Source organism: Paramormyrops kingsleyae, chromosome 1, assembly GCF_048594095.1.
Source record: "Paramormyrops kingsleyae isolate MSU_618 chromosome 1, PKINGS_0.4, whole genome shotgun sequence".
NCBI classification, from domain to species: domain Eukaryota; kingdom Metazoa; phylum Chordata; class Actinopteri; order Osteoglossiformes; family Mormyridae; genus Paramormyrops; species Paramormyrops kingsleyae.
The window spans coordinates 2,290,361-2,415,801 of record NC_132797.1 but is presented as its reverse complement, the minus strand read 5'-3'; the positions used below and the strand labels follow the sequence as shown (position 1 = coordinate 2,415,801).

The following is a 125,441-nucleotide window of genomic DNA, read 5'->3' as shown; positions in this document are numbered from 1 at the left end:
AGAGAGAAACTCTTCTGACATTCAAGACCGTTTAGCAACATTTATGGTTGTCAGTTGCTGCCGTTTCATTTTATTTACCGAAGAAGTATCCCTGTCTGTTCCTGTTTTATCACTCGAGACATGCTCGGCTTAGTGCTCCCGAAAACAGCGTTGGATTATAAGCAGGAACCATTTGGTGCTGAAGAGAACAGCGGGTCAAAGGCTGCCTTGTGGCTTTGGGTTTTGTGTTTTGCTTTGGCACAGGGCTCTGGTTTTCATGGTACCCCAGGGAATTTAGTGGCAGGCAGCTGTGGAGGAACCAGAGGGATGTAAACAGTAAGAAGAGAGCCAGCCAGTGATAGATGGGCAAACATTCAGCCAGTGCTGCATTCTGGCCTGGGGGGGCAGAGGTTGGGTTCAACTAGGATCAAGCGAAAGAGCCCCAGGCGACGGCTGCTTCAAATATGATAATCTGGGGAGTTCCATGAGCTCCCAGAACATGTTTACTTTCCAGAATTATAATTGTCAGCCACACAATTCTGCACCCCTGCCAGGTTCCCCAGAACCAGCACCCGAAGGGAGCTCTGACTAATGGGACTCTCCGAGAGACACCACATGCTCCCTTCTCTGACCCAGTGGGGATCTCTGAGAGATACCACACACTCCCTTCTCTGACCCAGTGGGGATCTCTGAGAGATACCACACACTCCCTTCTCTGACCCAGTGGGGATCTCTGAGAGATACCGCCCTCTCCCTTCTCTGACCCAGTGGGGATCTCTGAGAGATACCGCCCTCTCCCTTCTCTGACCCAGTAGGGATCTCTGAGAGATACCGCCCTCTCCCTTCTCTGACCCAGTGGGGATCTATGAGAGATACCACATGCTCCCTTCTCTGACCCAGTGGGGATCTCTGAGAGATACCGCCCTCTCCCTTCTCTGACCCAGTGGGGATCTATGAGAGATACCACATGCTCCCTTCTCTGACCCAGTGGGGATCTCTGAGAGATACCGCCCTCTCCCTTCTCTGACCCAGTGGGGATCTCTGAGAGATACCGCCCTCTCCCTTCTCTGACCCAGTGGGGATCTCTGAGAGATACTACATGCTCCCTTCTCTGACCCAGTGGGGATCTCTGAGAGATACCGCCCTCTACCTTCTCTGTCCCAGTGGGGATCTATGAGAGATACCACCCTCTCCCTTCTCTGACCCAGTGGGGATCTATGAGAGATACCACATGCTCCCTTCTCTGACCCAGTGGGGATCTCTGAGAGATACCGCCCTCTCCCTTCTCTGTCCCAGTGGGGATCTATGAGAGATACTGCCCTCTCCCTTCTTTGTCCCAGTGGGGATCTATGAGAGATACCGCCCTCTCCCTTCTCTGACCCAGTGGGGATCTATGAGAGATACCGCCCTCTCCCTTCTCTGACCCAGTGGGGATCTCTGAGAGATACCACACGCTCCCTTCTCTGACCCAGTGGGGATCTCTGAGAGATATCACATGCTCCCTTCTCTGACCCAGTGGGGATCTACAAGAGATACCGCCCTCTCCCTTCTCTGACCCAGTGGGGATCTATGAGAGATACCAAACACTCCCTTCTCTGACCCAGTGGGGATCTACGAGAGATACCGCCCTCTCCCTTCTCTGACCCAGTGGGGATCTCTGAGAGATACTGCCCTCTCCCTTCTCTGACCCAGTGGGGATCTATGAGAGATACCGCCCTCTCCCTTCTCTGACCCAGTGGGGATCTCTGAGAGATTCCGCCCTCTCCCTTCTCTGACCCAGTGGGGATCTCTGAGAGATACCGCCCTCACCCTTCTCTGACCCAGTGGGGATCTATGAGAGATACCGCCCTCTCCCTTCTCTGACCCAGTGGGGATCTCTGAGAGATACCGCACTCTCCCTTCTCTGACCCACACACTCCATGCCGTCCTGCCAACTGTGTATCTTCCCTCCTGTCTTTTGACTTCACTCTTCAACATGGCTCCCAGAAAAAGCTGTCATACTACTTGTGATGTTGTCATAGGACTGATTTCATGTAATTCTGGAATGGATTTCTGTAACCTGAAGGACCCAATATAGTCAACAGTCAGTAAGTCCAGATGACACCAACACTAGGGTAAGATGTCCAGATATGACTGATGAGAAGTTTCGCTAAAGATTTTTTCTTTTGTAGAAGTCTGCCTCTAGCATTAGTAACACAATACCTGATTGGCTGATTAGTTTGTAATATCACACATCTGTTTTTGTACTAATATAATATATATGTATTGTAATATAAACTAAGTAAACTATATAATAACTTCAAATATTGGCAACACTTCAGATTCAAGACGTCTACTTAAAATTAGAAATGTCTTTGCTCTTAAGTCTGGATAATATATTACATGTGGTATTCAGAAATTTTAAACCGCTGCTGTTACTTGCCAACATTCTACCAATAAAAGGTGAATAAAGGAATGCTTTCAAAATAAGCTTTCTGTCCAATCTGACCAGATGTATGAATAAGATTTAATATGAATGACAAATGACATAATTTTCAGTCTCTTAAATTACTTTTAATTGGCAGAAAACTATGAGTAAACAACCTAGAGAGGAGGCAGGGAAGAAGGGTATGGTGAGGTAACTCTGTATTGACCTCTAAAGGATAGATTCATGCAGCACGAGACACCAGTGCTCTGCAAAAATAGTGCTAAGAATGTCTTGCTGAGGCTCACCATGAAAAAAATTACTGAGAAGAGAGTTAAAACGTGTTTTCTTAATCATCCATAAGGGTTTATAGCATAAAGCAGAGGTGGTACTATCACATATCAATTATTCTCAGTCATTTATTAGTTTAATCTCGTGGATTTGTTGTTTTTGAACTCAGTGGGGCATTTTTAAATGTGACTTTAGAAGTCAATACAGAGTCTTTATCTCCAGACATCCTCCTTGCTGCCTTCTGGCCAGACAGTAGAAGGTATTTGAGAGGACTCGTGGGAGAACATAGCCTGAAAGGAGTGACGTAATGGATAGAACACTAGCGCTGATTGTGCGAGGTGGCGGGGAAGCCTTTGCCAGCCTGTGCTTCCCTTCTCGGTGACCAGGTGACGCTCGTTTACCATTACCGTACAAATCATGCCCATCAATCCATCCATCCATCCATCCATCAATCAAACTATCTATCGATCCGTCTTCCAGCCACTTATCCCGGTAAGGATCAAAGGCATACAAATACACATTTTAATCTAAGCATAACAGATAAACACCAAGGAAGTCGTTCCATTCCTTTGCAAACTCTTTAAGCAACTATTCACATGTATGTTCCTTCCCTGTAGTGTTACTGTGTACCCTGAAATGGACTGTTCCACTACCTCGTGCCCAGTGTTTCCTGGTACAGTCTATGGGATCGCCCTGTAGCTCTTAAGTGGTTGTGGATGATGTATGGGTGGTATTAACCAGTTTTAGAACAGTAGCACTTATGTGCTCTGTTCGGTTGATTGATGCTTCTTGTAGGGATATGCACCAGCCAAGCTATCCAATGGGATGCCAGTGAGGTGGAGTTTTGGATGAACTCCTTTGAAACACCCTACTAAAGGTTAACAGCCTGCAGCTAATTTGCTCACCGATCAGTTTTACAGTCACGCCCTGGCTTGTAATATAATGGGTAAATTAGATGGCATGAAGTGGGCTGTCACGCCCCGCTCCGTCCGCTCCCGATGTGTGCCACGCCCACCTCATTACCTCCTGTTTCGCCCTAATTGTTCCCACCTGTAGCTCGTTCTCTGTTACCTAGTCTTGTGTATATAGTCCGAGTCTCAGTCTGTATTCCCCAGATCTGTCATCGTTGTATGGTCCGTCGTTGTCTGCACCTGTCCTTTTGCCTTTAATAAACCCTTCACCGGACCTTTTGGCTTCGTTCGCCTGCTTCCGTGCTCGCGTTCACCTCCGAAGCTGACATGGGCACAATTAATTATGCCATTAGTTGCCTTCCAGGTGATTTCTCCCATCACCTTGATATCGGAATAATTTGTGTGAACAGAAGCTTATTGTGGTGTCTGCCAGTAGTCAGGACGCCCAGTAATCTCTGGGTAACAGTGCTGTGGTGCCTCGCTTACCGCGTCATAAACATCAGCTGTCAGAAGTGTAAACGTGCTGCAGGGGCACATTTCTTTGATCAGTGATAGAGAGTTTTAACTTTTGTCCTGTTGTTGCCCTGGGGAATAACTAAACACAAGTGGCCATTGGAATTACAACGGAATTACAGCATTTGCAAAATGTACAGATTTGAGGCATAGTATCTCCATGAATCATTACTAGCTGACAGTGTGGCTCTTCTCTTTACTGACTGCTCATGATTCGATTAAACCATAGAGCACAAGGGTATGGTGGCGTCATTGACCTATGACCTGCCTATTATCACATCATCCATCTTTCTGGTTTCTGCTGCATAACCTTCCCTGGAATCGCCACTTCACTTCTAATTCCTGTTATATCAGAGTCCTGTCAGATGAATCCAGAGTTGTGTCCCTTTGTGACTTTAAGAAGATGCTGGTTTTCATATTAATTGGGTCTCTCCAGACACAGTTCCAGTTACAATTATCAATTCTTACAGAAGATCCAGAAGCTGATATTTAAACCTGCCTCCATCATACTGTGGAAAAGTCTAACCAGAACTTTCCCCTTCAAGACAGTGAGTGATGGAGCTTGTGATCTGCTCTGTAATTTATTAATTTTAAAGGTGTCATGTCCTGTCCCCCCTCTATCAAACCAGAAAGGTTGTGGCTGACTTTCGGGGGAAAAAAATGTTATCAGTAGAGGAAGCTGAGATAGAGCTATTAAATCTAAAGGCACGATTGGCGTGTCCTTCAAAGGATTTGATTTACAGAGCCGCAGTTTTTATGATCCAGAGAGTACATATTGCTCTCTCTTTGCGGAAGCTATAACCTGCCCAGTAACCGGTTTGTTTTTATGGGAAAACACTCCCTCATGTTCTGAACTGGACTTTTATGGTTTTACAGCCAGCACTATGTCTGGATTTAAATTATAAAACATTATACTAATCCTGGGTCATTAGACTGCTTTTGTGCCTGGGATACTGCATTAGTATTTTCATCCTGATGATATTTCAGCACTGTTTTCTGACTCATACCAGCAGAAGGAGTGTCATGTAAAAACAGACATGAACAGGCGCTATAGAGAGCGGCCATCTTGTATTTCAGATGGGTTGGTGTTGAGGTAGATCTAAATACTAACATTATACACAAATGATATGGTTAATGAGATGCTTTAGTCTAATGACTTGGTTTTTAAGGGCAATCGATTGTAGAACGCTGAGGGAGGGGTTTATTTGTTTTCTCCCAGAATCACAATGGCTCAGTGGCACTCCACAGTTGGGGCTTTTTGCATGTTTTGCCAGTGCTGTGCGCCTCCTCTGAGTGCTCCAATTTCTGCCCACTGTGCAAAGACATGCAGTCAAACTCATCACTAAATTGCGTGAGTGTGTGTTTGCATGTCTGTGTGTGTATGCCTGTGTCTATGTGTGTGTGCATGCACCTGTGTATTTGTGTGTCTCTGTGTGTCTATGTGTGTTTGCATGTCTGTGTGCGTGTGTGTGCATGTGTGTGTGTGTCTGTGTATGTCTATGTGTGTGTGCATGCACCTGTGTGTCTGTATGTCTGTGTGTGTCTATGTGTGTGTGCATTCACCTGTGTGTGTGTGTGTGGCTGTGTGTGTCTATGTGTGTGTGCATGCACCTGTGTGTCTGTCTGTTTGTATGTCTGTGTGCGTGTGTGTGCATGTGTGTGTGTGTCTGTGTATGTCTATGTGTGTGTGCATGCACCTGTGTGTCTGTCTGTTTGTATGTCTGTGTGCGTGTGTGTGCATGTGTGTGTGTGTCTGTGTATGTCTATGTGTGTGTGCATGCACCTGTGTGTCTGTCTGTTTGTATGTCTGTGTGCGTGTGTGTGCATGTGTGTGTGTCTGTGTATGTCTATGTGTGTGTGCATGTGTGTGTGTGGCTGTGTGTGTCTATGTGTGTGTGCATGTGTGTGTGTGTGCATGTGTGTGTGTCTGTGTGTGTCTATGTGTGTGTGCATGTGTGTGTGTGTCTGTGTGTGTCTATGTGTGTGTGCATGCACCTGTGTGTCTGTCTGTTTGTATGTCTGTGTGCGTGTGTGTGCATGTGTGTGTGTGTCTGTGTATGTCTATGTGTGTGTGCATGCACCTGTGTGTCTGTCTGTTTGTATGTCTGTGTGCGTCTATGTGTGTGTGCATGTGTGTGTGTCTGTGTATGTCTATGTGTGTGTGCATGCACCTGTGTGTCTGTCTGTTTGTATGTCTGTGTGCGTGTGTGTGCATGTGTGTGTGTGTCTGTGTATGTCTATGTGTGTGTGCATGCACCTGTGTGTCTGTCTGTTTGTATGTCTGTGTGCGTCTATGTGTGTGTGCATGTGTGTGTGTGTCTGTGTATGTCTATGTGTGTGTGCATGCACCTGTGTGTCTGTCTGTTTGTATGTCTGTGTGCGTGTGTGTGCATGTGTGTGTGTGTCTGTGTATGTCTATGTGTGTGTGCATGCACCTGTGTGTCTGTCTGTTTGTATGTCTGTGTGCGTCTATGTGTGTGTGCATGTGTGTGTGTGCATGTGTGTGTGTGTGTGTGTGTGTGTGTGTCTGTCTGTCTATCTGTGTATAATTGATATATATATGAAAGTTGCCAACCTATTTGATGTGTGTGAACTTTAGAGAATCTTACGTGAATACACATGTAGGACGTTATGTACTTTTGTCCTCAAAATCTAGGATAGTAAAGATCTTATAACTGAAAATGAAATTCATATAGTTAATATTATTTGATTTAATGATTGTTTTGCACGGGTATTCACTGTAGAGGACGCAAGTAACACTAGGTCTGTTACTGAAGCTGATGTAGTACAAAGCCTAGCTAATAAATAAATCGCAGGGCCCTGATGGCATCTTACCTTTAGTTTTAAAAAAGATGAGGGATATTATTAGCCAACATTTAACTTTACTATTTCAGAAATCCTTATCTGCTGGTGTGATACCTTCTGACTGGAAGCATGCTAATATAACACCCACATTCAAAAAAGGGGATAGAAGCAAACTATAGGCAAATAAGTTTAACTTGCATAACTGGAAAAGTAATGGAAGCTGCGATCCAAGCGAAAATGGTAGATTACCTGGATTCAGATAACTTTCTGAGGGATACACAGCATGGATTTAGGAGAGGTAGATCCTGTTTAACTAATCTACTTGAATACTTTGAGGAAGCTACAAGAGAAATTGATCACAAAAAGCCCTATGATGTGATCTACTTAGATTTCCAGAAGGCCTTTGATGTTGTCTTCCACAAACGGCACCTTGTTAAGCTCAAAGCAGCAAGGATTTTAGGAACTGTAGCAGCTTGGATCAAAAACTAGTTAACAGACAGGAAGAAATGGGTAGTTATTAGAGGCACAATGTCACAGTGGGCCTGCGTTCATAGTGGGGTACCGCAGGGCTCAGTTTTAGGACCACTGTTATTCCAAATTTACATCATTGACACCAATATATATATAGTAAACTGCTTAAATTTGTAGGCAACACCAAGATTGGTGATGTAGCAGATCCTGAACTAGCAACACAAAGGCTACAGTGGGATCTTGATTTAATCCATGCAGGGAGCAGAAATATATTTCATGAGTTCCACTGAAATAAAAGTAGCCGATTATGAGAAAAACCTCGGTGTGTATGTTGATGCTTCCATGTCTCACTCTTGCCAGTGTGGGGAAGCAATTAAAAAGGCCAATAGAATGTTGGGTTACATCTCTAGGTGTGTGGCGATTAAGGGAGATGATGCTAAGATAATATAATTCCTTGTTAAGACCCCACATAGAATATTGTGTGCAGGTTTGGTCACCTTACCTTAAAAAGGACATTGCTGCCTTGGAAAAGGATCAACATAGGTCTTAGAGGAATGTTTTATGAGGAGAGGTTAGCTGAGCTGAATCTGTTTAGCCTTGAGCAAAGGAGACTGAGGGGGACTGATCCAGGTCTATAAGATTTTAACGGGTCTGGATGCTGTTCAGCCAAATAGCTACTTCAATATTAGTTTAAATACTAGAACTCGTGGCCATAAGTGGAAATTAGCGGGAGAACATTTTAAACTACATTTGAGAAAGCACTTCTTTACACAGTGTGTAGTTGGAGTATGGAATGGTCTTCCTGTTAAGGGTAGCGCAAGCTAAAACCCTGGGTTCATTTAAATCAGAGCTAGATAAGATTTTAACAACTCTGAGATATTAATTGAGTTCTCCCCAAACAAGCTTGATGGGCTTGCAAATTTCTTATGTTCATAAAACATGTTACAGGTGTTATTAATCATCATTAAAGATAAATTGTTAGTTTAGTTAAAAAGAATTTTAAATCAGAAAGTGTTAGATGTTTATTTTTATTTTATTTCAGTTAGTTTCAGAAGCTAGACGAATCGGAGCGGCGTCTACAATTTTGCAGGCGCTTAACCGGTTCGTCGTGGCCAAGAAAGAACTGAGCCAAAAAGCAAAGCTCTCGATCTATTGGTCCATCTTCGTTCCTACCCTCACCTATGGTCATGAGCTATGGGTAATGACCGAAAGAATGAGATCGCGAATACAGGTGGCCGAAATGAGGTTTCTCCGCAGGGTGTCTGGGCTCTCCCTTAGGGATAGGGTGAGAAGTTCGGATATCCGGGAGGGCCTCAGAGTAGAACCGCTGCTTCTCCACGTCGAAAGGAGCCAGTTGAGGTGGTTTGGACACCTGGTGCGGATGCCTCCTGGGCGGCTACCCGGAGAGGTTTTCCGTGCCTGTCCTACAGGGAGGAGGCCCCGGGGCAGACCCAGGACTCGCTGGAGGGATTCTATCTCTCGGCTGGCCTGGGAACGCCTCGGCGTCCTCCCCGAGGAGCTGGTAGAAGTAGCTGGGGAGAGGGAGGTCTGGGTATCTCTCCTGAAGCTGCTACCCCCGCGACCCGAACCCCAGACAAGCGGTAGATGATGGATGGATGGATGGATGGATGGATAGTTTCAGAAGTGAAATTTGTAGTTTTTATTTAGCTGTGTTTTTTTTTTAAATTTAATTTTCCTATTTTATTTTATTTCAGTTTATGAAAATGTTTTCTTATAGTTTTAGCTTTCATTAATGAGAACCCTGTTTGAGAGAAGGATGGATGGATGTTAACTAGATCACTAATGGTGACTAATCTGTATGTAAATTATAGGCCAGAAGTTTGGCCACCCACTGATTAAAAAAAAAATAAATAAAAAATAAAAATTTATTGCAAGAAAATATTTTAATATTTTCAGAATTAATTAAGAAATACTTAAACCAAATGTAACTGACTGGCTTTGAAGTATAATGTAACATTTTACTGTGCATTGTAAGTGCAATTTAATGAATGTGAGTGCCTGAGTACGAGTTTCATCAAAATAACCAGCCCTTGCCTTTATCACAGCAGCACAGATTCACTGCATCCTTTCTGGCAATTTTTGGAAATAACTTGTGTCCAAACCCTCCCAGCACCTTTTCTATCATGCAAACAGTTCTGTCTCATTTGCTAGACACTCATTTTAAACTTGTTGGTCCAACTCGTCCCATGGATAGACTTTCGTCTGTCCACAAGACCTGCTCCCAGTCGTGAATACTCCAGTGTTTGTGTTGTTTAGCCTATAGTAGTCTTTTTCTTGTTAACATCATGAAGTAAAGGTCTTCTGGCAGAAACTCGACCATGCAGTGCAGCTGCTCTCAGTCTTTGCTTGGCTGTAGTAAGAGATACCGGTTTCCCTCTGTTCACATTAATCGCAGCCCTCAGACCTCTGCAATCATCTTATATTTCTTTTACATGTCACAACTAAGTGTTGATCCTCAGCCTTTGATGTCACTTTCCTTGCCCCAGACCGTTTCTGGTCACTGTTCCTTCCTGTCAACCTTTTTCTCTGTGAACAGTAGGTCACTCCATGCTTAGAAGCATTTAACTTTCTGGCTACTTGGCGATGAGAGAACCCATCTTCACTCAATATTTCAATTTGAACACTCTGTTGCCTTTCTTGCCATTACAAACATTAAAAAAATATTTATCAAAAAAATCAGTTGTGATATAGAAGATCCAACAGAAGATTGAAATGAGGAGCAGGACATTAAACCTCTCACAATCTGATCTGGGACAAGGCGGACGAGTGGCTATTGTTTAGTTTATTAAGACATAATCAAAATAGACCAAGAGCAAATCAGGTTCTGACATTAGTAAATAGAATTCCAGCACACAGTGAATGTCAGTGCACTAAAGACAGACCTGATATGTCGTCTTCAAAACCAATAGTTTCAGCCTTTGTGGCTAAATAATGTTACTACAAGCTATAAAATACTGAAAACCAGTCTGTACATTTGTTTTACGTATTTCTAAAAATTTCTTGCAAAAACAGTGTGACAAAGCACACTGTTTTAATCCCAAAGTGGGCCCAAACTTCTGGCCTGTAGCATATGATTCCTGGTCTTAGAGGAATGTCATACGAGGAAAGGTTATTTGAGCTAAATCTGTTCAGCCTCAAGCAAAGGAGACTGAGGGGGGACATGATCCAGGTCTATAAGATTCTAACAGGTTTGGATGCTGTTCAACCGAATAGTTACTTCAGCATTAGTTCAAATACAAGAACTCGTGGCCATAGGTGGAAATTAGCGGGAGAACATTTCAAACTGGATTTAAGGAAGCACTTCTTTACACAGCGTGTAGTCAGAGTATGGAATAGTCTTCCTGATAACGTAGTGCAAGCTGAATCCTTGGGTTCCTTTAAATCAGAGCTAGATAAGATTTTAACAACTCTGAGCTATTAGTTAAGTTCTCCCCAAGCGAGCTCGATGGGCCGAATGGCCTCCCCTCGTTTGTATAGTTCTTATGTTCTTATGTTCTGTGACTGTACTTGAGGACTGACTATAACTGTTAATTTACTTAACCAGTTTATATAATATGTCCAGTTTAATTATTGAGCACATGAATAGTTTTACTGGTCAATAGCAGAAGCATTTGAAAACAACTTGTTTGTTTGTTTGTATGTTTACCTATGCAGTTACTAACAAATTGGTTTAACAGAACTGGAAAAGTACAGTTAGCTTTCAGCTAATGCATTGAGCTCAGTATGATTTGACTACTGATTTTTCGTAAGGTCAATAAACAGCTCCATCTAATCAGATTAAGAGCTCATCTGGACCAGAAAGCAACACTCATGGTTTGATGCAAGGACCAAGATCATGAGATGCTGGCAAATACAAAAAAATACTTTTGCAAGCCAATAAACTGGAATACTGCGGATGTTCTTGGGATGAACCAGTTAAAAGGTAAAGAGTAAGACTAATTCTTCACTCAACAAATAAAAGGCAAGACAGACAGGAAACATTCATTTGTGTAAAGAGTTCAATCGCTTATATTTCATTATTTGTGTGTCTGATTTTCACATAATCCTCATTAACCTAATTTGACAACTCACACAAATTCTACATTCTATCTAAAACCATTTAAAAAAAACCCAAATTGGCCTCTATTTCATGCTTGTGTGTGAGAAGGTAAGTGTGCTCCTCTGATTCAGTGACTTGTTCTAATGAATCAAGCTCCTTTTGACATTTCAATGCCTGCCGTGCTTCACTCCTCTCTAGTTTCTCCATTTCGTCTGTGTGGGGTGGATGTTCCAGGGTTCACTTTAACCGCAGATCAGTTTTCGGCCCCCCCCCCTTTTGTCACCACACTACTGACGCCCTTTCGCTCTGTTGGTCAGGAGCCTCGACAGTGTGTCAAGCAGGACCTGCTGATGATCATTCGTTGGCATTCAGATGCGTGTCAGCACCGACCGCGTGATGTTAACGTTCAGAGGATCTCTCTGCGTCACCTCCAACTTTGTTTTTCCATCCCTTCTCTGATGGCGCGCCTCTTTCGTCTCCTTATCTTTTGGGAGTTACGTTCTGGCGTGCCTGGGCAGTCTGAGATCTTGTCCCCATGATGCAAAGCACTCGTTCTTTGGTACGCCAGATTCATTTGCACAATGCTGTGATGACTCACTCGGGGATAGCCAATCAGAAAGCAACAGGAAGGATGGCAGTGGGTCCACCTCAGTGATTCATGTAATACAAAGTTTACAAAGAGCTCTAGTGCTTACAGTAGATAACTCAACCTGAATCAAATATAAAATAAATCCCAAAGCTTCCCCTGAATCCCAATGAACAACTGCCAAATAAACACATGACAATGTACAACTTTAATATTGTACTCTAGTTCTATACTAGTAATATCCACGCTAGTGATTTTACTTTAAAGATGCATTAAAGCATTTATTACTAAAAGCAGCTGATAAATCAGACCTTTTATGTGGGAAAACTGGCCTTAAGACAAATTGGAGAGTGGTTCCATTTGCTGGGTGGAGATAAGGAGACTTTGCTGGAAAAGGTGGCGTCAAGGAATGAGGGGCGACTAATGAGCAGGATACATGCCTCCTGATGGGGGGGTGAAGCGGTTTGGGGGGCTTCCAGCTACACATCAGTACCTACAAGGGAACAGGTGTCTCTCAAATGTTGACTGTGGTGCCTAATGTCTTTTGGGGTGTTGGCAGCAAGTTACTAGAAACGTATTTCACACGGCTGATCGGCTGTGTTCTCTAACTACAGTCTGATGCTGTGCTTGGGTCACTGTTGGTGTCTCTACCTTCAGAGGTATCTGACCCAGCATTTGCTAATTTATCACGAAGAAATGTAGGCCTGAGATGAGCTGGATGTCCTTGTTTGTGCAAGTTCACCCACAGTTCCTCTGTTTTTTTTTGTGGTTTCTAAAACAACATTATTCTGTACAGTCAAATCATTTTTACTTGTTTACAATAGTAGTAACTGGGGGGTGACTCGAGGTAGCACTATGCACACTGCTGCTCTGTGTGAGATATTCTGTGACCTTGTGTGTCTGCTTAGTGCCTTGCCTTGGGGGGAGTCAGTCCCCGCTGTTCGTCAGTCAGGGGGCGCTGACGCACGCCGACAAACGCAGCTCCCATTTGCTGCACCCATTCCATTGATGCCACCTTCATCACGCATCCTAACGGCATGACGGCTGGGATCAGACGGCTGTGGAGGAGACTTCCGATAGAAGCAGAGTGCGTGTTGCCGGTTCCGTTTGGGAGCAGCTCTGAGGTGCCTTCCAAGGCGGGTCTGACGTTTTAGCTTCAGCTCTGATATCACCTGATAAATGTTACGTTTCTGTTACTGTTTTAAGTAGCAGCAGAGAAATGGCAGGATGCAGGGTTAGGCTGCGGTTGGCTGCAAATATCTGACTATACTTGTGACTGAAATGTTTCTTTTGTCAATGGTTATTGATTCTTGAGGGTGTGGAGTTTGCATGTTCTCCTGACTTCTGGTCTTATGGTTTCCCCCTGCTGTCCAAAAACATTAGGTTAGGTGAACTGGCATCTCCAATTGTGTGTGAGGGTGTGTGACTGGGATCTCTGTTTGACTGGGATCCCATGTAGGGTCTGCCCCCACCTCATGCCCTGTATTTCAGGCTCACTGGGACCTTGTCTTGGATAAGCAGTTGGATGGATGGATGGCAATTCAATCCTTGGACCCCATGAACTGGGTGGAGACCTCAACCCCCCCAATGGTCAACCCAACGTCATGCCCTTGGGTATCCTCATTAAATCCGCTAAGAAAAATGTGTTTCCTTATTCACCCAGCACTTTGTTCTACCACATCAAAGTAAAACTCTGCATTTGGCACATCACTCGACACTTGGTGGAGTGACTCTGTGCAAGTCTCACAACAGCGGCAACAGCCAGCGAGACTGAAAGTGTACAAAAAAAGATACACTTACCCCACGGTAGCGATACCATGAAGTGAGGTTTTAAATGAAGACTAGCTGATGGTCAACAAAATGAGATTCTAGTGTTGTCTCCTGTGTGGTCTCTGACCCCAGCAATGCCCCCAAACTGCGAGTGAGTGCACATGCCTGTGTGTCGTCCCTGGGGAGGGGGTCAGGTGTCCCCCCCGCTAAAACACGCCAGCTTGTTATCTGCTGATGCAGGACTAGCAGCTTAATGACTCGTGTCTCTCTTTCAAGGTCCTTTTCGCCTTTTTTTCTTCAGCAGAAGCGCTGAGTGCGTCTTCCTCATCGGTATGCTTTTTTGCATAATTGATGCACGAGTTCACAGCTCTCCATAGTATATTTAGGAAGGATCATTTCAGGTAAACTGTACTTACTGAGTAACAGGGCACCTTCTCAAATGGTGAATAAAGAATACTGGCAAGCCACGGGCCACATTTAATGTTTGATGAGCCGATCTTTCATTATTCACCATCGATCTTAACGCTCTCGAGTTCGCTGGAGCTCCAGTTACACCTGGAATCCGCACTTGTGGAAAGTGGCGTCGGAGTCATTCAGCGCTTCCAAGGGTCTGCCTCAATCAGGGATTCTCAGAAAAAATCCCATGCGAGTCACAAGGACGGAATGACAGGCATCAGATCCATTCGTGAAAGCGGACAGCTTAATGATGGCTAATAATGGTGCATTTGAAATCTAAGCACAGTCAAATCACTGTGATGCCTCTTTAATCTACTGTGGTAACATATTTACCCCACATGTTTCTGATTTTTAAATTTTAAATAATGTAGAAATGAGCCTTGATGTATTGCAACACATGCTTTCTCTTAGCTTTTGAGATTTTTGGGATCACATATAGTGTTTTTTTTTTTTTTTTGGGGGGGGGGGGGGCAGGGGTCCCAGTTTCCTGAGGATGACAGCGGAAGCCAGACACTGACAGGGTGTGATGCTCTCACTGCACAGAGCGCTGTGATGTTATGGTGTTTCTGAGGGACACAACCGGAAAAAAAAAAAAACTAACAGACTTTTGAATCCAAAAGTTTTCGTTTTCAAGACTGGGCCTGTTTCTTCATTTCTGAAAATAATGGAAAAGATAAAATGTGCCTTTGCATGTATATACAGTAAATCGTATGTATTTCACATACAAAACTTCATTTTTTATGAAATTACACAATGAAAGTTTTTGACTTAAAACTGAATCTCTAAAATCCAAGCACAAGCTTTTTACAATGGCTCATAGTCCATTGCCAAGATAATCTACCTCCTCATCCAACACCGACCTCTTACCATAGCGTCCTGAAGTGCCTTACTGTGTTTTTGTGCTATGAAGTTGCATAATGGAAATAAAACATTCATTATGTGTAACTTCATGTTTTCTCTAGAAATTGTTTAATCTAGCATCTGACTTGTTTTGATTAATTTAATATATTGCAATTCCAAACATGTGCTGTATGCTGCCTGAATGTGCCCAGTGTCAGTCCATTTTGTCTGATGGGCGGAGTGGTTCTCTATGAAGACTATAGTGAGAACTTTAGGTGATTAGGAAGTTTCTGTGAAGCTGCCCAAGGGAAATGAAGATACCAGATAAACAAAGCTGCCTGTGGTCCCTTAATGAAATATTATGGAAATTCTTTTTAGTAAAAAAGGAAAAGAATGAAAATGAAAGCCTAGGACTGACTGTCTGTACTCTTCCTCACACCAGAAGTTGCACTCTGTCTTCTTTGCTCGTGGTCATTTCAGTGATTTTTTTTGTTTTTTTAGTTCACTGATCTGGGCCATTTGAGAAGGTGGTCCAGAGTGAGGCCAGGCTCTGTGATTTGCTGTTGACTGCAGCTGGGTTTCCGTGATTGGTCACCATCCACCCTGCAGTCTCTGGCCGCTGAAGACGGTACAGCACGCTCAGGCTTGCTCTCTCCCAGTTTGGCCCATCAAAGGTCATCAAAGGAGGGGCTCCTAGCCAAACCCCTGGTGGGGTGTAATGCTCCCCCAGGAAAAAGCACGAGCAGGAAATATGAGACACACCTCTTGGTGAAAGATACTGAGAGACAGGGGTGCATCTGTAGAGTGTGTACAGCACAAAGGTCACATTGCCAACCTGATGGTCCCCCTACCACCAGCTGTAATCCCCTAATTCATTACCCTCCCCCCACCCTGGGCAAACACAGAGGAATGTGTGTTCAGCAGGAAGTGATGTCTGCATGCGTGATTGTCATGAGTATTCAGGAGGGCTGTGAGGGGCACCCTCAGCTTCCTGTGACCAGCACCGAAGGTGAGGCTGGTGCAGAGACTGACTGATTGCAGCACATACTTCCATATTAGGGTGTCTTGCCTTTCTGACCCCTTTGCTCAGTTTTCCCATGATGCTCTCTGAGGGACCATCGCAACGCAATAAAGTTGAGTTTACCTGCCATGTTTCAAGTTAGAAATCGATACTGTCGATTATACTGATAATACTGATAATTAGCATAACGATCAAAGCGGGAAAACCCAGTGGGGGGGGGGGCACTCATGTTCGTCATTTGTTATTCACTCCCCTCGACAAAACTCGACAGCTGCAGTACCGCCTGGAACAGATAGGGGGATAGTTATAGCAGAGGGTCTGAGTGCCATGCTCAGTTCCTCTATACCAGTGTTTCCCCACAAAGTCCTCGGCCCACATTTTCACTCCCTCCCAGCTCCAGGTAAAACGTGCACTGCCTGGGGTCCCTTAGAACTGGGCTGGGAAACCCAGGAGAGCATGCCACTTCTGGTGAGGTCATGAGGTCATGTCGCGGTGATATCGAAGCCCCCCTTGGTGAGGTCATGTCGCGGTGATATCGAAGCCCCCCTTGGTGAGGTCATGTCGCGGTGATATCGAAGCCCCCCTTGGTGAGGTCATGTCGGGGTGAGATTGAAGCCCAATCACCATCTGAAGAAGATGTGCTTCCCCCACAGCGACTCTAACATACCTATGTTAGGAACAGGCAGGGTGCTCTGGGTTCGAGACGCCTGGCAAAGGCCGACAGGTCTCTAGGTTACTGAGTTTATAACTTAATTGGGCGTTTATTAATTTACAACAACCATGCTTGATGACCCAGCAGGGATCTGGTCCAACTCTCCGTTAATCTATTTTTCCCACGAGTGCCTTTCTGACATGACTGTTGGTATTTAATCTGCATGCCTACAGATGAAATGAACTGATGCTTTATTTGCCATTTGTACAAGTATAGCTACATTGAAATGCCTCTTTACACATATGCAATCATGCTGCCCTTTAAGAGAGACGCACTGGGAGACCATTGAGAGAGAAGCCTGGGGTCAGAGAGCAGAATCAGCCATTTTTCCGGCCCCCCTGGAACGTGCAAGGGGATGAAGGGCCCAGCAGTGATCTGCCAAGGATAGGATTCAAACGGGTGACTTTCCGATCACCGGCACACCAGCCCACCGCCCCGAGCCACACAGCCCACCCCGCTGACGTCTCTCTCTCTATCACTGCTCTCCCTTCGTGATAAACATTCCCGCAGTGCCAATCTAAGACAGGCGTCTCTCTCTCTATCACTGCTCTCCCTTCGTGATAAACATTCCCGCAGTGCCATCCTAAGACAGGCGTCTCTCTCTCCATCACTGCTCTCCCTTCGTGATAAACATTCCCGCAGTGCCATCCTAAGACAGGCGTCTCTCTCTCCATCACTGCTCTCCCTTCGTGATAAACATTCCCGCAGTGCCAATCTAAGACAGGCGTCTCTCTCTCTATCACTGCTCTCCCTTCGTGATAAACATTCCCGCAGTGCCATCCTAAGACAGGTGTCTCTCTCTCTATCACTGCTCTCCCTTTGTGCTTTTTCCAAGGCGGCTGTAATGAAACAGGCTATATTGTACTCTAGATGCCAGCGGCTGTATTCAGGCCAGGCCAGTCGCTTGGTGCCCATATACACCGGCTCCTCTTGGCGTCCCGATGACCAGGGTCTCCCACAGCACACCTCTCAACCCCGTCTGCTGAGCTAAACCCTCGACCTCGTATAGATGTTGACGCATCCCATCCTCGCCATTCCCCAGGCTAAACAGGAAGGTGTCGGGGCTGATTTACAGCCTCACTAACAGGTGCAAGCACTGCAATTAATCTCAATTAAGCTCCTGCACATGATAATACTTCAGGCGCTGTCGAGGGGGAGGAGCCGCTCCGTTCCTAAAATTAGTGTATCGTGCTTTTACTGACTGTCTGTGCATTTGCACTTGCACAGTGCAGCTCTCTTTTGGCATTTCCATCAAAACTGTATTAAATGCTGGTAAAATGAGCCTGGAATGGCGTGTGGACAACAAGTCACATGTAAGATCAGATGCCATGAATAGAGTCTATCTTCCCAGGATTATGTTAGTCTCTGGAGTCACGTCCGAACAAAATCTACAAGCAAAAAGGCCGTTAGTGAGCTCGTCTGATTCAGCAAGACATTTTGAATTTCTAAGTGCAACTAGGCGTCAGATGTCAGCCTTATTGGTTAAGTACGGTCACATATACATCGAGTTTGTCTCCCGCTGTCAGTGGCTGTTACACACACAGCAGATACATACACAGTTAGGACAAGGCAATAGTCACATACAGTGCAGTTCATGTACACAACATGCATGTGTGGTTGGTAAGTGTATAAAATGTGCAGGAGTGCAGTGCAGGAATGTAAGAATAAGTACAATATTTACAGTGCAATACAATACAGTGAGTCATGTTGTGTGGTAACGGGGGGGAGGACAGTGCAAGAATAGAGTTGTAGTGTGAGGATAATATTGCGGGTAGCATCAGGGTCCACTCTGAGATTACATCTGTGAGCACACCCTCAGATCTGTCCCCCTCACACAACCCCCCACAGCTCATTATCTCTTCATTGTGCTTTCTTTGCATGCCTGTCTTTTTCATGTGACTTCACACCTCGGACCTGATTGCCAGCTTCCCCCTCACCTGATTGAGTAGTGGGGCATGGTGGTGGCCAGCTCCAGAAAAAACAGCTTATATCCCCGGATTCCTGAAGGGTTACAGGCGGCTTATCTGCATGCTGACGCACGAGTCGGGCCGCGTACAGGAAAGAGTGTTTTCTATTTAGACGTGAGGAATAACAAGGTTTTCTGGATTTCCTGCACCGCAGATTAGATCAGCCACTGCCGGGTGCGTCTGGGAGCCGAATGGCATTTAGATGTTCCTGCCGGAGAGAGACGGAGCATTTTCCCCTATCGGCTAGGAAGGCCCCGCCCGATGGCTGGGAGAAATGGGTGAGGCACCAGGAGGATCGTCCACCGCCCTCCGCATCTCTAAATGTCACCTCTCCAGCCTTTGCAGCGAAGCCGATTAGCAAAGACTGGAGCAGGAGTGTCGCTGGGCTGCTTTAGCTTAAATTAGTGGTCGTCAACACCACTGTATGCCCATTCCTCTGGTCGACAACTTTCAGCGTTGTCACTCCCCCCAATGGTCAGACCCCCCCGTTAGTGGTGGAACTATGGGCAGTGAGCTAATGCAGCCACTCTGAGGTCTTCAGAATCGGGGGCCTCGCAGAGGGTCAATGGGCCCCTTCGAGTTTGAATCACTGAAGCATGTTGCATTGCATTATGAACCGCTGGGGGCCATAGCATGTATTTACCCTTCAGCTGGCTGGTGAATCTGTCTCCCTTTCAGGGTTTCAGGGTTTTCGTCATTATGACATTGGCTGTAGACACCTTAAGGATGTTTCACAAAGATACACACGGCGCTTTTCCACCACACCAGCTACTGAACTTTTTGCACGGTACTTTTAATATTTTCCCTTTTCCATTGACTTCTAGTCGAATACCAGTACCAAAAATTCCAGTACCAACTGGGACACTTTTTTGGTACTTCGGTACTTTGGGTTGGGAGTTGCAGGCACTTTTTCGGTCTGCTGGTTATGCCTGCCTGTGATGCAACCGCCATCTTGGAAAAAGGCGAGAGCTCTGAAAACAACATTAAATGAAGTAAAAAATAAAATAAAAGTAACAATAATGGATGTGTGGACAGATGAAAGATCCAAGCTTAAATTGCGACGTGCTCAGAAGAACAGATACATCAAGTCAGAACGGCATGACAAGAAAAAAAAAAGTTTTTTGTATAATATACTATGACAGCACGGTATTGGAAAATTTTCAAATATCGCGATGTGATTTTGTTTTAATAAATACTCGGGTATTTATATAGCAAAAGAAAATCGCACAAGCCCCTCTAGGAGTGATTTAAACAGCAAGGATGAAAATGATTATGATCGTCTTGTAGAACGCATGGAGCGCTCATGCAAAAGCAGGGAGGTAAACTTTAAACTGATTTTTAAACATATACTAGAATATCATGAAATGGAATCATCATTAAAATTGCAAAACTTAAGTTTTTTTTCCTATGACAGTAAAAATGTTTTAGCGTAGGAAAGAAAAAGCCTATTTTCCAGCTGACTAGTAATGTAAGAATTGCATGTGCATAACATAGACTGTTGGTACCAATACCACAGCTCATTCAGCCCTGTAATATACTACAGCCATTTTTCGAAATTCCCCGCCTCTCGTTGTGATGTCATTCAGCATTGGTACCAGTTTTTACGCCAGTGGAAAACCAGCACCTTGAAGTTCTGTTACTTTGTTGAAGTACCATAAGTACGCTACCTTGTGCAGTGTAAAAGCGTCCATAGTACATCTGTATCATTTAACCGTTAAGGGTGACAGGCTTTCTTTGCTCCATGGGCATATGTCCGGAAATAGCCCCCCTCCCAAAAATAAAAAATAAAATCTTGCAATGGAGCCCATTATAAGAGGCTTGCACCACTGCCTCAAGGATAAGCTTAGCTCCCCTTTTCATAAATATCTTAAGACACTCCTGGGATATGGATGTAACAGTAAATAATTCTGCACAGTGAAGGTTTTGATCATGATCAAAGCTTTTGACGCATAAACCCAAAAATTTCAAAAATCATTTAAAAACCATTAAAATGAACTTTTTGCTTACTGTATCGATTGACTTTCTGCAATTTGGCTAAATGCTATTAAGCGTCGATACAGCATTAGCCGCCAGCCGCCAGCCGTCACGCTGCCGCTTCTCTGAGCGCCTCTTTGACTCCGTTTCCTCCCTCATCGTCGCCCTCCGACGCTCCGCACATCCCTCCGCTTTCTTCTCTCCGATCGAGCGAGAACTCAGCTCCAGTATTCCGGTCTTGGTGCATTTTTAAAATTTCAAAGCTTCTCCATTTTGCCAGTTTAATTATTCAGAGCCGTCGTCGGGCCGTGAATAACTTTCGTATAATGAAAACGCCGGAGAGAGGAAATGGTGGCGAGAACCACTCAGCTGCTCCTCTGATACACAAAATGCATGAAAAAAAAATCTGCAGCACATACAACATACTCCTGTCAGAGGTGCAGTCTAGTGCAAAGACCACAGGAAACGTCTTTTTGGAGATCAAGTTTAGCATGAAAGAAAGAGAATCAGGGGTAATTCTAGGATTTTTTTAAGGCGGGAGCAGAAGTGGGGCCATAAATCGTATAAAAGGGCCAAGCTTATCATTAGCCAATGATATGCCTTGGATTGGTGAGTGACAGGGGAGGGGGCACTCCTGGGCCAATCAGCTTTAAGCTGAGCCCTGCCCCTGTACAGGCCCGCTGAAGAGGATGATTAATTGATAATGGGTAAGACTGATGACACAGATTTGTTATGCGGTCAGGGTAGAGCTGTGTGTGAAGAGGATGTAGATCTGAATGTGAAGAGCATGTGTGGCCTGATCCAACGGGTCAGATTTACTACATGTTACACCCACAATTTCTTTTAATTTAGTCTGGAAGTGAGATCTTAGGGAAGCAGGGGGCGCCGCTGAGTGTGATGTCTCGGAATTCAGCTGCTATGCACCATGACAATGCACAAAACATCCCGTGCTCACCAGTGTTGTGAAGATTACTTTGGAAATGTAATTCGTTACAATTACAAGTTACTCTATTTAAAATGTAATAGCAGTGTAACTATTTCAATTACTATATGAAAGTAATGTAACTGATTACATTTCATTACTTTTTGATTACTTTTCTAAATTATGAATGAATATTCTCAACCATTGACCATTTATAAATAAAACCTGGTAGTGTTTGCCTTACAGCAGTACTAAACACTGACTACTGTCAAACTCCTTTCAATGCATGAATTAACATGATTATAATTGATCAATTTAATAAAGATACCAAACATACCATATAGGCCTAATAATGATTTTAAACAATGGGTAAGAATAGATCTTCACTTCATACTCAGTGAAAACCCAGATTCCCTTAGTGTAACAAGTCATAACATTAATGTTACATAAAATATACCTAAAATGTCAAAAAAATTGTTAAAACTCAGCCTTCAGTTATTAAATTCTAATGTGTCCATAATATAAACTTTTTAGGAGTCAAAACAAGACAAACTACGAGTGATTTGACCACCCTGTGACGCTTCAGAATTACATTATGATACAAACACTTTATATACTTGCGAAAATAAATTGTTCCATTTTACTTCGGATCTGAACAGTTCTTGCATCAGACAGAATATGAAATTTCACCTGATTGTGTAATCACTTACTCTGTTTAAGTCAATTTTTCAATCGCAAATCACGGAGTAGCCTAAAACAGTGTCTTCGCGGAACTGTACAATAAAATGGGTTAGCAGAGTGGTAAGGCTGCATCGCCCAGGGGTTATAGCTAGTTAGTGAATTTTCAAAACTCAATACGACATAGCACGTCGGGAGTGCTAATATCAGACCTAACATAAATTACCAATAACCTTAGCATATTGAAGGAGGACGGCACACTCTCTGTCAACGGGATCAGAAGTGCCAGTGTGGCTTTAAAGCGCGGTACTCACTTCGCGATTCATTGTGGTGTTTACGCATGCTGTCAGTATCTTATGATTGAGTTGGTGTTGTCGTGGTTCATTCTCACTCTGCATACTTGTCATAGCTAAGATTATTAAATCCGTATCGCACAGTGTGATCGGTAATGATTTTATAAGATTGCTGAAATCACACAGTGTGTACCGGGCATTGCACTTTAGAAGTACGTGTGGCACGCTGAAGGTAGGCATGTCTTCCCTGCTTTGTTTAATATGACTGTTTGCAGTTACAATAAGCTGCACTTAGCTCTAGATGTTTCCTTAGGTTGGACATGGACTGTTTAGATGTCGACAATATCTTTACAGCCGTTAAACACGCACTGCATTGCACAGTTAAATTTGTGCCTTTTTCCGTAATGTATCGGAAATATTCTTTATATTTCCAGCAATGGAATGCATTCCTTTCCTTGGCCCAATCCCAAACCGGTCCCTACACACTCCGCCTCACCAGTCCGCCTTCGTTTGCGCGTTCCCGAGACCCGTCGCCATGTTGAAGTGTGTCTCAAAGCAGCATGGGCTAAGGGGGAGTGGTCGATTATGCCCTCCTTTAGCGAGTCGGCAACGATGGTGGCTCGCGCGATTTCACTACCACTTCCATATCCCATAATTCCTAGCGCACAGGAAACAGAACAGCGCGATAATTTAATAATTGGATTCTAACAGCACAGTGAAATACACATAGAAAGTCTATGTTACATATTATAATTCATCGCTGCAGAAAAAAAATTAGGAAAGCAGTTATTTATAGCTGGTCAGTACAGATAGATTTTATCGTGATCCGATTACGAGAGATTTTGTGTACTTTTCAAACTAGAAACCACGCGAAGAAACATTCGTACGCAAACTCGATCAACATCACACCAGCAATAACAATTTATGTTTCATATTTGCCTGTTTTTTCCTCTACATATCTGGATCTGGTATTTGGTACAGAAGTAATGCGTAATGTTTTATGCGTGTAAACTAGCTATGGTAGAAATTGTACAATCGTCAATATGACACATGTACATACTTAAAATTGCTCAGTGCAATAAGACGACGTAGCCGTCGTCTTCTCGCATTAGATAAACTGTGCTTTTTTAAAATAACTGATATGTCATTAAAGAAAATACAATACAGCTTCTTGATGGATCCATTTCGTCAAATCACTACGTAATGCATTTCCTCTTTCCGGTAATGAAGACTGTAAAAAGGCGCTGCGAGGGCAAGTCTGTCTCAAATCTTTCTTGTGACAATTTCCTTCAGTTTAAGTGTATAGGGCGTGTTGTGAGAGTGACTCGGCAGGAGTGTGACTCGAAATGAAGGCGGAGTGTCGAGGGTATAGTTTGGGATTGGGCCCTTGTCTGCCATTGCCTGCAATGAAACTCAGACCGCTCAGGAAAGTTAATTAGCAGAATCGGCTGCAAATGTAGATGCGACAGGATAACCAATCAGAAGCATCGAATCGTTTCAAACTTTCGGCTGTGGAGGGAAATAGCAAAGGATGTTTTGCATAAGAAAAACATGAAAAGCAATAAAAATATTGTTATTAAAGATAATAGCAAGGTTTTGCATACAATCTTATGATGTAACTAAAATTGTAATCATGAATATTTCCATAAGTAACTGTAATGTAATTACACTTTTTTCTCTATTAACTGTAACGGATTACAATTACATTTTTTTGTAATTAAATTACGTAACGCCGTTACATGTAACTCGTTACTCCCCAACACTGGTGCTCACCATCTCTCATCAGCGCGATAATCCCCGGAATTGTGGGACATCCGGCACTTTTAAAACGTTTGTTCTGACAGTGCTCTGGGACCAGGCGGCCCGCGCCGTGATGCGCGTGTGTATGTGCCTTTTCTCAATTTTTTAAAAAAAATTAAAAGTACTAAAACTTTTTCCTGCTTTTAATCTATTTTATTATTCCTCATCAGTGATTTGGAGATTACAGTAGATTAGTATCGCTGAAGTAGGTGAATGGGAACCTCACACTGGGGCATTTTTTTCGGGCAGGTGGGGGCCCATTAAATTGAGCTGTAATAATTTTTGATCATAAATATAAACTTTTGAGCTCTGCGTCGTGCATCAGTGATCAGGAGCATCACCCGACCTCGAAGGGACTAATTTGTTTTTTCCAGTTTGTCTTCTCCTTCCTAAATGAAGGTCTTAGTGAGAACATTCCTGAAAGAACATGCTGTTGAAAAATGAAAATTGAATTAAAATGAGGAGAGGCTACATATACATTCTTGGGACCGGCGTTCTGACAAAACAGCCTACAGTACCTATCGAGACGTGCTATCGAGCCTTTCTGCGCATGTGCAGTTCCACCGTCTTGGGATTAGGTTTTAGGGGTTATGGTTAGGTTTTAGGGGTTAGGACAGAGGTGGCCAATCTTATCCGCAAATGGCCGGTGTGTATGCGGGTTTTCGCTGCAACTAATTAGATTACTAATTAGAGGACTGATTGGCTGAAGAGTCCTCACACCTGGGTTTGAACAGCTGACCTACAGGTTATCCCAAAAACCTGCATACACACCGGCCCTTTGAAGATAAGATTGGCCACCCCTGGGTTAGGGTTAAGGTAAGGGTTTTAGAGGTTTTTGGGGGGTTATGGTTAGGATTAGGGTGAGAGTTAGAATTCAGTGATCAGTGGTCATTGTCAACACAGCACAGCACACAGTGCGCAACAACGAAATGTGACCTCTGCATTTGACCCATATGTGACTTTCGTGACATAGCAGGGGGCAGCTAATTCAGCGCCCGGGGAGCAGTGCTTGGGGACGGTACCTTGCTCAGGGTACCTCAGTGGTGACTTGCTGGTGGGGGATTCGAATCTTTCAATTACAAGTGCGCTACCCTAACCATCAAGCCACCACTGCCCAGGGTTAGGGCTATCGATTAGCACTACGGTAGGATGTTTTTATAAAGCACCTGACATGAACCGCTAACGAGGTGCAGCAGTGTGACGTCACATGCTGGGAATCCTCTGCCAGCTGTCCCGTTTGCAGTAATGGCGGATTATTTTGGCGGGTGAGCTGGACCGCTCCACAGATACAAACGACGGTGCTCCGGGTTCGCGACCGCCCCCCCCCCCCCCCCCCCATGGCTCCTGTCATCTGTATACCTCCCTGGGGAGTCACATTGCTGGATGTCCTTTGCCCTGCTGACCCCTACAGCTTCATGTCATTTAAGATGGACGCAAAAAAAAAAGAAAAAAAAAAAACAGGAAATAGTCAATCATCTGCTCCAGTAAGGCATAAAGAAGTCCAGCCTTCTTATGGAAACAATTAGGAATAGAAGTTTCTCTCCTGGGGGATATGAACACAGCTGAAAGCCCTGGGGCGGCCTTCCTGTTGTTGCCTGTCCTCAGATTGGCTTTAAACGTTGTCGGTGTCCATGTGCAGTTTGGCCGCGTCGGCTGCGCCTTCCTGCGCAGGCTGCTTCTATCAGAATAACAAAGCCTAAACTGGCCTGTACTCTCCACCTATGGTCTGATCTGTAAGCTCACAGATAAGCTCCATACCCCTTTTATGACAAGTTAGCCAATGTTTTCAAATCTAATGTTTCAATCTCATTTTGCGCTTCTGTTTTCTTAGCAGTTTTGCTATGTGACAAACAGTAATTATCAGTAGACAACTTAATGGAAAATTATTCTGCTGTTTCGGAGGACCAGGTTTGATGACATAAGTATTTCTTACACTCCAACATCTCTGAATGTCCCAGCTACATAACTGAACCAAATATCTGTTGGCTGTGCCTCAGATATGGAACTGTCAAATACTGTCACCAAAATACCCACAGATCTTATGGATTACACGTCAGTGGACTGGAGAAAATAAAAAACTCCTTTTTCCTTGGGATTACGAAAAGCAGTTTGCCACAGTTTGGGAATTAACACACTGAAGTGTGCATTGTCCCAAGCTGCCAGATGCTCCTTACTGTAATTATGGGATTTTCTCTTTGATGTGTGTAGTGCCCATTTTTTTTCATTATGCTCTGTGTAGCATTAGGGTCATTTGAAGTATTTGCAGAAGTTTGGACAACCTCTGTCACCAAAGGAAATAGGTTACAGGCTTCTTATGAAAAACACTGTTGATTGTCAGGCACTTGTGCATCATTGCAAACAAACGGGAGGCTCTTGAACAGAGCCTGAGTGATGATTGGGTCCTCAGTGCCATTTCCATAGCGATATGTAAATGTTGGAATGATCTAAAAAATCCACTTTGCCTGCTATTAAAAGGGAAGGAGAGTAACACCAAAGAGGAACAGACAGCAGATTAGCCAGTGAGTGTGAGACAGCCTGTAACAGGCCGCTGGATTCTCTGCTAATTAATGACCTCGGAAAAATCATGAAGCAGAAGCTGTCCTCATTCTCTGTCTGATTTCACCTGCAGTCTGCTCAGTGTGATCATAGGAAGTGGTTTCCTCTCTCAACTTGGATCTTTAATAGTAGATCACTTATTATGCTTGTTATTTGACTTTGCTAAAATGTTGCTCTAGAGTGTAATCTGAAGCACTCATTTACACTTCTGCAGCTGTTTTTAATTATTAGAAGCAAATGAGATGTACTTAGAGAACATCACAGCACTGGGTGACGTCATGTGAACACGCCTCGCCTTGTTTTGCTTTCGTTCTAATGTGACACCAGAGGTTCCGCCAATCCAAGCCCTTTGTTCCTCAGAGAGTGTCTGAACTGATTGGCGCCGTGAAAGCTGGAGGAATCCTAATGGCTGTGGAGTGCGGGACTGTTAGGATCTGTGCTGCTTATCACCTTCTGTGTGGAAAGTCTATGCAGGATTTCCTGCTAATTAGGCTTGTTCTGACATATCGGAAACACGATGTTTCCTGTCCGGCAGAATGCTGCCAGTATTGCCCATCGACAAATTGGTAGCTGGGCCCCCCACCCCGCTCACGGAAGACAGGAAGAAGGAGGTGAAAGGCCAGTAGCTTCGGAAGTCATCCAGGCTCAGGTGACATTTCAGCTAACAGGAGGGGTGGGGAGGTATGTTACCATTAGGGGGGGGGGGTCTATAAAAACAAGTGATGTGTAACATGGAGGAGATGTGCAAAACAAAAACAGATGGTCCCCAGTGAAGCTGCTCAGAGTTACAGTAGTTGTCCATTTGCCATGTAATTAAGGAATGTGGTCATCTGGTGACTTTGGCCGCGTGGTGTCCTGACCAACCTGACATAAACAGTGTGTGGAGTGATTCCATAGAGCAGGCGGAAGCAAAGCGTGATCTCGGGATTTGAAATGTCTCTGTACTCGTATTATATAAAGGCAGCTCTCAATGGACGTAAGTAATCCCTTCCACAAACCCTTATTTAATTCTAATTTTATGTAAGTCAGATTTACCATTCAAGATTACTTACAGGAAAAAAACATACTAAAGTACACCTGTTAAATGAACAAATACTGTATTTTCACGGTAAATGTTTTTTGGCTTAGCATTCCCGTAAGTCAGGATTCCTGAAAATCTTTTTACGTAAGTCGTGGGCCCCCTGTGCAGTTATTCAGATATGTACAGGGGGAGAAAGAATACACAGTATTAGTAGGAATAATCTGAAAACAGCGGTATCCTTCGGATCTCCGACTGTAAGGCAGATTGGCCGTAGCTTTATGCTAAGCAGTGAGCTAATACTCACATCTCCGTATATGAAATGAGTCATGCTGGCGGTTTGTCGTGCTCAGCGATGTTCTGGGGTATGGGCTACTTAACATCCCCGCACTGTGAAAGGTTAATCAAATGTTTATTTTACAGTGACTGGGCTTGAGGAAACGGCAAGTGTGAATTTTAAGGTATTGCCGGTTTACTTAAGCGATTCTTTTTCCTGTATTAAGTGACGCCAGGCGGCTTCTGCGGAGACTAAATAAAGCTTTTTGTATGGACTGCAGTCTGCAGACTGTCTTGCACTCAATGAAATATTTTCAAGCTACTCGGGGATGAAGAGGAATCAGAGAGAGGCCATCTTTATGCTGCCGGAGTTTTTTTTTTTTTTTTTTCGTGTTCTTGCCTTAAAAGTCATTGTTTAAAATATCCTCACTGTAGGTGATTCCCATGAAATGTTATTGATGTAGCGGTGAGATGGGGCTTATTAACGAGCTCCTCACGTGGGCTGGAGTACCGGGGCTCCTGCCACCACCACCCCCCCCCCCCCCCCGCGCCTTAGCAACCGTCAGCCAAGGCAGCGCTCTGCTCTGTGGTGGCAACTCGGAGGGACAGCGTTCAGCTTAAAAGCCTTTATCCCAAACAAATGTTAAATACAGGCCTGTCAGAAGGGAAGTGAAGGTCAGCCGGGGGAAATGTTTCACTGTATCTGGGGAGTTTTCCGGGCCCAGGACCTGTGAGGTGCGTTGGATCAGAGTCCATCTCGCCTTCTGACAGGTGACAAGTCAGCGGCTTGGGGCTCCTCCCATTTATATCTAAGCTTCATCTTGTAACTTACTCTATAGGACTAAAAAATCTTTAGAAATTAGTTGCACAATGAATCTTTTTTGGGGGGAGATATTTTCCTTGTAGGGACGGGGACGGGGACGGGGGGGGGGGGAGCAGTTGACCTTGGACCCCCTAAGGTTTTTTTCTCTGTACTTGGTAGTTTTTGGTTCCTGTCCTCCGTTGTCATCTGGATTTCTTTCTTTCTTTCTTTTGTCCACCCTTTCCCTGTTTCTGTATTACTGTATATATATTCTGTATATATGATATTGTCCTGTATCACAACACACCCATGTAAAGCGTCTTGGGGTGACTCTGTTGTGAAAGGCGCTATATAAAATTTTATTGAATTTGGTACTGTGAGGGTCCCATGAAGATTAGGCTGCCTGGAAGTCACATGGATATTAGCGAGATGAGGTGATTGGCCAGAAGACAGCAGAATGGAGTCTGATGTGCAATCATTGAATTTAACAGGGAGAGAACTATGGGGGCAAGATGTGAAGGTGTGCTAAAGCTGGTGCTGCGGTTAGGGGGGGGGGGCAGCACCTCACTCCCAACTTGAGTACCTTCCATAGCCCCCGCAAGGCTGGCTGGCTTCTGGAGATTGGGAGGGGGGGGGGGGTGCAGGGTGTTGTTTTTTCTTTGGAGGGAGCTGCAGCTGATTTTGAGGAATGCATAAATGGGAGGGGGGCAGATCCACTGTCGTGCTGTGATGCGGCGTGCTCACATTTGCATGCATGAATAATGAAAAAAAAATACGTCAGTATAATGAAACCCGAAGCCGGGAATCGATGTAAATATTACAGTGCTGTTAGTGCTCTCTTTGTTCCCAACAGCCAGCAGCCTCTGGGCAGGGAGCAAAGTCAGGCCTGGGACCTCCTCCCCCGGGACAAAGGCAGGTTTAATGATATATGCTGGTCACTGTGATGGCCCTGCTGGGATGTTCCAGCTAGGGTTACTGGTGACCTGACAGTGGCAGAGCCAGCTCCAGAATGTTCTGCGGCACCATACGTATTTCCATATTTTGGACTGAAAGAGAAACAGAAAGGAGCGAGGGTGTGGGCGAGAAAGTGAGGGAGGAGAGAGAGAGAGAGAGAGAGGATATTGCTGTTGGAGTCTTGAGATGAAACCCAAACCAGCCTGAATGTTCAGACTCTGAAGTCGTGGTCTCTTAGGAAATGTGGAAGACTTTAACGTTTTAGTGATGGAAACACTACTCAGAACTGGTCCTGAACCCAGAAAAGTGGTACAACACTAGGATAGGTCCTGGCCTCCAGGCTGAGGAGTTCCATTCCCTGACCAGTTCTTTTACATAACGGACCAGTTCCGGTCATGTGCTGGTTAGGGAGGGTTTGCAAACACCGCAAATCTCCATCTGAACAGAAGCCACTTCACCTGAAGGCCCCAGTTCATTTCCATGTTTATCCCGCCTACTATTGATTCCTGTTGCCCACTTGCTTGTTCCACCAACAACATAAACATCACAATCAGTGAGCGAGTGCTCATAAAATAGAGCTAAAGCTTGACTATCATTATTATGAAATAAATAAACCATAGTTTGTTTTAAACTACCCCTCAACATTCCTCTCTGTCTGCCATCTTTAATTTTTGTAGAAGGTTTTCGTAGTGTGCAGTCAATCACAAAACCAGGAGCCCTCCCCCAAACTGTCAAGCATCGGGAGCAGCTGAAGGTAATCTGCTTGGCAGGCAAAGACACCTATCAAATGGAGAAGGAAAAAAGTAAGTTTGAGTGCAATATTATGATAAATGTGCAGACGGTTCTTTCTGGTGCTCGTGAATTTCATGCTTGCGCTCATGAGTGGGACATTTACACATGTCAAATGTTAAAACTTACAGGTTTACAGTATGTTTTTCACCTTGTGTTTTGGTGCCCTGTAGATTTGCCATTGATGTGGCACCATGCAGGTGACTTAACAGATGCCCCTTCCCTGGGTCATGCTGTCCTGCAGCCTCTGGGTTGCCCCATCCTGCGGGGCATGGCCCTGTGCAATGCGCCCCCTGCTGGCCTGCAAAGCAGGTGCTGGGAAATAGACCCCATTTGCACCTCTAACAGCATTCCCAGTGTTTCTGCAAATGCGCAGAGTGAGCGGTGAATATGAAGGTGTGCTGCCTGCCCAGCCGCCTTCCCCTCAACTCTCAAAGCTGACTTCTGTACTCCGCGCTGCACCCGTGTTAGGTGGATGCTAGGTGTTGTTCCTGGCATCCCTTAAGCAAATATGGACCAATTGCATTGAAGCGGCCGGCACACAGATACGGTACATAGTACAAAGGAGGTTCCAGAGGAAATTCCCCCAAAGGGAAAAAAGTAAAAGCATTTCATTCCAAATGGTTGGTAATCATGTTAAAGAGCAAGTATCTTGTTAAACCAAGTAGCTTCAAGTTCAAATCCATGTTTATTCCTTTATGATTGCCCTGGAGGTAACTAGTGTTTTACTGGTTTGCATATGAAAATGGTCACGGTTATGAAATGTTGTTCTTCATGAAACAACAACCCAATTATCAACAGCAAGCAACATCAGAGATCAGTCAGCTAGACCAACACACTGCTGCTTCTCATTCAGAATGAAGGGAGCATGCATTTGCTGCCTGATTCGAACACTGTTGTGGCGTCAGCATAAAACGTTTTACATTTAATTTGGAACAGTTGTTACACACATATTGACTTAAGAAACTGAGATTTTCCTTTAAATAATAAGAAGAAAGAAGTTATGATATTCTGAACTAGCCGTTGCCATTTTAGTCATAGCTATAGTGAGCGGCAAAGCCACGTAACACCAAAAACCTGCTGGAAAGTCATGGGTGACCCTCAGGGCCATTACAACGAGAGTGTGACATCCAATGGGAAAGCGGCTTCAACGAGAGTGTGACATCCAATGGGAAAGCGGCTTCAATGAGAGTGTGACATCCAATGGGAAAGCGGCTTCAACGAGAGTGTGACATCCAATGGGAAAGAGGTTTCAACGAGAGTGTGACATCCAATGGGAAAGCGGCTTCAACGAGAGTGTGACATCCAATGGGAAAGCGGCTTCAACGAGTGTGTGACATCCAATGGGAAAGCGGCCTCAACGAGAGTGTGACATCCAATGGGAAAGCGGCCTCAACGAGAGTGTGACATCCAATGGGAAAGCGGCCTCAACGAGAGTGTGACATCCAATGGGAAAGCGGTCAACACACCTGCTTCTTTGCGTTGGTTGATTTAGGTTGTTGTCAAAGCTTTGCTAAACAGTTCAGTGGTATTTCACTTTATAATTCACTCTACCAATAAAGAAGAATAGGAACGGCGTGGCAGATACCTATTCAAGGTAACAAGGCACATAACACAAGTCCAATTCCCTTGAGCCACACTAAACAGACTGTGTCAATGTTAAAAAGCATCTGATTTGTTGTGCACTGGGCACTGAATTGTCCAATAACAGCTGATCAAGTCGACTATGTGCTCCATCCTAATTGGTTACATGCCATGAAGCAAGACTCGTCTGTGGCCTGGCAGCAACACTAGGAGCCAGGTACCTCGGCGAAGGCCCACATGTTCTGCGATCACCGACCGATTTCAGGGCGGTTCCTTGGCTCATAATTCATGCAAAATTCCCCTTGAAATTTGGCCAGGATGTTCCCAACATTCAAGTGTGAACGAATTTACTGCCTCCATTGATATACATCCCGGAGACTTTATAACATCTTTCTGGTAAATGTTCCTTAGTGCGTTTATACATCTGGATTTCAAATACAGTGTTCCAGATAAATCTTCCTGGAGGCTAACAGCTGTGAACCACCCAGCGTGTGACCCCATGACCTCTCAGCTACACACTATTACCTGGCCCTGTATCACATTTCTGCCTATAAAAAGGCAGCGTGTTTCAACATTATTTTCAGTTGCTGTGGTTGGGTTCACCCACAGTTCAAGATGTGTGCATTTAACCTGGTAAGTAATGAGGGTTCGAGTAGCAATCGCTGACCTATATTTATGCATTGATAGGATTCAGAATTGCTGCAATGTGGAGAATCTAAAAACTGAGCAGAGTCGCTCTGGTCTGAGAACATGGGATGTTTCAGACGTCCTTCCATGAATCACTTGGGCCTGTGAAGCTCCTAAGGTGACCTGACTGCCACAGACGTGACATCTTCCAGTGGCTCAGGAATGACTGATAAACTGGAGCGAAAGCACGCCAGAACTGGGCCCATTCTGTGGGTCACACTGAAGCATTGTTCTTCTGGCTGAGACCTGCAGAGTGCTCAAGAGTGGCAGGTCTTTGCTGCAAACACTCTTCCACATTTTTCATGCAGAGGAGGTAACACTCGTCTGCCTATCAGACACGATCTCTTCCCTGCCTTTCCTTTCACTTTTCCCCATCGGTGATCACCTCCTCATTCTCCGCTCAGGTGAAGTTCCTCAGCAGGCCCTCACGGTGCAGCACCAGCAACGCCTCCCTGAAATGAAATTCGTGTCTGCTTCCATTAAAGTCCCAAAGCTGTTAGCGTTATCAGACAGAGCAGGCTCGATAAAGCTCACGGCCTGACCTGTCCTTTTCCAATGGGCAGCAAGGACCATGATGGCTAATAAGTTTGACTTTTTACATTAAAAGCTTCCTAGATTCAGTCCCAGGAGGCGACTTGCAATGCTACAAAAAATTATTTTTCTGTATCAGTGGCAAAAAATGTAAACAGTTTAAGCTGTTTGGGTAAAAGTCTCAAGCAAACGACTCTAACGATAGCAATTGGCATCCTGCTGCTGGTGGTTACTACAGTGGCTCATTAAAATAAAGCCTGCAGTTTCCATCTTCCTGGCCTCGTCTAGAAGCCGCTTAAGGAAAATGGCCGGTCATGTGACTGACCCTTCGGCGCAGCAGATGCATGATTGATGCCACTCCGTGCAAAGGCTTCACCAAACGTGCTGACCACGGCACGAAGGAGGGAGTCGCCACACATTCCTGCACGGCTGAGAGTGTCACGGGTCAGGTAGAACGCCCCCCCTCCCCCGGGGATGAATAGGTAGAGCAAGAGGTGCCAGCCCGATTAATATCCATCATTTGCACTCTGTTTTTGCATTGCACATCAAAACAATTGCCATGTGTTTTAAAAAATGTTGAGCCTTGATGCACATAGTACAGTGAATAACCCAGTGACTTCCTTATTTTGGGGGGAAACTGATGGTTGGATTGATTTATTGCATTACTAATTACATATGCTCGTTTGAGCAATGACCCAACATGTCAACTGGCACACTGAAATGGAATTAGCTTTTTGTTTTTGTTTTTTTTCCATCAATGGTGAACTCCCGTGGCCCGGGGGGTCAGAGCTACACATTAGGTACACATTACCTTAGGTACACATCACATCAGGTACACATTAATTTATTGTGCTTTTGAGTTCTTCCACACCTTGTTCTCCCATGGCACACCCAGAGTCAATTTTCTTGCCTTGCCATTGATGCCTTACACCTTGTATATTACACATCCCTTTTCATAAAAGTTATATCCAATTAGGAAGATGGACACAACATGACAACCACTGCAGGGTTCATGGAGCCAGTAATCAGAGACGCAGGGCACAAGGCAGAGGACAGCTTGGGTAAAGGGCCATATGGTGACATGCATGGTAGCTTGGAGACGCCAATACACCTAATGCAGAATGTTTTATGGAATATAAGATCAAAATCCAGAGAATCCAGATGAAGCCTACACAAAAACGAGAAGAACATGCAGAACATGTACATTTACATTTACAGCACTTAGCAGACACTCTTTTCCTGAGTGACTTACAACCAGTGCTTTGTAGTCCATGACTGTTCTTCGATCTATAAGCTAGACCTAAAAATCGAGATCAAGTTTACGCTTGAAAACAGGAAGGGACTCGGCCATTCTTATTGGAAGAGGAAGTTCGTTCCACCACTGAAGAGCCAATATTGGAAAAAGTCTTGATGCATGTCGTCCTCTTTTAAGTGTTGGTGGTTCGAGACGAGCGGCGCTTCATGCTCTGAGTGGACGAGAAGTGACACGATTCTAGATCAGTGTTGCCAAGGAAGGAGGAGCTGTTCCAGTCTTGGCTTTAAAGGCAAGTGTTAGGGATTAGAACCTGATGCGGGCAGCCATAGGGAGTTAGTGCAGGTTCCGAAGAAGAATTTAGAATTTAGAGAAATTAAAGATAAGTCTTGCAGCTGCACTCTGGATCAGCTGAAGTGACCTTGTTGCCTTTAGTGAAAGACCAGCCATAAGGGAGTTGCAGTAGTCCAACTTGGAGATGACCAGGGATTGTACGAGTAGCTGAGTAGCGTCTGTCATGAGAAAGGGACAAATCCTTCTAATATTGTAGAGAAGGTATCTGGACAGGTTGTTAATGTGTGACGAGAATGACAATTCGTCATCCAGAAGGACACCGAGACTTCTTACTGTTTTTGAGGGAACAATAAGAGAGTTTTCAAAGGAAATGGTAAGGTCAAGAGTCAGTGATGAACTGTCTTTGATGTACAGCAGTTCAGTCTTGTAAATGCATACAGACGGAGCGAGCCGGAAGCGGATCAAACACACAGGCCTGAAGGTGCGAGCCTGCACTGCTGCCCACTGAGCCCTAAAGCTGGGCGTGAGCAGCAACAAAGCAAAATCCCTGCTAAATAAAGTGGGGGATTCATAGCTGCTGCCGAAAAAGTACCAGACCACTGCGGGAGGTAGATGCATGCCAGTCACATGTCAGTTACATGTCAGTCATATGTCAGTCACATGTCAGCTACATGTCAGTCATATGCAAGTCACATGTCAGCTACATGTCAGTCATATGCCAGTCACATGTCAGTTACATGCAAGCCACATGTCAGTTACATGCCAGCCACATGTCGGTCACATGCCAGTCACAAGTTAGTTACATGCCAGTCACGTCAGTCACATGCCAGTCACATGTCAGGCACATGCAAGTCACATGTAAGTTACATGCCGGTCACATGCCAGTCACAAGTCAGTCACATGTCAGTCATCACCTAGGGATCAGCTGCAATCTTGCCCACTTTCACGTGGACCAAAGGACTCCATTTGGTCATGAGATGGCCGTCAGTATGTCTGCCATTACCTACTTCATTCACCAAGGAAGGAAGGAGTCATTCTCAGCTCTTTAGACCACAATTTGGCTGGATGCATCACAGCAGCACAACCTCTAATATCAGCCAATTTGCATTCTGGATCTGGTGACTGGACACTGCTGCCTTATGCTGCCTTACCTCTAGGAGGCGCCTTCTCATCAGTATCTCTCTGGCTCTTCTGCGGATCCATCTCGCTGTGTATCACTATGCAGTCCATGGTCCTGGTTCAGCCCAGCTCCGCGGTCAGACGGCCATCCATGTCTGAGATTCAAACTGCCAGGTGTGATTCTATGTTACTGGATTTAATCTGTCTGTCCGTATGAGATTCAGGCTACTGGACGTGTGACTGTGAGTTTTTGTGAAGCAGTGCAGCTAGAGTTGTTTATTTTATGTTGGGTTCCTTCATGTCACCTGGAGGTCTTAAGCAGGTACCATGTGTGTGACATTTTAACAGACAGACTCTCCCTCTTTGGGTAATCGTTCCCTCTGTATCCTCAAAGCCTTGACTCGCTTTTCAGCAAAAAATAATTTGGGTTTTTAATAACTAGTATTTATGTTCCCATACGCAGGATTTCATCTATAGTACATGTCATTAGTTGTAATTGTCTGAATTTTGTCTTTAGTATTGGTATTTACAGTTGTGTTACTGATTGCACAAAAAGTTGATACGATGATATTTAAGCTTAATTTGGCGATAGGTTTGGCAAAGGGACCCAGGATTCTTTTTGTTTTATATTGCCGATAGTATTAGTTATTGAGAAGCTGATTTGGGCCACTACGTGAAACCTGAGCATCTATATTATTATCAGGGAAATGCCTGGTTTTTCCTCAGACCCCCCGCTACACGCGAAGAACAAGAACAACCACACCGTGACTGGTGATGTTTTTGAGTCCCTGTACCAGCTAGCTGTCTCAAAGTGAGGTTTATCAGTTTAAGACTTTAAACATTTCACTACCCGGAGAATAAAATAAAAAAACAGTATTGATCTGATTACTCGTGAGCTGATTACTCGTCACTTGTTTCCCAACACAGAACCGATCGCATATTTGATATGGCACTTCACAGATATTTTATTATGTTTCTAGGAATTCCTAGTATATTAAAATGATAAATCCCATGCTGGCCATTGCGGGTAGAAATAATGCAAAAAAATGCAAAAAAGACTCATGTCTTTATCTATGAAACCATGCCTTTAGCCTTTAGCTAGGTCCTATATTAAAATATAATGTTGGGATCTTTTTAATCGATCTCGTCAGGACTGAAAATACGTAATAAATTTCAACAGCAAAAAAGAAAATATGCAAATATGGAAGGTGAATGAAGAAGTCCTTCAATTCAACTACACAAATGATAAGTGGGTTTTTTCAATAAAGCGGCGATTCTCGAGAATAATTTAATTTGCGCTCAAGTATTTACCTGAATGGGGTGGAATACAGGTCAGACAAAGAGACTTATTAAAATTCTTATTATTTCACAGTAGTCTAATATTAATAATTAGATTCAGTTTCGATAAACTGGAAGGAGATTAATGTGGATTTGAGCGTATATTATCCCTTGTATTATCCATTCAAGTGCCCCTTTGTGCAAATAAACGTTGGATCATCTGACACCGCCTGTCGTACGGGTTAGTGAATGGTTTCCGTCGCGTTGCTGCTGCTTTGCATAGTTCCTTCTCCCAACACATTGACCCCGCTGGAGGATCCTGCATAAACTACACTCCTGCAAAACTTCTGCATTGGCATTTTCAGGGCGGATGGTAAACGTACCAAAATCTCGCTTCAACCTGCACCAGCACCATCCAGCACTTCACAGCTAAGTTTGATTTATTTTAGCTTGGTAGCCCAGGTGGACCTCGGGCTTTTTACCACGTCGTTAAAGGTCAGCGAAAAATCCCAAAAACATGAGTGGAGTACGCTCCGGCAGTGTTGCGTGTGATGGGGAATGGCGCTCGCAGATCGCCGAGAGCAAAGCTCGCATGAGCATGGAAAACTGAAAGCGAGACGCAATAATTCATGAAAGAGGAGCAGAAAGATAGAGCAGCGAAGGAGGACAGCGCGAAGCGACAGCGAGCCGGTGATGCGGGAAGACTGATGGCCTGGATCTATAAAACGCTGTTTTTGCAGCGTGCTGGACGCTGCTTTGGAGTAGATTAGGGGCAATGTGTCCTAATGAATGTTAGTTAAAATGCCGAACTCTGGAGCCTTGCTTCGTTTGTAGAACTTTAACACGTATATTGTGTTTATTAATAATGTTTTTAAAGTTGGGCTTATTTTTCCTTTTAGATCCAACCCATCTTAGCGCCCTGACGTGCGTGCTGTATATTACACTTAGGTGGTAGGGCAGAGTAAAGACCTTTATTAGGCGCACTTACAGTATTAAGCATTTGAATGATGGCTCACGATCATTCTGACAGCAGCAGCGACGTAACGACAATCACTGAAGCAAAGAGGAATCCAAAGCTTACAGACTGCAATGGCTGCGTAAAAACATGTGTCATCCTCCTTTCTCAGGACGCCCAGAGCGGCTCGTGGCCCAGACTCCTGCTCGCTAAGATATGGAGTCCCAACAGATTGTCCTCGGCGGTGTGCGTGGTGTCTCTCTCCGTTTTCCTGGGACTGGTGGTAAAACGCGTTGACTGGGAAGCCGAGCTGAGCGGCAGCAGTGAGAGCAGACAGTCTGGCTCTTCTGCTCATTCCGTGTCAAACTGCGCCGGGGAGCTGCTGCTGACTTGGTGGCATTTGCTTTCCCCCGTCTCCACCTTCCTGTGTGCCTTCTTCTGGGTCGGCTTGTATCTGATCCGCTGCGGAGTCCTCATAAAAACTTCTGTCTTTCTGCTGACCGTTTACCATCTGGGCGAAGCAGCGGCGCAGTGTCTCGTTGACGGGACGGATGACCGGCTGCTCTACTTCACGGCGATCGCGGTGCTGCTCGCCTGCTTGGCAAGCGGGTCATTCATGGTGCTGAGACTCCAGCGAGGACTTTCCGTCGTCGTCCTCATCAGCGTGGTCAGGACAGTCTCCCTGATCTCCCTGAATAAAGTTCAGGCCAGCTGGAGACCGTACTTGGCGTACCTGGTCGGGGTGCTGGGCATCCTGCTGGCGAGGCATGCTCAAAGCCTCCTGCCGACCGAAGGTATCCGCAAGGAGGGCTGTACCTCCATGACCGTAGCGGCGGAAGATACCCCCGCATTTAAAAGGCGAAGGAGGTCCAGCTCCGTAATATCCTCAGACATGGCAGAGAGACCGTCCAACAGCAAGTCGCACAGGAGGACATCGCTGCCATGCCTTCAGAGGGACCAGGTAAGAAGGAGTGTTTTGTACCCCCTCTCTGCCGAATATCGTATAAGTAAGTGTGCAGGCTTTGCCGAGGCGGTATTTTGGCTTTACGGTCGACGGGCTTCTGGATTTGGGAGTGTGTCAGAATGCAGAGCCGAACAAAGTGCGGGTCGGTTCTCTTTCAATGCAGAGGCAAATTATGTGGCGTAATTGACATTTGCATTCTTTACATGTAGTGTTGGAGGTAGGTTTATTTTGGCAGACGTGTATTATTATTATTATTATTATTATTATTATTATTATTATTATTATTGCTGATATTTAAGAAAAATCCTCACATATGTTTATTCACGTGTCTCTTTGGTAAGAGCTTAATATAGTTAGTCCGGAGTTTATTAGTGATTGCATTTACCCCGATATACGTGTAAAATATGCCAGCGCCGTTGTGCAATTTGCACGCTGAGTGAAAGCTTTCTGTAATGTAATATGAATGTTTGGTCATATACAAATATGGTACTTTGGTGCCGCTGGGGCTTTGCATTTCATTTCATGCAGTTTAATGGCCCTCCCGGGTAGAAACGAAAAGCACGTATGAGAAACCACATAGCTAATGAAGTCAAAATAAGGTAGATTATCAGAGGCCATGGCTTTAAGTGGAACAGTCGTTATTGAAACTAGAAATTAAGAATCCAGTTGTCTTTAGGATTTATATTTACAAAGGGCATCACTTTCAATGTCTGGTGGGCAGGTTTCGCGTTATATACAAATTTCAAGAACTGCCTTTTAAGATTTCCTCCTAAGCATAACAGTGTAATAACATGTATTCATTTGGAATTTGTTATTTATTTGTAGCACAGTTGTAGATATTTAAATATTCTGTCAACTAAACTACATTTTGATTTTTTAAATAATTTATACTGAAAACTGGACCCTTTCACTTGTGCAACCTAAATATTAAATAACAGCATATATTTTGGGGTTTATGGCAGCAAGTAACATTTGTTTAATTATCGGTGTTGGACGTTACTAGTACTTTCAGAAAGAATAATCTCAAAAACGACAAGCAAACTCATCATAGTGGTCATGAGTCTAACCAATACGTATATATTACTGGTATTAGGTATGACTGATTATACCTATAATTTTCTGTTAAGTGGCTCTTTATCAAATAAATTGCGACAGTGAAAACTTACATGGAAAACAGGTATTGGTGTGGGATTTTTTTTTGCCTGGACAAGGATGAGTAAGGAGGCTTACGTGTAAGACGACATAAAGAACATCAGCATCTTACTTATAATTAAATTGATTTGAAGACAATAACTGGTGAAATAGGCTTTTGACATCTGTGCACCTGTGCATAACTGAAGAAAAAAATCACACACACACGCGCGCGCATATATATAAATATATACACACACACTATCACAACTTTTGTGTGTGTGTATGTATGTATGTGTGTATGTATGTTTTTTTTTATAAGTAGCCTTTGTATAATTCTGTATTTTCTATCTTAAGTTTTATTTGTAGTTGCACACGTTTAGCATAATGCGATGCAACAGCGAAAGGCAATAACCTTTTTTTGCTGCACGTGGTGGCACAATGTTAATTTCCTTTTATATTTTTATACATATAGGCCTGAATAAAATGAATGTTTACATTTTGACAATTTAATAAGAAAACAATAATGGTAGGGCGAGTAGCAGCAACAGCAATTAACAACAACAACAATAATATTGCTATTAATAATACTAATACTAATAATAACAACAAATTAACTATAAAATATATGACTTATACCCTGAGTTGTTTACGGATTTGCCTTTAATACAAGCCCTCTAGTGACAAGTGTGTGAAACTACAAGCAGTACAGCTGGAACAGCATCTGGTCGTAACCTTGTTCCTTCTAAGTTAAACTAATGTATTACTGCAGTGACCAGCTCCACTGCAGGTGGAATATTGTGGATGAATATGGGGGACGTGGTGAATATGGCAAAGTCAAACAGAGATGATAGTTTAGGTCCAGCTGATGTATTCTTTAATATGATGGCATTTGCTGGTGTGCTGTAGTGCAGGATCGGAGAATGTTCCACGGTGTCCACGCCATCAGCAGAGGTGGACGTCTGAGTGCTGCTAAGTTCCTCGGATCAAATTTTAAAAATGTTTTAAAGCAAACTCCTGTTACTGCTTTGCAATCGCAAGCCCCCTAGGGTCACCCCAACTTTTCAAAAGGCTGCACCAAGGAGGTTTGTGATTGGTTAATCCTGACCCTTTCTTAGCTTCTATTGTGCCATCTACACGTGTCACTCACTCTGCTCAGTTACAGTGAAGACAATCAGAGCACACACACTGTACAGTATTTGAAGCTCACTGGGGTGGAGGGGGCCCTGTTCATGGTGCAGAGGACCCTGCCAGTAGCCACTGGCTCCCTGGCTGATGATGTTTCATTGTCATTAAAAGGTCATTATTGCTTTATGACACCAGCATCACTGCAGTGGGCCATTTACTGAGCTCATTCAAAGTTAGTCAGTATAGTTATTCTGTACTGATTACATACTGTATTTGGATGACTTTGCACAGCTGTCAGTAACCCGTATGTGTGCTGTATGTTTGCTGCGTGTCTTTTCCTCTGGGTTCTCTAGTTTATTCCCACATGTAGAAACATGAATTTTGTACTTTAAATTGTCCCAAGTATGTGAGAGTGTGAGTACAACTGGTTTCTGCCGCCTTGTGTCCCGTGTATAATAATAATAATTGATGATTTAACTGGAATAGCTCCAGAGTCACTGTGACTTTGTTCTGGATTCTCTACTGGAATTTGCAAGGATGGAAGGTTTTGTTCCAAAAAATGTATATAGAACAATCTCAGATCTTCTCAAGGAGCAACTGCAATCGTCACTGAATGCGCACATTTTTCATGTCTTTATTACACCTCATGATCTTATCTGATCCAATCTGCAATGGTCACCTTTTTTAAAGAAATGTAAAGGTCAGCACTGTTTTTGCCATCGTATTTTGTACAAGTTAACTGTTTGGTTAGCACTTAATAGTCAGGTATGTGAATGAAGTAGCGTAATACTCCAATTTTGACCACAAAGTAATTCGAAACAATAACAAGTTACCACACAAATATTATCCTGGGTATCAGATAAAGTTTGTATTTTTCATTTACTGTAGCTATCCAAGATATTTGGACATCCAAGATATCCAAGTAGAAATTATTAAAATAAACATGAACATTTTTGTTTAAATATATTTAATGGTAGCTGTTTTCTTTCTTTCTCTGTATCTCAAATTCAATATATTCTTCATTGTGGTTTTAGACTAAGTCACTAAAAATATTTCTCAGTCAATTGTGTGAACAGCCATGCATGTTTCTTAGGTGCCTGTGATAGGGTCTTACTTTCTCTTCCAGCTACGTGCTTTTTGCGTGGAGAAAGTAGGTCACTTGAGGTTTGGCTCATTGGGCAGAGAAACAATAGCAGGGGCCCTGTCCACTGACTGGTGGTAAAGACAGTGTGTTTTGGAAGCGTGTTGCGGGTTGTCCCTTCGATATTGGAATGCCTGCACTTCCCACAGCTGCCACAGGGAACTACATGGAGTCCACGTGCCCTGCAGAGTTGCTCCAAGTGGTTAAGGCACACTTAGATTAACCCAGCATGCCTGTCTGGGAGTCTGATGTGCAGCTCAGGAGTTTGCCTTGGGAAGCTTTTCAGACCATTTTACCATCGCACTCTCGACACCCATCATGCAATGCGGCAAGGCTCCCTCCACCCCCTGGGTCTGCCTTGCCCGTCGGCAAAATCCCGGCCCCGTTCTGCTGCCACTGTTCCTGGAGATGGGAATCCTGACTCAGAGTTTTACAGCAGAACAGTGGCATGATTGAAACTGGTCTCCAGTCCAATTCAACTCCAGTAAAAACCATTTGCCTGAATCCGGTGTGTTCTCCTGTCACACCAGTGTGATGGGGGTTGCTGTGTGATCTAGGAATTTCTTCCCTATTCAGATTTAACAACATGCGCTAGACGTTAAAATGGTAGCAGCACTAGACCCGTCAAGCATCTATAACGCTGGCTGTCTGTGTCTTGGCGTCTTTCACATTCACCTGGTTGAATTTTGTAATTATGACTCACAGCCTTCCGTATCCCTACAGAGAGGGGAACAGACCGGGGCTTTGGTTTTTGAAGGTGAACGGATTCTGAGCAGTGCCCTTTGCCTGACGTAAGCCGGACTCCAGAGAAAATTCCTGGAAGTGCAGCAGTCCTAGGTTTTCCGCAACTGGAGCCAGAGTTTTGCTGTCACACAGAAGTAGGTTTCACTGCGTGTGGCCACATTTCCCTTTTAATTAGCTAATTAGAGTCCTCGTAAAGCCAGACTTTCACCATAACCATGACTTCTGTGCTAACGTGGGAGAGGTGGTTTAGAAAAGCCCATTAGCATGGTTATTTTTGGACAAGTTTATTCGTCTTTGGTTTTCTCCTAGGCCAGGGCTGTCTGTCGTGTCTGTTCCCAAAATGCTTTGCAGGCAGACAGCCCATAACCGTCCGTCACTCTGTGGGTCACATGCCGGCACGGGAGGGCAACATAAGTGGAAGGACTGACGCATCTCTCACTGTGGGCAGTCAGTGCTTGGCAGGTGCCCAGCATCTAGTTCTGACGTTGGTGCGCAGGATTTATCCAAGACTCCCTGGATGACTTGGACACTCCCCTTCCTGTTGATACAACGCCAGTCACGGCATGTTCCTTGTGGAAGTCCTGGTGGATTCTAACTGCAGAGTGAGCCGTGTGGCCGTTCTTCCCCAAGAACGTACTTCTAGGGAATTAGACACCGTCGGGTTCTTCTATTAAAACCATACCCCAGTGTGTGGAGTATTGACTGTTAAAGTTCTCTCCGTCGCGCAGCCGACGCATAGCTGCTTTTGTTTTGGTTCTGACTGGTTTGGAAGTGCCACTGCGGCCCATGTGCCAAACCTCACTGGTTTGAAAGCCAGACCCCCTGACCCTCTCCAAACATCACTCCGCATCCAGAGAGAGGCCGTCCTCCTGTGTCAACAGGTGCGCGGCACTTAATCAATGGTCCGTCTTGTACAACTGAGGGCTCCGTGGAGGAGGGGGCCAAAACGGCCTCGGGCCTGAATCTCTGATTTTTTTAAAAGAACTTTTCACCGCATCCCGTTCCAAATTCTCTTTCCTCAGTGAACGTGGCAGCTGCCTGACCCTGCTGACTAGGAAGCGTGCATGAGATTATTTCCTGTCTTGAACCCCCTGCCGAAATGGCTGAGCTCTGCTTCTGTTTCAGTCCTCCTCCATACACATCCTCGATGTGTTTATATGACATACATTTATGGCTTCCTCATCGTTCCATGTGACACATAATGGCTGTGGTACTGTAGCGCCACTGTGGATGGCCGATGTTCTCTGAAGTGGAAGGCGACTCCGGGGGCAGTACAGTAGACAGATCGATGAAGTGTTCATTATTCAGCTCCAGAGACTGTTTAGTCAAGTCGGGCGAAGATGGATCCTTGTGTCCGCAGTGTCTGAATGAGTGGTTGAAGGTTCTTTCATTCAGGTCTGCTTTTTCCACTGTGGCTCCCCCTCCAGAAAACTAGCTACCCTTGTCATGTGTCGACTCATTTGATATTGACTGTGAGCATGTTTCCCATAGGGCAGAGCTTTCTCAGTTCATGCTCCGAATTCCTGAAGGTCAAGGAGCTGAACCTCTTTAGAAAATCAACCCCCCACCCTTAAAAGCCTCCTGGTCAGCCTCATCAAACTCATTCCTCCATTAAATCACATGCTTCACCTAAAGTGTGCAAATGCTGTTTGAATCTATTTTAGCAGCTTGTTGATTTATGCCTGCGAATAGTGAGGAATGCATTCTACATTGTCAATTTTTTTTCTTTTCCCTTCTAGAAAGACTACTCCTGCCTCTGTAATTGTGAGAGGTCACAGCAGGCTGAGGGGACAAGGCTGCACATGACTTGTCAGCGGAAATGGGGGTTGTCCCGAAAGGCACCTTGTCACAGTTGATCTCATCAGCATTATCCAATCAAGACGGTTAGATTGGCAGCAGAGTGTGAGCTGCTGTGTCGGACCGCTGTGCCTCCTTCCCACTACGATAGACAGGGTGGCTTGTGAGGTCATAGTCCCCACTGTGTATGGTGGTGGGCCTACAATGACCCTGACAAACCTTGTTTTCTTAAGGGCAACTTCCAAATGCCAGCAACATCAATTAGCATCGGGTCTAGGATAAGTTCCTCCGGTCCTGAAATTTTCTTGATAATCTGAAGATTTTCATCCAAGGCAATGTGGGAATGATGCCTTAGTGAAGACTTTTGGTCACACCAACCATCTACGTCATACATTTTTTTGGCGTTTAGTGTTCATTCTTGTTTCAGTTGCACTTACAGTACACTATGCTGGTTGATACTATATCTTAAACTATACAGTGGTACCTTGGTTCTCGAACTTAATCCGTTCCGGACTCCGGATCGAATCCTAAAAAGTTTGAGTTCTGATCGAATTTTTCCCATAAGAAATAATGGAAATAATGGAAAACCAATTCATTGGTTCCCGGCCCCCCAAAATTACACCTAAATGTTTTTTTTTTTTTTTTTTTTTTTAGCATTTAAACACAAAATGAACAGGATAAAACAAGAAGAGCATTTTTTTCTTAATGGCTTCCAAAACGGTAAAGATCTTATCCCAAAATTACCCCTGTCCTGCCCTGATCGTCCGCTCCTTCTGTGTGCCACGCCCCCTGGTTAACCTCGTGTGGAATCCCAATGTGATCAGCTGTTTCTGGTTGTTGTCATTAGTCCTCTGTATTAAATCCTCGTTTCAGTTTGTTTCCCCAGTCCGGTCATTGGGTGCGTTCGACTTGCTTACAGCGCTGGCTTAAAGCAACGCATTCTGATCCTGACGCAATGCATTACGGTTAGATACATTGCGACCTCTCACCCGGCTGCACAAACTGGAACCGCCTCCGTGACGACACACCTTTGCCCTTATTGGCTGAAGAGTTTAGTTACACGCATGACGTTTGTATCCCAGGCAGTTCAGATGCGTAATCTGCTATTTCTCCCGAATATCACGTAAAGCAGTGATAACTGGTTTTCAGTTAATTTACCTGGTAAAATAAAGTTTAAATAAATTACATAAATGCTCTAATAGTACATGTAAGTTAGTGGTTTATTATTGTTAGTTACTGTAATGTTGTGCTGCTTTATTTGGTTAATCATCCAGTCTGTGAAGAAGGCATTCAAGTAAGAATTGCATTGTAGTATGACATTTCCTGGTGCGTACAATTTATATTAGGTAAGCGTTTATGGTTCGACTTCTGATATTCAGATCGAGTTCTAGGTCAAACTGGTTTGTTCGATTTTCAAGAAATTCGAGTTCTAGTGAGTTCAAGAACCGAGGCACCACTGTATTATTTACTTACATATCTGCTGAAACATAAATATTTACATATCTATATGCAAAAAAGGCAGTAGGTAGCTTAGTGATTAAAGAACAAGACGTCTGACCAAAATGATAAGGTTCAAGGTCCAGGAAGTGCCCAGCTGTTACTCCTAAGGTAGTTAACCTGAACTGCTTAACATGTTCCTTGAACAGTGCACTGTGCAATTCATGTCTTAAAGGCATTCATGGGTTTAGGCTATGGGTATTTGCATATCAGATAATTGCTCAGGCAATTGTATAACATGCAGCTGGTAGTGTTTTTGACAATCATTATGTTCTTTGGTTGTGTAATTCAGCTTAAATGCATGTGGGCTAAATGCATAATTCAGCTAATTGCATGAAGCTGTTTGGACTCTGAGCCAGACGCTCACTGGGTTTTTGTGTTTGGTTAATTGTTTGAGAAGTGGGCTGTTTGCCTTAGTACGGATCGTGTCTAAAAGGTACAGTGAATACCAGCCATGCTCAGGGTACAGCTTCATGAATCCTTGGGTTGTCTCGTGGGTCCATTGGTGGGACATGGGTGTCACTGACATAATGACACACGGAGGAACGGGGATGGGCTTTAGAAAGAGAATAAGACTTTCTGTGTTTTTTTTTTATCTCAGCTTGTGATGATGTCTGAGAGCTGGGATAAAAAAATTGGATTCTATCACTTTTGGAATAATCCACAAAAAGAATCATCAAACACGTCTTTGCATTGCAGAACCTGTTAGCACTTTGTGCTCCAGAATCTGTGAGAACATTTTTACATTCTGGGATCAGTAATTATTTACTTTCTAGTTTGTCAGCAGTTATTCATGGGAATTTTGTCAGTTCACGGTATGAAGTCATTTTAGTCTCTATACCAGCATGTGGAATATTGACTAAAAGCTTCTTAATAGAATTACTTGTTATTGAGTTTTGATTGTGAGCACACAGATATAGTTCTGCAGGTTACTAAGCACAAAACAACAAAGGAAGCCTGGGAACTATTGTGGCTTCAAACTGTCCCTTGATCAAAGCTCAGGTAAGAAACAGAGAAATGGGTTGTTGTAAGTTCAGGTGCATTTGGCGGTTTTCAGCAGTTCCCAGCATTTGCAATCTGACTGAGAATGTGTACTGAGGGCATTTTGAACACAGAAGCACTCAATAGCCAGATTGATTGACCTTTCAGAGAAACTCGCTGTGCCAGAGCCGGTGCATCATTAATTGCTAGAGAACTGGCTTGTTTATTCATTTTTGTTTACTGCATCGCATTATACATTTTTGATTTTGCAGACATGCCGGGTCTCTCATTTCAATAATTCAGCCTAATGTTCAGTGATATTTGTCTGGTTGATGCCTGCAGCTGCTGATGAATCGTCAGCTTTTAACAGTGCTTCTGGGAGCTAGCTTTGACGCCCTGGTTCTGATACAAGCCTGCAGAAAAGAGCCGCCCCCCAACTTGGGAGAAAAGCCCAGCTGCTGAAACAAACCTCTGAGTTGTTCATTTGCTGTGAATGACAGCATAAGCTTGATTAGAGAGAGCAGGTGACTCTTCGATAGCTGCCAGTGTTTGGGAGGGATGCACATGCAGCACCTTGCAGATGGAGAGTGACTTTATGTAATTTGGTTGGGAGGAAAAGAATAATCTAACAAAAATTTGGAAAAAAAACTCACTGTTTAGGCTAGGGCTGCACGATTTGGGGAAAATATCGAATCGCGATTTTTCTGACAAAAATTGCGATTACGATTTGATTTGCGATTTATTTTTTTATGTCAAGCTTCAGTTCAATATTCAGTGTGTAGTAATTTTAAAATATATGACGCAGCATGAGATACCATCAGTATTAACTGGTCTATATTCTAATGCAAGGATGAGAATTTAAAGATGTGAATGTGTTTGTTGCTCGGACAAAGACAAACCGAATGATTAAACATTATATGCGTCTCTTTTTGTATGTTTTCTAAAAAGACCGTGTGCCCATACCCAATGGTAATAGCGATTAAAGCGATCTATTCTTTTAGTATTTATGTTAAAGCAAGACTTTTATTTTATTACTGTTGTGGGATTAATCTTTGGAAACACTTAAATTTAATAAGCACAAAAACATATGACATAAACACGACTGTATTGTAGGTTTTACGACTCCGCTGCTGTGAGAATTACTGACTGTCTCGTTGTTTTGATGGGTTAGCGGTATACTAATGCTATTGCCTATTAACAAAAAAAAACAAATGTATGATACGCTGAAGTATATTGCAGCTGGTGTTCAAAAGGAGCTTGCCGGTTCTATTGATGATAGGACCTTTCTGAAACAATCTCGGACCATGAAATAGGAAGGCAATTTATTTATAGCTCAGTAGCGGAATCAGTATTTTTCTGCACCGCGAATGTAACATTTTCCTTGGGTTTCACGTGTTTGCTGTTTGTGGGCCTATACGCCTTCTTGGGCCACTTCTGATTGGTGAGCATGACTGGCACGTGAGAAGCACGGCTCTTGTGATTGGTGAGAATGACTGTCACACAGGGAGCACGGCATGAATTTGTAAAACTATTCTCACAGCAGTTTTAAACCCTGGGTCCGACGTGCTGTATAACGTATATCCTAAATCGCGATTTTTCCGACTTGCTAATCGCGTTGTTTCAAATCGTGATTTCGATTTGAAATCGATAGATAGTGCAGCCCTAGTTTAGACCAAGCAAACTCAGTATAACCCATTGTAGCTGACCAAAAAACCTTATTAATTTGTCCAGTCCATTTTCCAAGCTGACAGAAGTGTGTGTCTGTATGTATCGTAATGAGACAGAGCAAGAAGGATATTGTAATCAATGATAAATATGTAACTCTCTTTAGAGACCTTTGAAAAGCAGTTTTGCTTGACAATCAGAAAATAATTAATGTGTTCAGAAATATTAAACCTAAGGAAAAGTGCCGTGGCCTGAAGTGAAGGTTTAAGATGTTCCTGTGCACCAGGCTGCCTGTTTGCACCTATGGTGTATACCTCAGATCACACACACCATTGGGCAAAGGGATCCCTACAACTTCAACATCAGTGAGTGGTGTTTATGAGAGAAGATATAAAAATACAGAACGGTATTTTCTCTTCATCCCGAGAGGAGACCACAAGGATGAAATCAACATGGTTTGAAATCATTAATCACAAAGAGGTCTAAGCCTGAGGTGTTTAGTTGTATGCAAAGTTAGAATGGCTTTTGGTTGGGTCTCTCAGGTGATCCTGTGACGCATAGTGGTAAAGATGTATAAACTATCCCCTTTAAAACAATAAGGCAGAGGATTTGAAATTAATTGTCTTCCTGTAATGGAAGCAACTGTTTCGGGATACATCTTCTGAGCAGTTCTTTAGTTCGCTTTTTTAAGCAGGACTTTGATGGTCTCTGAAACACTATTCTCCACCCGGTGGTAAAACCCGTGCCCCCCCCCCCCCCCCCCCCCATGTGTTTGTATTCTCATCTAGGGGTCGTCCTCACTGAGCTCAGGGAGAATGGCTTTTAAAGGCTTCAATGAACAAGCCCTTTTTTGTTTTTTTTTTTCTTCATTTTCCTTTGGGCTTTTATTTTTTTGCAGCTTCAGCATTTAGTTGAGTGGTTTTCCTTCACTGAGGAAATACTGCCACCCCCATTCTGGTTCACCTCTCTTTCCAGCTTTTCACACCACTGGTGTGCAGTGACCTGGCATCCCACGTGTCTGAGATACTCCAAAAGCACTGGGACGCCAGCCGGGTTTATATGGAACAGATTCCCCCTACTGCTGTTTGTCAGATGACCCAATGGGCGCTTAAAGTGTTCAAATCTAAAACATGACCAGGCGTTCTGAGGTCATCTGGATCCCCTATGCATCTGGATTTTATTAATCTAGGAATCTTGGGTCATGTGATTTAAGCAGCTCCTGGCCCTCAGGAGTTTAATGGATTTCAAGTCATTGTGCTTCAATGCACGGACTTATCTAGTCAAGAGACCTCTGACCATGTTAACATGCCTCTGTTTGTAACTATTGTGTCACGTGGAAAACTTCAAGCCAGGTTTTAATATATAATAACGATAAATCAGATATGAAGTTAGTTTTAAATTAGACGTTTGTATAATAAGAACTGAAACGGTTTATTTGTGTTCCTTTTGCTGTTTATAAATTATTTAAAATTTCATTCATCTTGTGCTCATATTGGAAACGTTTATCAAATGTCAAGCTGCTTCCTTGTTACGGTTGATCCGAACGTGGGAGGGATTTCAAATAAGTAGTTCGCTATTTGAATGCGCTTTAACTCATGATCCAGTACAAACGTACCGCGGAGGATGTTTTACGTCCAGGTGTGTCGTAGAACAGGGCGCCTCCGGCTACCACATCATGCTTGTGACGGCAGATCGTCACTTCGATCTCTGTAAAATGGGCGGTGGGGTGACTGCCGAGGACAAAGGCTGACTTCTCCGCAGTTTCGCACTCTTAAGTCCTGATTAAACTCACATGTCTTGGTGTCATAAAAGTAGGCAATGTTTTGTTAGTGGAACACAAAATGTTCATGGTAATGCTTAAAAGCCTGGCGTACAGACAAACTAAAGTATCTTTTCCTGATGAAGAAGGCGTAAAGCACAATCACAATAACTTACATGTTATGAAATGTGCAAAGTGACTAAACCAGGAACAGAAATAAGAGATCTCTCTTTTCACTGTGGGATCTGGTCATTTCCTGTTGAGCAGATTCTGAATCTTTATTACAGTTATGCGGACACGTGTAACTATTATGCAGACGGGGGAAGCGGAGCTTGCTGTACACGTTGTTAATTGAGAAATACTGTTTTATTGTTTTTTGTTATGGCAAGGGCTTCCCCGCTACTTTTGCAGAGCGCTGCACGGAGCTGGGCGTCGCCCGCCAACCTCATGCGCTCGAGACGGCTTTCCAACGTTTGTTTCGAAAGCTGGGCCTCGCGGACGTCAGCTGGCTAACGTGCGCGACGCGACCGGCAGAGGAGCTGCCGCTTCCAGTAATCTACTTCATTTAGTGTAACCGACGGCTTCACGTTGGAGAACAAGCGCAACAAAGTCCCACTAGATTGTTTAGCTTTATAGCCCTCGTGTTTATCCCTTCTGTCAGAAGAGAAGTACCGAAAACTCCAGCAAACTGCGCTATAGCCCGCCGGTGAGGTAGCCCAGCTTTCTCCGGTTGTGCCTTGGCTTTTAGCTCATGGACGCAGCACGTAGGGAGTCAGCGAAAAGGTTATTGGCTATGCTTCTTGAAGGTGTACACACCGGGCCAACACAAATTCTGACATACTGGATCCAGCTTTAAAACAAATAATCCATTCCGCCCCCAACCCTCAGACACCCCATGCAAGGTAACCCGCACTCGGTTTACCAATCTGACAGGGATCCGAACTTGAAACATCTGAACTTGTAAGCAGTTCGTGCTTTTGTTTAGTTTGACTTTTTCGTAACGTTTTTCGGGTTTGCTGTCTCTAGTTCTTCCTCCTTCCCTCCCTCTTCTCATTCTCCTCGGCCTTTAACGTTAGCTAGCGGAGGTGAAAGCACACTGGGAAATAAATGGCCCCTTTAGTGTTGATCTGGGAGTCAGACGGGGGACGGTTCCAGGAATGTGACGTCTGTGCAGGCCATTAAGGAGGGTGCTGCAGGGCTTCTGCGCGCGTCTGTGTCTGCGAGGGAGAGCTGCTGCAGATGCATGTGGCGATCAGATGCGGGAGCCTTTCGCGGGCAGCTAGGAAAGAGCCCCGCGTCAGCGGTCTCGGACACACGTGCCACCCAGGCCGCCGCGCTGCCCCCTGAAACACCCTCCCCCACCTCGCTGTCTCGCCATCATTTCATTATCGAGCTCTTTGTGTCCACTTAATGTCGGGGGGGGGGGGGGGCTGCAAGGTGCAGCAGAGACCCATCCAGACCCCATGTTCTGCCCTCTCATTACTGTCGCAAGGGCTTGTCTCTCACGCAATGGAAATCCATGGATTAATGTCTCCACCCCCACAGAGACACATGGCCATCCACTAAGCTCTATTAGGATCACTTTTTGTTTGCCATTATTGAATTTTGCCATATCTGCTATGAAAAAGGGTTGCTGGAGGTACACAAACATCGGATGAAAACACGCCATAAAGCATTCTGGGAAAACTTTTGCTTTTCTTTTCTTCCCAGAATGCCTGCTTCTTTGCGTTTGTGTTGTTGATTTGATATAACATTGAAACTTAATGTCAGCATTAGGGTTCATGCTTACTTTCATTATTTCATCTCTTGTTGGAAGCGAGGCTGAGCACTACGGTTTAGGACTAACCGAAGGACTTGAAATTTTAAGTAGGTTTTGGATGGCAGAGTGGAAAAATAAGACTGTACTATGTCACATATCTGCAGGCTGCCTCTGAACGCTGCCAGTACTCATGTGGCTTTCATATTTTCAGCTGCAGATCTGTTAAAGCTCATAATTTATGTTACATGTACAGTACTGCAGTTTGTATCCATGGCCCGTGTATTGGATTGTAGTGTATGAACCAGGGCTGTTACTATCGATTATATGAACAATCGCGTAATCTGACATTTCTTCAAATAATCGTTTATTTATTATACATATATAATTAGCGCGAGGCAACCAACCATTGCAGGATGCACACTGGGTGACACATATGGTCAGTTTAAGCACACTAGTTCATTTAAGTTGCATGTTTTTGGACAGTGGACGGAAACCGGAGGATCCGCAGAAAAGCCGCCACGCAGGGTGATCATGCAAACCCCACACGCCGCACACAAACTGGCGGTGTGAGGCAACACGGCGACCCAGCGCACCATTATGCCGCCCTGACAGGCTTGCACAATGTGTGATGTTAATATCACCGTGGCATTTCATGCACATGCAACTGTCACATCTCAAGGACCTCGATGGTCTGCTGGCTAACCTGGCTTGAAGCTTCAATAATTTCTGCTAAAACTGTTTTTTTTTTTTTTTAAATACTCAGTGACTGGAAACGCAACTTAATTAGTAAGCTTTATTTTATTTTAATAATGGTTCATTTTGAAAATGATCTAGTATATGTAAAAATAAATAAATAAAAGAAGTATAAAGCTTACCGCCGCTCCTTTTGCGTGAACTCTGCCCACGCATTATGCCTTACAGGGTTGGCAAATCTCACGCATCCGCTTTAAGACTCTCACGCAAGAAGTCTCACTGCAAATCTATATTTTTCCATTATAAACCTAAAATGAGCTACATTTAAAGTATTTTTAGTTTGCAAACCGTGCAGAATATTCACAAGGTAATAAAATTGTAACATACATGTGCAGACTTGTCTCGAATTGAAAATCTCACGCCAGTCAATTAACCAAAGTTAGGAACCTTCTATTATGTAACATGATACGGCTAAGCGACGGGGCTGACCTTTGTTTTAGTAGCGATTATTTTGACATACAGGAATCGTAGAAAATAAATTAAGCAAAATAATTTAATTCAACGTGGTGACACAGACAGGCTAGGCTACTCCGGGAGGCTAACTGGCACATATCTATGGTTATAACCTTGCATTATTTATTTTCCCGAATATCTTCGTTTAAGATATACTTGCATTGCAGTCGTTCTTTGGTGATATTTAAGTTATGCTTTGCAGTACTTAACAGACAACTGTAATTTCATTAACTTTTAACCTGAATGAAATTATTTGGACCCTCATATACGGTGGCCCCTAGAGACAAAAGACAAACAAAAGAAAAAGCAGAAACAAAATGAAAATGCACTGCAATTCAAAAAAGACAAACAAAAGAAAAAGCAGAAACAAAATGAAAATGCGCTGCAAGTGAAAAAAGACAAACAAAAGAAAAAGCAGAAACAAAATGAAAATGCACTGCAATTCAAAAAAGACAAACAAAAGAAAAAACAGAAACAAAATGAAAATCCGCTGCAAGTGAAAAAAGACAAACAAAAGAAAAAGCAGAAACAAAATGAAAATGCACTGCAAGTGAAAAAAGACAAACAAAAGAAAAAGCAGAAACAAAATGAAAATGCACTGCAATTCAAAAAAGACAAACAAAAGAAAAAGCAGAAACAAAATGAAAATGCGCTGCAAGTGAAAAAAGACAAACAAAAGAAAAAGCAGAAACAAAATGAAAATGCGCTGCAAGTGAAAAAAGACAAACAAAAGAAAAAGCAGAAACAAAATGAAAATGCACTGCAATTCAAAAAAGACAAACAAAAGAAAAAGCAGAAACAAAATGAAAATGCGCTGCAAGTGAAAAAAGACAAACAAAAGAAAAAGCAGAAACAGAAAGAAAATGCGCTGCAAGTGAAAAAAGACAAACAAAAGAAAAAGCAGAAACAGAAAGAAAATGCACAGACGATCCCAAAGCGGAAGTGCTCCACCAAGCTAGGGGGCACGGTGAGCTCATGTGGCCCAGTCGCTACACAGTAGTGATGGTAAGTTCGACTGAATTAACTGATTTGATTCTTTCGAGCTGTCCGTTGTAATGAATCGATTCTAAAATCGATTCTGTGATTCACAATTTTTTCCTGTCTTTTTTGCGCCTGACCGTATGACTCAATGAATCATGGGATCGGATAGTAAATCAAACGGTGTCTCAAGGTTACGTTATTTGACTGAAAGATGGGGCTGGTGTTCAACAAAAATGTTCAGCTTGACTATTCACAATAAAAAAAAACAATATATAAAAAGCAGAAAGGGTGTCGATGCTGAATAAACACGCGTGTAGCGACTGGGCCACATGAGCTCACCGCGCCCCCTAGCGTGGTGGAGCACTTCCGCTTTGGGATCGTCTACTTGCTGTGCATTTTCTTTCTGTTTCAGCTTTTTCTTTTGTTTGTCTTTTTTCACTTGCAGCGCATTTTCATTTTGTTTCTGCTTTTTCTTTTGTTTGTGTTTTGTCTCTAGGGGCCACCGTACTCATATGCCACGCGCCACTTCTTTCTGTCATATTACTGCGGAATCGAGAAGGAAATTTTTTCACAATTCATTTTGGTAATCGAGTTTAATCAGATAATGGTGATAGCTCTAGTATGAATAATATATGAACTTGGTTGCCCATTAACATAACAACATATGTATTATTTTTGCCTTTTAGGAAGTTAGTCATCATTTCACAACCTTTATCTAATGTTTTTACTTTTTGGCTCATTAATCATGTCTATAAACACATGTGTATTTATTTTCAATGGGATAATTGGTTCATATTCATCAAGTTCTGAGAAATGCTTAAGCTCTGGCTTAATCGCCATCTTGTGTAACATGGAACACTCTAAGAGGGATCTTAGGACTGCAGGACACAAAACTGCATAGACCAAACCTATTGTCATTTTTCCACTGGCATACAGGAACCTAGCTATACCCGTGCTGTACCATGAAGAGAGACTAGTTACAGCGTGGTTCCAGCTCGCTTCGGTTTTCCACTGCAAATCGGTCAACTTGGTAAAGGCGTTGCCAGGCTTGGAGAGCAACAGCCACGTAAAACTGAAGAAATGCGTATTTATTGTGATTTAAATGACCTGATTTAAATAAAATGGTAATTTCAGCATGGATTTGTATTTGAAATCCATTCTGTTCAGATGTTGTAATACTTTAAGTAGATGGTTGGAGATATTCAAGTTCCAAGTTATCAGGAATGCATCAATACATGTGTGATACTTCTAATAATGAATAATATACAGAATATGCCATTTTTTCCTTCAGATAATGCATGTGCAGAACACTAGAATCCCCATGCATTTCGACCAATCAGATGCTGGTAATGCAACCAGCTCGGTTTGGTCATGCTTTCGATCCTGCTAGTAAGCAGGGCCATGTCAGCGTGGGTACGGCTCGGATAACTTACAATGGAAAAGCATCAGTTCACGGTACAGTTTGGGTATGGCTCAGTTCTTGGTGGTAGTGGAAAAGCTCCATAATTCGTTACTTGTAATCAAACTTGCAAGCTCAGTACTGTCTTTTCTTGATCTGTGGTATAGAAATATGCATCCAAATGGCCATTGCGTGGGGTGAGGTATGTCAATAAATGTATGCAGTTTGTGTATGTTGTGTGTAACAAATGACCTGATTTGAAGAGTGGTGCGGGTTTCGGACCTCTTCTGACATAGATGTAAGTAAGTAATCCCATAATATCTCCCGCACTGTATATGACCTATGGTGAGTAATGTGGTCTCACATCTGGCAGAGCACTCTTGTTCTGTTTTCTATATGAGTAGCACAGTTTGAGACCTGATGTTGGGGAAGGGCACATGCTGTGCTTTACAGTCTAAATGTGATGCACACAGCCACTGGGGTATTTCAATATAGGAACTATGACCATATTATACACTAGGAATGGTAAGATTCACTGACTCACATCAATGCACTTGCATAAAAGTTCACGATGCAATTGCCCCGATTAAAAAAGTGAGCATCACATACAATACTGAGTTAAATAATTTTGATTTATTAATTTTGTATTGTTTCTTGGGGTGGCATGGTGGTGCAGTGGTTAGCACTGTTGCCTCACACCTCTGGGACCTGGGTGGAGTTTGTATGTTCTCCCCATGTCGTCGTGGGGCTTCCTCCGGGCATTATTATGTCAATAATGTTATGCTTCCAGACCACAGGAGGGCACATCTTTTATCGCAAACTTTATTGTGCTTGTAAGGTGTTGCGTGCAAAAGCAAGCTTTCTTTTGCGTCTGTGTTCGGAAAGCTAAAATTATGGGAATAAAATTGAGCCATCCATATGTTTAGATATTGAAGCATGTTTGGTAATGAGCTGAGTGTAGTTCTTTTTTGTTCATTTAAAAGGTTTTGATAAAAAGGTAATGTGTTTAGTGATTTTCAAAATTATATATACATCATAAGTTGTGGTTTTCACTATGGTGAAGTGCATTAGCAACAAGTTCTTTTGGGGCAAATGCGTACAGTGCCCTCCATAATGTTTGAGACAAAGACACATTTTCCTCGATTTACCCCTTTGCTCCTCAGTTCAAAAATTTAAATCAAACAGTTCCAATGTGATTAAAGTATACACTCCAGACTTTAATATAAAGTTATTTACATACATTTCGGTTTCACTTTGTGGAAATTACACCACTTTTTATACAAAGTCCCCCTGATTTCAGTGCACCATAATGTTTGGGCAATGGTAGGTATATTAGAGCAGTCATGTTTAGTACTTGCATATCCCTTGCATGCAACAACCGCTTGAAGTCTGTGATTCATAGACCTCACCAGGTGTTGAGCATCTTCTCTGGTGATGCTCTACCAAGCCTCTACTGCAGCCATCTTCAGCTCATGTTTGTGCCGCTGGCTTGTCCCTTTAAATTTCTATTTCAGCATATGGAAGGCATGCTCAGTTGAATTTAAATCAGATGACTGGTTTGACCATTCAAGAATTTTCCATTTATTAGCTTTGAGAAACTCCCGGGTTGCCTTAACAGTATGTTTGGGATCATTATATTGTTGCAGGATGAAACTTTGTCCAATGAGTTTGGAGGCATTTTCTTGAACTTGAGAAGATAAGATGTTTCTATTCACCTCAGAATTTATTGTGCAACTGCCTTCAGCAGGGCCTGGCCACCACGTAGCTCTTTAACCACCCCGGCCACCACGTAGCTCTTTAACCACCCCAGCCACCACGTAGCTCTTTAACTACCCTGGCCACCTCAGCCCCAGTGATGGGCAAGCCCCCCCAAGCACCCTCGGGCTCTGTGCCCTCAGATGTCTCAAAGGCAGTGTGCGTAGATGTATCTGAGGCAGGGTTGAGGAGGTCCTCAAAGTATTCCTTCCACCTCCGGGTGATGTCCCCAGGTGAGGTCAACAGCCCCCCCCACCCACTATAAATAGTAGGAACCAGGAGCTGCTTCCCCCTCCTGATACTCCGGATGGTTTGCCAGAACCTTTTTGAGGCCGACCGAAAGTCACTTTCCATGGCCTCACTGAACTCCTCCTACGCCCGGGTTTTTGCTTCTGCGACTGCCCGAGCTGCGTTCCGCCTGGCCCGCCGGTACCCGTCAGCTGCCTCCGGAGACCCCCAGGCTAATAATTCCCGGTAAGCCTCCTTCTTCAGCTTCACGGCCCCCCTCACCTCTGGTGTCCACCATGGGGTACGGGGGTTACCGCCACGACAGGCACCGACCACCCTGCAGCCACAGCTCCGTACGGCCGCTTCCACAATGGAGGTCCGGAACAGTGTCCATTCAGACTCAATGTCCCCAACCTCCCCTGGCATGCAGTTGGAATTCTGCCGGAGGCATGAGTTAAAGCTTCAGCGAACAGGAGCCTCTGCCAGACGTTCCCAGCAGACCCTCACTATGCGCTTGGGCCTACCTGGTCTGACCGGCTTCCTCCCCCGCCACCTGAGCCAACTCATCACCAGGTGGTGATCAGTTGACAGCTCTGCCCCTCTCTTTACCCGAGTGTCCAAGACGGAAGGCTGCAGATCAGATGATACGATTATGAAATCGATCATCGACTTGTAGCCCCGGGCATGTTCGTACCATGTTCACTTATGGACACCCTTATGCTCGAACATGGTGTTCATTATGGACAAACCATGCATTGCACAGAAGTCCAATAACAGAACACCACTCGGATTCAGATCAGGGAGGCCGTTCCTCCCAATCACCCCCTTCCAGGTCACACTGTCACGTGACATCACCAACATACCAAAACACACCGCAGAGTATCCCAACAGGAGGGTCCCGGGCCCGGCCTGTACCTCCCTCACCACGCCACGTGACATCACCAACATACCAAAACACACCGCAGAGTATCCCAACAGGAGGGTCCCAGGCCCGGCTTGTACCTCCCTCACCACTCCACGTGACATCACCAACATACTGTTACGATCCAGTCTAGGGTTGGACCGCAACAAAGTGAAAGGGAAGGAGGGATTGGGGAGGACAGGACAACTAGGGCTAGGAGAAGGGAACACGGGACACAGAGGGAGTCTTTTTTTATAGTTTTTTTTATAGTTTTTCACAAACACAATACAAACACTAGGTGTAACGAACGTCAGGAGTGACAAAGGCCAAAGAAACAAACAAAAGCACATCTACCGAGTAACCCAAGCTGAGCTACCTAAGTGAACACAAAGAAAATGGTGAAACGACACAACAATGCCTAAATCTATCTCCCTGACCAAACAAACAATAATCCCCACGTTAACGAATAAACAAAAAGGCAGACACTCCCTACACACCTAGTGAAACACGAAACACCAAGCCGAGGCAAAGGTATCAAAAGGGAAAACCGAGAGGCGAAGTCGAAACACAGGCGAAAGTCCAAAACCAATCAAGCAATCAGAAACCAAGGCGAAAGTACAAATAAGGGCGAGGCGAGAATCGGAAGTCAAGGGCAAAACAGTCATACACGATCAATCAAACAAAGCAAAAGCGAACAGAGAGCGAGCTAGCAGGCGAGAAGCAAGTAGCGGGCAACGAAGGGACGAAGCGGCGAACTCTTCAGCCGGTGAACCGGAAACGGCTCCGAGGGCAAGGGAGGCGGGGTCAGGTCCTGAGGGCGGAGTCGAGGGGGCGGGCGACCAATCGGCGAGTGGGCAGGACGTCCGAAGGACCTGCAGGCATCCTCCTAAACTTACGGCACGTAACTCTTACGGCACGTACCCGAAACTTACGGCACAAATTCCTTACGGCACGTAACCCGAACTTACGGCACGTAACACCCCCCCACACAAGAGTGAACCCACACGGGTCACCAAAATACACAGATCCCAAACAAAAAACAACAAAAATCACAAAATAAACATAAGAAAACAAACAGAACGGAACTTCAGGGGAGGTAACAGAGTTATTAGGATCCGGGGTCACAGACTCAACCTTCGAAGGTTTATCCAGCACCGGCACGGACATGAACGTGTCCTCGAGGTCTATGTCAGCGAGCTGGCGCCGCTGTGCACGAGTAAACACACACGCAGGAAACACCGTCGGGTGTTCCACCGCTACATCATTTTCACACAGCACAGGGTCCAGAACGACTTCGGGTAGAGGAACGATTCTCTTCCCCGCTATGTCATTCCCAAGAATAAACGTAATGCCTGGGACAGGTAACTGGGGCTGGACAGCTACTCGCACGTATCCCGAGAAATCGGGAGTACACAAATAAACGGTGTGCAGGGGAACTCCAGCCACACACAAATCAATTCCCTGCACTAACACATCCGTACCACAGTACGTATTGACAGACAGGGGAATAACCCCTTCCACCAAGAAGGACTGAGCGGCTCCCGTATCCCGCAGGATAGTCACAGGGTGCCGAGCATCAGTCACACTGAGCGAAACCAAACCAGAGAATACAAACAGTTCGAAAGCAGCATCAACACGAGAGGAGGAGGACGAAGAACTGTCGGGGCAGGCAGCAACATTTACTTTCCTAGCTGCTGAACGAGCTTCCTTGCGCTTTAACACAGGACAAACAGATATAATATGGCCCACTTCGTGGCAATAGAAACACTCGCGTTTCTCCACGGGTGGTGGAGACGATGCTGACGAGGGGGAGGATACGACTGGACGAGTTTTACGTGGCAAAGGAATCGGAGTAAACACAGTTTTGTGGGTCAAAACGAACTCGTCAGCGAGGGTGGCAGCTTCAGTTAGCGAAGTGACCTTTTGCTCATTCAGGTACACTACCACTCGATCAGGAACACAGTTCTTAAATTCTTCTAACAAGACCAGTTCCTTAAGCTGGTCGAAGGTAAACACACCACTAGCGCCGCACCACTTATCAAACAAGACGGCTTTCTCGCGTGCGAACTCCACGTATGTTTGGCTGGCGGATTTGGGAAGCTTTCGAAAGTTCTGCCGATAAGCTTCCGGCACTAACTCATAAGCGCGAAGCACAGTAGCCTTCACAATGTCGTAATCTAGGCTCTGCTCTAACGCAAGAGCCGAACAAACCTCCTGTGCCTTACCCACAAGCTTACATTGCAGTAACAATGACCAAAGGTGTTTGGGCCAGTTCAATGTCATAGCAATGCGCTCGAAAATGGAAAAGTAGGCGTCTACCTCATTTTCCCGAAACACAGGAACAAGACCGATGTGTCGGCTCACATCAAAGCTCGATCTACCAATTTCCGGGGAGACAGGCGAGCTCAAGGGAGACCGGGGACGGGGTCTAGGAGCGTCTTGGGCGTCAGCCTGGTCTCGGGCGGAGCGAGCTGCGGGTGGAGGTGTACCTGGTGTGGGTACCTTACGCGGAAAAGGCATTGGTTTTTGGTCGCCCATGCTCATCCGACGTAACTCCAGCTCCTTCTCAGCCTCCATCTCCATAGCCCGGACACGGAGTAGCTGAGCCTGGTACTCCTGTCTCTTAATCTCAAGCTCTAACTCCCGTAACTTAATTGTCAGCAGTAGGTCCTCCCTGGTTGAGCGGGGATCCCCAAGATCCATGCGGTGTCCACTCCCTGGATCGTCGCTGCTGGCCTCCGCTACAGCAGACATCTGAACCGGGGTGGCAGCAACACTAGGGGATCCACCCAACTCAGGCAGTATACCTTGCTGAACCAATTCATCGAGCAAAAATTGCTTAACGACCCGCTTGGAAGCCTCAGCGGGGACCAAAATGTTAAAGAAGTCTGCTATCTGTAGCAGATCATCCTTGCGGCACACATCAAATTGTTCGAGCGTGGGGTAAAGGGTGAACGCAACAAGGTCGAATTGGGCCATCACGATTACTGCAATTATCACAACACCCCCCCCCCACAAAAAAAAATCCGCCAGACAAGCACGAAAGGGAAAGAAGGAAAGGACGAGCCCCCAATTTTGTTACGATCCAGTCTAGGGTTGGACCGCAACAAAGTGAAAGGGAAGGAGGGATTGGGGAGGACAGGACAACTAGGGCTAGGAGAAGGGAACACGGGACACAGAGGGAGTCTTTTTTTATAGTTTTTTTTATAGTTTTTCACAAACACAATACAAACACTAGGTGTAACGAACGTCAGGAGTGACAAAGGCCAAAGAAACAAACAAAAGCACATCTACCGAGTAACCCAAGCTGAGCTACCTAAGTGAACACAAAGAAAATGGTGAAACGAAACAACAATGCCTAAATCTATCTCCCTGACCAAACAAACAATAATCCCCACGTTAACGAATAAACAAAAAGGCAGACACTCCCTACACACCTAGTGAAACACGAAACACCAAGCCGAGGCAAAGGTATCAAAAGGGAAAACCGAGAGGCGAAGTCGAAACACAGGCGAAAGTCCAAAACCAATCAAGCAATCAGAAACCAAGGCGAAAGTACAAATAAGGGCGAGGCGAGAATCGGAAGTCAAGGGCAAAACAGTCATACACGATCAATCAAACAAAGCAAAAGCGAACAGAGAGCGAGCTAGCAGGCGAGAAGCAAGTAGCGGGCAACGAAGGGACGAAGCGGCGAACTCTTCAGCCGGTGAACCGGAAACGGCTCCGAGGGCAAGGGAGGCGGGGTCAGGTCCTGAGGGCGGAGTCGAGGGGGCGGGCGACCAATCGGCGAGTGGGCAGGACGTCCGAAGGACCTGCAGGCATCCTCCTAAACTTACGGCACGTAACTCTTACGGCACGTACCCGAAACTTACGGCACAAATTCCTTACGGCACGTAACCCGAACTTACGGCACGTAACAATACCAAAACACACCGCAGAGTATCCCAACAGGAGGGTCCCGGGCTCGGCTTGTACCTCCCTCACCACGCCACGTGACATCACCAACATACCAAAACACACCGCAGAGTATCCCAACAGGAGGGTCCCGGGCTCGGCTTGTACCTCCCTCACCACGTCACGTGACATCACCAACATACCAAAACACACCGCAGAGTATCCCAACAGGAGGGTCCCGGGCCCGGCTTGTACCTCCCTCACCACGTCACGTGACATCACCAACATACCAAAACACACCGCAGAGTATCCCAACAGGAGGGTCCCGGGCTCGGCTTGTACCTCCCTCACCACGTCACGTGACATCACCAACATACCAAAACACACCGCAGAGTATCCCAACAGGAGGGTCCCGGGCCCGGCCTGTTCCTCCCTCACCACGTCACGTGACATCACCAACATACCAAAACACACCGCAGAGTATCCCAACAGGAGGGTCCCGGGCCCGGCCGGTTCCTCCCTCACCACGTCACGTGACATCACCAACATACCAAAACACACCGCAGAGTATCCCAACAGGAGGGTCCCTGGCCCGGCCTGTTCCTCCCTCACCACGTCACGTGACATCACCAATATACCAAAACACACCGCAGAGTATCCCAACAGGAGGGTCCCGGGCCCGGCCTGTTCCTCCCTCACCACGTCACGTGACATCACCAATATACCAAAACACACCGCAGAGTATCCCAACAGGAGGGTCCCGGGCCCGGCCTGTTCCTCCCTCACCACGTCACGTGACATCACCAATATACCAAAACACACCGCCGAGTATCCCAACAGGAGGGTCCCGGGCCCGGCCTGTACCTCCCTCACCACGTCACGTGACATCACCAATATACCAAAACACACCGCAGAGTATCCCAACAGGAGGGTCCCGGGCCCGGCCTGTTCCTCCCTCACCACGTCACGTGACATCACCAATATACCAAAACACACCGCCGAGTATCCCAACAGGAGGGTCCCGGGCCCGGCCTGTACCTCCCTCACCACGCCACGTGACATCACCAATATACCAAAACACACCGCAGAGTATCCCAACAGGAGGGTCCCGGGCCCGGCCTGTACCTCCCTCACCACGCCACGTGACATCACCAATATACCAAAACACACCGCAGAGTATCCCAACAGGAGGGTCCCGGGCCCGGCCTGTACCTCCCTCACCACGTCACGTGACATCACCAATACACCAAAACACACCGCCGAGTATCCCAACAGGAGGGTCCCGGGCCCGGCCTGTTCCTCCCTCACCACGCCACGTGACATCACCAACATACCAAAACACACCGCAGAGTATCCCAACAGGAGGGTCCCTGGCCCGGCTTGTACCTCCCTCACCACGTCACGTGACATCACCAACATACCAAAACACACCGCAGAGTATCCCAACAGGAGGGTCCCTGGCCCGGCTTGTACCTCCCTCACCACGTCACGTGACATCACCAACATACCAAAACACACCGCAGAGTATCCCAACGGGAGGGTCCTGGCCCTAGCCTGCCCCGTCCACCGCATGGCCAGTATTACATTAATATTTCATTATCAGTAGAAGCCCTATGCCTTCATTATTTACAAATGTGACCAATAATTTTATTTTTAGACTGATTCCCCCTCTCTAAACTATTTCTCAAGTGCACTCTCTCATGTCCAGTACTCCACTTCTGTCAGTGGCTAATTGTCTGCAAGTCTCTTGGCCAAGTCTCATTTGAGTTGGTGGCACGTCCAGCGATGCATCACATTGTTTCATGTCGAATCGTACTGCATTGCAATAGGGGTGAATCATTGTATCGCAATAGTAGTTGCTTCATATGTATCTTTAATGTATTGGATCATTGGCAATGCAAGGAGATGTGTATTGTATCGCCTCAGAAATGGAGATGCACATCTCTGTTATATACTGTAGTTGGTAGGGTGTCTGAGATCTCAGGTAGTAAGTAGAAAGAACAGAAGAGGTAAAAGCTACGCATTGCCCTTGGGTCAGGGCTCCTCTGAAGGTATGTCTGATCTCCCCTCACATCCCATGCTCAACATCAGCCTGTCCACTCAGCCCGTAAATGGTTTGACTGCAGCAGGGTGAGCTACACCTCCCAGCCAGCACAGGGCGCTGTGAGATTCAGTGGTTTCTGTATGGGTTTGTCACGGGGCCGTATCTGGCACACCCAGCGATCTATCACGGTGTACGGCCAGGTTTGGCATGCATCGGTGAAGTGTGGTGTTTAGCTCAGCGGGTTACTGGTCTGTGCCCATGTCCAGCAGAGTAATCATATCGCCGTCGGGCCCTTGAGCAAGGCCCTGACCTCCAAGTGCTCCACGGGGCACTCTCGTACGGTGCTTGGACAAAAGCTTCTGCTTAATGAACAAATGTTAATGAAAATGCTAATGAAAAAAAGTGTGTTCAGTGAGAAATGGGATCTCATTGAACACGGTGCGATGTCATACCACATCTTTCTTTTGTACCACTGTCACTGCAAGAACGTGTTTTCCATTGCTGGACACTGAGTTCTGTGTCCCTGAATGCTCTTTTCCAGTGGTCTTTTCAAAACTTCTGCTGTACAGTGATGTACATTTAAATGAATGCTTGGCAGTGTGCTTTGGCTAGCCATTACCCTTTCTAGCAGTTTTTTTTTTTAAGAATAAACAATTCAGGGTTTGTCGAGCAAGGCTGTGCACAGCCGTCATTTTAACTGCTGGATTATTTGTATAATGCCAGGTGTAAGATTTAGTGATATTTCTTTTTTTCCCCTTAACCTGAGTTGCATCCTTATTGCATTTTTGTTTGTGTTTTTTGCTTAGTTTAGCCTTAGAAGTTGATTGCCTAATATAAGTGGAACAGTTCTTTTGGAGGTACCCTGGTTCTCTTGCAGACTCCAGAAGCCGGCCATTTCTCCCCCAGCCCCCAGAGGAAAGTGGAATTTGTCTTTTCTGAAAAGGCCAAAGAGAGGGAACCCTGCACCGTAAACAAACATTTGCAAATCCGAAACACTGGCAGCCTTCGCCAGCTGCTTGGGGTCTATCAAATATGAAGCATGCTCTTTTGTTTTTTCTGCTTTTTTATTTTTTTTAAATTGTTTTTTCCCCCCAAGACGAATAGTGTGCTACTCTCTCTTTTCCCTTTGTGCAAATGTCTGGCTTATCATGCCTGGCAGTTTGGGGGGTGGTGGGAGGTTTGGGGGTGTCCCAGACTTGGTTAAGCACCACCACTGTCTGTCTCCGCCCCTCATTGCGTCTGTCTCTACATAACCTCTTATCGGTCCTACAGCATTTTAAGCTGCAGGAGGAATGCAGAGGGGGGCGGGGCTGTTCCGTGACGCAAGCGAGGCGACCTCCGACCTGCGTGTCATGGAATGTGCCCTGACGTGACTGTTTCCAGCAGTTACAGATGGCGAGCGGTACTCTCATGTTCCTCTTTTCCGTTCCTAAGTGCGAGTGCCAAATCACCAGCCCTGCCTCCACCTCTCCGTCTGCTGTTGCCACGAATGGCCTCTGCTTGCCGAGAGAGCCCTCTTCCCCACGAATGGCCTCTGCTTGCCGAGAGAGCCCTCTTCCCCACGAATGGCCTCTGCTTGCCGTTCTTTTAACAAGCCCGCTGCTGCTGTGAACATGACCCCCGGAGATCTGAGCAGCGCTGGCTTCCGCCGGTCCTCCGTCGGCTCGCGTGATCCCGTAACGTAAGCTTTTGCGTCAGCAGGCTCTATCTCTGCCCTTGAGACTCAGCATGCTCCTTCCCCAAATAGGCAGTTTTTACCATTCAACCCTGGCGCGTCTGAAGCTCAATCATCGTGCGTGGCTGACGTTCCTCATGCCCCCCCCCCCCCTTGCCGTTTTGCCAACTGGTTCATCATGCAATTCAATACTTTTTTCGGCCACCCCGTCACTTGGGAGTGCCGGAATTAATTTCCATTCCAGATGTGTTCCTTGGGCGTAGTGCTCTGGTAGACCCCAATGAGTCGCTGACCTTTCTTTCAAAGATTTGCTTCCCATTTAGTTTTGATTCCTCTGTTGAGTTTTGCTTTGAGAATCGGCGGATATTACATCTCAGTGTGAGCATTAATTTATGTCTTTTATTTTTAACAAAAATCTGAGCTCTTGAGGGAGGTCTACAGCACCAGTCCAACTTATTTTTATGTCTGTTGCTAAACATCAATCTCTTTTTATCATGACCAATAATTACTTCTAGCCTGGCTTAAAATCTGAAACTTTTGTTAATGTTCCAAGCTGATGTTTGTTTGAATTTTGAATAGTAATTTACATTTATTGCGAGCCAAAGGTACACGAGAACTCAGATTTATAACCACTAATGCCTGTTATATATTATGTATGAACTTAACTTTGACAACACCTGATAATTCAGTGTTATGTTGGTCGCTGGCATCTCATACTCTTACACATACTCTTACACATACTCTTACACATACTCTTACATCAGCTCTGAGCTTCCTAAGAAATAGGTGTCTAATAAGAAGGGATTAAGATAATGAAAGAGTACATTTAAGAAGTTAAATGATTTTTCTGGAAACAATTAAAAACGTTAAATGCCTGCTGGGTGGTTTTATCTGAAATTCACTTTTTAGCATATATTTCCAATTGTTATCAAACCATCATTACGTCTTCTCCTCTGTATTTGTCACAGAATGCATAGAGTGGGATAAAAGTGGCCACCATAGTATTTAACCATTAGCCCCAACTGTACTTTTATTGTAACTGATCGGGTGGTGGGGGTGCAGCTAATAACAGGAACCGGATACTTCTCCATGGGAGAATGTCCGTCTGTAGAGGGCAATGACATTCTGTCAGCAGCTGATGAACTCAAAGGGGATCAAAGGTCAGAGGTTAGCACAAACAAAGAATTGCTCTCAGATTTATTAAGCATATCTCTGTGTGGCGTACTCAGTCAGCCTCACATCCTGGCATGACCTCATCTGAAGCTTCTTAGAAATGGTCCATCATAAATATTAGCTGTTTCAGAGCTTCCCCTGATACCAGGGTAATGTCTTGGAAAGATGCATAAATACTTCGGATAACTTGGAATATTTGTGCTTCAGAAATTTTTTTTTTGCCGGCAGTGAATTTGTTACTTTATACAGTTTGTTGTCTTTCTGTGGGTCTTTTGTTGGTCTAAGTTTACAGGTGTCTGCAGATATATTGCCTACATGCAATTCTTATTCAGGCTTCGCAACATCTTATGGAAGCACTTTGAACGGCAAGTCTGTTGGTTTGTGTAGCTCTATATGTGCAGTAATTCATGCACATATAAGTGCTTCAGCGAAGGCTTTGTTCTGGAGCTGTCATCCCCATATGAAAAGCACTTGAATAAAAGGCACTTTCAAAGCAGCATAAATGTTTGTTATTGTTTACCTGAAATCTTAGAAGCCAAATATTCCTGCTCTTTGTCCTCCTTTGCTACTTTCCTTGCATATGACCTCCTTTTTCCCCATGCTAAAACACTCACTCTTTCCTGGTAAATAGGGATGTGCTTGATCTGGCCTTGAACACAGAATATGTTATTATACTATGGGTTTTATTACAGCGCAGCCTGCTTGATTATCACTTCACAGTTTTGTCTCACACCCAGTGCGGGAGGAGTGTAAGAACTCGATTTACTTATTGCGCCCTTCCATTCTGAACGATTCACATGGACAGAAATTCGTCATCGCACGTGTGTGCACGTTTGTGTGCACGTTTGTGTGCACGTTTGTGTGCACGTTTGTGTGCACGAGGTGGAGGCAGATGACGATACTTAATCCAAGTGTTACTAGCTTCTGCTCAACCTATTATATTGATTTGGAGCAGCAGAGATGCTCTGCTGAGGATATCGCATGCTGCCACTGCCGCTGTGCTTCTAACATGCAATGGGGTCTCCGCGGGGTAGCTATTACGGCAGCCTAACAGGGTCGTCCAGGGGGCCATGCCACCCACCCACACCAGCTGCATCCCCGGCTCCTAATGAGGCTGAGCAGGCCTGCACGCTTGGAGGAGCGAAGCTGACGTCAGAGCTCCAGAAGGAAATGGAAAAGTAGAGATCGTTTACAGTGAACGGGGCCCGAGCTTTATCGTTCTGCCTTTGGGGTCGCTTCCTGTCACAGCCGCCGAGTGTGCGCCGTGGTCCCCCACTTGCTGCCTATTATTTATGTGATCTCTCCCCATGTGCATGTTCAGCGTCAGGTGTGGCACAGTCATGTCCATCATGGGCTTGACTGAACACTAAACTTTCAGGTTTTGATTCTATGTCATTCCACCCTGGCTGGCCTGAGTCTCAGTCATCATTGTCGCCTCTCATTTTTCTCTTTAGAATTCAGACTTGCTTACAATAGTAGACAAAAATTTGATTTTGGGTTGGAATCACCACAGGTTGCAGGAGGAATGAACAGAATGGTTCTGACTGGAATTTTGGACTATCTGCTCACCTGTGCCAGTGATGAACAGGCAGAAACATTAGGATGCTGCACATGAACGACCTCCTCTTCTACACAATTCCTCTCCTTTCACAGTGTTGTTACGTTACTCTTATAGGGTTAGACACTGAATGCTTGCGTATTACGTTGTCTGGTTTTTATTACATTAATGAACATGGTGTAATAGAAGAGAACATTTCCCAGATGGAAAGGAGAGCCCAGTTGCCCAGAGTCTGTGGTTTTTATTCCAGGGTGGCCTCTAATTTTGCTATATAAATATGGCCCAGTCCCACGTTGTTCATTTGGAGCAATTCTTTACTACTTTATTTTATTATGAATTTAACAAATGCGCTGTCCTGAATTTATGATAGAACATCTACTGACCCCCGCAAACAGTGTATGTTTACTGTCAAGCAGAAAAAGTGCAGCCCCATAGAGCCCCCTAAGAGCATGGAGATAATGTCACAATGCTTCCCAGGAAGCAGCCCAGCTGTCTGAATGTTACTGGGTCTGCATTTCAGCTTTTGTGGACCCTGCGTTGAGTTGTGCACTTCAGGCCCTGAATGACGGGAAAAATGAGGCTTCGACATGATGTGGCTGCTTTAGCTCCGTTCCTTGCTGGTTTGAACCGGTCACAGATTGATTTTAGTTCCTTTGTGTAAACCGGAACAAACATTTTTTTCTTAATAACCTCTACCATGATTAGCTACTTCGACTATGGATTCAGCTCCATTGGCCACGGTGGCATAATTACGCGTAACCCTAATTCAGATTGCTGAGCTGGCTTCGCTTTATATGCCGAGCTGTAGAGCGAGCAGCCAGTGGATTGGGGTACGCCAGCCCCACCCTACCAGCCGTCATGTAACCAAATGCCGGGGGTGTGGGAAAGACCAGGCTGCAAGGAGTGGTGAAATCTTATCTCAGGCCGGTGACGCACTTTTCTGACCTTGAATTGAAAGGCGCGGGCAGATTCTGAGCCCTGCGGCACGTTAAGCGCCGACCCATGCCAGCGAGCACCATCAGTGGCAGTCTGTGTTCTGCGTCGGCTGCAGCTCCATGCAGCAGCCCTGGGTGTGTGTTTGTCTATGGGTCTGCCCTGCTTTCTGATACCCTTTCACTCACGGCTGGTCTTATCAGGCCAGATCCTGATGGTTGTTCTCATTTCTTCTTAAATTCAGCAGAACTAAAGGCAGAGACATGTCTGTATCTGACGTCGTTATTATGTATGACCAGGGGGAGGATCTGGTAACTGCTTACTGAACGGGCCGCAATGCCTAGAGCCGTGACATCGGAGCCGTTAGCATGGTGAGCAGCACTGAGCAGGTGGCACTGCTAGCTCGGCTGAGTTACCCAGAAGCCCCTGCGTGCATTGTTCAGGCTCACTGATGGCTTGTGTTTTAGTGGCTTGTGTTCCTGCTGTATTCTTACCTGAGGATGTGGCCATCTTGCCTGTAGGTGAGAGAAAGCATTAGCACTGAAAGTCCTGGAGGCATGTGGCTCAGGACAGGATCCATCCTTCAGATGAGGCATAAAACCCAGGTCCTGACTCTCTAAGGTCATAAAACATCCCTGGGCGCCTTTCAGGGTAGGAGTGGTACCTCGATGTCCCGGCACTGTGGCCCTATCAGATCTGGCCTGCTAATAACCCCCTTCATCTAATTGGTAAATTCTCTCCTGCCCCTTCACCACCTTAACTACTGCATGGTGAGCGTACTGGTGCACAATGGCTGCCATTGCATCATCCAGGTGGGGGCTACACAGTGGTGGTGGTCACAGCGGCTCCCCATTGGTTCTGTAAAGTGCTTTGGGTGTCTTGAGAAGCACTATATGAATGTAACATTCATTCATTCATTCATTCCGGATGAGCGAGTGGCCGCCTGCCTCGTTTCTGTAGTCCATCTCGCTGGTGCCTTAAACATGGCCCTAACGCCGGCAGGCTGATTCCTCTGCCACAGCAGATGCAAGCGTGTACACGTGGCACGATGAGCAGATGTTGCTTGTGGCCAACACGCCAGTGTAACACTGGCCTCTATCACTTTAGCTTTGCCAGAGACGGTGAGAGAGTCGCTTCCGTGACGACAGCACGGCTGTGCTGCGCACTGGATGCAGTGATCAGTTGTAAACTGGGATGCAGCTCTGTAATTCCAGTCAGCCGTGGCATTTCTTTCCCCGTCTCTTGTTGACTCAGACTTCCTGTCGCACTGCATCCAAAATCCAAATTCAACTGATTGCTGTCAGGAAGACCCGCATCTATTGGAATATGTGTGGTGCCACATCATGATCTGTAGCATGTTGCTCAGAAATTGCAGGTAATTGCCAATCATTCAGTTTACCAAGCTGAAATGAACACTAAATATATGAATATTAATGTATTGTTGAACATGTAAGTGTGTAATGAAGAAAAGCAAGAACGGTTTTGACTGCTTGCTTTACGTATATTTGGTTACAGAAAGGATGTAAAATTTAAGCTGTGCAATTTTTATTTTCTTCCTAAAATAAAGTAATTTTAAGGAAAGTTCAAAGGGTCATGGTTTGTTTACAGCACACTTCACATGCTATATTCTTGCCAAATGCTTTCAGCGGCTAACTGTGAAGTAGCTTAAACATTAAGCTTAAACACGATCAAACACGCTCCTTTCCAAACTCTTTGTTCTATGGACATATTGCAGGGGACAAGGCATTTACTTTGGGACCTGATGTCACCCAAGGGGTCAAAAGGGCACTCAGAAATGACGATCTCCAGCGGCGCCATGTCTGTGTGTCATTGGGAGAAGCCCCGGGGTGCAGTGGAATGGAGGGGGGGGTCCCAGCCTCCCCACTTGTGGCACGTGGCGACACCGGGCTGAGCCGGGCCTCATCCGTTACGCCGCCAAGCCAAATATTTAGTCAGCGCTCAGATGAACGACTCGCATGTGGCACCAGATGAAATAATGATTTAGTGTTCCAGCTAAAAGCCAGAAGAAGCATGGCTCTGTTTGCGTCCCCCCCCCCTTTTGCCTGCAGGTTTTCCTTCAGGGGGTGGGGGGCATGCTAGCCTCCTTTTAAACGAGCCCAGACACATTTCCTTGGGTGTGATTTTTCTTTTTATGTACTTTATTTTTTTCCCACCTACAAAACTGGTAGATAGTGTAGCAGTTCTCTGGTGATACCCAGGAAATAGCTGCTTCAGCTTGAACTGTTTCTGTAAGACCATCCAGTTGTGTAAATGAGTAAATCATACTCTGAGTCGCTTTGGGATAGAAGCATGTATTAGCAACCAAAATAAACAAAGGGCTTTACACAGGATCCAAATAGCTGTGTTTACATGAGCAGACCATGGTGGGATTTGATGTTGAAGAGGCTCTCAGAGGACCTGCCAGTGGGGAAAGAGGGAGTACAGCAGTGTGGGGTGAAGCACCGAGGACGGCTGGGGGGGGGGGGTGACCTTCATGTGTACGCAGATCATCAAAGACAGAGTTACTCCAAAGACATCGTCCTTTGCCTCCTATTTTCTTATTTACTGCTTGTCTTTTAAGTTCTGCTCAGAAATGGTCGCGGAAGTAACGCATGTTTTATTGCTTTTCGTGGAACATTTTGCCCCGAGTTTGATCTTGTTTCCCAGTAATCGTTAACCTGCCCGCTTCCCTGCTATGGCCGGCGCATGGAGCGCAATGCCGCTGTTTTCCCCTGGTGGAGATTTAAAGGCCGGCGAGCCATTAATGTGGGGTGAAACGGAGGGTAGCCATTCTCTGCGGCCCGCCCCTCAACCCGGTGCCGCGGTAACCTTTGCGATTGCTGCTCAATGCTGTCAGGCACGTGTGAAGCCCAGAATGGGTCAGTTTATAAACATCAGCCTAGGGCTGCTTGTCTCAGAGAGCACTGATATAAGCGAGATCTAAATCCGTGGCACATAGTAGGATCTTCATTGGGATGCCATGTGCAGGTCTGGACTGTTTAAATTTAAAAGGAGAAAATTCAAAGAATGATTTGTTTATGCCTGTTCTGATTGTTAATGAAATCTGGGTAATAGAATATCCTGTTGTGTTCATAAGATCATTGAGCACTTCTGCTGATATATTCCTTTAATTGTTTTTTGCCTTGTCTCAGTTTGCAGACAAGTTTGCTGTGAGCTTACATTGCCACACACAGAGTGGTCAAAGCATGGGAGGCCTCTTTTGTATTGCTGAGAGAAACTGAGCTGTTGAATCTTCACTTCAGTGACAGTGTAGCTCTGACGAGAAACAAGGCGGAGGGGCAGCTTCTGGTGAGCTACGTTCCATGCAGCAGATTCATGGGAGGATCTGCCGGCCGGCCGCATCACGGTGAGGCCAGGCCGGTCTCTTACCAAGGGAATTGTTGGGGCTTTTGGCTCCACTGTACTGGTAACTACACTGAACCTGTAAATGGTTCCCTGTGTCCACAAGTACGGCACACGCTTCTGCTCTCTGCGCTGTAATCCCACTGGAACTGGGCCGGATGATCCAGCGGTGGTCAGGACCAGGCAGAGTCAGATTTCCTCCTGTGCTGTGCCGGTGTGCTGCATTACATATGGCGTACCCTCGTAAAATGTTTTACAAAGAAGCAGATCAGCACCCAGTTTATTAGGCACTTCATTCTGGGCCTGAGCTGGGAGGAACATCATTCTGAAAGGTTATTATGAAAGCTGATTGATTTGCTTTTCATGAGGATTTAACTGGCTAAACAAATGAATGATTGTAAATTTAAGTGTGCAATTTTATTTTGTTTCCTTTTGAGACCTCAATATATGTGTGTATGCTTTTGGCTATATAAACTGTATCTAAGCACTGTTACCTGAAAATATTTCACTGTTTCATGATACATTGTTGATGATTTAATGCACAAATGTGACTTTGGAGGTTATTTAATCTCTTAATGATTTAATTGTGACCAGAAGCGTCCATGATGTACCAGAATGTTGTTTCGGTGTGTAACAGCCATCAACTACCACAGAAATGTTACGACCAAAGGCAAAAAACACTGAACATAACACAGATTTTAAACTTAATGTTCACTTGCATGGGTGGTATGGTGGTGCAGTGGTTAGCCTCGCACTGTTGGGACCAGGGTTTGAGTCTCCTCTTTGTCACCATGTGCGTGGAGTTTGCATGTTCTTCCAGTGTCATCATGGGGTTTCCTCCAGGTACTCCAGTTTCCCCCCACAGTTCAAAAACATGCTGAGGCTAACTGGAGTTACTAGATTGCCCATAGGTGTCACTGGTGTGTGAGTGTGTCCTGTGATGGGTTAGTCCTCCATACTGGATTGTTCCATGCCTTATTCCAGTAGCCTTTGGGAAACAACAAGCGGTTTTAGAAGATTGATAGATGACTGTTCACTTGTAGATGAAAGGTTGCGGGTGTGAGAAACAGAATATTTTTGTTTGCATCACATATTTTTGTTTCGTTTTTATTCAACAGCCTGACACAGTCTGTTATCATTGCCTTCCTTTTCTGAGAGCAGTAGTGCAGGAAAATGTTCCTTCCTTCCACACAAACACATGCATAAAATGCATGCATGTGTTTCTGCTACCTGGATAGTTTCAACATGCTCTATCACATAAACTGTAATTTTATGACCTGCCCCCCCTTTTTTTGTGGATAAACTGTGCTGGGTGGTCTCCCAGTTCCTGCAGGAGATGCCAACCTGCAGATGTACTTTAATAAAGCCCCCCCACCCCACTCTCTGGTTCCTCTGTTAGGGGGGTCTGTTTCTCAGTCTCTCGCTGATTATTTTTTCTGTCCTACTGCCTAGCTCTTTCTCTCTAGATGTCTTTTTGAGTAGGACCCAGCTGGGGATAGTGTCTCGTTCATCCAGGTCCACATCTGACACGTTGCATCAACTTCCTATGCAGACTGGTGCATAGATGAGCTTGTATATTCACATGCTGCGGCACATTGGAAGTGAGGCCAAAGCAGTGGCTTTGTTATGTTTACCGATAGTTATGTCAGCCCAGTTGTACCTTTAAGGGGCTTCAAAGCAGCGATCAGGATCCAGAACAGAGCGCTTCATCGCCTGAGATCCCCACTAGGAAGCTAGGAGCAGCCCCTTGATCCTTGGTCCGTCATTCGAGGCCGGTGAAATACGAAAGTCAGCTCCTCTCTGCCAGCAGAGAGAACTTATTTTTACTGTGATGTCCTTTCCGGTTTATAGCCACTCTGTGAATTTTGGGCTTGGGCTCTCCTGATCAGTGCTGTTTGTTCTTAGGCACACCGCTTTTTATTAAATGACAGCCCCTTTGGCGACCCTAGAACATGCCACCAGCTATGGACTTACCCTAGAACATGCCACCAGCCATGGACTTACCCTAGAACATGCCACCAGCTATGGACTTACCCTAGAACATGCCACCAGCTATGGACTTACCATAGAACATGCCACCAGCCATGGACTTACCCTAGAACATGCCACCAGCCATGGACTTACCCTAGAACATGCCACCAGCCATGGACTTACCCTAGAACATGCCACCAGCCATGGACTTACCCTAGAACATGCCACCAGCTATGGACTTACCCTAGAACATGCCACCAGCTATGGACTTACCCTAGAACATGCCACCAGCCATGGACTTACCCTAGAACATGCCACCAGCTATGGACTTACCCTAGAACATGCCACCAGCCATGGACTTACCCTAGAACATGCCACCAGCCATGGACTTACCCTAGAACATGCCACCAGCTATGGACTTACCCTAGAACATGCCACCAGCCATGGACTTACCCTAGAACATGCCACCAGCTATGGACTTACCCTAGAACATGCCACCAGCCATGGACTTACCCTAGAACATGCCACCAGCCATGGACTTACCCTAGAACATGCCACCAGCCATGGACTTACCCTAGAACATGCCACCAGTCATGGACTTACCCTAGAACATGCCACCAGCCATGGACTTACCCTAGAACATGCCACCAGCCATGGACTTACCCTAGAACATGCCACCAGCCATGGACTTACCCTAGAACATGCCACCAGCCATGGACTTACCCTAGAACATGCCACCAGCCATGGACTTACCCTAGAACATGCCACCAGCCATGGACTTACCCTAGAACATGCCACCAGCTATGGACTTACCCTAGAACATGCCACCAGCCATGGACTTACCCTAGAACATGCCACCAGCTATGGACTAATGGAGTACGCCGGCGTCCCCGGCTTCTCCAACTCTGTGGGGGGATTCATGAGAGAACATCTGCCAGCTTCATAGAGGTAAGTGTGTGTTTGTTAGGGAAGGAATGTCAGACATATCCATGAAAGCAGCTACGTACTCTGTGTGGAAGTGTGTCGTATAAGAACAGTGCATATATTTCCACCTCAGAAATGTTCTGGATGTTTACAGAACCTCGGAATAGGTCCTGGTTGGATGGGTCTGATGAGCCACTATCTGTATTGCCTGTGGTTGCCAGGGCGATGTGAAATGCAGCCCAAGAGAGTTGTTACTCAAGGGGTCTTGGGAGAAGAAAGAGCCAGCTGGCCTCTGTGTGCTTCACGTTCTCGCTTGTCACAACGTGGCATGATGTTGTTTTTGAATCATCGATTTAGGCCTGTTTACATGCATTTTCTTTAAATAATCCATAAGCCGTTGCTGTGTAATGTTTTGTGTTCTTTGTATGTATATTTTCATGTTTAGCATTTTTATGTCAGCCAAAATCCTTATCTTACAACAGGTTTATGGATGTGTGAGTTTCTCACTCTGTGATTACTGCAGCTGAAATGCACATTGTTCAGGACTTGGTGGGGGTAGATGTAGCCCCAAGGCCAGTAGTATCCTGACCCAGGACAGGTGACCTTCACCCGCTGCTGTGATCCAAAACGATTCTGCAGCAGCATTTCAGCAAATATCAATACACCACTTGGATTGTTGTTAACAGAACGGCTGAGTACAAACATGCCTCCATCCAGGGTTTCTTGAAATGAGTGTGAGAAATGCCGAGAGCTGTGGTTTTCCATCACCCTGTTACAGATGTGCAGCTCTCTTTCCAGAAGGTGTTAAGCTTGGCTTAGATGTTCCTGAGGATGTGGTGGTGTCTTCATGGTGGTGAACCATGTGCAGTGCAGTCCCTCCCCAGTCTGCAAAGGAGTGTGGCTGGTGTTGTCCTGCGGTCTCCCTCGGACGCCTTGTACACGTGATGAGGTCCAGATGCTGTGAGAGCCAGGGTCTGGGTGAGGCCTTTTGGGTCCGTGCAGACAGGGATTGACTTTCACTTAGTAAATGAGTGTAACTTTTTAATGGTATTTTTTCAAAGAGAAGAAAATGTCGATCGAGTTGGAAGGGGTTTTCAAAGAATTGCCTGCTTCATGTGTGCCTTTGACAGTGCGTTCACACTGACTTTCACTCTGTAAGATGAGGACCTAATTGATACAGCTGGCATCTTGCTTTTGAATAATGGACATTTCTCAGAGCTGCTGTTCGTGTCCATGGGTGAGCCACTCATCTTTCGGGGGTCGTGGGTTCTGAGCGAAGGCCTCACTCAGCGTGATGGTAAGTAGAGCTGCTGTCTGCTGCTTTGTCGTAAATTATTTTGATGATTATTTGTAGAATGATTAAGCTTTTGTGTCATGATCTAGCAGTGGCATTTAACAGCATGCAGTGTATCCAGAGTGGTCACTCATTTTACACACACTTCTAAACACAGGTAGCTGTGTGTCCATTTATTTGGCGTAAGTGTTTTTGGTGACCCTCGTCATTGATGTAAAGTTTTGGCAGATGACCTCTTTGTTCATTCAACACCCTTAACGAAATGTGTGAATCCCCATACATCAGCTCATTAAGTAGTTCCAGTCGTGCAAGATTTTCCATGCAGAGGAATTTGTCTTTATTCAGGAAAATTAAAAAACACTGGATTCCCTTCCTCCCCTTCCCATGATCCCTCTGGGACATTATCAGTTAGGGGTGGGGCCTGAAAAAACAGGAGTAGGTGGTCAAGGGGCGATTGTAGAGAGGGGGAGCCCCCCAGGCAAAGAAACGGGAGCTGGTGCCCGCCCACTGTTCATGCCCTGCTGTCATAAGTGTGTGATCACATGGGGTCACGGGTCATACCTTTTAGGTGTGAGGCGTGATGACATTGAGGTGTGTTGGCACTGGAAAGCCTCAGTATTATAATCCATGGTCTTTTGATCAATGAACAGAAAGACACACCTTCTGAACAACTATCTCCCTCTTTGTGTTTTCCATGAAGTTAAACAAATTGGATTTCTTTTTAATGTCTTGTAAAAAGTCTGAGGGATACGTGTCAAGTGTGACATGGTGTAAAATGCAGGCCAGGTCTGAAGCCAAGAGTCTGGGGATGTTACCTGAGACGTCAGACCTACCTTTGGCTCCCTCACATATACGGAAAGGTAGCAGTGTGTTCCAGCTGGACTCCGCTCCTACAATAAAGGCAAAGCCTGAAAATGCCTGAAACTCAGTCCCAGCATCCAGGGATCCAGGGGCTGTACCTTGGCTCGCTTGGTCCACACAAGCTCACTCTCTGAAGAAACAGAATTAGTCATGTTTTCCCGTGGAATTTTCCCCCGAAGTTATTAATGTGCAGAGAATGAGAACAATATGTATCGCTTTCCAGTGTCCACCTCCTGCTGCACCAGTTTGTTTTATTTACCGGGTGGAGAAATCAGAACTCTGAGGTTGACATGGGTGAGAAATGTTTAACAGGAAGCTGAAATGCAAGCAGTGCTCATATCGTGCGTTTTGTTTTTGCAAACAAATATCAAACACTTTACTGATGTATGAACGTTACCAAAAAACAAGTGTTTTATGAGGTTTGGGTTTTTACATCATAACCAAAAGAGATGTTAAGTACTTTCTTTTGCAGAAAGTGATACGACCCAGTGGGAGGGCCTTGTGTATTAGACTGAACATTTGATTAAGTCTGACATTAGGTGCATTCGACCAGCTTCTTTTTCCTGAATTAAGGGTCCACAAAATGAGTGAGACGGAGCTTGTAGAGCATACAGTCTTTTTCATCTGGTCCCAGTGTACTGATCCAAATTAGCATTAACTAGGAAGGTGTGCGATGCGTGTGAATGTTTGTGTGTATTTTCAGTTTCCTCCTGTTGTTAGAGAGCTCTCTTCCTGGCTTCCCTTGTGCTGGTCTTGATCAGAGCTCCACCAGCAGGTGACAGGCAGTATTGCACCATGTTTCGAGGGCTCAGCATCTTTCACTTTCTGCTGTTTTGCACAAACGCTCTCGATTTGACGTCATTGCTCCACCATATGGGATTTAAATTTTTTCCCCGTCTCTGAGTTTTTTAAATGATGCGAAACAAATCTCTCCTTTGGGGATCAGTCCCATTATTTCTGTTCTACTGTTTTCCTGGGATTCTTCTGAATTAAGCTAAGAAAGTAAAACATTCCAGCTTCATTAAATCAGCTTCCAGAGTGTTACGATTTTCCTGAAGCCTTTTTTTTGTTTGTTTTTCTTTTTCAGTGTTTGCTCACGTACATTCTAGGGCACAGATGTGAAACCGCTGAATATTTCAGCTTGTGAATGAAGGCTTACTGCTCTTTGCTCGTTAATCTCGTGCAGGATTCAGCCTCCACCGTTTCTCCATGTTATTAAAAGAGCATTAGCTGAACCAAACCGATGACAGTCCTGCTCCTGGGTGATCATCCCACGCGAGACTGACACCTTCTCTATGAGGAGGAGGAGGAGAACAGATTCAGACAGAAGTAGATTTGGATTGGTTACTTTGGCTGGGATTTGAGACATGCACCCAAGAGACGTCTTCACTGTACAGTGAACCGAACCATTTTTCATTAATTTGGAGGAGGAGAGATTCCAAAGCTGCTTCATTGTGGGAGTTTTTAAATATCTTGCAATCCTGATTCACCATCAAAGGAACAAAACAGAGAATATGACAATAAATAGCTTTCTTTTAAACTTAACTTTCTTCTTAACAATGAGACTGTAAAAGTTACAGTATTTTTCTATGTAATGGAAATAAACGGTGGAGGTTCCCTCTGAAAAGTTTAGCCACGGGTCAGAACGTCACGGAATGACAGCATTTCCCGGCCCAGGTCCGGCCGCCATCCAGTGCCCAAGTCCGGCCGCCATCCAGTGCCCAGGTCCGGCCGCCATCCAGTGCCCAGGTCCGGCCGCCATCCAGTGCCCAAGTCCGGCCGCCATCCAGTGCAGAATAAACATGAGGCATGTTAACAGGCTGTGCCTTTCTGTCCCCACCTTTTATTTGCACTCCAGATAAGGCGGGCTTTTAGAACTGACCAGTGTTTACACAGTGTCTCGCTGCTGCAGCCCCCGTCCATCTTCAGACGGGCTCGCCTTCGCCACGACATTCACACTGATTATTAAGGAGAACGCCGGCAGCCTTGCCCTCGCGCTGCAAACACGGCCCAGCGTCTCTCTTTAGAGCTGCTCCTCTCACATAATATTTTAATAAACAGTAAATGCCACTAAGTGAACATTTTGAAGAAAACTTGGCCCTTCTGAATGTAAATGTATTATACGTTCCTTACATCATACTTTAAACTGCAGTTGGATTTGCACGTGTCATACTGAACGGACTTTTCAGCAAAAGCTGTAGTTTTACTGAAGACATGATGCGAGTTTATTATATTGTTCATTGCTAAATATTCTCATTCCTATTACTTTTATATTGCTCATTACTGAATATTCTCTTGTTACTTGGAAACTTGAACTAGTAGTAAACTTTCTTTCTCTGTGGTCTCTGTAGTAAACTTCTGGTGGTGTCTGGCCAGTTGATGGGAATTTGTGCCAGAAACTTTTGTTGTTGTTTTTTCTGAATGTTTACCTGCAACACATGCTCCTAATCGTGATGTCATACTACCTATCTCCATTTCTTTCTAAGGGATTTAATGGCATTGCCCTTTTAGGAAAGAAGTCAAAAAGATTAATTATTTTCCATTAATGATTTTCCATTAATAATTTATATAAAACTGCATAAAAAATATGCCTTGACCAGACTTTTATACAGCGTGTATTTCTTGCTAATCAGTGCACAGTGGCATAGCAACAGAAATTTAACATCAAAATATAGCCAGCACTTTTTTTCTTGGAAGTCCAGCTCTAGAGTTTCCCTAACTGTGTTCCACAGCCTTTAGGGAATACGTATGGGTTTAGCACTCTGCCACTGTCGCCACTGCAGACGCTTTGGTATGCGAGCCAATAACTCAAACACTGATTGATGGATCTTTCTTAAACTTTGCAGAGGCATTGTATGGGCACTGTTGTTTATTTGAGACAGATCGTCCCAAAATTACTACATACTGATACCCAAAAAAGGGCAGTATTGACACTTCATTCAGTTATGATAACTCAAAAAGTTTTTGATGTATCTTTTTAAAACTTTGCAGAGGCATTGAATGGGTGCCAACCTGGAACTGATTAATTTTTGAGATTGATCACCCCAAAATTGAAGCAATGCCACTTAGTGGAAGCAAAGGGAAGAGGGAAAGCAGATGACATTTGACCTTGTGAATGTGATGTCAAAAAGTATTTGGTGGAAACTACTACTGCTTCACCAAAACATTATATGGTTGAAAATCTAAACCTGCCAGACAAATTCCCCCCAAAATCAAACAATAGCACTGTGTAGCAGCAAAGGACGGAACTGGCAGCTGTAGAAAACACTTGGGGGTCAGATGTACTAAAGTAAACAAGTCTCTCATTCACCCACTCACTCACCAACTTGGTCCACCCTTTCAGGTTTGTCATTCATTCATGACCAAGAGCAGGGTTGCCAACTGTCTCAAAAAATGACCTCTCATGCATCTGACGTGACACTCATGCTTTTAGACTTTCACGCTCATGCTTTTGCAGGTGTTGGAAGGAGGCTTTATCAAAGAAAATAAATTTGCACCAGTTTCCTGAAATACAAGGACTGGACATCAGAAGACTAAAGCTATTTTCTCTGGTGATGCCTCTTCCAACTCTTTGGTACATCTGGAAAATCGACTCATCCCAGGGGTTGTGCTCACTCACAATTCTGCCCAAAAACACCTCCATGAATAAAGAATGGTATAAAAATGTTCTCCAAGAGCAACTTCTCCCAATGATCCAGGCGCAATTTGGCGATGAACTGTGCCTTTTCCAGCATGCTGAAAAAGCTTCTTATGAAATGATTATAATTGTTCTTCAGTATACCATAGAAACATGTAAAAAAAATGTAAAAATTCTGAAGCAGCAAAGTTTGCAAATCATAAAATTTGTGTCAACTTTTGGCCATGACTGTAGCTCCTCTAAGGGACTTTTGTTACATCATTGTCACATCATTGATCAAAAGCAATGCGGTAGCCAGTTGGAGCGGATAAATGGCTTTGCTCAGACCCCAAGCTTCACAGACAACTATGTGCATATAAAATACATAATATGTGTGTGTGTTTGAGTATGTATGACATGGAGAGCAATTAACCATGCTTAAATATTCAAAATGTGAGCCATCAGTGAAGTAATTTGTTCACCATTGTTACTTAGTGTTAGTATGCAAAAGTGAAAGCCAAAAGTTAAAAATACTTTGATTTGTACATAATGTTCTTGTTCTAAAACTGTAGAGGGCAAGATGATTTTTTTAATACTTTATGATCAAGTTTACATTGACTTTAGATCACTAGCCTCCAAGATCAGGATATTTGTAGCAAAGTGGTAGTCGGTCGTATTGTAGGAAATTTTGCAAAATTTATTGTGGGGGAATTTAGTCGGCTGGGTCCGAATATACTTGCGGTTTGGTCTGCATCTGGAACCCCTGTTATATACAGTTGGCCCTCCATATCTGTGGGCTCCATATCCACAGATTCAACCAACCTCAAATTGAAAATATTTGGAAAAAAAAATTTCAAAAAGCAAAATTTTAATTTTCCGCGTACCGAGCACTATTGTGAATCATATGAATGAAGTGATGTGTAGTTTTGGGTGTTCGTGATCAGTGTTAACACAGTGCGCATTTCTCAATATGCGTACTCGCCTGTACTTGTGTCCTCGTGTACCTGTTTTACATCTGCACTCCACAGTTTGAGTACCTCTGGTATATAGGGTTACTCGCCTGTACTTGTGTCCTCGTGTACCTGTTTTACATCTGCACTCCACAGTTTGAATACCTCTGGTATATAGGGTTACTCGCCCGTACTTGTGTCCTCGTGTACCCGTTTTACATCTACACTCCACAGTGTGAGTACCTCTGGTATATAGGGTCACTCGCCCGTACTTGTGTCCTCGTGTACCTGTTTTACATCTGCACTCCACAGTTTGAATACCTCTGGTATATAGGGTTACTCGCCCGTACTTGTGTCCTCGTGTACCCGTTTTACATCTGCACTCCACAGTTTGAGTACCTCTGGTATATAGGGTTACCATTAGTGCATGTCTTGCAATTCTTACTTCTGTGTTGCAGAAAATATTGGTTGTAGTGCAAAAGAAGAATGAATAGAATAAAACTATATAAACATATATAAATAATATAAATGACATTTTCAAACATGGACATAAACATATACTAAAAAATACAAGGGCTAATTTGTGGGGAAAGATTCTGCAAATTAGCATATACAGTGAAAACCACTTACTGTATAGTGATTACGTCTGTCTGGGTGAACTTGCTCATTATAAGCGAACAATCATTATAACCTTTTCTTTATGTCTCTGGCAGATTACCATCTAATCAACATTTGTATATTTATTATATGAATATAAGGTAATAGAACTGACTGCATTGTTATTTACTGCATATTATTGACTCTTTCAAAAATACAGTACAGCTGATTAAAATGCTTTTGAGTACTGTACAACACAACTCAAATACGCTATAATACAATACTGTACATAAAATCTACCTTATTGTATTTTCGCTGCTGCATCTCGTTGGCTTGTTTTTGGCAGTTTATCGTAAGCTTTGATGAGTTTATATTTGTCACTGAGAGAAAATGGCATTATTTTTCCTGTCATGTTGTCTATACTCGCAGCATTAGCCTCAGGTAGCCAGGAGAAGAAGCCAGAAGTTACCGCAAGGCCAAGTAGGGCTATCAAAGTAAAGTAGAAAAAAAATGACCATAGTTTTCATTTTTCCATATGTTGTATGTATAAATGAATGCAAAATGAGCACTGTGAGCAGACTACTTGATTATTATAAGCAGATTATTTTAACAGTATTTGTACAGGAATGATTCTGTCCCAAGCTTTTTGGTCCATTCGCTATAACCATGGTCACTATAAGTGGTTTCCACTCTAAGTGGAATGTCCAATAAATGAATAAGTATACTTTCAGACCTGTATATCACAAGGACTCACAAAATGTAGGTAAAAACACATTTATTAACTAATACATTTCCAGGTGATCCATCCAGTACCTCTTGAATCTGTACAAGTTGCTGAGTGTGGCATGGGTTCAGCTTAGCTAGCTGGAGCAAATGACTGGGCAGTCCAGGGAAAACAACACTGTCCTTTCTGACTGCACCAAATATAGTTCACTCACAGGTTTTACTATGCTCACCTTTTACTGTTGTAACTTCAACTTATGGGACCAAGATGAGGATTCCTAGGGCAAGTGGATCCACATCTTTGTAGCAGAATTTATTCACAGTGCTTTTGAAAGAATTCGGATCCATACCTCAGATTCTGTTCCTGCCAGGCCTCTCAAACCCCACTCAAAACTCAAGAAGAGTAATTAATACGCCTTGCTGATGTTCTCATTCTCATGGCATTATTGGGGTGATGGAGGTTAAGCCCCTAGCTGAATGGTAAAGTGCCTTGCCCTGCCTGGGCTCTCATAATGAGAGATTTTGCCTCTTTCTTTTTAACATGCTAGCTGGAGGTGCCCCTGGGGGCCCACAGTAGAGAATAGAGTAGCAGCACTGTCAGATTACCCAAGGTGCATCACTCAGCAGGTGAGCCAGACACCCAGCACCCTGCGAGACAGTCCAGGGGAATAGCACCAGTTGGTGTTTGATTCCAGTGTGAGGTATTCCTCTGTTCTCTTCCTCACCCACTGTCTGATAACAGTGCCACTTGGTGTGGTGAGATGGGTCAGGAAGAGCTCTGAAAGCTCGCAACTGTGACATCAGCCCTAGTGGGATGTCAGTATCTTGGCTGTCCCTCCAAAGGTTTAGAGTTGGTGGAAAATGCCATGTCGGTTAGGGGTGCTGAGGTGTGTCCCTGCCCCCTGCTGGTAAAGAGTGATGTTGCGGAAATGCAGCATAAGAACATTTCATAATGGAGTGTCATTTGAACCTGTGTTTGTGTCTTCGCCTGTTTAAAAACATCCTAAATACTCTAAGAATAATGGTAGAGTTAAGAGCTGAAGGTCATCTGTCCCCCTCTTTTCTGCACGGTAGTGATAATGCTTCAGGAGGTTACCAAAACTGTGTTGAGTACCAAAAGCCTGCAAGAACAAACGGCATGGAGCTCTCAGACACGACACGCAGGCCTTCACTGATTGTGTCTGGGAAAAAATGTGGACCCCTTGATTATCGTAAGTGACTTTTGGACTGAAGCCTGGCAAGTCGTGCCAAATGGTGAAGGTCGCCGTTCGGAGAGCTAGCCGGTGAGTGGCAAGGCTGTCCCGTGTGGAAGCGAGATACCGCTGATTTACGGCCACACGCTATTAAGCATGGAGGACTCGCCCCCGAAAGTACACTTGTATTGTTTATTTCCTGCTCACTGTGGGAAAGCAGTCCACGGTCCAGATCTCCCTGCCTCTCGTCTCCCTGAAGGGGTGCCCGCATTGCAGCTGGAAGATGTGCAGCTGGAAACCTCCCTGCCCAGGCCGTGGTCGGCACCGTGAGGGCATGGCTGCTGTGGTGTCTCCTCTGATGCTCGCTCTCTGTAGAGCCGGACGTAGTTAGAGGGAGCTGGGTGCTGTGCCAACTGTCCTGACTGTAGAACTGCAAACCTAACCAAAGGGAAACCACAAAGCCCACTTTCTTCTTCCTTATTTGATACATTTTTGGGGGGGACCTGTCCCGCAGACAGTTTCCCTGGGCCCTTTGTATTAATCCTTTGTCTCCCTCTCTCGTTTTTGCCCCCCCACAGACGCTGTGCCAGTCAGAGTGGGAGCACAAGCGAGGCGCCCGGGGGTCACAGGTCAGTGACTGCGGTTGGGGACCAGGTGACCCGGCGGCATTCCAGCCAGGGCGTGTCCCCGATTCACACACCGCTGCTTCCTTCTCTGTAACACTGTCATTATCATTTGTGATAAGCTGTGGACTCCGAAAGCCAGGGGAGCTCTTCTGTACTTTTATGCCTTTTAACCACAGTAGATAAAGCCCTGCAAAGTTTGGATTCCTGGTGGTTTGTAGCTCAGCCAGTTATGGCTCTGTGTCCATATCCAGAAGATTATTGATTGCTGTTCCATGGCTGGCAGAGTAATCATTTCATCATTACACCATTTCACAGAACCCTTAACGTCAACTGACCGGGGAAGCAATAAAAAAAGGCCAATAGGATGTTGGGTTACATCTGTAGGTGTGTGGAGTTTAAGTCAAGGGAGGTGATGCTGCGATTATACAATTCCTTGGTAAGACCCCACCTAGAATATTGTGTGCAGGTTTGGTCACCTTACCTTAAAAAGGACATTGCTGCCTTGGGAAAGGTTCAACGTAGGGCTACAAGAATGATTCCTGGTCTTAGAGGAATGTCTTATGATGAGAGGTTAGCTGAGCTGAATCTGTTCAGCCTCGCGCAAAGGAAAGGAGATTAAGGGGGGACATGATCCAGGTATATAAGATTCTAACGGGTCTGGATGCTGTTCAGCCAAATGGCTACTTCAATATTAGTTTAAATACTAGAACTCGTGGCCATAAGTGGAAATTAGCGGGAGGACATTTTAAACTGAATTTGAGGAAGCACTTCTTTACACAGCGTGTAGTTAGAGTATGGAATGGTCTTCCTGTTAGTGTAGCGGAAGCTAAAACCCTGGGTTCCTTTAAATCAGAGCTAGATAAGATTTCAACAACTCTGAGCTATTACACTGGTCAAAATGCTTCTTAAATAAATTTACTCAGATTGCACTAACTTTGGGTTGCTAATAACGAAAATGATATCTAATAATGTTGATTGGCTATAATTTTTAAGATACGGTACTGGATCAGTAAGTCTCGTTATATATACGGGCCGATGTTTCGGAGTGACCAAAGATGCCTTGTTTATGCGTGAACAATGCTGATCAGTTTTGCTATATTTGTGGGGAAGTTACTTTCAAATCACAGAAACGCAGTTTCTTTACCTGCTGAGGTAAAGACAGCATATCATCTTTACTTCGGGTGCAAAGTTGGAGACCAGCTCTGGTCTTGGTCTCCACACATTTGCTGCAACAGTTGTGCAACTAACCTTCGTCAGTGGCTGAACAGGAAGAGAAAATCCATGGCATTTGCAGTACCCATGATTTGGAGAGAATCTACAGATCACGTCAGCAATGGTTATTCTACAATGTGTATGATACCATAACTGAAAAGATTAAAGATCCTTTGAACGGTAGCCAATCAGCCTGTTTTATTCTCATTTTTGAAATCAGCACACCAAAATGCATCAGAATTGGCAGATTGGCAGACAACTTCCAAAAATTTGTGGACCAGTGCTAGTTAAGTTCTCCCCAAACGAGCTGATGGGCTGAATGGCCTCCGCTAAGTAAATGTAATGTACTGAATATTTTGTATTTACTATTAGTTTTTCCTTCAAGCAATTAAAATGTCATTCATTGTGAATGACCTACGAAAAAGCTTTTGATGGGCTTTGTCTAACTGTTTGGTTGTCTTGCAGTGGACTGGCATCCTGTTCAGTATTTACCCTGCCTTGCCCTCTCAGCATTGCAGGATAGGCCTCAGATCTCCATGAGTGACAGCAGATCAGCCATTGTGAAAAGTGGGTGGATTTAACAGACACCGTTTGGTTCAGAGGTAGATTCTTTTCTGGTCACAACACTTCCTGTCAATCGTATGTATTGGCAGATGGTATCAAGCCCAGCAGGCATTAAACTCTTGTTTGTGATTGTGATGTACGGAGAAGGGGCGTGTTATGTTAGCTATCCCTAGGCCTGTCAAGTCCTTGATGGACTCATTTCTGCCACCGTTGAGACTTGGCTTTACATATAGACCAACTGCAGACAATCCATCGTGAGTTATGGCAACCGGGTCACTTCCTGGAGCCCGGTATCTGACAGCTGGACAATGCACCAGTAGGTAACGCCTTATCGGGAGGACATCCTCCTCTGGTCAGTGCTGAACTCTACTCTTCTACTGCAGCCAGACGCTTGGCTTCATATCTCGCTTTTGTTTGATATCAAGCCGCCCCAATACAGTAAAGTGGCCCCCAGGCAGGTCTGATTTGTAAGCTGCACACACAATGACATGGTGTTTCTCATGTGCCTCTGGACTCTCCAGTGGGTTTAGGCGGTTGGCAAGGCAGGTGTCGTGGTAAACATCTCAGCTGTCTGAGCAACGGGTCAAGGAGCACGGCTGAATTAAGGTCTGCAGCATGATAACACTGAATGCCAGATAGAAGATAAGACAAGATATGAACATACAACTTTGTCTGGACACGCACATGTTCCAGTAGTAGGATTTTGTAGAATATGAGAAGAAACACCCCAGAATTTTTTTTTAAGTTTGCAAAATGATCGTGGAGCCCTGCAAACACGGTATGGCTTGTGAGAGGTGGATATAAATATAAAACGTGCCTGCAGAGTGACACAGAAGTAGCTGTTTTTTCAGATGTTTCATTGTGATCAGCATCTGTCTCTTTGGTGACTTCATAAAGTATGTAAGATAGTGTGCCTCTCTGGCACGGACCCCCATCTCTCTCCCTGAAATGAGCGCTGCGTCTCAGAGATGGCCAGTGGCCAGCTGCCGCTCGTTGAGTTTTTAAATCATGCAGACTTGCGAAAGCTGTTGACCCTGTGGATTTCTTGATTTCTGCAGTGTTTTATTTGCTGAGCAGCACACATTATTCAGCTCCTTTTCCTAACTGCTCTCTTTTCCTCCCGTTTCCTGAAAGATTGCGGTCGGTGTCTTAAGTTACAAATCTAAAGGAAAATTGCGTATGGAAAAAAGTTGCCTAAATATTTGTATCCTGCTTAGAAATACATCGGTTTTGGACCAGTACTGTTGTGAGGTTCTTTGAGACATGGTGGCTTGTAATTTTTGTGACATATGTGGGCCGTAGTGGGTGTGAGTATAAGGTAACAGTGAGAGTAACAGTGAGAGCTTGCTTAATGTGTAACCTGAGCAACCCACATTAGACGTTAACCAAACTGCAGCATTGCTCAGAAAAAAAAAACAAAATCACTTGAATACACATTAGATGCAATTCAAGTACAAAACAAATAAGCCCAAACCTCAAGAAACCCATTCAGTCACTCAGTCAAAACATACCCCAAAGGGTCATTAACGAGACACAGATACATTCACTCACTAACAATTAGATAACCATCTAAAAAAACAGGTGAACTGGAACTTGTGTCTGTTCCCTTGCCCCCTCTGGTGGCTGAATTGAGACATGACATGGCATGATATATTGTCGTGTTTCCAAATGGTATACCAAATGCACAGTTAATCTATAAATTGATTTGTAAATGTTTCTCATGTTTTATTGGTCCATTATCCATTAAAGAAAAGTGTGAAGAATGAGCCCAGTACATTTATTATGTATCAGTGTCCAAGATGGACGTCAGTATTATTGCTTCACAGTCACCAGGAGGATGCTATCGACCAATATTAATTATTATTATATTATTATAAAGATCAGACCATCTTCAGGTCAACCAAATAAGTGGAAGAGACACCATATCAGAGCCTGTATTTGGTCCAAAATGATATCAGTGAGTTCTCCAGTGAGTTCTCCAGTGAGTTCTCCAGTGTCCATCATTAAAGAAGCGGTTGGAAATTTGCAGCACCTGAAAAGAGTGGGAAAATGCTGACTTTGCATGCCTCTCATTGCAAGTCAAAATGCGCTACTGTTCCAGAATGTTCCTCTTGCAACACCTGGCTTCATTCCCTGGTTCCAGCTCATGCTGTGTCCATATTGATTATTCCCATAACTTTTAGGGGCAAGGTGGATGATAATGGAAAAATTTACATAAGTAAATTGGAGGGTCTGAGGTGAAAGGTAATATTAGGCTAAACCCCTTAGTATCAGTGTGATAGAGTACTTATAAATATTTCTGTTTATTTAAAGAATAAACTCCCACATTCATTCAAACTGTTGCATGATATACTTGTGAAAAGTATTAATGTCATGAAAATTAAACGCATTCTCTGTAGATATTTTTCCAGACAGAAGTTGCTGTATTAGTCGTGAAAAAGAAAGTACACCCTCTTTCAGTTCTACGATTTTACGTATCAGGATTAAGAAATCATTTGGTTCTTACCAGATTCTAAAATTATTTAAATCTAACCTCAGGTGTGAAACAACACATAACAGATTCCACCATGTAATTTTTTTTTTAACAAAAATGAAGCCAAAATGGAGAAGCCATGTGTGACAGACTAAGTGCACCCATGACTCAATAGCTTGTAGAACCACCTTTAGCAGCAATAACTTGAACTAATTGTGTTCCGTATGATTTTATTAGTCTCGCACATCGCCGTGGAGGAATTTTGGCCCGCTCTTCTTTAGAAGGTTGCTTCGGTTCATTGTGATTTGCAGGCATTTGATTATGCACAGCTCTCTTACGGTCCCACCACAGCATTTCTATCAGGCTCAGGTCTGGACTTCAACTGGCCCATTGCAACACCTTGATTCTTTTCTTTTGCAGCCATTCTGCTGTAGATTTAGTTGTGTTCTTGGGATCCTTGTCCTCTTGCATGACCCAGTTTTGGCCAAACTTTAGCTGTCGGACAGATGGCCTCACATTTGACTCAATAATACTTTGGTATACAGAGGAGTTCATGGTCGACTCAATAACTGCAAGGTGCCCAGATGCTGTGGCTCCAAAACAAGCCCAAATCATCACCCCTCCACCACCGTGCTTGACAGTTGGTATGAGGTGTTTGGTTTTCACCAAACGTGGTGCTGTAAATTATGGCCAAATATCTCCACTTTGGTCTCTTCTATCCAAAGGACATTGTTCCAGAAGTCCTGTGGTTTGTTCAGATGCAACTTTGCAAACCTAAGCCGTGCTGCCATGTTCTTCTTGGAGAGAAGGGGCTCTCTCCTGGCTGCTCTTCCAAACAAGCCATACTTGTTTAGTCTTTTTCTAATTCTATTGTCATGAACTTTGACATCTAACATGCTACCTGAAGCCTGTAGAGTCACTCTGAGATGTAGCTGTTGGGTTTTTTTGCACGGTCTGACCTTGGGGTGAATTTGCTGGGCCGCTCCTGGGAAGATTGACAGCTGTCTTGAATGTTTTCCACTTGTGAATAATCTTTCTCACAGTACAATGATGGACTTCAAATTGTTTGGAAATGGCCTTGTAACCCTTCCCAGATTGATGGGCAGCAGCAATTACTTGTCTGTGATCATAGCTGATGTCTTTCCTCCTTGTTAACACACATCTGAATGCTCCAAACCAGCAAACTGCCAAAACCTCTGCTTTTATAGAGGTGGTCACACTTACTGACGATCAGTTAATCAAGTGCATTTGATTAGCAGTGGCTGCTACTTACCCTCTTAATTCCTGCGGCAGCAGTAGGGCTGTACTTCATTTTTCACACGCCGCTTCTACATTTTGGCTTAGTTTTTGTTAAATAATGAGAAGGTGTAATATGACATGTGTTGTTGTTCATCTGAGGTTGTATTTACCTGAGTTTAAGACCTACGAAGGACCATAAGATTTTTCATGATATCCTGATGCCTAAAACCTTAGAATTGAAAGAAAGGAGACTTTCTTTTTCACATGACTGAAAATGTTAATAAGGGCTTTTAGTTCTGGATTTCCATTTACTTCACATGCTGTTTGTTTGATTTTTCCATTGTTTACTTGAACTGGCCGCGGGATTTAAGAAGAGCTCCAAACTAGGACCGGATACTCCAATGCAGACAAAGGAGACTCTTGAGTTCACTAAACTGTTTCCTCATCGCACATATGGCCTAGTGGGCTGCAGTGTTTATCTGGTGTTCATGTTGGTGTGAGCATACTGCTCCCGACTTTCATCATAAAGTCACGTTTTCTTCCGATCCAGGTCACCAGCAACCTTCTCTCGGCTGCAGAGTCTTCTGTTTCTTTGAACATAAAGTTTAGTCTATTCTTCAGGTAGGCGGTCCATCTCTTGTCAGACATCATTATTGGAGACAAAAGAAACATTTCAATGTCAAAATTATAATAGCTTTTGAAACATTTAGGCTATTTTGTCCAGTAAGTGAGAAAAACTATAAGTGAAAATGAATCATAAAAGGTGGGCAGTCATCTGGTCTGAATGGTTAGTGAAGTGTGCTTGTGATTGAAAGGTTGCTGGTTTAAATCCCCAACCACCACACTACCACTGAGATAGGTACTGCCCACGAGCGCTGTTCCCTGGGTGCTGAATTAGCTTCCCACTGCGATGTGACATATGGGACACATGCAGAGGACACATTTCGTTGTTGTGTGCTGTGCTGTACTGTGTCAACAGTGACAATCACTTAAAATAATAATAATAATAAGTTAGCAGATTGTGTTCTAATGAGGGACCCCTTTGGAAAATGCAAGAACTTTCTGGAAAGCAATCACATGTATTGGATAGGCTATGTTATGGTTCTGATACTGCATTAGTTGTCTTTGAGGCTTGATGGTGTCTTCAGATGTGTGTTCTGTTTAGCAGTACCCACAGAGTGCATTTGTTGACATGAAAAACACAGAACCATGCAATAAACTGGCACCAGGCTACAGGAACTAGGGTTCTTCCATGCTAAACCAAATTAGCCAAAACGTGTTTAGAGATTCATAATTTAATTTTCAACTCAGGTCAGTCATTGGGTCTTGGGTATCTAATCTAGACCTTGTTGCATTTTGAGATTTATACTTGTCAGAGACTTGGGAGTTTTAAGACAAATTCTTGATTTTTCAATAACAAAATAGTACACATTTAAGCAATTCCCACAATGGCACAGGTTAAAGCAGCCTGAGTACAACATTCTCCACATCTGAGTATTAAGAAACAAGCTGTTTGAAAGGTCAGTACTACCGAAATACAAAAAACTGAATAGTGTACTTAAGAAAATCTAAAAATATTGATGCCCATCACTGGGACATTTTAAAATATGTAGCTTGTTTCACTCTAGGCAGCCTGCGTCAATATTTGAAATTTAGCAGGTTAAAGAGGATCACTAATTACAGCCATTCTTTAAGATGCTGGAACATTGTCTGCAGCATTAGCAGAATGGTCCTGGATGTTTCGGTTGAAATGTGACTCGCTGTACAGTGTCCAGCCTAAGAAATGTCCTCCTGTTCTGAGCCTTGATGTGTTTACATGAACTCAGCAGGCTAATTCAGCAGTTTGAAATTACATAGGTTATTATAGGTCGAGCTGTGGCATCTTCCAGCTGTTGTGTGATGGGAACTTGAAATGTCCTGCGGTTCTCTGATTAGGCGCCTGGACTTTGATACATGGCCCTTGTGAGCAGACTGCTTTATGTTTTGCTTCCATGTAGGGAACTTGTACTAACACACTAGGAAAACAATAACCTTCATTGCTTAATCGTTTTTGTTTCTTTTTAAGGGAAATTCACATTTCATGTTTCACCTTTGCAATCATAAGCATTAAATAATTCCGATTTAATTTTCATAGTAAACATTTTTTTTAAATAGCTTTTCATTTGATTTGACTCTGATCGTTTCTCTTACTGTCAATACTGTGCAGAAATATTGAAGTTTTGAGCGAAACCCACTGTGTAAGCTACCAGAAGAAGAACAGAGTGAGGATAAAATCTTGAGTCTCGCGGCCTCGACCAGCTCTGTGTGTGGAGGAGAGTCATTAAAGGCTGCCAGACCTCCAGCATATTTTGCTAGGTCTGTTCCTTACAAGAATTTAGGCTTGTCCGTCATCACTGGGCTCTGCAGGGTTTCACACAGTGCTTAGGGATATTATGAGAATCTATTTTCTTAGTTCTTTTAAAAAGTGAGTGGAAGTGAACGTGGGCCTGTGTGATATACATCTAACTGATGGAGATGCTTGACGGTAATTTCATACCCAACCTCGGGGATGTTTAAAAACCGGTGAATTTGAGTTTGTTTTAGGTGGTGTAAGTTTACTGCTGGCACTGAACACGTCCCCTTTCTGTTCTTTATGATTAAGACACAGAAGAAACATTGTTCTTAAGATGTTGTTCAGACTAGGCCAATTTGGGTGAAGCTCCATACCCGTAAAAAGGCTGGAGCTGTATTTGGGTCGAGCGTGTTTCTCAGACGAGCTGACAGTCACGTGGTCAAAATGTTGTCAGTTTTTCTGCAGGTAGCATAAAAATGGCAGTTTTTTCTGTGCTCAATCCAGAGTCTAAATGACTGACTGATATGAGTATCTAATTAAACATGCCCTGTGCGAACAATAAGTCGGGCAAAACGAAACCCCGAAAGAGGGAGCGAAGAGAGATTTGGAGCATTGAAAGGCAAATGTCATCGTTGTTTATTTTCCCGTAATTCTAGTGATCAGGCCCTGAGAATGAGCAGAGCTAAGGCCACATGCAAAGCCATCGGCATCCCCTCTTCGGTTTCTGTTGTGACCTGAGCAGCCTTGATTTTGCTGTCTTGTGTCATACAGGTTGATTTAGGCTCTGGTCCCCATTAGTATGTGCGCTGTTTTAGGTACAACTTGCTTCTGGGGAAGATAGAAATTCACGACGGATGGAAATTCAAGATAGGCGGAGGCCTCAAAAATTGGCTGTTAATTTGTCTTGATGGGAAAAGTCACCACTGGAAAAGTTACAGAAGGGCAGCTGAATTGAAACCCACACAGCAAAATCCACGCAGCAGAGAACTGAAGGTCAGCCCTTTTGCTCGATGCCAGTGTAAACAGGATAATTCTGAGCTAGTAGCAGCTTGTGTCAGAACCTGGGCTGATGGGTGGGAATGGAAATCTGATAACATTCATCCGAGTAGAAGAAAAGTCGACCCTGCTCTCATAGCATGGTGTTTTGGTTGCTGGCTGCTGTGTATCTCTGGACTGGCCTCGTGCAGTTTGTGTAATACGTTTAGTGTCGACTGCTCTCGGCTGCTTTCTATCTTCAGACCATCTGCCATGACCCCTCAGTCTCTGCGCTGTTCCCATTACGATATTACAGTGGATCCTGTGTTTAGACCTGGGGCAAGAAAACCCCCCTCAGCCATGTCAGCTGATCTGTACATCTAAAGCCACAAGGGTGAAAATGAAATGGGAGCAAGTTCTCAAAGCACTAATGATTACAGCTATGACCAGCAATGGTTAGGCAACTACATACTTCGATTAACTGCATTTAATGACTTTAAGTCATCCAGCTGTGACACAAGGCTACTCTGTAGGGGATTTATTATGCAAAGTAACGAATGATTTTTAGGCAGTTAAATAAACAGCATTGTGCCCTGTATTCAATTTTAATTTCAATGTATTTTTATATAGCAGCTTTCAGAACAGTGTCACCCCAAGACACTTTACATGAGTGTGATGTGATACATTACTACATCATTTATGCAGAATAATACAAAAAACAGGGAAAAGGGAAGACAAAGAAAGAAAGAATGGATGAAAAAAGCATGATAACAACAGAGGAGAGGGACTAGAAACTCCCAAGTAGGGAGAAAAAAAACCTCTGGGGGTCTAAGGACACCTGGCTGCCCGACCCCCCTGGGTATGCTAACGTTTTGGAAAACAGAAAGTATCCTCCATGAATCACCACCTTATCTGTGGTTCTAGGCACTAGGTTGTCATGGGTACTTGCCCCTGGTAGGGTCTCCCAAGGCAAATTGGTCCTAGGTAACTAGCCAGAGTCCACCATCCTGAAGGCCCACCATCTAACCTACCACTTAACCTACCAGTAGGCTAAGTGGAATGTGGCTTTGGCAGTTGCTGAAGTGAAAACTCGAGTGTGGGAGGAGTTTAGTGAGGCCATGGAAAATGAGTTTTGGTTGGCCTCAAAAAGATTCTGGCAAACTGTCAGGAGACTCAGGAGAGGGAAGCAGGGTTTTACCCAAACTGTTTACAGCAGGGATGGAGATCTGTTGACCTCAAATGGGGATGTTGTCAGGTGGTGGAAGTTGTATTTCGAGGACCTCCTGAATCCCACTGATACACCTTCCTTGGAGGAAGCAGAGGTTAAAGACCAAGGCATTCCCAGGCCAGCTGAGAGATATCTCTGCAGCATATCCTGGGTCTTCCCCAGGGTCTTCTCCAGGTTAGACACAGCCGAAAGAGAGGCATGCTAGATAGAAGCCCACATTACCTCAACTGCTTCCTTTCGATGCAGAGATGCAGCAGCTCTACTTTGAGCCCCTCTCCGCTTGTGCCAGCCAACATATGTCTTTAACACAGAAAAAAGCAGGATAAAACCTTTTGGTTTCTGAGCTTCTAATACTGCCTCAAATTGGGCTCTGATTGTTGGCCTCAGCTATTTTTGCTTGTGTTGTCATGGGTTTGGCCAGAACGAGTCATGGTCATGGGGCTGGGCCTCTGAGATCCTAGCGACTTCACAGCGTGAGTCATTGAAGAGAGGAAGTGTCTCTCTGTGTGACCAGTCGCTGTGCATGCGTGCGTGCTGTGCGTGCTGTGCTGTGCAGTTCAGGAAGAACTGCTTTGGTGAATCCGCACAGAGCAGTAGATTTCAGCAGTTTCTCGATTCACATCTGTCTGAAGGAAACAGTGAGTCTGTGAAAGAAATGTTGAGCATAGATGATGTCACCATTTGAACTGGCCAGTGGTGACGATGTACTATCATCATAGCCCTACAATGGAAAGAATGGCCAGACCTTCTGAAAGTTCTCCCTATCTGCTTTGGAACAGCCAGCTGGCTACATGGTCACATGAAGCAAATCATAGAGAAGATTCCTTTCAGCGCTTTTTGTTGTAGTTGTCATACACCCTGAGCCCACAGAATATCATTTCAGGACACAGAATAGTGTGTTAAATGATCTGATGGGGCGTGTGAGGCTTTGGCTGGGAGGTAATATGGGTGTAACAGACCTGACTGAGCTCTGAAGCACAGCCATGCCTGTTCCGATTGCTCATCCTCTTACGGTCAGAGCCCCCTAACCATGCAGTGTCCCCGCATTATTATCCCTGTAGCTACATCCTGCTTGAGAGGCACTTTATTCTTCAGAACAGGGCTTCAGACATCTTCAGACAGCACAGTTACAGCTGGGAGGAATTTTGGGTGCTCTTAGATGTGTTTCCATGAGGCCTGAATGAGGAGAGGGCTGTGAACTTACAGTAGTCATGGTGATACTCCAGCTATCTCACTCTCCTTGAGCTATCCTCCATTGTGCAACCCTTTGGTCTGTCAACGTGATTGACTTTGAAAATGTGCTAAACAAATGAACTGATTAATTGATCGACTCCCTCCTCCTTCCTGTTCACCGGTCGTTCCGTCTCTGCTCGCTTCCTGTGCAGATCCTTTCTCACCCTTTGCGTTGGAGTACTTTGACTCGTACCCAGATTTCTCCCCTGTCTCTGTCTGCTGGCTTGGGACCCTGGCACCATTGCTTGGGCGCCTACTGGGAACTCGGCTATTTATTGCGTCAGCCTTGCCTTGTGTCAGCCCTTCTACAGATGGGACTGCTGTCCACGGTTGAGCTTCCATCTCTGTTCATCTTGTTTCTCTTTCTCTATCCCTCAGTCCTCAGGCACCAGCGTGATGGTGGACATCGCGGTGATGGGTGAGGCCCACGGGCTCATCACGGACCTCCTGGCGGACCCCTCGCTGCCGCCACACACCTGCAGCTCCCTGCGCGCCGTCAGCAACCTGCTGAGCACCCAGCTCACCTTCCAGCCCCTCCCCCGGCCCCGCCTCAACCCGCCCGTCCCTCCAAGTGATGCCTCTGCCTGCTCTGACTCAGAGGAGGGTTCTGAGAGGGGCGAGAAACTGGTCACCCCCAAGGTGCTCTCACTGCACGATGCGAATAGCCAGGCAGACCTACAGTAGCTCATGTGAATTTTATGATTCTCTCATGCCTGTGAATTTGGAATTGAATAGGATTAAGCACAGGGTTACCCAATATAAACATGAGCAGGATTAAGCACAGGGTTATCCAATATAAACATGAGCAGGATTATGCATCGGAAAGACAGATGTGAACGCAAACTGGATTGTGCATGCGGAGAACAAATATGAACAGAAACCAGATTACATACATTGGATTTAGAGATCTGAAGATGAACTAGGTTTAAATATGGTGTGGATTACAGATTTTGGTGTTTACAGATTTGAATATGACCTGGTTTATACATGGGGTTTACAAATTTAAAGGTGAATTGAATGAATGCATGGCACAGGATTATATAATGCATCTTGTACTTCCGGCTGTGAGCTGGAAAGGATGGATAAGTATTATTCATGATATGCATGTACCACACCGTTAGCCCGGGGTGGAGAGGGGGAGCTGTAATGTTTCTGTAGTATGTTGTGAGAGGGGTGTTGTGGGTGATGCTTAGGCAGAGGGAATTGTCATCTATCTCCTCCATTTGCTCCTGATGTTCAGTGTGTGGCCACTGATTCAACTGTAGTTAAAGTGCAATTAAATAAACCTATGCAGTGAATCTCTGGCAGTCACATGACCCACAGTCTGCTGTTACCATGACAGTGACTCTGACTGGTGTGTACTAGTGTTACTGGTGTTAACCAAGACTGTCTGTCCTGTTACACTTCAAACACTGCCACATTCTCAGTACTAGTTTGGCCTAGTTAAGTAAAAATGTGGATAAGCGTGTGGTCTTCATAACTTAATGGGAATCCTGTCTGCACATCATGACCTTTCACCTTTCGCCATTCTTAGGTTCAGCTGTTGTTGGATGCAAGCCGTGCGCTTTAACCAGGAATAATTCCATCTAAACACTACTGGGCAAAAAGGATTTGATGACTTTGCAAAAATGAATTATTCTTGTCTGTATCGCTGCTTGCCCAGGCAATAACCACTGGCTCCCCCTGCAGGAATGTGCAGTACACTTACTCACATGCTGTGCAATGTCCCAGGCAAAAGTGGGAGGATATTTTTCCTGTTTGAGAGGGGAAACAATCTATATTCGTTCCTTCTTCATTTTCTCAGTTGTGTCAACAACGAAAAAATATGCAGGAAAAAACTGTTAAAGCTTAGGAAAGATTCAAGTTTCAGAGATGCATAAAGGCTCCCTTTATGACACACATGAGTTTCTCTGTATCAGGGTTACAGTCGTTTTGGGCTTCTGATACAGTTCTGATATAACATGTATGACCCTTGTATATTGCCCTTCATTTTGATTGGCAGGTGAGGACTGTTTAGTTACTTAAATACAAGCCAGGAATGTTGTGATTTAGAGCGTTGCAGCTTTATAACTGGTGTAGTTTTAGGATTGCTGAGTGTAAAATACCTGCTATTAAATTCAGTGTATTTGTGTCAGATGGACATTGTAGCGCTGAGAGTTTGGTTAGCTAAAAATCCTGAGGGATGTGGGCGAACCAGTCGCCGCGTTGAGGTTTAATGTGCAGGACCACTGGAGGTACTGAGCTGAGTAACGCAGAGGAGGTCCCTGGGTCCCAGAAGGAGAGTGAGACTGAATTCCAGCCTGATAGTGTTGCTCAGATGGGCAGGTGGGAACACCCTCAGCTGCCATGGAGGGATGAATTCTGTACCTGAGATTTTCATTTGTTGAGGTTTAAATGTTGGAACCCGGGAAACCACACACTGGGCTTGGGGGAGCTGTGAGAGGTGGGGATTTGGGAGAACAGAGAGCAGGAAATGGCATCCAACCGCGAGGGAATCCTGAGCCACCCGGGGCCACGCGGACTTGAGCGAGGTATCCGGGCGTGGCGGGAATCCTGAGCCACCCGGGGCCACGCGGACTTGAGCGAGGTATCCGGGCGTGGCGGGAATCCTGAGCCACCCGGGGCCACGCGGACTTGAGCGAGGTATCCGGGCGTGGCGGGAATCCTGAGCCACCCGGGGCCACGCGGACTTGAGCGAGGTATCCGGGCGTGGCGGGAATCCTGAGCCACCCGGGGCCACGCGGACTTGAGCGAGGTATCCGGGCGTGGCGGGAATCCTGAGCCACCCGGGGCCACGCGGACTTGAGCGAGGTATCCGGGCGTGGCGGGAATCCTGAGCCACCCGGGGCCACGCGGACTTGAGCGAGGTATCCGGGCGTGGCGGAAATCCTGAGCCACCCGGGGCCACGCGGACTTGAGCGAGGTATCCGGGCGTGGCGGGAATCCTGAGCCACCCGGGGCCACGCGGACTTGAGCGAGGTATCCGGGCGTGGCGGGAATCCTGAGCCACCCGGGGCCACGCGGACTTGAGCGACGTATCCGGGCGTGGCGGGAATCCTTAGCCACCCGGGGCCACGCGGACTTGAGCGAGGTATCCGGGCGTGGCTGGAATCCTGAGCCACCCGGGGCCACGCGGACTTGAGCGACGTATCCGGGCGTGGCGGGAATCCTTAGCCACCCGGGGCCACGCGGACTTGAGCGAGGTATCCGGGCGTGGCGGGAATCCTGAACCACCCGGGGCCACGCGGACTTGAGCGAGGTATCCGGGCGTGGCGGGAATCCTGAGCCACCCGGGGCCACGCGGACTTGAGCGAGGTATCCGGGCGTGGCTGGAATCCTGAGCCACCCGGGGCCACGCGGACTTGAGCGAGGTATCCGGGCGTGGCGGGAAATCGTGTCATTAAGGTGTAACGAGGCTCACCTGTGCTGTCCGTGTCCGTGGCTACATTGAAATGAGGAGAGGGTCTGGCGCAGCACAGCATGCACCCGCCGGCAAGCTGACACCTTTGACAACAGGACACAAAGAACGTGAAGCGATTGATATGAGCATTTTTGAATGAGATAAACACTCCCAGCCCAGGTTAACCCGCAAGCCAGTGAATCTCTGCCATTTGTTTTCCCTCAACGCTGCCATCTGTCCCCCCCTTGGGGTCCCCCCTCCCCAGCCAGGGTAGGGGCAGAGTCGATGGTACATTCATTGCTAACGAAGCAGCAGACCATCTTGCTATGATTGGATTCCTGTCTGTTACTGATGCCCAATGAATGTGAGCCTTTTTTGGAGTGGGCGTATCTGTCAGGCTGCTGGGCTTCTGCTGATTGGTCACTGTGGCACTGACTGCTGTCCTTACGGTTGACTCATGAAGGTTCAAGGGGAATGTCTGAAGTTCACACTTTTGCTTTATTTATAGCTCATGCTGCCATGTACGCGTCCTGTGGGTTCTCTGGTATGAAGTGTGCATGCCTTTTTGAATTGCTTGTGAAGGTACTTGTGGTGTGTGGAGGTGTGATGCAAAGTGCCGTGTACAGGGTGAGTAATCGTGGCTCATCTGGTCCACTGCAGCGCCTAAGACGTAGCCTTCCCTGCGGGCTGCTGAGGAGAGTGTCGTCCACGTGGACCACCACCACCTCGGCCACAGGCCTGCCTACCATGGAACCGGGCCCTGTGCGACGAGACCGCAGTGCCAACACCAAGGCTGTCCATGAGGCCGCGCCCTGCAGGTAATGCCTGCCTCCCTTTGCTTTACCCGGTCCCAGGTAAGGCATCCAGTCCAACAAACCTGTCAGGCATTGCAGCTTTTTCTTGCTTTATGAAGGGCAGTGTCACTGGCTGCCAGAGCAACAGCCCTGTCAGCTTCCCACTCGGGCAGAAATGTCACTGGGAAGTTTGTTGGGTGTCTGAAGAGAATGCCTGTGTACTACATGGATTTTCGTGGGTCTTCCCATTGACTCAGTGACTGGCATCAGAGCTGTCACTGCAGTACAGCACACAGGCATCGATTCTGCTGAAAGGAGAGCCAGGTTTTTAATGTGTTATGGCCTGTCTATCCTGAGGACATATCTATTGCAGCCTGCAGTGCAATTTCATGGATGGAGTAAATATCCAGTGCAGCCTGCATTGAGAGTTCATGGCTGGAGAAAATATATGAAAGTAGATTGCAGGAAGCTGGGAATTTCGCTTCCCATTGTTTATAGCATCTTTGGGTGATGCATGTTCTGTTTGGCACACACACGGAACCTGGCCCATTATGGGAAAATTCTGCATCTTGCTGCACTGGCATGTGAAAGGGTAGGGATTTGTGTTTCACTGTGCTGGCTTTGAGCGCTAATCGCCACAGGGAACCAACCGCTGATGGGGATTTCTACCCATGTGACCAGCTGCCGGAGGAGCTCTCGTTTAAGGCCAGTGCCTGCGAACGCTAGTGGGATGAATCTGCTGATCGAGACTCGATTGTCTGGGCCTTTGCCAGCGAAAGCTGTCTCACTATCCACTGAGCAGAACATTCCCCTGAGCGCCAGTAAGGAAGATCCACAGTCCTTGGTCATGTGTTAGGATGCAGATCTACAGAGAATAGAGCAGTTTTAAAAGAGAGGTAGAGATGGTTTAGGATGTGGCCTTAACATAGCTTTGCAATTTCGAATCCCAACACAGGCCCTGCTGTAGGTCTCTTAAACACATCACTGAAGCTGCACTGCTCTACTGAACACGGATCAGAATTTTTACTTTGGACAAAACCTCAGCTTAGCAGTTTAATGTAAGTTTATTCCTATTGCAGTGGTTTTCAACCTGTGGGCCGCGGCCCCCTAGTGGGCCGCGACGGTATTGCAGGGGGGCCGCCAATTATTATTACTAGAAATTGTAATATTGTTTATATTAAAAAATGTCTAGTCAAAATCAAATAAATCATAATTTGATATATAATTAAATAAATTACCAGTTTATTCAATAAAGACAATTAACAGCCTTGCTTCCGAGTACTTAGATAACCCGACACAAAAAGCGGGATCGTTTAAATTCTTTTGCAGTGGGCCGCGGAAACGTATGTGTTTGGCTGTGTGGGCCGTGAGTTAAAAAAGGTTGGGAACCACTGTCCTATTGGAAAGCCTCTTTAGTTTATGCTCCTCGAAAGCTGTTCAGTAATTATGATTTTACTGCCAGCACAACAGTACAGTAGTACTCTCGTGTCCACAGCTGATGCGTTACAAGACCTACCAGGTCCATAACAGTGAAGCGCCCATATATATGACGTCATTTTATTTACCTATGGTAACTGATAAACTACACACAGTGAGGCATTACTAACATAGAAAGACAGTAATAATGAAGTACATTGAACATTATTATAGAGTACTATACTCTCAAATTAAAGAGATTCTGACACTTCAGCCTAGTTCTCAAGAGATGATAAATCAATTAGAAATATGTATCAAGGGACACAGAGCAATGAAAATCACGCTTTTTATACCCCTCAAAGGCTAAAGAACAATGAAAACATATTGTTACACATTTTACTTTGTTGGATTGCAGTGGATAAATGGAATTGTGGTTATTGAAACCACTGATACAGGGGGACTGATACACTGATACAGGTCCATGTGTGGCTTATTACCTGCCTGTCCACTGACTATGTGTCTGTCTCTTCCAGTCAGGTCAGTGACCTGTGGAACAGCTCAGCCGTGCTGACCATGACCAAGGGCAGGAACATGTCTGCCTCCTACACAACAGGGGGCGCCACAAACCACCTCACCTCCAAATGGCCAAACAGACCAGGTGACTTCTCTCAGCTCCACTGCAGCTGGAAGCCATGTCTGTTTCCATGTTGGTATATATCTGTTTCTGTGCTACTATATGTCAAAAGCCTGATATCCTGCCAACTGGTTTCTGTCATTAGTTCATACATTAATTTTTTGTTTGACAGACATGGGCAGTATCCAACCAGGGAATGCTAAGACAGGGCTCCTCAATTTCAGTCATGGAGGGCCAGTCTGCAGTTTTCAGATTTCCATGCTGAAACACACCTATAAAACCTGGTAACTACTGTAGCTTGTGAGCCGAATAAGGTGGAAATCAATAAAGTGTGTTGCAGACTGGCCCTCCAGAACTACAACTGAGGAACCCTCTCCTAGTGTTTCTCGTGATGCTTTCATGTCCCGTGGGGTTTCTACGGATGTTTCCACCACATCTTGTGGGGTTTCTCCTGATGCTTCCGGCATGTCCTGTGGGGTTTCTCCTGCAATCCACGGACACATTTAGACTAGCTGGCATCTCTAAATAGCCCAGAGTGTTTGTGAGTATGTATGTGCCCTGTGATGGGCTGCCTTGTGTCCTGTGCTAGCTAGACACAAACTCATGACCCTGACCAGGATAAGTGGTTGAGAGATGGGTGGGAGGCTGGACTGTTGGTTTGTTCCCTAGCCAACACATTAGTGGGCAGTATACCATAGACCAGCTGCTTGACTTATACTACAGACATATACACTCACCTAAAGGATTATTAGGAACACCTGTTCAATTTCTCATTAATGCAATTATCTAATCAACCAATCACATGGCAGTTGCTTCAATGCATTTAGGGGTGTGGTCCTGGTCAAGACAATCTCCTGAACTCCAAACTGAATGTCAGAATGGGAAAGAAAGGTGATTTAAGCAATTTTGAGCGTGGCATGGTTGTTGGTGCCAGACGGGCCGGTCTGAGTATTTCACAATCTGCTCAGTTACTGGGATTTTCACGCACAACCATTTCTAGGGTTTACAAAGAATGGTGTGCAAAGGTAAAAACATCCAGTATGCGGCAGTCCTGTGGGCAAAAATGCCTTGTTGATGCTAGAGGTCAGAGGAGAATGGGCCGACTGATTCAAGCTAATAGAAGAGCAACTTTGACTGAAATAACCACTCGTTACAACCGAGGTATGCAGCAAAGCATTTGTGAAGCCACAACACGCACAACCTTGAGGCAGATGGGCTACAACAGCAGAAGACCCCATCGGGTACCACTCATCTCCACTACAAATAGGAAAAAGAGGCTACAATTTGCACGAGCTCACCAAAATTGGACAGTTGAAGACTGGAAAAATGTTGCCTGGTCTGATGAGTCTCGATTTCTGTTGAGACATTCAAATGGTAGAGTCAGAATTTGGCGTAAACAGAATGAGAACATGGATCCATCATGCCTTGTTACCACTGTGCAGGCTGGTGGTGGTGGTGTAATGGTGTGGGGGATGTTTTCTTGGCACACTTTAGGCCCCTTAGTGCCAATTGGGCATCGTTTAAATGCCACGGCCTACCTGAGCATTGTTTCTGACCATGTCCATCCCTTTATGACCACCATGTACCCATCCTCTGATGGCTACTTCCAGCAGGATAATGCACCATGTCACAAAGCTCGAATTATTTCAAATTGGTTTCTTGAACATGACAATGAGTTCACTGTACTAAAATGGCCCCCACAGTCACCAGATCTCAACCCAATAGAGCATCTTTGGGATGTGGTGGAATGGGAGCTTCGTGCCCTGGATGTGCATCCCACAAATCTCCATCAACCGCAAGATGCTATCCTATCAATATGGGCCAACATTTCTAAAGAATGCTTTCAGCACCTTGTTGAATCAATGTCACGTAGAATTAAGGCAGTTCTGAAGGCGAAAGGGGGTCAAACACCGTATTAGTATGGTGTTCCTAATAATCCTTTAGGTGAGTGTATAACAGTATGTACTGAAAGCAAAAAGGTCATAGTGTCCAGTTTGAAACACACCTCCTTGGCTATGTTCACATTGCAAGCCTCAATGTTCAATTACAATTTTTTGCTCAGATCGGATTTGCCTAACTTGACGGTTCACATTCATAATTAACAGTGACCTGTGTCTAACTGTAATGTGATCACCTGTGTCCTCCGAAACAGCGCGCATTTCCGCATCGATACGTTTTGTCGCATCTGTCGCTCTTCTCTGGTGCTGGCTGATGACGACAGCGTTCAGTGCAGGCAAAACACCACATAAATTCTGATCTCATTCATGTCGTATGGCCAGGAAAACAAGGTCTCGGATGACATATGTAAGTGACTCGGATCTCATTTGAAAAGATTTTAAAAGGATTTCTGTGTCCACATAGCCCTGAAAACATAAGACCCTAAAGCAAAAAAACAGCTTTGAGTCACTTCAGCCTGGCAATGTGACCATAGCCTTCCTGTTATCTCTGCGCCCCGCGGTAAGACATGGCCGTGAGCGCTGGGGGCTGCTTGTTGTGTGAGACACGGGAGGCTGTGGGACACGAGGGCCGTTTGCCTTCCGTCCCACTCTGTAGTTTAACCGCAGGAATTTCCTGCCCTGAGAAGGCGGGTTATAGAACATTTCTGGGGAGGTATTTTAATTGGGCAGATCTATGGGCCAAGAAAGCGGAGCCAGTAAATGACCATTGTGCTGTTTTTGATTTCGTCTGACTCTTTGTATGCTGATGGTGCACCTAGTAATGGGAGTGACAGAGTAAGGGGGTACGTGTGGGAGCGTCAGACTGAGTAATGGGAGGGAGAGAGTAAGGGGGTACGTGTGGGAGCGTCAGACTGAGTAATGGGAGGGAGAGAGTAAGGGGGTACGTGTGGGAGCGTCAGACTGAGTAATGGGAGGGACAGAGTAAGGGGGTACGTGTGGGAGCGTCAGACTGAGTAATGGGAGTGATAGAGTAAGGGGGTACGTGTGGGAGCGTCAGACTGAGTAATGGGAGGGACAGAGTAAGGGGGTACGTGTGGGAGCGTCAGACTGAGTAATGGGAGTGACAGAGTAAGGGGGTACGTGTGGGAGCGTCAGACTGAGTAATGGGAGGGACAGAGTAAGGGGGTACGTGTGGGAGCGTCAGACTGAGTAATGGGAGTGACAGAGTAAGGGGGTACGTGTGGGAGCGTCAGACTGAGTAATGGGAGGGAGAGAGTAGGGGGGTACGTGTGGGAGCGTCAGACTGAGTAATGGGAGGGACAGAGTAAGGGGGTACGTGTGGGAGCGTCAGACTGAGTAAAGGGAGGGACAGAGTAAGGGGGTACGTGTGGGAGCGTCAGACTGAGTAATGGGAGGGACAGAGTAAGGGGGTACGTGTGGGAGCGTCAGACTGAGTAATGGGAGGGAGAGAGTAAGGGGGTACGTGTGGGAGCGTCAGACTGAGTAATGGGAGGGACAGAGTAAGGGGGTACGTGTGGGAGCGTCAGACTGAGTAATGGGAGGGACAGAGTAAGGGGGTACGTGTGGGAGCGTCAGACTGAGTAATGGGAGGGACAGAGTAAGGGGGTACGTGTGGGAGCGTCAGACTGAGTAATGGGAGGGAGAGAGTAAGGGGGTACGTGTGGGAGCGTCAGACTGAGTAATGGGAGGGACAGAGTAAGGGGGTACGTGTGGGAGCGTCAGACTGAGTAATGGGAGGGACAGAGTAAGGGGGTACGTGTGGGAGCATCAGACTGATGTGCTTCTCTGCCAGTTAAACTCCGCAAACTGTATTGTGACTTGTGGAGCAGTACTTAGGGTATAGACATTTGGGTGTCTCTTACTGACCATTACTTAATATGTCCTATCTGAGGTGGCATGTAGACTCTTTTGAACTACCAGTATTTTTTGCTATCTAGGCACATCTGAAAGTGGGTCTCTAATTCTGTTAGGAAGCAGTGTTAGTATCTTTCTTATGGGGGTGTCCATCTCATTGCTCATTGTGTGTGTGTGTGTGTGTGTGTGTGGGTGGGTGAGTGTGTGTTTCTGTGGTTCAGGTATATTTTACATTGTGGGGACCAAATGTCCCCACAATGTAAAATATACATTGGTCAAGGTTAGGGCTGGGTAGGGGTTAAAGTTGTCATTGTTGGGTTTAGGGTTTTGCCCCTAGAAATGAATGGAGAGTCCCCACAAAGACATGACTACAAATGTGTGTGCGTGTCTATGTGTGCACGAGTTTTTGGGTAACATATCTACGTTAAATTTCCCAGATCTCTCCTTCAGTATGGTGACGTGAGGCTGTTCTCCTGCTAGGTTGCCCGTCCTCCTTCACTTCGCCTCTGGTGTCCCCTTGCCAGTCCCCCCTCCAGGGCAGCCCTGCCACCACTCCCACCAGCAAAGTCTCCTCTGTGGACCTCGACGACCCGGTGTACTCGCTGGGCGACTATGTTCCCAGGGTGGACGCCCACAGAGCCTTAATCCACACCCAGAGCGCCCCTGCAAGCTCAGACTCCTGGTCTGCCATGGGGCTGCTCTGCAGCAGGTATCGTGAACTGCCTCTTTCTGAACCTCCACCCACTAGGAGGGGCTCTTTTCCATGATTTAGAGTAGTGATTCTCAACTGGGGGCTATGACCCCCTGAGGGGCCTCAACGAGGTTCGGGGGGGACACAATTTATTTGAAAATTGTACATAAAATCATAAAATGACTATATTGTTAAAGCTAGGGCTGAGCGATAACCTATATCAAATTTTTACGGTATATCGAGATTTTTTTCAAAACAAGATATGATGACTTTTTTTGTGGATGGACTTTTACTGTGCATTAAAATTAGTGCTTTACTCAAATTGTTTTATAGAAACCAATAGCATTCCTTCATGGATGTAAACAGCATAAAGCTTCGGTCATGACGTTACGCAGAATTCGCAGCTAAATTTGTTTCACAACGTCAGATGTCACTGCGTATTCACGTCGACGTCGTATGTTAGTTTTTGGTTTTGACCGAACGCGAGATGGTGAGCGAATTTGAAATTGAGAACACACCCATTCATTATGCATTTATAGAACATTCAGTGCACCTTCATAATGCATTCATTATGAAGGTGCACTTAATATAATAATCTGCAATATTTATGTTTATTTTTTTGAAGGCTAATACCTAAAAATGAGTTATTAAATGGTCATTTAATGGCTGTCAGGCTATTATTTTTAGAACCTCTTGCCAAATAGGTTTTATATTATATTTTTTGTTCTAAACATTCACCTTCTGTTTGTAGAGTAAAATCATAAAATGAGAAAAAAACGAGGGTTGGTGCAGATAGTGGAATGACTTGAGTCGTGTTCAAAAGAAAATACTTTGTTAGGCAGTGTAACTGAATTAATATATTATGCTTATATTAATGTTATTTTAACATTGGGAATTTTGGTCATCATTGCAGACTCCATACAAGAGAAACAATAATATAAACTGTTTAGGGGGGTCCAGACATGTTTTTCCCGGACACACGGGGTACATGGAATTAAAAAATGGTTGAGAATCACTGACTTTTGACAGAGTACTTAGTCACTGCCCCATTTCTCTCTTAAACTCATCTGTGTTGCACTGCAGGTTTACCTTTGGAAGTGTATGACATCTCTGGCCATTATTCTCACTATATTAAGGCTAATAAATCTCTTCTGTGTGCCCTGTGAACGTCAGAGTAGTTTCCTTCTAACACACCTACTCATTTGTCTGTACGTTCAGCTGTCAGGATCAGCTTACCCTTGGAGTTTGATTAAAATCATTTAATTACATAGGGGTTAGCTAAGTGTTAGAGATATTAAGGAAAATTTATAGATGTTAATAAGGTATTATCTATGCAAATGAGATCTTAGTCAGTTGTTCCAGATGATAGCGTGATGTTAGAGATGCTAAATTAGCATTTGCATCAGCTGTGTGTGTCTGAAGGATAAGATGGATCAAATAGTCCCTTTTAAAGCCGTGAGCTTGTATGATGTTCCTCTGGCATTCTGACCTTCAGCTTCACCCTTTCATAACTGCAGCTGTGGAAGACCTTACAGTACACTAAGCCATGTACAGGCCACCATCGACAGGAGCGACGAGGTGCGCGGGACGGGTAAGCCAGGGGGCCAGAATCATCAATTTCTGGTTCTAATGCTACGTGGAGGTTTAGCATCATCATGAGGTGTGATTTCTCTGCTCAGATCCAGCCATCACATCATCAGACTACGACAGCACGCACGAGACCAACAACAGTGACAGCAGCGACTTTGCCCAGAACGAGGAGGACAGAGGGCATGCCAGAAAGCCAGATGGACCGAGAGAGGGCCACTCGCCGTATCGGCCAGAAAGCATCCTGTTGCACTCCTTACTACCTGCAGAGGTACTTCAGGAAAAACAGAATGCGCTTCTAGCTAAAGTGCGTAGTGGTCTACAGGAAACCTTTATGCCCTGTGCCCTATGACGGAACCGGCATCCCATCCAGGGTGTCCTGTGCCCTGTGACGGACCGGCATCCCATCCAGGGTGTCCCCTGCCCTGTGCCCTGTGACAGACCGACATCCCATCCAGGGTGTCCCCCGCCCTGTGCCCTGTGACAGACCGACATCCCATCCAGGGTGTCCCCTGCCCTGTGCCCTGTGACAGACCGGCATCCCATCCAGGGTGTCCCCTGCCCTGTGCCCTGTGACGGACCGGCATCCCATCCAGGGTGTCCCCCGCCCTGTGCCCTATGCTTCCTGGGATAGGCACCAGGCTCACTTTTGCCCTCAGTCACATTAAACATGATGACTGGTGCGCTTAGCTCAGCAGTTCTCTCTCTGCAGGACAAGGCCATTCTGGCACCGGAGCCCCTGGTGATGAAGGAGCTGGACCCGCTTATGAGTCAGCTGGACAACTGGAACTTTCCCATCTTCCATCTGGTGGAGAAGACCCACGGCAAGTGTGGCTGCATCCTCAGTCAGGTGGGCAGGGCGGGTGGCTGGTCACTCGGTGCTCAGACACGGCCTGAATACTTCAGGAGGACCTGCGAAGGAGTTACACTCATCTGCATGGTTCGATGTCTGTAGAACATGGAACTACATGTTATTTTTCCAACCTTCCCTGATAAACCATGAATAAAAAACTGGACTATGATCATCAGCATCACACTTAAGCCTTCAGAGAACAAAATGAGCTGCATTTAATATATGTATTATTATTGGTGTCGTAGTTTTGGTTCCATAACTGGTACGTTTATGAAAAAGTGGTTGAACGTTTTTCAAATGTAAGTTTTTTGCATATTTTACCAGGTTAATTCAGGTTATACACATGTACATCAAGGTCCCTAAGACTAGAACCGCCATCCTTCAGAGTCCTACATATGAACTGTGTCTATTTACACAGCTGAGTATGTATCAAAGGCATCCAGACTGTAATAGTGTATTTTATGGTGAAACAAAGCCCCTCTTCCCCCTGTGTGCTCAGGGAGCATTCTTAACCCATAATTCCTGAGGGCAGAAAGGAGACCCTTTCAGTGCTTTTCCACCGGCATACAGGAACCTAGCCATTCCCAAACTGTACCGCATAGAGATAGCAACTCGCTTTGATCTTCCAGCTCAGTTAAATTTCCCCTGCAGAAGGGTCAGCTCAGTGAAGGCAGTGTCAGGTTTGGAAGAGTGACAATGACGTAAAAACCAAAGAGACTGTTCACTTGGTGAACCTTATGATTTTCTGTGTGCTGATTTCCGTTCACACATTGCGGTGTTAAGACATAGCGGGATTAGTATTCGCTTGCGTAAATTTGTATTACAAATACATTCCAATCAGCTGTTTATAGATACTCTTTTATCGTGCATTAAAATTTGTACTTTTTAAGTGGGTGGTTAGAAATTTTCAGGTTCTGAGTTATTGGAAATGCATCAATACATCGCAATGTGTGACACTACTAATAATGAATAATATGCAGCATATGTCATTTTTTCCTTCAAATTATCCATGCATATTGATGTAGATCACCGATAACTCCATGCATTTCAACAAATCACATGTCGGTGACACAACCAGCTCGGTTTGGTCACGCTTTCGATCCTGCTAGCAAGCAGAGCCCTATCTGCACGGGTACGGCTTGGGTACAGCTCAAGTAATTTACAGTGGAAAACCTTCCCTTCGCGGTATGGCTTGGCTCTTGGTGGCAGTGGGAAAGCACTACTTGTGGTCTGAACAAAGGTTATAGGTTGTGGTTAGAGACTGCTACCACCACAGTCTTTGACCAGTCTGTTTGTTTTAGGTCTCCTTCCGGCTGTTTGAGGACACCGGACTTTTCAACACCTTCAAGATCCCCCTGCAGGAATTCATGAACTACTTTCACGCACTGGAGAGCGGTTACAGAGACATACCATGTGAGTGTGACCTCCCCACCGGGGTTAACACTCCATTGGTGTTAACACTCCACTGGTGTTAACACAATAGCTCACATTTCATCTAGGTTTCCTGGAAATGAATCACTTTTTAGTGCTAATAAAAATTTTAACTAAATCACCTAGCTGAATTTTTTAATCCAAAGCAAGCAATTCAGTGTAAGTGCTGTGTTCAAGGGTGTAAGTGCTGTGTTCAAGGGTGTAAGTGCAGGGACTTCCCTGGGAGTTGAATCAGTAGCTGTTACTTCCTGCCTCTAATCTCTACACTAGCCAATATGGAAACTCTAGGTGAATTGTGCTGTGAAACATCACTAGATGCACTTTCTGGGACCGATAGCTGAAAGACACTTTACCTACAGCTGAGTTTGAGATGTTATAAAATGCTGCCCTCTAGTGACAGCAATAGGTTTTACAGCTGGGTATGCAATTCCGCAGATCACAACAGAATCCATGCCACAGATGTGCTGCACGCAGTCTGGTACCTCACCACGCAGGTAGTGCCTGGCCTGCCGCGTCTCAGCGACCATGGCTCGGCCAGTGACTCCGGTAAATATGTAAAGTGTTTAAACTTAACCAGTGTAGCTGCTTCACTGCTTCCAATCAGCTGTGAGTGTTATGAGCCTTGTTTTCACTCATCTTCTGTATTAAATCATTAGCCTTCATTCCTGTAAATCCTGTAAGTTTTACATGGCAGCGCAGTACTTTTATTTTTGGATTATGTTGATTGTACAGTGAAGGAATGCTCTTTATGTCCAAGCTCACAAGCCTGTTAAACAGAACTGGAATCGGTCACTTAATGCCTAGTTAATGAAATCCCTTCCTTCCCCTCTGGCAGTGAGCAGGAAGTCACTGAGAAGGACATTAGCATGTATTTTCACAGCTGGGTTTCCAACAAGTCAGCAAAGTTTTCCAGTGTGAGATGGTCACCGTTCATGCGGCACTTCATCGTCGTTCGCTAAATGCTTGTTGTCCCCCGCTGCCTGCAGACTCAGACAGCGGCATCACGCACAGCCGTGCAGGCTTTGTGTTTTCCAAGACGTACGCTGCATCGGAGGACGGCTACGGCTGCCTGTCGGGCCTCATCCCAGCCCTGGAGCTCATGGCGCTGTACGTGGCGGCCGCCATGCACGACTACGACCACCCCGGGAGGACCAACGCCTTCTTGGTGGCCACTGGTGCCAGTCAGGTGACCCTGCAGTGGACTTAACTGTCATGTCGCAGCGTGCATGAAGAAGGAAAATACTTAGACCATCTAGCAACCCTCAGACTTCATTGAGCCTCTCTGGGACTTTACTCAGTACCTCCTCCTTGCGATTTTTGTACATGTTGTCGAGCTGTAGGATGTTGTTAATGTTATATAGGCTTTGTCTCCCCCTGAAGGCAATGTGAGGTATTACTGAACACGGAGAACTGGTGACCAATAGCTGAGCTGCAACATATACAGAGGTGGTGCTTAATAGCCATAATAATAATCGATACTTTATTTACAGAGTAAGTTTCCATGTGTCCGCGAAGGGCAGCCGCCCAGGGAGCTGGGGGTTAAAGCGCACAGGCTTAGCCCACTTAGCCACACGCTAAGCTACAACACTAAGGCCCTTTCTGAGATCTGAGTTATTTAAGTAATGCATCTGCGTATGCTGCCTAGCCCCAGCATCTGCCATACTCACTCTGAATCCAAATCACATCTGGGTGATGAATGTGTAAAATAAAATAAAAATTGTCTTTGGTAGGACTCTGGAAGTTTCTGGAAGTTAAGTGTCTTTTTTTTCCCCTCTGTGTCTCCCCCTGCAGGCGGTGTTATATAATGACCGCTCAGTGCTGGAGAATCACCACGCCGCCTCGGCCTGGAGCCTCTTCATGTCCCATCCAGAGTACAACTTCCTGGTCAACCTGGACCACGTGGAGTTCAAGCGCTTTCGCTTCCTGGTCATCGAGGCCATCCTCGCCACCGACCTGAAGAAGCACTTTGACTTCCTGGCCGAGTTCAACGCTAAGGTAGGGCTGGTGACAACCACTGAGCGCTTTGCCTCTGTCTGACATCATTGACTGAGTTATTTCTGGTTTATTATTGTATCATTATACTATACGAGTGCAAAGCTTTTTTAAACCAATGACACATTGGCTGAGTCACCTGGCTCAACTCCCCCCCCCCTCCCCTAAACTCGGGCTGTGATACCGACATCTGAACTTCTACCCCACATCTGTAATTTCAGTGTCAAGCCAGGAATTTTCCGTTCCATCCCAAGCCAGAAAAGCTGAATGAAATTACTTAATGCGGAGCAACACCTTCGTAGTCAATATATGTCAGTCGACGTTTTTTATTCTGTTTGTCTACTATTAAAATACATTTGGAACAAAGAGAAATGCATTAATTTAAATTGGACTTGAATGTCAAACTGTCATTGGCCATAGCTGGACATAAAATAATCCAGATAAGACTCCACACTGCAGCACAGGGATTCCTGTGAACACATGAGCACCACGTCCCTGGTGTCTCCACATGCACCGAGCCAGCGTGCATCCTACTGAAGCCCATGAAGCTGTATCTCCCGTCCCAGGTGGGCGATGATGTGAGCTCGGGCATCGACTGGTCCAATGAGAACGACCGGCTGCTGGTCTGCCAGATGTGCATCAAGCTGGCCGACATCAATGGGCCACTCAAGAGCAAAGAGCTGCACCTGCAGTGGACCCAGGGCATCGTTAATGAGTTCTACGAGCAGGTGAGCCTCTTTTCAGGAGAGACGTGCAAAATTCTTACCACTAATCCTCCCGTGATAATACTGCACCCGCTCTGCTGTGTGATCCAAATTGAGAGAAGATATTTTGCTGTTCTTGGGGTCATGCAGCCATTTTCTTGGTCATAAATAGGGACATAGAAGAGCCTGCAGGCCACCATGGGCCATAGCGCTGGGTGTGGATGGCGTCATGTGCAGGCAGCAGGTTAAGGTGAAGGCGGGCAGACAGCTGCAGAGGAAACATGATGGATAGGGCCAAGAGACTGGGCCGTGAAGGGTGGTCATAGGGGCGGCTGGATGGCCTTTCAAACAGGGGTCCCAGAAGGTGTTTTAACTGATATACCTCGTATGGCCCGGTGTCAACACTGCCCTGGTGCTCATTTCCATGGTAATTTAACGAGTTAGTGAAAGGTCGCCTTTCACATTCAGCCCTACTGTCGAACACCAGTTTGCACGTGTGCACAATGTTCATATATTCTGTTCAGATTGCTGATCCTTATCCTTTCCTGTAACTTTTAATCATTCTGCAGTATAATTTTCTGCTCTTATATAATTAGATTGATTTGTTTGGGTACTGTGTGCTGAGAGGTGTGTGGTCTGCACAGGGGGACGAGGAGACCAGCCTGGGCCTTCCCATCAGCCCCTTCATGGACCGCTCCGCACCCCAGCTGGCCAAGCTGCAGGAGTCCTTCATCACCCACATCGTGGGGCCCCTGTGTCACTCCTATGACTCAGCTGCCCTCCTGCCTGGCCACTGGGTGGAGCCGGCCGAGGGGGAAGAGGAGCAGGAGGAAGGGGAGAGAGACGCTGAGGGAAGCTGGGAGGATGATCTGCCTGAGGAGGACGCTTCCAGCGGCTCAGAAGCATCCCGTAAGAGGCTCTTTCTCCTGGCCTTTTGGTAGTACTGCTGGTCACCTTGTTTTTTGTTGGATTGAATCAACTCAGTGATGTTTCTCAGTAAAGTGAAACACTGATTCCATTTTTTTTTCTTCAGAGAAGCGAACCCCAAAGAAAAAAGAAAAGAAGAGACGGAAAGTCTTCTGTCAAATCTCTCAGCACCTCCTGGAGAACCATGAGATGTGGAAGAAGGTGATCGCGGAGGAGGAAGCCCAGCGGCAGGCGTCGGCGGAGGAGTTGGGGCACCATGGCAGCTCCACGGGGCCAATCCTGGCCATCCACAAGGAGGAGGAGGACCTAGTGGGCAGGGCGGAGCCATCCAGAGGCCAGGAGGTGCTGGAAGGAACTGGGGAGGAGAGTACAGAGCCATCATGCGAGACTGTAGAAGCACATGAGAATGACCCAGAGTGAGGACACGTTCTGAAGAAGGGCATGAAGAAAAGCCCCTTTGGCAAGAGCCAAAACATTGGTGTTTTTTCTTATTTTTAATGAAAAAAGACTTTGATATTATATTGCCAGCACATCACCTAGACACAACACTGTAGAAGCTGCGGGGAACATGTGCCTGAAGAAAAGTGTGTGGGGGTGGGGTCTTTATTGGGGGGGGCGTCTGGGATTCTGAGGTTCTACACACAAATCTTTAAGGTCAGGTCCTGGTTCAGAGAACTCCATTTGAAGAACCTTCCTTCTGGCAATACAGGATCACACTGCCTTTTGGGGTGGAAAAGAATCACCTCTGGGTGTTATTACCCGGCCCATTTTCTACGAGGAACGGTGGAAAGCAACAGCATTTCATGGTCAGGCCTTCCTGAGTATGTCCACAGCTCTCTGGATTTGTCAACTGATCGCCGAGAGAGTGAAGGGGCAAGGGGGGAAGTACTACTGGTTTGAAAAGCTTTATCTGAATATATGGAAACTCACTCAGTTCACTGTTGCTTGGACAGTTTCCATGTGTCCCTTCATTTGTTCTCATCCTTGCACTTTCACATGTCATTTCCTGCATTTCTTTCTGCCCATAATGCTTCAGCTTATTGTTAAATTTATTTCACCATATTTTCCTTCTTATGATAAAAGGTGGATTGTTCTTTTGAGATATTTCTCATTTCCCATTTCTCCAAAGCTTTTTTGATGGGTTTTTTTTTTTTTTGCCAAAAATTCCAAGTTTTCTCAAAGCTTTGTTGACTGTAGGCCTGGACATCCCTTGTCCAAATTCAGATTGCAACACATCAAGCTTCGTTCCCAGTGTGTGTCCCGTTTTATTTTTCACTATGAAACCAGGCCGCCGGTTGATCATTTTCTATCCAAGCGTGTCTGTTTGAGCAGGGCGTTGGAGAAGTGCCCTCAAAACAGATTCAAAGGAGAAATCCCCCAATGATGACTTAAAAGCCAGATGGTAATTCTGCCCTCATTTTCTCCTGAGAATCACAAGGCGTAATCCACCACCAATGTTGGAAATGTAAGTTCAGTAAATCTTCTCATCATGGAGCCCTAGTAATAATTATATATAGCAATGTTCTCATAGCCAGAAAATAACCTGTCAAAATGACACTCCAAACAGAGCCTTCCCTTGCTTCTTCTAATATTATAATCCTTTAAGCTTTTTTAAAAAAAAAAATGAATGGAATTTGCCAAGACCTACTGACAGCGTGGTTTATAAGTAACCTTCTCCAAGTACATCATACTCCTCCTTCATCTGCTCACAAGGCCATATGATCATTTTCAGTGTAAAGAAGGTCATCACAGCGTGCCAGGGGGGTGTGGGGGGAGGGGCAGGACTGGCGAGGACGTAGGAAGCTCCCCTGATGAGTGGTGAGGTCAATCCAGCAAAGCAGCTGCTCTCTGTAGCTCCAGCATCATGTCCCTGACACCGTTGTAATCGCACTGCAATTCATTCAGGAGGAAAGGCGCCTTCTAACTTGCATTTTCCTAATGAGGAGCTGAGTCTTTCTCTTAAATGTAATAAGGAATTGTCCGTGTGCCAAAACATTTGTGACCTACAATTTCTCTTGAAAGCAATACTATGTTTCCCCTCATGTGTTGTACTCTCAGGGTTTTGGGCGTAAATGGAAAGTCGTCATCCATTCTGAATAAGTATTACTTTTCCAGGAGTATAGGAGTCCACTTGCGAGTACCAAAAATGTACAGCTGATTACGCTTAAGCTTAGTAACCATAGGGAGTCTTTAGCAGCTGATCTGAGTTTCAGCGTTTTAGCTGATATGTTGAACGTAATAGGAGCCATTTTTGTGGTCTTGTGATTGGTTGGAGGGTTGATGAATGTACCTGTAGCAGGGCTAGACCTGTGTCTTAGTTGCACCATTATTAATATCTGAACATATTCTAGATTAGTGCTGTTTTTTGAGATTGTGCAGCTGACATATACTAGACTCTGGATATTTGCCATTGGGTTGCAAGTGTCAAGCATAAGTCCTAACATGTCACCTGAAAGTTTCCCACCTGTGGACAATAGCTTTTCATATAACCATCTACAAGGCTTGCATATATCATTGGGTGTCTGTATTCAACTTCACTATACTCAATCTGGCCATACTTGTCTAATGCTCACTCCCAATATGGCTCATTTCTGCAGATATTCCTTCAATACCTGTCATCCAGAAGTCCGATGTCCATTTCCAGTTGGCCACTTTGGATGTCTCCCTTAAGGGAGTCTGTGTCCTTCCCTTTCTCCTGTATTCCAAAGCCTCCATGGAGCTTTTCCTTAGAGTATTTCAGTAGATCTTACTGAAGCTGGCTTCAATAGGGCACGATGAGCAGGTGTAGACGCGTTTGACAGTGACAGGATCCTTAACGTGCCATTTGACAGCCTGGGATCAGGGTCAGACAATAAGTGTTGTTCCTTGTGGTTTGCTGGTGTGGAGCCCAGAGGCCCTCGGCCGTATCGCGAGCACGTAGGGGGTGGGGGGTGCTTATTGCCAGGCACTGTGGGGACACTGTGTCTCCGCATGACCGTTCGCTTCATTATGATGTTCTAAGGGTGGGGATTAGTTAGGGAAGAATATTACTCACCAGTCAGCCAGGTTACAGTGCAGCTGTCTGCCGGCAGCCCAGCGCGTAGGGCAGGCCTCGTCCTCCCTCCATGTGTTTCTCAGAGTAGTTTGTGTTCTGAGGCCTCGTGTGTTATAGCTTGGTCTCTTCAGCTATGGTAGTATCTCAGTCTAGAAGCCAGCAGTCTGGCTGGGGGGGTGGCTTTGATGAAGGAGGTTATATTTACAATTCGTCTAGGTTACTATGCCTTCAGTCCTCCATGAACGCTGCTTGACAACATTTAGTCTGCTTTCCCTATAGCTTTTTTTTTTTTTAATTTTTGATACATTTCTTGTGGCCATATTATGCATATATAAGTCCATGCGGTTTCTGCCTGATCTCTTACAGGGGCAGAGTTCCTTAGATCCACATCGCTTTCATTCTCTTTGATTTCTTTCACCCACGGCTCCCCTGTGCTGCATGCTCTCATTTGGGAAATCCTGAAGGACCTCAAAGGGGTTTCTCTTTGGTGTGCGCTGGCTTGATCCTCTTCAGCGTTAATTAGGTTCCACAGATTGACAATGAGGAATGGCGCCCCCTATCTGGAGCCCCCTGCCAGCCCTATACATTAAAAGCAAAGAAAGCTAATGAAGTGGTATTAACCTGCAACCCAAACACTGGAGATATGGCTTTAATACGGCTTTATCACTGCTTTGTTATGTTATGAGTCCAGGTGTTTGTTGTCATGACAACTTGTATTGTCATCCAGAGTGCCTAAGAATAGGAATCTGATCATAAGAAAAAAATCCCCTTTTTACATCAGTTTCTGCCAACATATATTCAAAAATAACTACATTTGTTGATTAAATCTCTCTCACTATTATACCTTTGTTAGAATATGGAATATAGTGTTAAAATGTTATTATTGTGATTTATTCTGTTTAGAACTGAGATTTGGATAAAAATTCAAACTCAGATCTAAGATAAAAACCCATTTTGTGTAGACATAAGACAGTCTTCTCCAGCCTTTGCTTGTCAGCAACGTGAGATAGACGCTTCCCCTGTGCAATTCCCTGTGAGATTGTGCAGCACCTGTGCACCGTCCTGACGTCCACACAGTGGACTCTCAGCTTCAGCTAGTCCCGCGTCCCACTCTTCGTATGAGGGCCTCTCTTCCAGCGCTTCCAGCGCAAATGTGCTTTGCCAGCTCCCACACCTCACGTGAGCCGGACACTAAGGCTAGTGGTCACATGTTAGCAGCCAGTAAATTAGGCTTGGTGCTGTTTCTTCATTCTTCATACATTCCTTTCCGAGTATCAGGTCCTGGTCTGGCTGTGGAGCAGAACTTATGTGACTGTTGTTGACAAGGACAGTCATTCATTAGTTAAAGGGTGATTCTAGTCATTTTTTTGGACTCTATTTCGTATGGACATTGTCATGGTCATTGACGATTGTTTGCTCAAAGCCGTACCTGGTATGGTCTTCTGAAATCTCATGTGGAGGCTTGCCACTTAACACAGAGGAATTCCAGTTGCCATGGTTTCACACTCATCTTTAATTATTCATATATTCTATGAATGCCTGACCCTCACACATATTCTACTAATACCAATAATCAGCGGGACCAATCCCATGGTTTCATTTTGTAAGACCTACCAAGCATCATTTGTGTCATAGCGCTGAGCCAGTCCACACAATAGAGGCATTTGTGGCCACAGACTAGAGATTATGATCTCCTCTCTGAACTTCTCATATGATCTGTCTCCATATAAACGTCATATCTGCCAGCCAAGTCACAGCCATCGCTGTTAAGCTGTCGTATATCTCTTCTGTTTTGATTTTTATGCGAGTTCCATAATCATTGCGCATATTATTAACTAGAAGAACCAAACAAGTGTCACAGCTGTGTAAACGAGACTTGTATTTTTATATAGTCGGCACTCCACGGACTGAATAATCATTTTCTTCTCACTAGTATATTGCACTTAAGACATGTAGCAATACATAAAAGGAGAAAATTAATTCACTAGTATTTGTTAAGTGAAATATTCAGTTTATTGCTGGTTTATGTTCCATTTTGTACAAAACATATGCTGTACAGATAAAAAACTTAAAATGATAAAAAGTGTTTTAGATAAACATTATTTATTTTTACCGTTTTTGTAATTTAGACACTAATACTGTAGCTACTTTATTACCAGAATTACTGGAAGTGCCTCTTGATATATTTGGTATAAATATGTATTGAGGTTATTAGAACTTATTTGTCACAAACTGAACAGTGTGGATGTTGTGATGTGAATACAGATGAATAACATGAAATTAATTCTGTGGTACTCGGAAGTCTGTGTGTTCATTGATGCATGAGCATGGACAAAGCTTTCTCCTGCCTCCTTTCTGCATCACTGCAGGCCGATTCGATTCGCTAAATGCCATTTTTAGCCAACTTGGTTGGGGGTGGGTGGTAGCGATGAGTCCTGGCTCCAGGATCTGGAAGCGTTCAGAGTGTTCCAGCCCGATTACCACCAAGGGCCGTCAATTCAGCGAGATCATTTCCTCGGGGGCCAAACTTCCCCAGATAGGTGTGACTGCGTTGCGATTTCGCCAAGAACGTCTGATTACACTGTAGCCGGTGAAGTGGAGGGGGGTCGTGACCGGCAGAGTTTCACAGGTTGGTGCGACACCCGTGGAGGTTCAAGCAGTCCTTTCAGCGGGAGGAGTGACAGGCAAGTAGTGAGAAAAAGCACAGATAGAGTGTGTGCCCTTAGCAACACAAGAGTGATGTTCCATTATACAGAAAAACATCCAAGTGGTCCTACACAGAAGCATATTAATGCGATACAGAAGCACACTCACGTGATTCATTACACAGAAGCAAATGCACACGATTCATTATACAGAAGCATTTTCATGTCATACAAAAGTACATTCACGTAATCCATTTCACAGAAGTACATTCATGTGATCCATTTCACAGAAGTACATTCATGTGATCTGTTACACAGAAGCACATTCATGTGATCCATTATACAGAAGTAAATTCATGTGATCTGTTACGCAGAAGTACATTCATGTGATCTGTTACACAGAAGCACATTCATGTGATCCATTATACAGAAGTAAATTCATGTGATCTGTTACGCAGAAGTACATTCATGTGATCTGTTACGCAGAAGTACATTCATGTGATCTGTTACGCAGAAGTACATTCCTGTGATCTGTTACGCAGAAGTACATTCATGTGATCTGTTACGCAGAAGTACATTCCTGTGATCTGTTACGCAGAAGTAAATTCATGTGATCTGTTACGCAGAAGTACATTCATGTGATCTGTTACGCAGAAGTACATTCATGTGATCTGTTACGCAGAAGTACATTCCTGTGATCTGTTACGCAGAAGTACATTCATGTGATCTGTTACGCAGAAGTACATTCATGTGATCTGTTACACAGAAGTACATTCATGTGATCTGTTATGCAGAAGTACATAAGAACATAAGAACATAAGAACATAAGAACTATACAAACGAGAGGAGGCCATTCGGCCCATCGAGCTCGCTTGGGGAGAACTTAACTAATAGCTCAGAGTTGTTAAAATCTTATCTAGCTCTGATTTAAAGGAACCCAAGGATTCAGCTTGCACTACGTTATCAGGAAGACTATTCCATACTCTGACTACACGCTGTGTAAAGAAGTGCTTCCTTAAATCCAGTTTGAAATGTTCTCCCGCTAATTTCCACCTATGGCCACGAGTTCTTGTATTGGAACTAATGCTGAAGTAACTATTCGGTTGAACAGCATCCAAACCTGTTAGAATCTTATAGACCTGGATCATGTCCCCCCTCAGTCTCCTTTGCTTGAGGCTGAACAGATTTAGCTCAAATAACCTTTCCTCGTATGACATTCCTCTAAGACCAGGAATCATTCTTGTGGCCCTACGCTGCACCTTTTCTAAGGCCGCTATGTCCTTTTTAAGATATGGTGACCAAACCTGTACACAATATTCTAGGTGAGGTCTCACCAAGGAATTGTATAATCTTAGCATTACCTCCCTTGACTTAAACTCCACACACCTGGAGATGTACCCCAACATCCTATTGGCCTTTTTTATTGCTTCCCCACACTGGCGAGAATGAGACATGGAAGCATCAACATACACACCAAGGTCTTTCTCATAATCAGCTACCTTTATTTCAGTAGGTCCCATAAAATACCTGTACTTTATATTTCTGCTCCCTACATGGAGTACCTTACATTTGTCTATGTTAAATTTCATCTGCCAGGTGTCAGCCCAGTCACTAATTAAATTAAGATCCCGCTGTAGCTGCTGAGCCGCTAGTTCAGTATCTGCTACACCACCCACCTTGGTGTCATCTGCAAATTTCACCAGTTTACTGTATATATTGGTGTCTATATCATTTATGTAAATTAGGAACAAAAGTGGTCCTAAAATTGAACCCTGCGGTACCCCACTATGAACGCAGGCCCACTGTGACATCGAGCCTCTTATAACTACTCGCTGCTTCCTATCCGTTAACCAGTTATCAATCCAAGTCGCTACAGTTCCTAAAATACCTGTCGCTTTGAGTTTAAGTGAGAGCCTCTTGTGGGGAACAACATCAAAAGCCTTTTGGAAATCTAAATAGATGACATCATAGGCCTTCTTATCATCAACTTCCTGAGTAGCTTCCTCAAAAAACTCCAACAGATTTGTTAAACAGGATCTACCTCTCCTAAATCCATGCTGGCTATCCCTCAAAATGTTATTTGAGTCCAGGTAATCTACCATTTTCTCTTTGATTATAGCCTCCATAACTTTACCAGTTATACAAGTTAGACTGATTGGCCTATAGTTTGACAAATTACTTCTATCCCCTTTTTTGAAAATGGGCGTTATGTTGGCATGCTTCCAATCAGAAGGTACCACACCTTCAGATAAGGATTTTTGAAACAGTAATGTTAAGGGTCGGCAAATAATATCCCTCATCTCTTTTAACACTATAGGTAAGATGCCATCAGGGCCCTGTGATTTATTTATTTTGAGCTTAGCTAGGCTTTGCAAAACATCAGCTTCAGTTATATATATATTAGTTATAGACGATGTTGAATTAGTAATAAGAACTGGTAAGTTACTAGTGTCCTCGACAGTGAATACCCGTGCAAAACTATCATTGAACTCATTTACTATGTCAATGTCGTTTTCAATTATAAGACCCTTTTACATTCATGTGATCTGTTAAGCAGAAGTACATTCCTGTGATCTGTTACGCAGAAGTACATTCATGTGATCTGTTACGCAGAAGTACATTCATGTGATCTGTTACGCAGAAGTACATTCATGTGATCTGTTACGCAGAAGTACATTCATGTGATCCATTACAGTGGCACATTCATGTGATTCATTACACAGAAGCAAATTCAAGTGATACAGAAGAACATTTGTGTTTTCCAGTATATGGAAGCACATTCACGTGATCCATTACATCAATGCACATTCACACGATTCAATACACAGACGCACATTCATGTGATACAGGCATGTTCACGTAATCCATTATACAGTTGTAGATTTATGTGATCCATTACAAAGAAGCACATTCACATGATCCATAATACAGAGGAACATTAAAGTCTTAATGATCCAGTGTGAGGTTTTTCCAGTGGCTGGAGTGCCAATCGTGCCACCAACCCCCAAGTTACTCCCTGTAAGTTGGAGGACCTGCTTATAGGGCTGGATGTAGATTAACATCATACCCAGGATGAAGCAACTGCAGGTTAAGGGCCCTGCTCAAGGACCCAACGGAGTAGGATCACTGCTGGCATTCACAGGATTCAAACCATCAACTAGGCGATTGCTAGGATGGTTCCCTAGCCTCAGAGCCACCACTCTGCCCCAAGACCCTTAATAAATTAACATTTTATTTCAAAACAGCTTAATATCCCTAATGTGATGACTTCCAATGGAGTGACAAGTGAATTTTAGTCAGGTATCAGATTATATAAAACACAGGC

General features: G+C 44.9%; 1 protein-coding gene across 3 annotated transcripts; it reads left to right on the top strand.

The window, feature by feature from the left end:
• The first annotated feature begins 37,830 nt into the window (after nt 1-37,830).
• Nucleotides 37,831-121,755, top strand: LOC111851226 (cGMP-inhibited 3',5'-cyclic phosphodiesterase 3A-like). 3 transcript variants are annotated; one of them, XM_072713922.1, is made up of 16 exons: nt 37,831-39,509; nt 86,932-86,982; nt 98,614-98,874; nt 102,296-102,453; nt 104,379-104,503; nt 108,733-108,961; nt 110,461-110,534; nt 110,623-110,804; nt 111,246-111,380; nt 112,685-112,796; nt 113,250-113,360; nt 113,801-114,000; nt 114,606-114,809; nt 115,373-115,534; nt 116,155-116,419; nt 116,544-121,755. In XM_072713922.1, the coding sequence occupies exons 1-16, from the start codon at nt 38,598-38,600 to the stop codon at nt 116,855-116,857; spliced, it is 3,495 nt and encodes a 1,164-aa protein (XP_072570023.1). In that variant the 5' UTR covers nt 37,831-38,597; the 3' UTR covers nt 116,858-121,755. The 3 variants fall into 3 exon arrangements, with proteins under 3 accessions (XP_072570023.1, XP_023681702.1, XP_072570058.1); XM_023825934.2 differs by having other exon boundaries at nt 37,832-39,509; nt 110,623-110,801; nt 111,243-111,380; XM_072713957.1 differs by lacking the exon at nt 37,831-39,509 and adding an exon at nt 77,106-77,143 and having other exon boundaries at nt 110,623-110,801; nt 111,243-111,380.
• Nucleotides 121,756-125,441: the final 3,686 nt, after the last annotated feature.

Coding starts and splice junctions, on each gene's coding strand:
- LOC111851226 (XM_072713922.1), top strand. CDS start 38,598: ATGATGGCTCACGATCATTCTGACAGCAGCAGCGACGTAACGACAATC. Junction 108,962..110,460: donor ATGGGGCTGCTCTGCAGCAG/GTATCGTGAACT, acceptor TCATAACTGCAG/CTGTGGAAGACCTTACAGTA. Junction 110,535..110,622: donor CGACGAGGTGCGCGGGACGG/GTAAGCCAGGGG, acceptor TTCTCTGCTCAG/ATCCAGCCATCACATCATCA.